This window comes from Nicotiana tabacum, chromosome 14, assembly GCF_000715075.1.
Source record: "Nicotiana tabacum cultivar K326 chromosome 14, ASM71507v2, whole genome shotgun sequence".
In the NCBI taxonomy this organism is placed as follows: Eukaryota; Viridiplantae; Streptophyta; class Magnoliopsida; order Solanales; family Solanaceae; genus Nicotiana; species Nicotiana tabacum.
The window spans coordinates 37432312-37576490 of NC_134093.1; the positions used below are offsets into that span (position 1 = coordinate 37432312).

A 144179-nucleotide genomic window follows, 5' to 3' on the forward strand; every position below is an offset into this window, starting at 1 on the left:
GGTTCGGATCATTTTCGTTTCATATTGCATTGCTGAAGGTATGCTGGTTCTGGTGTTTCCGCATCTGCGGAAGAATGGACGCAGATGCGAGTCCGCAGATATGGACAATTGGTCGCAGAAGCGAAGCGAGAGCTTGACGAGGAAGACCGCAGAAGCGGAGTTTGGTAGCACATCTGCGTGCGCGCAAATGCAAGGTTTCAGCCGCAGAAGCAGCGTGTGGCGCAGAAGCGTACGTGGTTGTCGCACCTGCGTGTGCGCAGAAGCGGAGAAATTCCATAGGTGCTATGGGCTGGTCTTCAATGAATTCTCGTAGGTGCGAGGCATTTACCGCAGATGCGACATTGGTATCGCATATGCGGAAACTGCTGGGTAGAAGCTATAAAAATCAAGGTTTGGGTTCTTTTATCATATTTTGAGATGTGAGACTCGGATTGAGGCGATTTTGGAGAAACATTTCATCACAAGGATTGGGGTAAGTGTTCTACACTCGTTTTGATTATATTTCGTGATTTTATCCTCATTTTTGGTAATTGGATTATGAGTTTTAAAGAGAAAATTGGGGATTTTAGCCTAGAGTTCCATAGAGTGAATTTTTGAGTTTTGAATGTCGATTCGAAGTCGGATTTGAGTGAAACTAATATGGTTGGACTCGTAATTGAATGGGTTGCCGGATTTTGCAAGTTTCGTCGAGTTTCGAGGTGCGGGCCTGGGTTGGACCTTTTGGTTGATTTTGGGCTTTTGAGTAAAGCTTAGACCTTTATCAATTGGAATTATTTCCTTAGGCTTTATTTGACGTATTTGAGTTGCTTTTGGCTAGTTTCGAGCCGTTCGGAGGTCGGTACGTGCGAGATGGCATTCTTGGAGCATCGCTTGCCTTGTTCGGTATTGGATTTGTCTTGTTCGGTATTGGATTTGGCTTGTTCGGTATTGGATTTGACTTGTTCGAGGTAAGTAACACTTCTAAACTTTGTGCTGAGGGTATGAAACCCCAAAATTACGTGTTATGTGTTTGGTATTGAGGTGACGCACATGCTAGGTGACGGGCGTGTGGGCGTGCACCGTGTGAATTGTGACTCTGTTATTTCCGTGGTACTGTGTAGTTACCTGATCTTATCTATAACCATGAAATCTTTACGTACTAGAGCTTTTGAGGTGTGATTCATGCTAGAAACCATGTCTAGGCCACATGCTTATTCTGTTGGGATCCACCGAGGTCATTGCTGTTGTTGAATTATTTGCTTACATTGAAATTACATACTCAGTCATACACATTCATTTTCATATCATATCTCAGTCTCTGTCACCATTTAATGATACATCACATCATCATTTTTGGGCTAATTTTTCATGACATTGTAAGCCCGGGAGACTGGAGAGATTGATGACTGAGTGAGGCTGAGGGCCTGATGGTGAGGATATTTATGGGATTGGGCTGCACGCCGCAGCATATTTTATTAATTTATGCCATGATTGGCTTGTTATAGCGCTTGGGCTGAAAGAGCCCCTCCGGAGTCTGTACACACCCCTAGTGAGCGCAGGTACCTACTAAGTGCTAGTGTTGAGTGCCAGTGCCGAGCGATTGATAGGATTGAGTGACTGGGAGGACTGAGTGAATTGATACTCTGAGAGTACGCATATGGTTTTATCACTGAGTTGCATCGCATTGACATGCACACTTGACATACAGGCATAAGGATACATTTTCCTCATGTTGTACGATATTGCGTCATTCATGAATCCACACACTCATTAACATGTAGGCATAGAGATGTATTTTTCTCATGCCATTTGAAAATGAAACTTCTTATGTTGTTGAAAAGTTTTTGGGAAAAATCACAGTTTTACAAAACGTATTCTTATTTTGGCTATTTCGGTAAAAGATTTGGGTTTTCACTAATATACTTGAAAAGCAAACCTATTTTTCTAGAACTGTGAACGAGCTGAGTATTTTATCTCTGAGCTACTTCTTTTATTACTTCCAATATGTTGTTATGAACTGTTGTTGGCTATTGGTGTTGGACCCCCCGTCCTGTGTTCCAGCTCGTAACTACTTTCAACCTAAGGTTAGGTTTGTTACTTATTGAGTACATGGGGTCAGTTGTATTCATACTACACTTTTGCACCTTGCGTGCAAATATTGGATGTTGATGTTGCTGTGATCGACGAGAGCTATATTTGAAGGCGCACCTGCGTTCCGGTTGTAGCTGCCTCTTGTTCATGGTAGCCTAGATTTATAAAAATCTGTTTATGTACATTTCGAGCAGATGATGTATTTATTTCATACCAACTTTGTAAATTCTTATCTTAGAAACTCATGATTTTTACTATCAGTCCTTAGGAAATTATCTATAAAAGCGGTGTATTATCATTTCTTTTATTAAGAAATCTCATTAAATTGGATAGTTGCTAATTGGATTACCTGAAGGGTTGGGTTAGGTTCCATCACGACTAGGTGGATTTTGGGTCGTGACAACATGTGACCACGCCTGCCAGATAGCACGTTGAATTTTTCGTGCTTGCGTGTGGATATGGATCCATCCCCCTAGGGTCACTTTCTCAAATTTCTCTTTTGATGGTGTACACGCGGATTGTGAAAAACCGGCGGGTTTCTGGTTGATGTGAGCTCTGGGAGAGCTGGTTATGGTTATTCGGATCGGGTCGAACGACGCAACAAGCCTTACTGGCTTATTGTTATTTGGATTGGGCTGCGCGCCGCAATTGACTGATATTTGATTATTGCATTTCATCTTTACTTGCAATATCCTTGACTGTTTACCTGAATTGCTTGCAAAGCTTTCTTATATGTGGAATGTTGACTGAGTAGAACATTTTGAAACAAAGAATTATGAGAACCAAGGTGGTTTTACCTGTGATTTTCCTGATTTGATCATATATATGTTCTATACTTGTTGAATTTATAAATTGTACAGGTGATAGCGAGTATCATTTATAATTCTTGCTGCTATTACCTCGTCGAGGTTAGTTAGGGTACTTATTTAGTACATGGGGTTGGTTGTACTCATACTACACTTCTGCACCTTGCGTGCATATTTTGGAGTTGATGTTGTTGTGTATGGCAGGAGCTGGCATTAAAGATGTACCTGCGTTCCAGTTATGGCTATCACTTATCCTTGGTAGCTTTAGATTCGAATTATGTTCATGTACATTCCAAACAGATGTTGTAATTATTTCATTTCAGTTTTGTAAATCTAAGTCTTAGTGGCCCATGACTTGTACTACCAGTCCTTGAGTTGTTGAATAAAAGTTTAGTTATTTCATTATTTGTTTCTCATTAATCTTATTTGGAATATGATGATTGTTAGTTAGCTTACCTAGCGGGTTGGGTTAGCTGCCATCACGACTAGTGAATTTTGGGTCGTGATAACACTATACTCTGTTTAGTATTTCTTGTCCTAATAGGTGTCTTGACATGGCCTCATCACTACTCTATCGAGGTTAGGCTTGATACTTACTAGATACTATTTTGGTGTACTCATGCTGCCCTTCTGCATATTTTTATGCAGATCCGGGTACATCTACTTGTGTCGGACGCTAGTGATCATTCAGCTACTTCTAGAGAATTCAAGGTATACCTGCCCGACGCCCGCAGGCCTCAGAGTCACCTTCCGCCATTTTCTTATTACTATTTATCCTATTATCAAACAGTGTTGTATTAGAGATTTTAGCACATTTTTGTAGAGCTTATGACTCAATCTCACCGGATTTTGGGAATATTATAACTCAGCTTCAGTATTGAGATTATTATGAGACCTATGAGTTTTATTATATGTTTTTAGTCGTTATTTCTGTCATATTCTCTTGTGGTTAGGTTTACCTAGTCATAGAGAAAAGGTGTCATCACAACATCCTAAGGTGGGAATTTGGAGTCGTGACATTCAACCACACAGTTATTTCTCTTAAGTAACCAAAAAGAATGGTTTTTAAAAAATGTAAGGGATTTTAATTTTATTACATAATTTAATTGAGGTAAAGGATTTTATATATATAAGGTAAAAACTCAATGAATTTTAAAGTCCTAAATCTTGAAATTCTCTATATAGTTCAAATAAGGAAAGATTTAATAAGTATAATTTTAGTTGTTTCAAAGTATTAAATATAAAATAAAAAAATTAATTATGATTTTGTCCAATGTGAAATCTATTTTTATATAAAATCTTAAGAGAATTACATACATTTTATTTTCAAAATTATGTTTGAGTTATAAAATAAAATCGGAATAAAAGTACAACATTTTGAAAATGACTATTCTCTATCTTGTTTAGCTAATTAATCAATAAATGACAAAACTCCATCCCATAGAAGTTCTCAATCATCTCATTCAATATATTTGACTTTTAAGATCTTTTTCAGTTTTATAATTTTATAACTTTAATTTTCACTAATCTTCGTTCTTCCTTTAAGTTAGAACATATAACCCTTGAAAATTTAAGAGTTTATCTAAAAAATCTTAAAAAGCTAAACATTATTAAGTTCATTCTAGAAGATACAAATATGATCTATTTTTCGCGAGCAAAATGCAAAGTTTAATCTTTAATCAATAACAAATACTATACGAATTGTTTGCAATAGATTAAAAAGAATATCGCAAAATAGAATCCATTAATCTACTCTTCCTCGTTATGGAGGTACTTTTTCTCTGTCCAAAGCATATAACCATGCATCCAAATTCTATAGCGGAATGCATCAAATGTTATTTTATATAAAGTCTTATCTGTAGCCTTTCATTTACCCTTCATGTCAGTTAACACAGTATGAAAAAGAAATTTTTATATATCTTATAATAATCGCATATGGCTTCTTACATATAAAAAATAGACTAATAAAAATAAAGATAATAAAAACTTATTTATAAATTCATGCCCGTATAACGAATAACAAAACCAAGGGATACAATAGCACAATATTACATCCTAGATCTGTTCCATCTTTAGCTAGCCAATAAATATAATAGAAAGGGACATGGGGTTGAGCTAGGAGACTTTTCTTTCCAGTAACTCGATCGGAATAGGGATACAAATTCTTTTTTAAACATTAAATATAGATAAAACGAATAGCTTTGTAGATGATCCTCCTAGTCTAAAAATAATTTCATGTTCAACCTTATTTTTAAACAGAGTCGATGACAAATATGTAATACAAAAAATATAGGACTCGCATAATATGAAAATAAAGAGATGAAAAAACAGCTAAAATTGTTTACAAGACGCACGCTAATGTTTACTCGCGACAAAATTATAAAACCTCTACCACATAATTCTTAGGAAAATACACAAAAATAAGATGTAAGATATTAACCATTCAAATAAGGGTATTTTTTTCTTAATTTTAAAGTCCTAAATATTAGGCACTTCTACCTAGTTCAATAAGAAGAAAAAAACTTAATAATTAAAATTTTAATTGATTTTAAAATTCTAAATATTGGGAAGGTAATTTAAATTATAATTTAAAGTAATTAGGAAAGTAAAGCCGCGAGAGAGGTATTAGGGGTCTCAGAGAGTTACTCTGGTGGTCACAAGGGAGACTAGTGGTGGAATGGAGAGGTGCAAGGAAAAGTAGAAACCAAGAAAGCAGCGTATCTGAAGCTAGTGGAAAGTGTAGACAAGGAGGAGAAGAGGACGAATAAGGAACACTATAAGTTGGCAAAGAAAGAGGCAAAACTAGCAGTTACGGCGGCCAAGACTTCAGCTTTTAGTCGTTTGTATGAGGAACTCGAGGGTCGAGGGGGGGATAAGAGGTTGTTCAGGTTAGACAAGGCGCGAGAAAGAAAGGCGCGTGACTTGGACCAAGTGAAGTGCATCAAGGATGAAGGAGGTAGAGTTTTGTTGGATGAGGGGCTTATCCGTCGGAGATGGCAGACATACTTCTATAGTCTCTTAAACGAGGAGGGGGACATGAGTATTGTACTGGGTGATTTGGAACTCTCCGAGAGTCATTGTGACTTTGGGTATTGTAAGCAGATTAGAGTTGATGAAGTTGAGAGGGCTATGCGTAAGATGAGCAGGGCAAAGCGACCGGGTCGGATGAAATCCCGATAGAGGTTTGGAAGAGTGCGGGCAAGGCAGGCTTAGAGTGGCTCACTAGGTTATTTAATATCATTTTTAGAACGAAAAAGATGCCCGAAGAGTGGATGTGGAGCGCGATGGTTCCTGTATACAAGAACAAGGGTGATATCCAAAATTGTAATAACTATCTGGGTATCAAGCTGCTTAGCCATACTATGAAAGTCTGGGAGAGATTGGTAGAGCTAAGGGTGAGGAAGAACGTGTCTATTTTCGAGAACCAGTTCGGGTTTATGCCAAGGCATTCGACTACAGAAGCCATCCACCTTGTTAGAAGATTGATGGAGTACTATAGGGAGAGAAAGAAGGACTTGCATGTGGCATTCATCAACTTAGAAAAGGCGTACGATAAAGTTCATTGGGAGGTTTTGTGGAAATGTTTGGAGGCTAGAGGTGTACCTGTTGCCTATGTTAGGTTGATTAAGGACATGTATGATGGGGCAAAGACCCGAGTGAGAATGGTGGGTGGGGACCTAGACCATTTTCCGGTTATGATGGGGTTGCATTAGGGGTCGACACTCAGCCTTTTTTTTATTTACTCTAGCGATGGACGTATTGACGCGCCACATCCAAGGGGAGGTGTCGTGGTGCATGCTATTTGCAGATGATATTGTATTGATTGACGATACGCGAAATGGTGTGAACGCGCAATTACAGGTATGGAGGCAAACCCTGGAATCTAAAGGTTTCAAGTTGAACAAGACCAAGATAGAATACTTGTAGTGTAAGTTTAGTGGCGAAACTCAAGGAGGGGAAGGGGAGGTGAGGTTGGACTCGCAGGTCATCTCTAGGAGAGGAACTTTTAAGTACCTTGGGTCTACTATTCAGGGGGATGGGGAGATTGATGAAGATATCACGCATCGTATTGGGGCGGGATGGATGAAATTGAAACTCGCTTCCGGTGTTTTATGTGATAGGAATACCACCGAAACTTAAAGGTAAATTCTACAAGTGGTGGTCAGACCAACGATATTGTATGGGGCTGAGTATTGGCCAGTCAAGATCGCTCATATCCAGAAGATGAAGGTAGCAGAGATGAGGATGTTGAGATGGATGTGCGAGCACACCAGGTTAGATATGATCAGAAATGAGGTTATTCACGACAAGGTGAGTGTGGCCCCTATTGAGGACAAGATGCGGGAAGCGCGGCTTAGGTGGTTTGGTCATGTGAGGAGGAGGAGCACATATGCCCCGATGGGGAGGTGTGAGAGGTTGACATTGGAGGGCCTACGAAGAGGTAGAGGTAGGCCAAAGAAGAGTTGTGGAGAGGTGATTAAGCAAGATATGGCGCATCTTCAGCTGACCGAGGACATGACCCTTGATAGGAAGGTATGGAGGTCAAGGATTAGGGTAATAGAGTAGGTAGTCTATGATGTTCATAACAGTAGTATTGGCACGCAGTCTCGCTTTCTGTTGGTAGTAGATTTTTATGACTAACCGTTATTTTCTTTCATTGTTGATCACCTTACTATCTTGTTGTTTTTATTCTACTTTTGTATGGCTTTTTGGTATTGTCCCTTCTTATCTATATTTTTATTAATATGGTGCTTATTCTTTCCTGAGCCGAGGATCTATTAGAAACAACCCATCTATCCAGGGTAAGGTCTGCATACACACTAACATGCCCATACCTCATGGTGTGGGATAATATTGGGTATGTTGTTGTTGTTGTTGTTAATTTTGTCTAGTGTGAGACCGACATATGTATTTGCCGCATCAACCAATTAAAATTAGCATACAAAAATGAATTTTATAACACTGTAATGGATGTTAAAGTAGTGCAAATATTTATCTATTACATCGAATAATAATTGGACTTGCAACAATGAACAATTTAGTTAAGTTTGTTATAATGCATTTATTAAAATGCCAAATATGCTGCAAAGAATATCAAACGCAAATACATGTAAACTACAGTAGAAAAAATACATGTAAATTGCTAAGAAAAATTAATATTATAGGAGTAAAATCTTGTTCATACAATTAATGTTAGATTAAAAATATGTAGTAACAATATTCATGAGAGTTAAGTTTTATGTCAAATACGTGAAAGAATATGTGTTGGTGGTGTTGATATATAAGATACAAAAGCTAAAATTCAAAGAGATGAAGCTTGATTTCAAATTCTAAAATATTAGTCAAAGTATTAAATAATAAAAATTCATGTAATATGAGATTATTTATTTGTAGAATTAAAATAGTACAATTTGATATTGATAAAAGCTTGATATGTGTATATATATTTTAATACAAAAGCTAGATTTGAAAGAATCTTTTTTTTTTTAAAAAAAGGCCTATTAGAGATCCATATTAGCATAGATTTCCAGAAGATATGGAGAAGTGGAGAAACAGAAACAGTAAATCTGAACCCTTTCTTCTCTATTTGATTAAAAAGAAATTCATTTTCTTTCATCTAAATTCATTTAGTATTCATTGAAACATATAAACTTAGTGAACGTAGACAACTCAAGAGACATAACCATTAAATGTTTATTCCTAAACATTAGGAAAAGGAATGGAAAGAAGTCTTAAATATTAGGGAAATAATTAAATATTTATTTCTAAATATAAGAAAAATAATTAAATGACTATTTTGTCTAGTGTGAAATCTATTTTTGAAGGGTAAAAAAAGGCTAACGACATTTCGCTAAGGGTATTCGTGCTTTTTATAAATAGAATAGATAGATACATATATAAAGATAGATACATAGATAGATAGTAGAAAAATATTTATAAAAAAACAAAAAAGACAGAAAAGATAAAACAAATTCTATCCAAAACCACAAAACTAATACTCTCCCCTGATTTTTTTTACTATTTTCACAAAGTAACTCATCTTTTTAACATTAATTAACAATGAAATTGACCATATTAATCTTAATTTACTCATTAGAAATATAACAAACTACTCTTAGACTCTTTACTCCAAAGACAACTTTAGAAAGAAGAAGTTAATTTCTTTTTGATATTTGAAAAAATTAAATATTGTGTATCACAAAAAAGACTAAAAAATAAAAATCACTTAAAGTGAATCGGAAGAAGTAGTAACATGCATCAAAGTATTTATTCAAGTAGCAGAAAAGAATTCAAATGTGCAAAAAATGTTCGACTTATTTGAGCTCCTCTAAAAAAATGACCTCTTTTTAAGAAAAAAATAACTTATTACGTCGATCAACTGATGAAAAATAGTGGTATTATTTATGCAAAGGAGGTGAAGGAATCAAGACTTAAATCGCTCAATGCTAATTTACATGATGGGAGAGAGGTTAGAACCAGACTATTTTGCAATCTTCCATTTAGAACTTGCTCAATTTTTGTTTTTATATTTATATTTCATATCGTAGGTTTATCATATTAGTACTATTCTTGTATTATTTTATTCTTGATTATTTATTACTTGTTATATCACTCGATTCCATTAACTTATTACATTACTATTACTATTGTTTGTTGCTTTATTTTTACCGTTTTTTAAGCCGAGAATGTATCGTAAATAGTCTCTTTACCTTTATAAGTTAGATGTAATGCTGTGTACATACTAGCTACCTAGAATGGGATTAAGTTGGGTTTGATGTTGTCGTTGTTTATACTGAGTTACCAATTGACAAAAGAAAAACTTATCAATTGGAAAATTTTATTACATGGAGTACTCGATCATTACGTAATATATTTTTATATCAATTAATAGTATTTTCTTTTTAATATTAAACAATTTGGATGCGCCGTTCACAGAACTTTATAAATACACCTTTTTACCTTCTTTTTCTCTATCACCTTCGCACGGAACCTCTTTCCCATATCTCGCAAAACCCTAAACTCACATCTCCCTCTTCCTAAACCTCTCCTTCAATTCCATCCAATTTTCACCGACCAATTAACCCAATTGATCGTTCCGTTTCCTCAATTCGACCAAGTTTCACCTACCCATTAGTCCTAAAAGTTCAATCTTTTTCCTCAATTCCACCAAAAATTCAATCGTTTCCTCAATTCCACCAATTTCTCACCGACCCATTAACCCAAAGATTCAATCTTTTGCTTCAATTTCATCACAAATTCAATCTTTTTCCTCAATTCTACCAATTATTTCACCGACCCGTTAAACCCCAAAAATTCCATCTTTTTCACCATATGGGCACATTTAGGGTTCCATCGGAACCATCAAAATCCCCAAATTCATCATCATCACAACCCACAACCACCACATCGACATCTCGAATCGAGACGATTAATGGGTCCCACGAATTCAAGGTAGATGGTTACTCCTTATCTAAAGGTATGGGAATTGGGAAATATGTAACTTCTGAGATCTTTACCGTGGGTGGTCATTCTTGGGCTGTTTACTTTTACCCTGATGGTAAAAGTGCTGAGGATAATGGTACTTATGTCTCGCTTTTTATAGCGTTGGCTAGTGATGCAACTGACGTTAGAGCTTTGTTTGAGCTGTCTCTTATGGATCAGAGTGGTAATGAGAGGCATAAGGTTCATACCCACTTTGGTCGCGTGCTTGAGACGGGTCCTTACACGCTAAAATATCGCGGTAGCATGTGGTAATATTCTTTTGCACATCTGTACTTTTTATTGTATTGTATAATAATGGCATGCGATGAGGCATGGGATAACTTGGTTCATATAGCCGACCCTAACTTGTTGGGACTGAGGAGTAGTTGTTGCTGCTGTTTATTTGTACTTCTTATAGTATAATATTGGCATGCGATAACATTGTCAATGAGGATTCATATAGCCAAACCCATCTTAGTTGTTTGATAAAACTGAGGCGTAGTTGTTGTTGTTGTTGTTTATCTATACTTCTTATTAATTGTAGTTGATTTTTGTTTTTGCTATCATGGGTTAGTATACACTTGCATTTGGATTATGTTTTAGGCAGTATGTAATATGTAGGGATAAGTCTAATCATTAGTGCTGGAATGAAGCGGTCCACTAAAGTAGAATGGATATAGAGGATGCGGAAGCCACAAGTACTTTTGGGTTGAGGAATAGTTGACTTATTGATTAATATGGGTTATTTGTAGTCCTCGAATTGTTTGATCTGAAAAGTATTTTTATGGGTTAGTGTGAATAGGTTAGGGTTTAATAAAATGGTAAGAAGGGGCGCAGCTGGGTTTTTCTCTAATGGTGTTCAAGCTATGAAGAAGTAAACATGGTGAGCTGCAGCTGGGGTTTCAGTGCGGAAGCTTGAACCCGCTTGACCGTTTCTCTAAAGGCATTCCAAATGTAATTTACCTGTATTACAATGAAAGCTTCTGACGTCACCTTGACTTAAGCTGGATCCACCAATTATGGCAACGCGTTGGTGGTCTAGAAACATCTTTTGTTGGTACATCATGGGCTGTGTTGGTATATGTACATGTTTGGAATATGTAAATTTAGTGCATAAGCTAAAGCTGAACATTGAGAGCAAGTAGTTTGTAAAATATAGTGTGTTCAAAATTTATAACATTGTGGAGAATGAAAAGCTTCCTTTTGTCACTTAGATTTTTGGTGTAAAACGTTATTCCGTATTGTAAATAGTTGGGTGAATTTTTTTGAGTTCATATGTTATCCATACTCCGATACAATAAAAAGGACTTGGTGCTATATTGATGTAATCCCTTTGCTCATCAAAAAGTTGGTCTAATTCTTACTGTAACATGCTATGTATTTAGTTCTTTATTTGCAGCTATCTGCTTGCCTTTCGCCTTTAACCACTAATCTGGCCTGTTTTGGCTCTAATGCTGTATAACTAGCTTTCCTCCTTGGCCCTTGCAGTATAAGTGGTCTATTGATTTTAATACTATTGCATTGAAGATTACTTTTCGCTGTAACCCTGATAATTCGAAATTTGGTGCTATTGGGCAGGGTATATAAGATGCCATGATGCACAAATAAACAATGAATGACTTATAGTAGGTGTTGAGACATGTTAACTCCATTAGGCTCATTCCATCATGATTCTTTTGATTCTAGTACTTCTCAAAAAGAAGGTATAGCATTATAGGTTCTTTCCCATTGTTCAATTAAAACTAGATGTGTTCAAATTTTGATCTCCTTTATGCGGCAAGGGGGAATCTCCTTTAAGCAGAAGTTTTCAACGAGTGTTGTCGTACAACTACGGTGAGGGTGAGATTTTTCTTTTTTATAGGTAAGTAGTTATAATTTACAAGCAACAACCACCTAATATGTGATGCAGAACTTGCATTTTGGAGGATGCGACCTTTGTAATCATAGTATAATCAAGTACACAAACGTGTGAGATATACCTCGAAGAAATATCATGTCATGTCAAGGAGTACAGAGAAACCCGAAGGATGAGTCTCGTATTCAGAGATCTCCACTACAGAAACTAAGTTTTTAACATAACAATCAGAGTTAATCTTTTTTTCATTGTTATGGTTGTTTGCATGTTTCCAACCTCTTTAGTTCTCCTTCCAATCTAGAAGTCTTCCTTTCTGGCAATTTCAATGGAGAACTTTCTCCAAAAGCTTTTGCATTTAGAATGTAGCATTGATACGAATCCCTATTACATAGTTTTCTTCATGTGATTCGAGGTGGCATGTGTATGCTCCTGCACACCTGCCATAACATGCCATTGTTTTAGATGTTGATATTTTTTATTTGCTTCTTTTGATTATTGTCCATTCAGTATTTGCTCCTACTCTGCCATCCAAAGGTATCTACCTTTTTGTCCAAACCTGTTACCTTGTATTTTCATTGTCTCTTGCTGCTTCCCAAGTTGGATGCTTCTGCGTTCTCAATTATTAGGACCAGCCTTGAAATTACATTGTCCACTAGTCATCCTTAGTGTAGTTTTCGCCTTTCAAAATGTAAAAAGTGAGTATCACCCTTAGGGTTATACATTTTCATTGGATGACTGCACCTGAAAATGTTCTAGGACCGCATGTTTACATCTGCTAGTAACTTTGTGCTACATGAATATTTCTTGAGAGAAATGAGCAAATAAAAGAAAAACGGGTCAACAACATCTTAACTTGAAAATCAAAGACTGTCCTCGGATTAAGGAGTGTCCACATGACTTTGTTGAGGTCTTTTTACACATGCTTGAGTAATAGTGCTCAACATTTGATTCAATGTGAAGAGAGAGGGGTCACCTGGTGGAAAGGATCCTCCATCTCCAAAATGAGCTTAGGATCGAGTTACCAAGAGGGTACTGGAAAAAGACACCATTTCTAAGTAGGAGTTTTGGTGGTAGGTGTGGGGTTTTCCATATAAATCAGAACTTTTGCTATTGAAAGATATGTATGAAGGAAGAACTTTCTTGTAGCAGAACTGAACTTCTTTTGGGAGTAGCAAAATCTATAATAGAGATATTTTAAAAACTATTATTAGCTTAGTGTCTTTTTTCCTTTTTTTATGAATTTAGTTCTTTTGTACATGTACTCTTGTTTTGCTTTGTTTCTTCCATGAATGCATCTATTGACCTTTTTCAGTTTGATGGTTGTCTTTGTAGGGGATATAAACGCTTTTTCAGGAGAACATTATTAGAAACATCAGACTATCTGAAAGATGATCGTCTCTTGGTCCAATGCACTGTTGGTGTTGTCAGATCATACAATGAAACACCAAAGACTTTTTCTCTGCCTGTGCCACCATCAGACATTGGAATTCATTTTGGGCAGCTCCTAGAGAGTGGAGAGGGAGCAGATATAAAGTTTGAAGTTGAAGGTGAAGTCTTTGCTGCACACAAGTTGGTTCTTGCTGCCCGCTCCCCCGTGTTCAGGGCACAACTCTTTGGTCCATTGAAGGAAGATAATGTACAAAGTATTAAAGTTGAAGAAATACAGGCTCCAGTATTCAAGGTTTGGAACCTTCTTTCTTTCGCATGTCTGTTGACCCTTATTCTGTTGTATTATTCTTTATGAAGGGAGGAATTTTGCCCATGAATGCTCTAAGTTATTGCAAGTGTTGTGTGTTCCAATAAAAAAATGAAAAAATGATGGTAAATATACATGTCATGGCTATACAACTAGCAGCTATTCTAGTTTTCTTTTTTGCTTCATGATTTGATGGCTTCTGTGCTGATTGAGTCACATGTACCTGATTGTTTTCACCTGCCTTCCTGAGCCATATATGTTGCCATTGCTACCATATGCAGGGTTACTTTTTATCAGCAGAATATTTGGAGATTGTATGTGCACAACTCTTTAATATCCTATTTCTGTGAGACTATGTATTAGCATATGATGTGTGTTGTTTGTTAATATTGGTGCTGAAATTTGGATTTTGGCTCAATAAAGATTCCTAGGAAGTGGCAAAATCTATCAACAAGGGATTAGAGTCTTCTGTATTCCACTACTGCCGTGGAAAAGCTATCAACAATGGGTTATGGCCTTTGCCATGCATTATTCTGGGATCAAATTGGTATTGAGATGTTAGATTTTGCCAGTCTGCTTATAAGATGCTTATAAGAAGTACTGGTGAATGTTTTTGTCCCCTTTTAGTTATAACTTCAACAAGGTCCTTCTGGCGGATTTTACTATCATGATTCGTTGTGAAATAATTATGGGAAGTTGCACATGGCAAAGGACAAAATGATGATATTGTACTCTGTTACCTTTCTAAAAAAAACATTGAAAATATTGTATCAGGCAAACTAGGGGTCATATCATACATGCTAGTTGGAATCACATGCTAATATGCTTACGAAGGTGTTGCTGTTGGTAGCATGTGCCTCATGGAGATGTAGGTTTAGGGGGAGGAGAGTAAACTTTAGTACGATGAGCTGAAATCTATGCTTATTATAGTTTGCGGTCTTGATTTTTATGTTTAATGGGGTTTATGTGATTTGGGGGGGGGGGGGAGTTGAATTTTCTGGAGTCTAAAGCAAAAAGTACCAACCTCTGTTGCGATTTTAAGGCAAAGGGTGTTAAAAAGCATGGGCTTTAACAAAGAAAGGTGTTAAAAGTAGAAAAAAACAAAAAATATATATGTAATGCAGAGGAAAATGAACTGCAAATGCAATAATAACTATTTGGACAAAAAAATCGAAGTAACTATAAATAAGTGAACTCTATGAAGTAAAATCATGCGAATCAAGTTCAGAAACTATTTTAAACTTCTGATTTAGATGAAAAAATGCATTTTTATATTGTTGGAGCTAGTTTTCTAAGTACTTTAATTTAATTTTTTATTCTTGATCAGTAAAATTCTTTCATATTGTTTTTAACAATTTACATATCGTTTTACCAACTATATTTATTGTCTAGTATCGCCCTTTTAAAGGCAGCCCATAGGTTATGAGGCATGTAACTTAGCACCTTAGTGTCTAAACAGAGACGCCAGCTAAATGGCGAAGCACATAATGGATTTAACTTTGCTTTATGGCTTCCTGTGTGCCTCAAACAAGCCTTTGACACCACTACCCTTAGGCTTATTAGGATGAAAGAACAGGACTTGACCTTCTCATCACCCCATATATGGTATTAAACTGGGTTTGTTGTTGTTGTTTGTTCTCATGGAATTACATGTAAAGCATTACCTAAGGGTGTGGCCTAGTTGTCAATTAAGTGGGTGCAATCGTTGGAGACTTGGGTTCAAATCTCAGCAAAGGCACATCTTCCCATTTGCCTAAACTTGGTGGGCAGAGTTTGACATGTGTTGGTGGCAGGTAGCACGTAATCGCTAGAATGGTCAAGGTGCACAAATTGGTGCAGATACTACTACTATTAAAAGAAAAACTACATGTAAAAAGCAGGTTGTGGCCGCCCCTAAAATCAAGAAGCAATAGCGTTGTTGTTCCATCCTAGCAGCAGTGAGGTTAGAGCCATGAATTAACAGAACTGGGGGCGAAAGATTGCGTAATTATATGAGCTAAGCTTGAACTCAATTTTGACCGAACACATTAAGGGAGCCGAGCTTGTGTTGCTTGAGCTTCTTCTGTGATCACGAACTAAAAAAAATATTTTCTTTAGGATTAATATTATGTGAGACCAAGGGGGATGGAGGTGGGGGTTACATTGTTTCACTGAGCCAAATGAGTTCAAGCTCAAGATTGCTTCGGAGCTTAGTGGTATTTGTGGTGAGCTTGGCTTGCAATGCTGTAGTTGAGCTCAAAACACCTAAGATACCGGCGTGCTCTAGAGGTGTTGTGCGTCTGTTTCTATGTTGGTTATGGTGTTTTTGGATCTAGTAATCTGGCTTTGCAAAATGTCTGCATATTGTTTTTCATGCCTAGAGTCCATCAGGCTTGTTGCTTTTCTCTTTGTATGCTTCCCTATGCTTTACTTTTATCATTTTATCATTTCACTAGGCCTTCAGATGTCTGCCTAGATTTTTTATCTTATTTTTTGATAACCGTGGTGTCCGGGCTAGCTTGCGCACCTCGACTAATTTCACGGGATACCTGCTACCTACCACTAGCAATTCCACCAAGGCTTGGACAGATAGGAAGAAATAACTTAGTGGGGTTTGAACCTAAGACCTTTGCCTGGATTTTGTCATCAAATAGCTGCTTCTTTATTACGCTTATTTTTTCTAAGTTTGGGAGTAGTGAACTTGGCATCTGTGATTTATTGTTTTTTTCTTTAAATCTTGGCGTCTGATATGAATTTAAATGGGAGCATTGTTAGTGAGGATTCATATTGCCGACCCCAACTTGTTTGTACCTAAGGCATAGGTTTTGTTTTATCTGATAGAACTTTCTTGTTTTGCTTTTTTCCAGGCGTTGCTCCACTTCATCTATTGGGATTCCCTTCCTGATTTACAAGAGCTTGTGGGTCTCGATACAAAATGGGCAGTCACTTTGATGGCTCAGCATCTGCTTGCTGCAGCGGACCAGTATGGGCTTGAGAGATTGAGAGCACTTTGTGAGGCTAAGCTTTGCGAAGATGTTACAATCAACACTGTTGCCACAACTTTAGCTTTGGCAGATCAGCATCATTGTGTCCAACTGAAATCTGTGTGTCTTAAGTTCATTGCGTTGCCTGAGAACTTGAAAGGTGAAGTATTTGATGCCTATTGATTGGATAACTGCTCATCTATTGGTGTTTTTATATTAGCAACCAATTAATCATATTGAAAACTCTTGGAGAAGTATATTGATTTCTTTGTGGGCCCTTTAGTTGACTTGATGTGAAAAGTTGTTTCAGCCTGGTTATTACATGAATATCTTGCCTGACTTTCTGAGTGCACTTTTCACCCTTGCCAATTAAGCCACCAAGCAAACACATCCCATTATTTTCCTCTACTGGAGATTCTACTCACCTATTGGTGATCTTGTGCTTGCTAGTACCTAGTCTTTTAAGTGTATTTCATTTTGCTATACATTACTTTGCAGCATTGACGTCTTTCACTTTTCTGCACTGAAACCTTGCAATTGTTCCTAGGGCAAAGTGAATAATTTATGAATGGGCTATCAAAAGATCTTGTCCTGATTGGATGTTTTTCTGTAAATATCTTGTTTACACTGCTGTCAACACAAACTTCTGGCTAGATGTCATATGTCTGCACTTCTGCTATTTGTTCTACATATATTCCTGCAGGCAATCAGCTATTTGTCCTGTTAAATAATCTTTACTGGGTTTCTATTTGTTTAAGCTCTGATGCAATCAGAGGGATTTGATCTGGCCTGTTAAATGCATCTGACAGTTTTTATCTGTTTTCAGCTGTGATGCAATCGGAGGGATTTGATCACTTGAAGGAGAGTTGTCCTTCTGTCATCACAGAATTGCTGAAGTATGTCGCTGGGATGAATGAACATGCAATCATTTCTTATGTACACGGTGGACACATTCTAGATGGCACTGATGTGAATGGAAGAAGAGTGAAGCAAAGGATTTATTGAGTGCAAGGTTCCATATTTGATGCTGTGTAGCAATTTATAATGACATTGTCATAAAAAGAATTTGACAGTTCCAATTGGTACAGTTATTGATTCTATTACTAGTTCTATTATCAAAGTGCATATAGTCCAGGAATGCTTTCGTTGGTCACTCGTATTGTTCTGTTTCTGAGCAAATGGACCTTTAACCTAGGGTGGATGAGGAGGTGCCTGCAATATGTGTAGTAGGTGCTTAAATGTTCTCATTTTAGGACGAAGTCAACAGTTGTGTGAGTCTAAGCAGCGGTTGATGCTGGTATAGTGTGATTTCTTTCTTTCCCTTTTTATTCTGAAGATTGTAATATTGTCAAGTTGAGCAAATTTCGCTCACTGGTCTGAGTTTGGTGTCCTGTTGATGATGGATATTCTGGTTTCTACTGTTATTCAAATATTAAGTGTTTTATTCCTTTTCTATTTCAGTGCAACACTTGTTTCACCATACATCAGAATGTGACCAAGACACTGATTGAAATATGCAAATTGCACAATAGCTTTCTGACCTTGAATGGAAGAAATTCAAATAGGAGATACTGACTAAATGGATTCACAAAGGCTAAACTAGTTAAGCGTATGTGCATAGCTACTTATCACATTTTCAAGGCAAAGTTTGTAGTATTGGAATAAAGCAGAATGAGTAATTGAGAATTGAAGTAGGTGATGCCTACTGATTTGGAATTAAGCATAGATGAGTGACTGATCTTGATTGCAACAATGTCTTGTATTACATACAAGTTCACATCAACTTAAAAGGAGGGATCCAGAAGATATAGATTGAAACATCCAAGTCAACATTGCCTAAAAAAAAGAGATTCAGAAGAAAAAACAAGTTTCAGAACGGGCGTCGCATCACCATGGCAGGCAGGCAGATCAGGCATATGATTAAAAGCAAAAATATCACGTCACCTGTTGTACTTTACTGATGAGTCCAGGAGGATTAGAAACATAGAAGTCCTTGTTTAATTAAAGAATGTTACAGGTTACACGTTAAGTTATCAATGTCTTAGTCATATAACAAAGTAGCGTGTCTACAATATTTTTGCAAAGAATAAAGGGAGAGGGGAAAAGAAAAAAGAAACATGAAGAAGTAACTGATACCAGTAGTTCTTGTCATCAGATACCAACATCCACCTTCATCAGTGTTTCTATTTCTATCCCGATCACACACCATGAGTGGTCATGGAGGAGACTCCATGTTGAACCTTTTAAAGTTTAGCAATACAAGTAAACGTCTGAACCCACCAAAATCACATATTAGGACTCTTCAAGTTCAAGTGCTCGCCTCGCATCAATTACCAAGCAATCCTGAACTTGGCCTTGCTGGTAACTTATGGCTGACAGTCAAATTAACTTGGATCTGGCGTGTTTTATGAGTGAACCATCCTTACGGAATGTAAGCCGTGTGTAACATGGCTGAACTGGGAAGCTGAGTGTGAGATGGTTAATCGGAGATCCCATAAATTTAATACCATTGACTACCAGGTCCACCTGGAGCTGCAGCAACTTTTCTTGCCATGTACTGTTCAGGTTTTGCCTGCACACCATTGGAACCGTCACTACTATCTTCACCCCTTTCATTTTTACAGCTGGGATGTCTTCTAGGGTATGAAGCATTAGAAATGGGATATTGAGTCGGACCACCAGGGTTCCTTGCAATTTTCCGCTGTTCAATGACCTCTGCTGCCGTCACTGCTGCTCCACAGTTGTTGTAGCGCATCACTGAACTAACGACCCTCCCCGGTCTTGCAGCACCACCTGCATGACAATTCCTCTTGTTAATAACATAATAACACTTTCTTAAGCATTAAAGCAACCTCATATCGCTTAAATAGTGATGTTTCTCTTCTATACAACTAGGGTATGCGCACTAGGGCATCATGTATCAGTCTTATCTATCTGTTTTCCGTTTACAAGAATACTAATGAGCCAGAAGAGAACAGAACTTGACGTAGAGTTTCTCACCAGTGAAACTAACTTCATCCTTGATGACACAGTATTAGTGCCTCATGGGTGGGAGTTTGGAAGTATATTAGGGCTTTGTGGCCTGAATTTAATAAAAGAATTGGCTTCAAAATTGGAAAACGGCAGAAGGATTTCATTCTGGCTAGACAATAGGATTGGGACATACCCCTTTGAAAGAATAATTTCCCCAACTCTTCACCCTGTCGGCTAACACAGATTTTAAGGTTCAGACGGAACCTGAAAGATTGGGAGCTGGAGGAGGTTGCAGAATCTTTTAAGACCTTTGAAGAAGGCAAAGAGTTATTTGATGTAAAGGTCATTTTGGGGTGGAAATAAAAGAGGAAAGTGGTGTTCACAGTGAAATTCTGCTACAAATCTCTTACTGTAACAGAGATAACAGTGCAGCAAAATGGAAGACAATTTAGAAGTCCGAAGTACCATATAAGGGGCTTCTTTCTCTTAGATGTGTAGTTCACCAAGCGTGTTTGACAAAAGAGAAATTCCAGAGAAGAGGAATTTAGCTCTGCAATAGAGGTTATCGATGTGGAAAAAGGGCCGGAGAACATCAAGCACCTATTTTTGCATTACGCTACAGTAAGACACCTATGGACTCTCTTCCTAAACAACTTTTGGGTAAACTGGACTATACCAGGCACCTGAGATGGAGGAGTACTACTTCTGTGCTCTCAATTTTGGCAAGACAGAGTGTTTCACGTCTTTTCCAGGTTTCCAAGTTTTACATATGTAGATATCCAACAAATCATTTGCATATGCTAATTCATTAACAATTCACAAGGAATTGCAGCATCCCAATATGTCTTTCCCAATTTCAATGCAGAAGGAAGAATATAATCTTGAGTGCATACACCATCATCAATACGAAAAGGGAATGCTAATTTTTATAGCTGGCAACAATCAAATGAGAAAAATTGAATAGTACCCCCGGAAACACATTAAGTACTACTCTCAGGAAAACATACTTCTAGCATTTAAAATATGAAAAGAGATCAGAATATTGGACGCTAACTAGAAGTTAGCAAACTAGTGAAATCAAACCTTGAACATTCTGGGGAACTTGGAGAGGCAGCCTTGTCATGGGGATCATTGAACTCCGGTCTACATGTGGTTTCTCGCCTTCTTTGATAGAGCATTTAGAAAGATCATTTGCAACTTCAACTGGATTTTGCACTGAATTATCTGAATATAATACACAAGCCCTGTATCCAAAATTTATCAGTGGCTAGAGTTGTGCAAGAATTGAGAAATATCTGATAACAAAACCTTGCAGGACATTACTTTAATGGGAAAAGCTTAGGAGAAGTAACAAAAATAGTCAAAGGAGAAAGGAGTTTGAACAACTAGCATGACTGCCGGGGACTAACCTGGGTAGGGATGATGAGTGCTGCCTCTCAGGCGGAGCAACAGCCCCTCCTTTTCCATAATGCTCTTCAAGATATGCAAATTGTTTCTTGAATTTGTCAACAGCACTGGGGAGAGACAGAAGAAACTATCAGTGATCTAATAGACAACAAAGAGAAACAAATCAGAAACTCGCTACTCCAACGCAACCAAATTCTGCTTCTTAAAAGAAACTACAGTGTATAATACCCTATTAAGACATTTTTCTAAGTAATAGCGAGTTTATTCATATAGGACTAAGTGAGTGCTGATATGTTATATGTACCATAGCAGAATATTACGGTCGCCACCAAATTTTCTCAATAACCCATGGCCCCCCTCCATAAATTTTGTACTGCAGCTAGCAAGGATGAGTACAAATAAGCCAGAAATGATAGGTTTCTCTTAGAGAAAGGTCTTCTAGAGGGTAAAAAGCAGCCAGATTGAGGCTTGATAAAAGAACAGACGATTCATAATAAGCTTGACATGACTGATCATGGAGAGAATCAAGTACACCAGTCATTCTTGGGACATGCCTACGATAGTATCAAGTTTAACTTCTTGAGATAATGAGAAAACTTTAAGTCGAAGTGCCATCTTTGCCCTCTCTTTGTAAGCTTCTAAAGTTGGCCATTTCTGAGTTGATCTCTTTTCCTGGTAAAGATTTAGATGTACATCTTTCTCAAGCAAATTGTCAGATGAACCACAACGGTTTTTATCAGGCAGATGAATTATAATACTTGTCTCTCCGCCCTTCCAGAGTAGGGGTAAGGCTGCGGACGTCTTATCCTCCCCAGACCCCACTTGTGGAAACTCACTGGGGACATGTCGTTGTTGTTGTTGTACATGAATTATACTCCCTCTGTTTCAATTTAGATGACACACTTTCTTTATTAGTACGTTTCAAAAAGAATTGACATATTTATACAATTGAAAATAATTCAACTTTAAACTCTTCATTTTACCCATTTTACCCTTAATGAGAAGCGTTTATAACCATACAAATTTCATGGCCCCACAAAACTTTTACCCTTTAAGCTTTTAAGACCACATATTTCAAGTCTTTTTTTTCTTCTTAAACTCCGTGCCGAGTCAAACTACCTCATTTAAAATGAAACGTAGAGAGTAATACTTGTGATTGGCAAAATGAGGGTCGATCAGGATACTACCACATCCGAAAATGGGAAGTTTATAGATCCAGATGAATTACCTTTAAATAAAATAATACATGCCATCATATGGAACATTGGTTTCATTCCAAGATCTTCCTAGAGTAAACAAATCTAGATTTACACCTTTCTAGGTCAAAGCTGATTGCATGAACTAGAACTACTGTATCAAATCGCAAGAGGAAAACAAGACAAGAACCACTCCTATTAATCCTTTATTAGAAGAGTTCTCAAAGTTGGACTACCTTGAAATTGAAGTTAAGAGTTCCTTTGAACTCTGAACTACCCCAAGGAGGAGAAGTCTGCTCTGATTCACAATGCAAATAAAGCAGTTTAACATAGAACTACATTGATTATTAATCTAAGCAAAGGAAAACATGTAGGTAAACATTCATGCGAAATGGAAGAGATCAGCACTATAATTAACTAAGAAAATAGCAGAAACGAAACAGAAGAAAGAAAGAGAACGATGGAGAAGACTTCATGTAAAGGATATGAGGTTAAATAGACGTAGTGAAACTTCTCAACTCTATCCATCTTTCTAAGAGAACACGACGTCGTGGCCATGCCACCTGAGTTGCAATACTGGAACTTAAACATAATATATAGATGTAATCTATGAACTCATTAACATGCACATGCAATATAAGAGGTATGAATGCGAAGAAAACCATGTAATACACAAGTTCAAAGACAAGACGAAAAACTCAGTTCGAGCCAAATGTACCTTGGGTACATGAAATTTGTTGGTTCCTGCCCCTCTAAGAACTCCTTCAACATCTTTGGATGGTATTCAAGAATTTCTCTGTATATTAGCTCCCTCACATCCTCCTTTGTCACCCTTCGCCTTTCAAATTCAAACTCCATTTTTGTAACAGGTTGAGCAGAAGGTTCTCTTTCCACTTTGGCCAGATTCCTGAAATATGGATCTGCAAGCGCCTGAATTTTGAACAAGAATAAAGGCCCTGTTAGGAGCTGGAGTCGCAAAAAATGCAACTTTTTGGAAACAGATAGACATAGTGTATTTGTACCTCTTCTGCAGTAGGACGATCCTTAGGATCAAAAGCAAGCATCTTTTCTAGCAAACGGAGTGCAAGGGGATCTGCATGCGGAAATTTATGGGAGAAAGGCACAGGCTTTTTCTTACGCATACTGCTCAAATACCTCCGAGCCTTTTCATTTCTTATCTATAGGCAGAAAAGCAACCATATATTAGCCACAAAGCTATCAGAGTAAAACATCTTGAGTTCCGGGAAACATGTTGGGACATACCCTGGCAATGGATTCTGGAGATGGTGTGCCCAACAGATCGGTCATCAAGTCTAATTGGTGAACCACATTTTTACCCGGAAAGAGAGGCTTCCCAGTTAATAGTTCTGCAAATATGCATCCAATGCTCCATATATCAATTGCTGGTGTATACTGAGGACAAGTCACAATAATGTTGTCTTAGAATGTGCTGTTAGCCTGTTATCATAATAAATGAAGAAACCCATAGCTAATTCACCAATAGATCAGAACAATTATCTAAAGCAGAAAATTGTATATTCACACCTTAGAGAAAAATGATCCACACAATTCGGGAGCCCTATACCACCTCGTGGCAACATAATCCTACAGGAACAATAAATCAGGTGATGTTAGATATCACATGTTCTGCTAAGCTCATTAATAGAACTATATTCAACGTTAAAGTTTTGCACTGAGCATTAAGAAGCATACAGTCCAAAATATAGCTGTTGGAGTATCATTGAAGGCCACTCTTGCAAGACCAAAGTCACAGATCTTGAGCTTGCAGTCGGCATTTGCTAATATATTTTTGGGTTTCAGGTCACGGTGAAAGACATTAGCTGCATAATATTCCAATATAGAGGCATTATTAGAATTGGATATATTATGTAAATGTCTAAGTATATAAAGATGTCTTTTGTGGAGGAAAGTCGTAGTAATTAATGCACAATGCATACAACCTGTGTGTATATATTTTAGCCCTCGAAGAAGCTGATAAAGGAAAAATTGATAATGTTCCGGCGTCAGATCATCATTTGCTTTAATGACTTGATGCAAATCGGATTCCATGAGTTCAAAGACAACATAGATGTCCTTGAATTCCCTCCGAGAAGGAGGTAACAAGATATGCTTAATTTCTACTATATCTGGATGACGAAGAAGCCTAAGAAGCTTGATCTCACGAAGGATACGTGTGGCATCAGAGACATGTTCAAAGATGTCGTTTATCTTCTTGATTGCAACTTTTTCCCCTAGATGGGTATCATATGCAGAGCAGACAACACCATAGCTACCTTTGCCAATCACTTCCTCAATTTTGTATCGGCTCCCTTCACCATATTCAGTGAAGAAATCTACATCTGCAGACCCCTGCATATTCATATAATAATTCACAAGATGGATTATAAGACCAATCAAAAAATGGATCTTATACAATACTTCAATTGCTACACACATTATCTCGTAATAGAAATGTTTCGAAGTGTGCAGCTATGCTATTCCAACCTGCACAAGCTACGGAGCAATTCAATCGTTCCATTTGATCAAAACCATATAAGTTAAACTATTTGATTCACTCCACAACTGTGTTTCTCGATTGGCTTGGACCATATATTTTAACTTGCATAGTACCATAGTGACTACATTTATTAGGTCTGACATTCCACTTAGCCTTAGACCTCACCACATATCAAAGCACGAAAAGAAGATCCAGTTACCACTTAGCTAGGTTCCTAAATCATACAACTATCAATATTTTAATCCTCCAACCAAATGTCCTAAATCAGATAAATGATTGGCCGATCCTAGATGATTCCTTCCCATCATCCTAAACCTTGGTTGGCAGAGTTACCTGGTATGTGCTGATGGGAGGTAGTAGGTATCCAATGGAATAGTCGAGGTGCAAGCTAGTCCAGACACCACCGTCATAACATAAAAGACAACCCCCCCCCCCAACCCTTCCAAGCAAATATCACTACTATTAAGAAAGGAACAATAAATCTAAGTGTTACAACAACTAGGTTATTGCTAAAACTGATTCTAGCATACTACTTATAGCCTGAACTAGTATCTAAGCTGACAAAATTTGAAAGTGTCTTACCTTTTTCCTCTGATCAGGCTGCATATTTCAGGTGGCAAGCATTAAAACCACAAACCACAGCTAGCAATAACCAAAGGCCAAAAGCCTTATCACAAAAGTAGCTCAAGCAAAACCTCCAAGAATCAATCAACAAACTTCAAGAAACCAAAAGTACCCCAAAAAATGATCAGATTCAAGCAAGACCCACCAAAAATCTTGCAGTCAAAACCCCAGAAATAACCCCAAATCAGAACAGCAAGGGCAAATATGGAAACTTTGTTCAAGATTTCAAGATCCAATAATGAGTTTTAAAAAAAAAAAAAAAAAAAAGAGTGTGTGGGAAGCACTATATGACAACAAATTTTGGGGTATAGCTGGAAATGAAAGTGCTTTTATTAAATGCTCCACTAATAAATAAAAAGCTCAACAAAACAACACTTGTCAATGATCTCTAATACATGTACAACAATGCCAAAGTTGAAAACTGAAAATAACTATGTAAAGATCCAATCTTAAGTTAGAGAAAGTGAGTAAAAATCAGATCTTGGAAACACCCAGATAGAGAGAAAGGGAATATCTTTGAGAAATGGTCTACTGTTTCTTGAAGTTTTTTGAGAGAGAGAGAGAGAGAGAGAGAGCGAGAGAGAAGTGAAATAGGAAATTTTAGATTGGAAAATTTCTATCCATGAAACTTTGGGGACCCTATTAATAATTATGTGTTCTTTTGGGGTAAAAGACACAACTGCCACTGAATATTCTTCACCACATTACCGTTATATTACCAAGATTTTGCAAACAATCTAGTGGTTGGGGAGCATTTTTGGATTTGGACTTCAAAAATTGCTTGATATTTTAGTATAGATTTGGTAAAGTGGTTGGTTTGATTTTTTCCTCTTGAACAACTGAAATTTTTTTAGTTACTCTTATTTTTATTAAACTGTGGTCTTTTGGTTGCTAAATGGGGGCATATTGTGATCTTGATAAAAACTAAAGAGGTCATAGTTTGGACTAAGAAAGAGTGACTTGTGTGAGCTAACATTTATAGTTTGTGGTACTTGCCTGAATTTGGCTAAGTTATACAATATGATCGATTGACAAGCTTTTACTTTGCATATCACTATATACTACTTGTATATCAGTAACAGAATAATAAAAGAGAACTCTAAAAGTGTTACTTTTCTTTTTAGCTCTCGTAATTGTTGACTCATTTATTAGTCTGGATGTAACTTTTATATCGTCAAATTTCACTGTTGATATTGATGTTATATTTATTCTAAATTCATGATTCGCCTTTGCTAGTACATTACAAATTGCGTTAATGTACTTTAATGATTCTTTTAGAGAAATAATAAAAGAGCAATTGAACCGATTTAGTTTCTAATACAAAGGAGAAGAAACTAAAAAATTAGATTAGTTAAGTTAATTACTCCATCTTTTAACAATAGAGAGAAGGAAAAACTAGGTAGAGGAGATAGGGTTTTTTTTTTTTTTTTTTTGGGGGGGGGGGGGTGGGTGGGGTAAGAAAACATTTTTTGGTATAATTTACTTTGTTATAATGTCAAATTTGGGAGTTAAATATAAAATACAAGATAAACTTTTTGGCGTGATAACAATACCAATAAATCATCTACTCTTAGAGGTTATCTGCACCTCTTTATCATATATTTTCTAGTCGTGTTAATTGCATTGGCCTCCTCTATCTTACCAAAAGAACCAAAAAATTCCAATTAATGCCTGAAAAATATATGTTACTGAATACTATTAGAATTAATTCACACTAATATTAACGAGGAAATAGAGATGTTATATATCAAAAATAAGCTCGCGAAACTAAAAACATATATTAAAGCCATTTAAAGAATAACAAAAAAGGGGAAATCAAGCTGAGCATTTATACCAAGTGGGTAGCTGGACATAAGAATTGTAAAATTCTAGAAAAAAGTGAAAAAAAATCAGCTGAAAATAATATTTAAAAATTAGAAGTGTGTTTGAACATGAATACAATTTGGAGATGTTTTTGAATTTTTGCGCATGATTTGTAATGAAAATTTTGAAAAAAAAATAGTTTTTTTGAGTTTTGCAAATTTCCAAAAAAATCTGAAATTCAATTTCAAGTGAAATTTAAAATTTTCATGGTTAAACATTGATTCTGAAAAAAAGGTAAAAAAGATTTGGAAAAAAAGTTTTTAAAAAAATTATGGCCAGACAGGCCCTAAATCTAGTACAAGTAAATATTTATTATTCTAATAATTGAAAAATTCTCTTGAAATCAACATGGGAATATCATTCCCCCGTTTAGTTGATTTATTTATGCAGTTCCAACTTAAAATTAAGAATCGACAAAAATTTCTCACATTTTTTTCTTTTTAAAAGAATAGATTACTATATTTTTTTATAAAAAAAAAAGTGGAAAAGAAAATATGGGGAATTCTAAATTATCTGCTCGGGACTTGGAATTTGCATACATCACTTTGGTCGGTTTGAGGTTGTATGAATCCCTATGAAAATACAATTTTTTATGCCTAGGCAATAGGCACTCTCCTTTTATACTATAAATATTTTGTTTCTTGGAATGCTTAATATTGGTTAAAACATTGGTATTTTCTCGTATTCACTCTATGTTGTCTATGAATATATAGTTGTTCAATACCTACATAAGCCAACCAAAGATCTTAGGGAAGTTATTGGACGTGAAATATCTCACATCACCCATTGATACTTTTTTACAATAAGTAAATATTTATTTAAAATGAATATAAATATTTATAAAACATTTCAACTATATATATATACAGTTTAGCCGGAAATAATAAATATATGTGTATCCTGCAGATGATGTACATCTAGTTAGAACTTAATGATTATAATGTTTAAACAAATTGTGTTTTCATTCATGTGCATATGCTTTATTGTTAGGATGCCTTTAGGTTGGTTCCAGCAACTATCAAGTGGGCATGACTTTAGAATGCTGATAGTTCTAGTCTCATGCCCATTGCTTCTTATTAATCGGAGTGCCCATTTTTTTACACTTAGACGTTCAATATTCGCATTATAGTCTTTGTTAATTTAGATTCGCACCGCTTAAGACTCATTAAAGAATAAAGTATTTTTTATCAAAAAATTTCAAACTCAGAACTAGAACTCGAGACCTCTAGTAAAGGCAAAAAAATCATATTCATTCCACCACAATTCATAATGGTTACCGTACCCATTTTGAGGTCATGTGGACCTATCAACAGTCTTGTTATAGATAGAATCATAACATTTCTAGCTAGGGATTTCTAAGATCAAATAAATTTGGAACCCCAAAATCAACCTAAAGATTTTGGATAAGGAACCTCCAAAAATAGCTCTTTGGTTGATCCTTTTCTTGAATCAAACTGAGGATTAGAGGAAAGAGAGGATCAGAATGTCTCATTTAATTTGCATCCTGTTTCGATATTCACCAATAGATTAATAGCCTGTTTGGCTAAACATTTTTATGGCCAAAAGTATTTTTGGTCAAAAATTGAGGTGTTTGGTCAAACTTTTGGAAGGAAAAAAAATGTTTTTGAGGAGAAGCAGAAGCAGTTTTTGAGAAGCAGAAAAAAGTAGTTTATCTCCAAAAACACTTTTCGGGTAAGCACTTTTGAGAAAAATACACTTAGAACCAGTTTTCAAAAGCTTGATCAAATATTAATTACTGTTCAAAAGTATTTTTCAAATTAATTAGTCAAACACAAACTGTTTCTCACCAAAAATACATTTGAGAAAAACACTTCTTAAAATAAACTTATTTTAGAAACGCCAAACATGCTTATAAACCGACAAAGCAACTATGAAAAACTTAATTAATGCTAAGTGTACGGATGGCTTCTAATAGTCATCAATGGCCACTGTCTTAAGTAAATGACATTGAAGTATTCTTGACATGTGACATTTCTGTATATTGGACAAATCCCTCAATTAACTTAACTACACCCAAATCAATGTAATTGTTTAATTTCTCATGTTCCTTGCAACTTACCTCTATATATTAGGATAAATTTCATAGGCCACACAATTATGACTTTTTCATCAAAATTATATGACTTTCTTTTGAAAGAGAAAATTAATCCTTGATTACTAACCTAAGTTACTCGCATTAAGAAATACTTTAGTGGTGGTAAGAAATTATTTCATATGTGTAATTAGTCATTAATAATAGTATTAGGATAGACTGCCTATATAACACCTCCCTTAGGGTGAAACTCTTTCTCGGACCCTGCGTGAACGCTGAATACTTCGTGCATTGGGCTACTCTTTTTCAACATTTATTTCAAAAAAGGCACCAATGATTTCTTAATAATGAAAATTTGCAACAGCATTAATTATATCCTTCAAAATGTCAATTATAAACAGAAGTATATGAAGAAGATTGATGAGAATGCATGGTCGTTAATAAGCATCACACAGCTGGTCAGTGGCATGTGCCTAACATGGCTTTTATGAGCATACATAAAAGCGTGGAATCTTTTTGACTTTAAAATAAAAAATACTACTTCTCCTAGTCTTAAATCTTAATTGCATAACATGACACAAAACCAATTTGTTTAATCCCATATTTTAACCTTGTTACTACATTTGCTACCAATATGTCGGTTTTCAAATTCATTCCTGCCTTCTAAAACCATCAAAATCAGCATTTTCAAATATTAATTTGGACATCAATATTTGGAAATAGTAGAGTTCAGTACTTCAGTGATGACATATTGAAAAATATGCCTGATTGAATATTTCAAGTGAAATAATGACTAACTCATAAATTTTTAATTTATTTTCTCAAATGAAATAAATATCAAAATACGTATAATCGATCAAGTATATTTTTTCAGCTTCTTTAGATATTCGATTTCAACCAAATATTCTCCAAATGCTGCATAATTTTTCTGTTTAACTTTTTGCAGTTACGATTGAAGCATGGGTGATTGTAACTGTCACGATCCGAAATTTCCAAATTCGGATCGTGATGGCGCCTAACATTTCACTTGCTAGGCAAGCCAACGTTAGAATAATATTAACCATTTTTTAAACAATCTTTAAATTATTAATAATCAAAGAAACAAATGCGGAAGCAAAGTTTGAAATATAATGAATAATTCATAAAAATAACGATGTCTAAATACCATCCCAAAATTGGTGTCACAAGTACACGAGCTTCTAGAATAAATATAAATAAAGGTCTGAATAAAATAAAGCTGTCTCGAAACAAACACACAACTAAAGTAAAGTAGATGGGGACTTCAGAACTACGGACGCCATGCAGTTATACCTCAAGTCTCCTCTAGTAGCTGAAATTCGAGCAAGTCTATGGCATGCCTCTGGGACCAACTCCAAAATCTGCAAGAGAAGTGCAGAGTATAGTATCAGTACAACCGACCCCATATACTGATAAGTGCTGAGCCTAACCTCGACGAAGGAGTGACGAGGCTAAGGCGGGTAACTTAAATTTCATGTACGCAATATTAGTAACAACAACAATAGTAGAAATAAATCAAGTAACCTGTTTATAATAATTGAAGCTAACTCAGTAGTCATAACCAATTATCATTTCTATCAATTCCAATATATTCACATTCAATTCTGTTGCAGCGTGCAACCTGCTCTCACAATATATTCACGTTCAATTCTGTTGCAGCGTGCAACCCGCTCTCGCAATATATTCACATTCAGTTCTGTTGCGGCGTGCAACCCGCTCCTCCAATATATTTATTTTAATCAAGTATGTTGCGGCATGCAACCTTAGGCACACAAATACGACCCTGCATTCGCAGAACCCCATCTTCCCCCACAGCAACCTGTTTGGCACCACCGTACCGCACCGTGTCCTTAAGGACAAGTAAATGAGGATCATCATACTGCCTCTCTTTGATGCGCTCATATAAAGAAGACCGAGCGACTGTGCAAGCTAGAACCCGATTGGGTTCTGAAACATCTAACCTCACGAACTAATTAGCCAAAGTCTGAACATCTGCAGCTAATGGCCTCTCACCAACCGGAATATACGCAAGACTGCCCATACTTACCGCCTTTCTACTCAAAGCATCGGCCACCACATTGGCCTTTCCGGGGTGATACAAAATGGTGATATCATAGTCTTTCAACAACTCCAACCATCTTCTCTGCCTAAAATTAAGATCTTTTTGTTTGAACAGATACTGAAGGCTACGATGATCAGTAAATACCTCATACGAGACATCGTCAAGGTAATGCCTCTAAATCTTCAGCGCATGAACAATGGATGCCAATTCTAAGTCATGAACATGATAATTCTTCTCGTGAACTTTCAATTGCTGCGACGCATATGCAATTACCTTGCCATCTTGCATTAATATTGCACCAAGCCCAATGTGAGAGGTGTCACAATATACCGTATATGATCCTGAACATGTGGGTAATACCAACACTAGCGTTGTAGTTAAAGTGGTCTTGAGCTTCTGAAAGCTCAACTCACACTCGTCTGACCATCTAGATGGGGCACCCTTCTAGGTCAATCTGGTGTTAATAGTTGTTCATAATCAATTACAGAATCGTCAATTAACTTCATGTTAACAAAAATCTCGTTTCAAACCTTCACAATACTAATAACGAGATACGAGGCATGAAGACCTCATAATTATTCACCCGAATTAACGAGTCACATTTAACGCCACTTGGGCGGGCACCTACCTCGTAGGTTACAACTCAATATTACAACACGAATTTGGCAAGTATGCACAGAGAATTTCATACAAAAAAAATTTCAAATAAGCCTAGCAAGCATGACTCCCTATTAGTACTATAGTACAAATTTAATTTTCGCAAGGGAGAATTTAAACACAAGAATTTTTTTTCTTTTTTTTTTCCACAAGGATCTTGTCCTTATATAACTTCCACCGCAACTCATAGCCCGGTTTAAATATATCAATTTATTTTAAAATACGAGGACCTCGGCCTCAGTTCTGAATCACAAGTAATATGCACATCTTGCAGTGTTGTATCGGCTAGCCGACTACCCGAGCCCCCGCCATAATAATTTATACTCGCAGAGTAGAATCCAATGAATTCCCTAGAACCTCGAGACGTCTTGGTCTCCTTAGTTTCCTTTTTTTTCTCACCCCGAACACGCTCTAATATCTTGGCAATTTCTACCACTAGTGGAAATGAAGTATCAATCTATAGCTCCCGAGTCATACAAAATTTTACGATCATAATTAAGTCCTTTAATGAGTCTGTGGACTCGTTCTCTTGCTGTAGGAAGCAAAGTAGGAATATGACGGGCTAACTTATTGAACCTGATAGAATATGATGACACCGTCATGGTGACCTGAGGCAATTGTTCAAACCCTATGCACCATGCATTACGGAGAGTCTAGGAAATAAACTCTTTCAAAAGTATTTCTGAGAATCGAGCCAAGTGGGCAGTGTTGTATCGGCTGGTCTGCCCTCTTCATAGGCTTGCCATAGACACCTGTGGAGAATTATCTCTCCCAAGGCCAATTTCTTCTTTTGTTATGCTGACTCAACACTGTTGAGCTAACCCATTTCTTAACATACTCTTCGATTCTTCTTTGGGGCAAACTTTACCCTTATTTATATACAATGATCACAAAAGTAGAGCTCCATACAGATAATTCTTAGTCCAGAATCTCGTAAACCACTGTACTTCCTCCGAAGCACCCCCAAAATCCGCAATCGTGATGTCCACGCTGAGTAGACCTTCTGTAAATTTAATGTTGTTTCTCTAACTCCTTTTGTACTGAAGTATAAGATTATTACGGAGGGGGAAATACCGCAAGTCCCAACCTTATTCTCTACAAGATCTCAGGCCTTAAACACATGTAAATTTTGGGAGAACCTTTCAGTACCACATATATACATTTCAGGCCAAAACTGATATAACACATAACTCGCAATCCATTCATTGATAGTGGACTCCCCCACTCAGCGCGAAGTCATAGTTCACCACGTCCGATGGTCCATATTATTAACCTTCACAACTCGTATAAATCAACCAGATGCCAAGGTACGTTGCACCCCCCACATTATTCACTGGGTGATCTCTTTATACGTCCGCATCTTCAGTCGGAATCATACGTTGAGGCAATATTTGAGCATCTCTGGCTCCCTCGTAGTTTATCTGCGGCATCACAAACCGTCGACGCACAACTGATACCGAGTGCGCAATATCATACACGAGTATATACAAAGGAATGTGAGATATAGGTTTCAAGCAAAATCAATGCCGCACAATAAGGAATGAAAGAGGTGATATTGTTCCTAAACTTCATAGCCTCTGAGAGATAAGTACAGACGTCTCCGTACCGATCCTTCAGACTCTACTAAGCTTGCTCGTGACTCGTGAGACCTATGTAACCTAGTGCTCTGATACCAACTGTCACGATCCCGAAATTCCCACCTTCAGACCGTGATGGCGCCTAATATTTCACTTGCTAGGCAAGCCAACATTAGAATAATATTAACCAATTTTTAAATAATCTTTAAATTATTAATAATCAAAGAAACAAATGCGGAAGCAAAGTTTGAAATATAGTGAATAATCCATAAAAATAACGGTGTCTAAATACCATCCCAGAATTGGTGTCACAAGTGCACGAGCTTCTAGAATAAATACAAATAAAGGTCTGAATAAAATAAAGCTGTCTAGAAACAAACACAGAACTAGAGTAAAGTAGACGGGGACTTCAGAACTGCGGACGCCATGCAGTTATACCTCAAGTCTCCTCTGGTTGCTGAAATCCGAGCAAGTCTATGGCATGCCGCTGGGACCAACTCCAAAATCTGCACAAGAAGTGCAGAGTGTAGTATCAGTACAACCGACCCCGTGTACTGGTAGGTGCTGAGCCTAACCTCGACGAAGTAGTGACGAGGCTAAGGCGGGTCACTTACATTACCTGTACGCAATATTAGTAACAACAACAATAGTAGAAATAAATCAGGTAACTCGTTTATAATAATTGAAGCCAACTCAGCAGTCATAACCAATTATCATTTCTATCAATTCTGTTGCAGCGTGCAACCCGCTCTCACAATATATTCACATTCAATTCTGTTGCAGCGTGCAACCCGCTCTCACAATATATTCACATCAATTCTGTTGCAGCGTGCAACCCGCTCTCACAATATATTCACATTCAGTTCTGTTGCGGCGTGCAACCCGCTCCTTTAATATATTCATTTTAATCAAGTATGTTGCGGCGTGCAACCCGATCCCCCCAATATATGTTGCGGCGTGCAACCCGATCCCCCAATATATATATATATGTATGTCGACTTTTAAATAAGTCTGTTGCGGCGTGCAACCCGATCCTCCAATATGGACTTTTAATAAGTCTGTTGCGGCGTGCAACCCGATCCTCCAATATGGACTTTTAATAAGTCTGTTGCGGTGTGCAACCCGATCCTCCAATATGGACTTTTAATAAGTCTGTTGCGGCGTGCAACCCGATCCTCCAATATATTCATTATAATCAATCTTGTTGCGGCGTGCAACCCGCTCCTCCAACATATTCATTTATCAATTCTTATAGAAGAATTTCCCCAATCAATGCAATAGTTAATATAAAATTATAAGACAACAAGCATACACTAATTATGATTTAATTACGAACAAACAAAGGCAAATAGCAAATTATTATAGCAATCAGAGAGAAAATATACAGTTTAATATTTAATATGCTAAATGTCAAATAACAATTAAGGCACATAATTCAAATAACATGTAATAATTAATGCAGGAATTCAAGAATTAATATTTGACAAAGAATAGGAGAGAAACAAATATTATAACAATTAATTCATAATTTAAAATAATTTATGATTTTTCAAGTAAATACGCAAACAATTAATTTGACGACGTATAGACACTCATCACCTCGCCTATACGTCATTCACATGCATTTCACATAACAAATAATTTAAGGATTCTATTTCCTCAAGTCAAGGTTAACCACGACACTTACCTCGCTTTGCAAATTCCAATCAATTACTCAACCACAACTTTTTCTTTTAAATTTGTCTCCGAAAGCTTCAAATCTATTCACAAACAATTCAATATACTCAATACGAATCATAGGAATTAATTCCATATGAATTTATAAATTTTTCAGATAAAACTCTGAAATACATTTAAATATTTGACAGTGGGACCCACGTCTCAAATCTCGAAAAAACTTACGAAATTCGAACACCCATTCCGAGATGAGTCCAACCATATAAAAATTATCCAATTCCGATGTCAAATGGACCTTCAAATCTAATTTTTTTCTTTTTTTGGAAAGTTTTACAAAAATTCCAATTTCTTCCGTCCAAATCCGAAATAAATGATGAATATAGACTTAGATTTATGAAATACAATTACTATATGATAAAGAACACTTACCCAGTTCGAAATCGTGAAAAACTCGTTAGAAATCGTCCCTAAGTCGAGTTATAATTGAGGGTTTGTCAAAAATGTGAGAAATCCCGTTTTGGTTCTGTTTTAAGTCAAAGGCGTCAGGCCTTCTTCGCGTTCGCGAAAGGCCTGTCGCGTTCGCGATGAATAGAAGCCCGTAGCTTTCGCGTTCGCGAGTCCTCCTTCCCGTTCGCGAATGAGAAGGCTTTTTTCCCCTGGCCTTCGCGTTCGCGTGCCAGTGCTCGCGTTCGCGTACAAGGACAACTGACCCCTCCCCCAGGCCTCTAAAGCTTCGCGTTCACGTTGAGCTGGTCGCGTTAGCGAAGGGTAAAGTCCCCATAGTTTTGCGTTCGTGACCTAATCTTCACGTTCGCGAAGAAGGAAAATTCAGCCAGCCCATTTTGCTCTTCGCGTTCGCGAGAGTACATTCGCGAACGCGATGAAGGAAATACCAGAAGCTTGAAGTTGCAGAAAAACCAGATTTTTTAAGTTCAAAATCATCTCGTATCCTATCCAAAACTCACCCGAGCCCTCGGGGCTCCAAATCAAACATGTACACAAGTCTTAAAATATCATACGTATTTACTCGCGTGATCAAATCGCCAAAATAATACCTAGAACTACGAATCGGACACCAATTCAAAAGAAATTTTCAAGAAAACTTTAAATCTTATATTTTTACAACCGGACATCCGAATCACGTCAAATCAACTCCGATTCTCACCAAATTCGGCAGACAAGTCATAAATTTTATAGTGGACCTATACCGGGCTTTGAAACTAAAATACGAACCCGACGTCAATAAATCCAACTTCAGTAATTTCTTAAAAATCATTAAGCTTTCAAGCTTTTAATTTTTCATTAAAATTCCATATCTCGGGCTAGGGACCTCGGTATTCAATTCCGGGCATACGCCCAAGTCCTAAATCATGATACAGACCTACCAAAATTATCAAAATACTGATCCGAATCCGTTTGCTCAAAATGTTGACCAAAGTCAACTCAGTTGAGTTTTAAAGCTCTATTTCACATTTTAATCCATTTTTCACATAAAAACTTTCCGAAAAATTATACGGACTGCGTACGCAAGTCGAGAAATTATACATGGTGATTTTTGAGGTCTTAGAACACAGAATTACTTATTAAATTTAAAGATGACATTTTGGGTTATCACATTCTCCACCTCTAAAACAAACGTTCGTCCTCGAACGAAGTTAGAAAGAGTACCTGAGCTGGAGAAAAGGTGTGGATATTTGCTCCGCTTGTCCGACTAGGACTCCCAGGTAGATGCCTCTACCGGCTGACCTCTCCATTGCACCCGAATTGAAGGATAACTCTTAGATCTCAACTGTCGGACCTGCCGGGTTAGAATAGCCACCGGCTCCTCCTCGTAAGTCAAATCTTTGTCCAATTGGACTGAGCTGAAATCTAACACATGGGACGGATCACCATGATATTTTCGGAGCATAGACACATGGAACACCGGATGAACCGCTGATAAACTAGGTGGTAATGCAAGCCTGTAGGCTACTTCACCCACCCTTTCAAGAATTTCAAAGGGTCCGATATACCTAGGGTTCAACTTGCCCTTCTTTCCGAACCTCATTACACCTTTCATAGGTGAAACCTGGAGCAATATTCTTTCTCCAACCATGAATGCAATATCACAACTTTTATGATCGGCATAACTCTTTTGCATAGACTGAGCTGTGCGAAGTCAATCCTGAATAATCTTGACCTTATCCAAGGCATCCTGTACCAAATCGGTACCCAACAACCGAGCCTCTCCCGGTTCAAACCAACCAACTAGCGATCGGCATCGCCTTCCGTATAATGCCTCATATAGAGCCATCTGAATGCTCGACCGGTAGCTATTATTATAAGCAAACTCCGCAAGTGGCAAGAAATGATCCCAAGAACCTCCAAAGTCTATAACACAAGCGCAGAGCATATCTTCCAATATTTGAATAGTGCGCTCTGACTGTCCGTCTGTCTGTGGATGAAATGTTGTACTCAACTCCACCCGCGTGCCTAACTCACGCTATACAACCCTCCAAAAATGTGAGGTAAACTGCGTACCTCGATCTAAAATAATAGACACGGGCACACCGTGAAGGCGGACAATATCACGAATGTAAATTTTAGCTAACCTCTCTTAAGAATAGGTAACTGCCACTGGAATGAAATGTGCTGACTTGGTCAACCTGTCCACAATGACCCTAACTGCGTCAAATTATCTCTGAGTCCGTGGGAGCCCAACAACAAAATCCATAGTGATACGCTCCCACTTCCACTCAGGAATTTCTAACTTCTAAAGCAAACCACCAGGTCTCTGATGCTCGTACTTAACTTGCTGACAATTCAGATACCGAGCTACATATACAACTATATCCTTTTTCATTCTCCTCCACCAATAATGTTGCCGTAAATCTTGATACATTTTGGCGGTACTTGGACGAATAGAATACCTGGAACTGTGTGCTTCTTCAAGAATTAATTCACGAAGCCCATCCACATTAGGTAAACAAATACGACCCTGCATTCGCAGAACCCCATCTTCCCCCACAGCAACCTGTTTGGCACCACCGTGCCGCACCGTGTCCTTAAGGACAAGTAAATGAGGATCATCATACTGCCTCTCTTTGATGCGCTCATATAAAGAAGACCGAGCGACTGTGCAAGCTAGAACCCGATTGGGTTCTGAAACATCTAACCTCACGAACTAATTAGCCAAAGTCTGAACATCTGTAGCTAATGGCCTCTCACCAACCGGAATATATGCAAGACTGCCCATACTCACCGCCTTTCTACTCAAAGCATCGGCCACCACATTGGCCTTTCCGGGGTGATACAAAATGGTGATATCATAGTCTTTCAACAACTCCAACCATCTTCTCTACCTAAAATTAAGATCTTTTTGTTTGAACAGATACTGAAGGCTACGATGATCAGTAAATACCTCACACGAGACATCGTCGAGGTAATGCCTCCAAATCTTCAGCGCATGAACAATGGATGCCAATTCTAAGTCATGAACATGATAATTCTTCTCGTGAACTTTCAACTGCCGCGACGCATATGCAATTACCTTGCCATCTTGCATTAATATTGCACCAAGCCCAATGTGAGAGGCGTCACAATATACCATATACGATCCTGAACCTGTGGGTAATACCAACACTAGCGTTGTAGTCAAAGCGGTCTTGAGCTTCTGAAAGCTCAACTCACACTCGTCTGACCATATAAATGGGGCACCCTTCTAGGTCAATCTGGTCTTAATAGTTGTTCATAATTAATTACAAAATCGTCAATTAACTTAATGTTAACAAAAATCTCGTTTCAAACCTTCACAATACTAATAACGAGATGCGAGGCATGAAGACCTCATAATTATTTATCCGAATTAACGAGTCACATTTAATGCCACATGGGCGGGCACCTACCTCATAGGTTACAACTCAATATTACAACACGAATTTGGTAAGTATGCACATGGAATTTCATACAAAAAAAATTTCGAATAAGCCTAGCAAGCATGACTCCCTATTAGTACTATAGTACAAATTTAATTTTCGCAAGGGAGAATTTAAACACAAGATTTTCTTTTTCTTTTTTTTTTCACAAGGATCTCGTCCTTATATAACTTCCACCGCAACTCATAGCCCGGTTTAAATATATCAATTTATTTTAAAATACGAAGACCTCGGCCGTAGTTCTGAATCACCAGAAATATGCACATCTTACCAATCGAAACTTTCCATTTTCTCCTTTTAAATAACTTTCGTTAAACAAAATCACAACACATAGTGAACCCCACACCGGTAGGGCATATAATTCATAATTTGTAATTAATTATCCGGAAATACATCAAAACATACCGAAATAAGTACCAGAAAGGCACCTTTAGTCTCACAGATCTTATTAGAGTCCATCATGGAATGATAAGTGTAGTTATCTCCATAAAACCTCCCAACAGAAGTAAACACATAAGTAGATTATAGAATTATGAAGCTCCCTCATAAGTGGAGCACAATAGGAGGACTCGTCTTGATACTCAGAACCGAATCAAGTTAAGGAAATTATTCCTTTATTTTAAATCGAGGTCGTACCTATAATAACACCATCTGATATAACGAACTCCACCATACCATAAAACAAATATAACAATGGCTGGATCTCCACCTCTAGTACGCCTTCTACCCGCCTGTCCTCCACTCTTAACTGATCGTGTGGGTGGTGTAGTAACTGCAATGGGGCACGTAGCCTGAGTGCTTTGATGAAATATGCCTCTCCCAAGTTTGGGACAATTTTCTCATGATGTGCCTAGTATCGCCGTATTCATAACAACCCCTTTGTGAGTTTGGCTGCTCATATTGAGTCTGTGCTAGATAACTGGGATAACCATTATAGGAAACTCATGTCAGTGGTGCATTAAAAGAACTTACTGGAGCACCTCGATTAATCCAATGTACGAACTGGGCTAGCCGACTACCCGAGCCCCCGCCATAATGATTTATACTCGCAGAGTAGAATCCACTGAATCCCCAGAATCTCGAGATGTCTTGGTCTCCTTAGTTTCATTTTTTTTTCTCACCCCGAACACATTCTAATATCTTGGCAATTTCTACCACTAGTGGAAATGAAGTATCAATCTGTAGCTCCCGAGTCATACAAAATTTTACAATCATAATTAAGTCCTTTAATGAGTCTGTGGACTCGCTCTCTGGCTGTAGGAAGCAAAGTAGGAATATGATGGGCTAACTTATCGAACCTGATGGCATATTATGACACCATCATAGTGACCTGACGCAATTGTTCAAACCCTATGCGCCATGCATTACGGAGAGTCCGGGAAAAAAACTCTTTCAAAAGTATTTCTGAGAACCGAGCCAAGTGGGCAATGTTGTATCGGCTGGTCTGCCCTCTTCATAGGATTGCCATAGACACCCGTGGAGAATTATCTCTCCCAAGGCCAATTTCTTCTTTTGTTATGCTGACTCAACACTGTTGAGCTGACCCATTTTTTAACATACTCTTCGATTCTTCTTTGGGGTAAACTTTACCCTTCTTTATATATAATGATCACAAAAGTAGAGTTCCATACAGACAATTCTTAGTCCAGAATCTCGTCAACCACTGTACTTCCTCCGAAGCACCCCAAAATCCGCAACTGTGACGTCCACGCTGAGTAGACCTTCTGTAAATTTAATGTTGTTTCTCTAACTCCTTTTGTACTGAAGTATAAGATTATTACGGATGGGGAAATACCGCAAGTCCCAACCTTATTCTCTACAAGATCTCAGGCCTTAAACACATGTAAATTTTGGGAGAACCTTTCAGTACCACATATATACATTTCAGGCCAAAACTGATATAACACATAACTCGCAATCCATTCATTGATAGTGGACTCCCCCACTCGGCGCGAAGTCATAGTTCACCACGTCTGATGGTCCCAATATTAACCTTCACAACTCGTATAAATCAACCAGATGCCAAGGTACGTTGCACCCCCCACATTATTCACTGGGTGATCTCTTTATACGTCCGCATCTTCAGTCGGAATCATACGTTGAGGCAATATTTGAGCATCTCTGGCTCCCTCGTAGTTTATCTGCGGCATCACAAACCGTCGACGCACAACTGATACTGAGTGCGCAATGTCATACACGAGTAGATACAAAGGAGTGTGAGATATAGGTTTTAAGAAAAATCAATGTCGCACGATAAGGAATGAAAGATGTGATATTGTTCCTAAACTTCATAGCCTCTGAGAGATAAGTACAGACGTCTCCGTACTGATCCTTCAGACTCTACTAAGCTTGCTCGTGACTCGTGAGACCTATGTAACCTAGTGCTCTGATACCAACTATCACGACCCGAAATTCCCACCTTCAGACCGTGATGGCGCCTAACATTTCACTTGCTAGGCAAGCCAACATTAGAATAATATTAACCAATTTTTAAACAATCTTTAAATTATTAATAATCAAAGAAACAAATGCGGAAGCAAAGTTTGAAATATAGTAAATAATCCATAAAAACAACGGTGTCTAAATACCATCCCAGAATTGGTGTCACAAGTGCACGAGCTTCTAGAATAAATATAAATAAAGGTCTGAATAAAATAAAGTTGTCTGAAAATAAACACACAACTAAAGTAAAGTAGACAGGGACTTCAGAACTGGGAACGCCATGCAGTTATACCTCAAGTCTCCTCTGGTAGCTGAAATCCGAGCAAGTCTATGGCATGTCGTTGGGACCAACTCCAAAATCTGCATAAGAAGTGCAGAGTATAGTATCAGCACAACCGACCCCATGTACTGGTAAGTGCTGAGCCTAACCTCAACGAAGTAGTGACGAGGCTAAGGCGGGTCACTTAAATTACATGTATGCAATATTAGTAACAACAACAATAGTAAAAATAAATCAGGTAACCCGTTTATAATAATTGAAGCCAACTCAGCAGTCATAACCAATTATCATTTCTATCAATTCTGTTGCAGCGTGCAACCCGCTCTCACAATATATTCACGTTCAATTCTGTTGCAGCGTGCAATCCGCTCTCACAATATATTCACATTCAGTTCTGTTGCGGCGTGCAACCCGCTCCTCCAATATATTCATTTTAATCAAGTATGTTGCGGCGTGCAACCCGATCCTCCAATATGGACTTTTAATAAATTTATTGCGGCATGCAACCCGATCTATATATATATATATGTCGACTTTTAAATAAGTCTGTTGCGGCGTGCAACCCGATCCTCCAATATGGACTTTTAATAAGTCTGTTGCGGCGTGTAACCCGATCCTCCAATATGGACTTTTAATAAATCTGTTGCGGCGTGCAACCCAATCCTCCAATATAGACTTTTTATAAGTCTGTTGCGGCATGCAACCTGATCCCTCAATATGAACTTTTAATAAGTCTGTTGTGGCGTGCAACCCGATCCTCCAATATATTCATTATAATCAATCTTGTTGCAGCGTGCAACCCGCTTCTCCAACATATTCATTTACCAATTCTTATAGAAGAATTTCCCCAATCAATGCAATAATTAATATAAAATTATAAGACAACAAGCATACACTAATTAGGATTTAATTACGAACAAACAAAGGCAAATATTAAATTATTATAGCAATCAGAGAGAAAATATACAGTTTAATATTTAATATGCTAAATGTCAAATAACAATTAAGGCACATAATTCAAATAGCATGTAACAATTAATGCAGGAATTCAAGAATTAATATTTGACAAAGAATAGGAGAGAAACAAATATTATAACAATTAATTCACAATTTAAAATAATTTATGATTTTTCAAGTAAATACGTAAACAATTAATTTGACGACGTATATACACTCGTCACCTCGCCTATATGTCATTCACATGCATTTTACATAAAAAATAATTTAAGGGTTCTATTCCTTCAAGTCAAGGTTAACCACGACACTTACCTCGCTTTGCAAATTCCAATCAATTACTCAACCACAGCTTTTCCTTTTAAATTTATCTCCAAAAGTTTCAAATCTATTTACAAACAATTCAATATACTCAATATGAATCATAGAAATTAATTACATATGAATTTACAAATATTTCGGATAAAAATATGAAATTCATTTAAATATTCGACAGTGAGACCGACATCTCAAATCTCGAAAAAACTTACGAAATTCGAACACCCATTCCGAGACGAGTCCAACCATAAAAACAATTATCCAATTATGATATCAAATGGACATGCAAATCTAAATTTTCTTTTTTTGGAAAGTTTTACAAAAATTCCAATTTTTTCCGTCCAAATCCGAAATAAATGATGACTATAGACTTAGATTTATGAAATACAATCACTATATGATAAAGAACACTTACCCAGTTCGAAATCGTGAAAAACTCCTTAGAAATCGCCCCTAAGCCGAGTTATAATTGAAGGTTTGTGAAAAATGGAAAAAATCCCGTTTTGGTTTTGTTTTAAGTCACAGGCGTTCGCGAAGGCTTTTCCCCCCTGGCCTTCGCGTTCGCGTGTCAGTGCTCGCGTTCGTGTAGAAGGACAACTGACCCCTCCCCCAGGCCTCTAAAGCTTCGCGTTCGCATTGAGCTGGTCGCGTTCGCGAAGGGTAAAGTCCCCATAGCTTCGTGTTCGCGACCCAATCTTCGCGTTCGCGAAGAAGGAAAATTCAGCCAGCCCATTTTGCTCTTCGCGTTCGCGGGAGTACATTCGCGAACGCGATGAAGGAAATACCAGAAGCCTGAAGTTGCAGAAAAACCAGATTTTCTATGTTCAAAATCATCCTGTATCCTATCCAAAACTCACCCGAGCCCTCGGGGCTCCAAACCAAATAGGCACACAAGTCTTAAAATATCATACGAACTTGCTCGCGCGATCAAATCGCCAAAATAACACTTATAACTACGAATTAGACACCAATTCAAAGGAAATTTTCAAGAAAATTTTAAATCTTATATTTTTACAACCTAACGTCCAAATCACGTCAAATCTACTCCGATTCTCACCAAATTCGGCAGACAAGTCATAAATATTATAGTGGACCTATACCGGGATTCGAAACCAAAATACGGACCCGAGGTCAATAAATCTAACTTCAGTAATTTCTTAAAAATCATTAAGATTTCAAGCTTTTAATTTTTCATCAAAATTCCATATCTTAGGCTAGGGACCTCAGAATTCAATTCCGGGCATACGCCCAAGTCACAAATTACGATACGGACCTACCGAAAATGTCAAAATTAATCCGGGTCTGTTTTCTTAAAATGTTGACCAAAGTCAACTTAGTTGAGTTTTAAAGCTTTATTTCACATTTTAATCCATTTTTCACATAAAAACTTTTCGAAAAATTGTACGGACTGTGCACGCAAGTCGATAAATTATACATGGTATTTTTCAAGGTCTTAGAACGCAGAATTACTTATTAAATTTAAAGATAATATTTTGGGTCATAACACTAACAAGTGAAAATAATCTTTTTGTGTAAAACATGTGATGCTTACTGTTAGGGGCTTGACTCTTTGACACCGAGCGTAGCGTGGCTGTGGCAAAGATTGGGCATAATACCCTTGTCATTGGCCTATGTGCGGGCAAAAATATCATGCAGATAAGGGGTTGTAGCGGGTAAGTATTGGCCAAGGTCTTGGGGCAGGCAATACATGCTTGGCAAAGGCTTGACAAGGAAGTGTGGGCAAGTTGAGGCGGCATGGCATGCGCGCCAAAGTTAGTGACACAGGCACTTTGGGTTATGGCAATGCCAAGTGCGGGCTAAGCTAAGGCGAAGCAGGGCGGGATGATAAAAAAGGCTTTCAATAGCTAAGGCATGACTATGTGAAGCAAAATACAAGCATTGGCATGGGGTGAAACAAGGGTTTACATGAACAAGGCAGAAACTCGGCCAAGACATGTGCAGACAGCAGTGGCGTCGGGCGTGTGCAGCAAAGTCATGAGGCTGGTAATCACATCGGCTATAAGGTGGTCTATCACCTCGGTTGGGGAGAAAAGCTTTTTTGTTGTCGAAAAATCCCTCTCCGCTTTATTAAACTCTTCTCTTAGGCGAGAGCTCACTCAATTCCTTTTTAAACTTTCGCAAAGCTCTCCTTTCCTTAGAGTGAGTTGGTTTTGAATGAAAGTAGGTTTCATCCTGACTTTCATCGGGGACAGGTACGGGGTATGGGTCGGTCGATACGATGAACGGGAAATTACGGGTTGCGGGCAAGGCATTGGTACGGAGCAATGTCAAAAGGAGCCAAGGCTGGGCGCAATGCCAGCCTTGGGCATGCAGAAGCTGGCCAGCAAAAACGCACATACAGTGCACATGCCAAAGTAGTGGGCGATACCTTTTTGTAACTGCTTGTACCCATGACTACTTTATGCTTGTATCCACTATCATTTCGTGTATATCATGGCCTATGTAGTTGGGGATGTCAACTACAAGATAGGAACAGATTTAGCATTAGCCCCCCAACTGGCAAAAGTTGTAGATAACAAGTGTCAATGTGTTGTCAAGTGCCAAAGGTTGCATGTGTGCTATAAATATGTGCCTTTGGACTTAGTCAGATTTAAGTGGGGATTTTGTGTGAAATTCAAAAGGGAAACAAGAGTGAAACACTACTAGAAATCTGGTAAAAACCGACCAAAAAAATTGACCAAAGGCCAATAACTGATCAAAACGTGACCATTTACGTGTGGACGGTATTTTAGGGATCGGAAAGGAATACTGACCAAAGTTGGTCGGAAATTACCGATCAACTTTGGTCGGTCAATTAAATTCAAAAAATAAATTGCAAAAAAAAATCGACCAAATTTGGTCGGTATTTTAATTATGTAATCAAAAGATTTACCATCTGGGAATCGAACCGGGGTCTGTACTGTGACAGGATACTATTCTACCACTAGACCATTGGTGCATTTTGTTTTAAGACTGTCTTTTATTTGATTTATACTCTTTAATTATATTTTCACACGAAAATAACCGACCAAAGTTGGTCGGTTTTTTAAATGACCAGCCGAATTAACCGACCAATTTTGGTCGGTTTTTTAATATTAATTTTTATTTATTTTAATTGAAAAACCGACCAAAGTTAGTCGGTTTCTTGAAAAATAAATTTTGCGGGACTCAAAAATAGTTTTTCGCATTTTTGCGCCAAAGAAAACCGACCAAAGTTGGTCGGTTTCGTAAAAAAAAATTAAAAAATAAAATATTTTGAAAAACCGACCAACTTTGGTCGATTTTTTGACCGACCAAAGTTGGTCGGTCGACCTTGGTCGGTTTTTGCCGAATTTCTAGTAGTGAAACGTGAGGGTTTCTAAGTGTTTCAAAGGGACTAAGACTAGGCATTGGGCACGTCTTAGTGTTGGCTAAAGAACGACTTGTATTCTATGTCAAAATGGGCTGTGATCGACTTGTGATCATAGTCAAGTGAGGATTTCCTTTGTAAGTTTTCTAATTAATACAAATGTTGAGATTTTTTCGTATTTGATTGTGTTCTCATTACTTTGCTGCCTGAAATTGAACCAGGTACAAACTTGCTGAAAATTTGACTAAGTGTTTGGAAGGCTGAAGTCAAGGTTGGGCTTGACTGCGCCGCACAGTGGTGAACCTCGGGTAGATTTCGGAGTGACATAAATCACCCATGTGACACTTACCATGTGTATAAGATTTTTCTAATAAGATTTTTAATGAAGCAACTCTCAGTGCGTATTACAAAATGCGTTTTTCATGTACTAGACTTTTTTTCAATGATTTTCCTTAGTAAGATTTTAACGAGTCATATTATCTTTTAAATGTAAATCCAACACTTCATGAATTAATATGAATGTCCATTTGACTCTTCTACGCTTTCCATTTAACTCTTCTACACTTTCCAATTCAATGAATCATTTTAGTTATGCACGTATTGTAATGTTCTTTTAAGAGTTGTAACTACTATCAAGTTGTTTTTACATATCCTATAAAAGGGTGATCTTCACCTATTGAATAACACACACTTGAATATAAAGAACATTTCTATTCTCCTCCTATTTATCTTATTTCCATTATTATATTGTTTTATTGTGCTATATTCTATAACATATATATTACATAGATATTGATGTTAAGTGCTTTAGTTTTTGGGTGGGGTCGGATTTAAGTCATTTTATGTTTATTTTATTACAATAAATGGTGTAAAGTCCTTAGTAGTTGGCATCAGATTTGATTAGGTTTTAGTTAACATCACCCAAAATTCTTAGGACCAGGTTGTTTCTACCTGGAATTCGTCGTATTTCATGTTGGAATTTCATGAGTCCTTGTATGAAATAGCACAATATTCGTCATAAGAAAAGGGATTAATACTAAAATTTTCTTTTAGGTACTGTTTTTTCTTTCTTTCGTCTTGTTCAAAGAATTCTATACAAGAAATTCAAAGAATTCTATACAAGAAATTCATTCCCGAGAGACGTTTTAGTTGAAAAATATATTATTTTCCTTATTCCAAAAGAACCTTTCCAAGTAGCTAATCAATTGGAACTTTAGGGTTTTTCTTTAAAGGACAATAAGATACTATCTGTTCGAGTTGATACTATTCTACTTATATATATATGGCACTGCCATACAACTTTTACAATTTTTAATATTCAAAGTCATTTTATATTCCAATTTTCAAGTATACTGTTAAGTTAACGAATATAAATAACAATCACCAAGGATTGTGGCGGGTGGAGTATAGTAAGTATTTGTGATCCTTAATTAGAGGTTTCGAGTTTGACTTTTGATTATGAAGTTATTTTCGTTACGGAATGTTTTATTCCCAATAAAATTTATCGATGTGAATTTGAATATAGTCGAGTCCAAATACAAATATCAGACGCCAAATAATGCGAACTCTTCATATTGCAATTTAAATATATTGTAGAGCTCCTGTTATAATGTGCATTTGGTATTTGGGCTGGATATTGTGTGTTTTTTGGGAGGGCGGGGGAAAGAGGGGGGGGGGGGCAAAGTGGATAAGTCTTTTTGATATTGTATTGGGAGGTCAAGGTTAGAATGTACGGGTCTTCTCACGCGCTTGAAACAGAATAAATTAAGAAAGAACGGGATCCCGTTTTGACCAAGTGGTGCTGCTGACGTGCCATGTGTGATAAATTTGACAGCTGTCCAGCCGCGTGCTCATAACGATTGTGCCAAAAGTCCATTCGCGTTTGTTTAGTTTAGCTCCACCACCCAATGTACAAAAGTAGGGCCATTAAGCCCATTGGCATAGTAATGATGGATCACAAAAAAAAAAACACAAATATATGGGTCTTTTTCATATATATATATATATATATATATATATATATATATATATATATATATATATATATATATATTTTTTTTTTTTTGAGCCACCATCAAAGTTATATCAGCATTGCACAAAATTTGATAAAATATAGCCACTCGGATCTGAAGTAGTTCAAGCTTTTCAGTGCAACTTCAGAAATAAAATTTGAAGTTCTACTGTCTTTCAAATGCAATTTCAGAAATTCGAATATGAAATAGTTCAATCTCTTCAATGCAACTTCAGAAATTAAATCTGAAGTTCTTATGTCTCTCAAATGCAACTTCAGAAATTCGAATATGAAGTAGTTCAGTATATTGAATGTAACTTCAGATTTCGAGTCTTAAGTTCTTAAATATAAACTTTTTCTTCGAATTTTAACAATCCAATACACGATTCAATGTCCAAATCTACTCCAAATGAACTCAAATCAGTGTTTTAAAAGGCATTTCTGGGACTCGCCCGGGGCTCGCCCCTGGTGGGGCACTTGCAAAACGCCCTGGGGCTCATGTATGGGGTTTAGTTCTATGAGGCTTACTCCCCAAGCGCCCGACCGTGCGCCCTAAACACGCCTAACGCCCAACGCTCGGGGTTCGCCTAACAGTTCTAACGCAAATCACATGTCGAATTTCCTAATTAATATCGTTGACCTTCAAAATTCTTTAACAAATTAATGATAAAAGTTCTATTCATCGATTGAAATATGAAGATTGAGCATAACTCTATCACTTAGACATAGTATTGCGAATTTATATCTTCACTTGTTATTGGTCGTGTCTTAGTTTATGTGTCCCTCCTTGTTATACACTTTTATTAATTTGATATCTTAAACTAATTTGTATTTATTCATGAAGGAGTAATATTTTAATTATCGTACTAATAAGATTTTATTAATTATTTACTTTTAGGAAGGTAAAATGTAGAGTTTGATTATTTTTTTAAAGAAATTATAAGTTTTTAATTATTTGAAAGTTAAAGACATTATACGTGATTTGTATGCATTAGTTATACTTAAGAATCATGCTAGATATTTTTTTTCGATGAGTTCCTTTAATTTTATTTTAATTTTTAACTTTTAATTTATATTTTATATTTTTTTTTGTTATTATGTTATTTTATTAATTTATAAATTAAAATTTTTAAAGATCCATGGGGCTTACGTCCCCCCCCTCCCCCCTCCAGGCTTACGCCTCGCCCCATATCAAGTAAAACGCCCCACCTAAAGCTCCCGCCTTTTAAAATATTGCTTGTAGGTAGCGTATAATATATTGTTTGACTAGTTTTTTGTGGGGATGAAGCATGTGAGAAGGCACGGGAGAAAATATATCATTGATATTGGATAATAAATACAATACAAGAGGTCCCTATTTATAGCTATACACTACAAGGAGATATTACTCCTCTTTCAATGTGGGACAAGACTACACTATACATATCTATAAACTAACACTCCCCCTCAAGCCGGTGCATACACATCATATGTACCGAGCTTGTTACACATGTAGCTAATACGAGAACCAGTAAGAGACTTAGTGAAAATATCTGCTAGTTGATCATTCGACTTTACAAACTTGGTAGCAATATCTCCTGAAAATATTTTTTTCTCTGACAAAGTGACAGTCGATCTCAATGTGTTTAGTCCTCTCATGGAACACCGGATTTGACGCAATATGAAGAGCATCTTGGTTATCACACACTAGTTCCATCTTACTTATTTCTCCGAACTTTAACTCTTTGAGCAACTGCTTGACCCAAACTAACTCACACGTCGCCATAGCAATGGCCCGATATTCGGCTTCGGCACTAGATCGAAAAACTGCATTCTGTTTCTTGCTCTTCCACGAGACCAAGTTACCTCATACTAGAACACAATATCCAGACGTAGAACGTCTATCAAAAGGTGATCCTACCCAATCAGCATCTGTGTACCCAACAATCTGCTCGTGGACTTGATCCTCGAATAGTAATCATTTGCCTGGAGCTGACTATATATACCGAAGAATGCGAACAACTGCATCCCAGTGACTATCACAGGGAGAATCCATAAACTGACTTACAACACTCATCGGAAAGAAATGTCATGTCTAGTCACTGTGAGGTAATTCAATTTGCCAACCAACCTCCTATATCTCGTAGGGTCTCTAAGAGGATCCCCTGTCCAGGCAGAAGCTTAGCATTCGGATCCATAGGAGAGTCAATAGGTCTGCAACCCATCATTCCAGTCTCCTCAAGAATGTCTAAGGCATACTTCCGCTGTGAAATAACAATACCTGAGCTAGACTGAGCGACCTCAATACCCAGAAAATACTTCAATCTGCCCAGATCCTTAGTCTGGAAATGCTGAAAAAAATGTTGCTTCATATTAGTAATATTATCCTGATCATTGCCAGTAATAACAATATCATCAACATAAACCACTAGATAAATACACAGATTAGGAGCAGAATGCCGATAAAACACAGATTGATCAGCCTCACTACGAGTCATGCTGAACTCCTGAATAATTGTGCTGAACTTACCAAACCAAGCTCGAGAGGACTGTTTCAAACCATATAGTGACCTGCGCAATCTGCACACACAACCATTAAACTCCCCATGAGCAACAAAACCAGGTGGTTGCTCCATATAAACTTCTTCCTCAAGATCACCGTGGAGAAAAGCATTCTTAATGTCTAACTGATAAAGAGGCCAATGACGCACAACAGTCATGGACAAAAAGAGATGAATAGATGCTACTTTATCCACGGGAGAGAAAGTATTGCTATAATCAAGCCCAAAAATCTGAGTATATCCTTTTGCAATAAGACGAGCCTTAAGCCGATCAACCTAGCCATCCGGGCCGACTTTGACTACATAAACCCAATGACAACCAACAGTAGACTTACCTGCAGGAAGAGGAACAAACTCCCAAGTGCCACTCGCATGTAAAGCAGACATCTCGTCAATCATAGCATGTCGCCATCCTGGATGAGATAGTGCCTCACCTGTAGACTTAGGGATATAAACAATGGACAAAGAAGATATAAAAGCATAATGAGGTGACGACAGGCAATGATAACTTAAATCAACATAGCGAGGATTAGGATTAAGCGTGGATCGTACACCTTTGCGGAGTGCAATTGGTTGACTAAGAGGAGACAAGTCCGCAGTAGGTGCAGAATCTGATGCGGGGCGTGAATCACCTAGGCCCAATGCTGGATGTGGACGACGATGATAAGTCAAGAGTGGTGGAGCTGCAGAAGGTTGAACTGGATTATGTGGAGGAACTGGAGCTATAGGTGGTGGAGCTACAACTGGAGCTGTAGGTGGTGGAACTGAAGCTGTAGGTGGTGGAGCTACAACTGGAGCTGTAGGTGGTTGAGCTGGAGTGACTGAATCTCCAAAAGATGAAACTGGTAGTACCTCAGAAATATCTAAGTGATGACCTGAACCTATGAAGTATGATTGGGTTTCAAAGAAGGTAACATCAGCGGACATAAGGTATCGCTGGAGGTCAGGAGAGTAGCATCGATACCCCTTTTTTGTTCTCGAGAAACCCAGAAATACGCACTTAAGATCACGAAGAGCTAACTTATCTGTTCATGGAATAACGTTATGGATAAAACAAGTGCTTCCAAAGATACAAGGTGGAAGAGAGAACAAAGGTAAGTGGGGAAACATGACAGAGAATGGAACTTGGTTTGGGATAGCTAAAGATGTCATACGATTAATAAGATAGCAAGATGTAAGATCTGCATCCCCCCAAAAACGCAACAGAGCGTGGGATTGTATGAGTAGGGTACGAGCAGTTTCAATAAGATGCCTATTCTTTCTTTCAGCTACCCCATTTTGTTGAGATGTGTACGGACAAGATGTTTGATGAATAATCCCATGAGATTTCATAAATTGCTGGAATAGGGAAGACAAATACTCGCGGGCATTATCACTACGAAATGTGCGTATAGAAACCCCAAATTGATTTTGAATTTCAGCGTGGAAGGTCTGGAAAATAGAAAACAGCTCGGATCGATTTTTTATCAAAAATATCCAAGTGCACCTGGAATAATCATCAATGAAACTGACAAAGTAGCGGAATCCCAAGATGGAACTAACCCGACTAGGACCCCAAACATCTGAATGGACTAAAGTAAAAGGTAACTCTGCTCGATTATCAAAACGCTGAGAGAAATAGAAGCGAGTATGCTTACCGACCTGACATGACTCACACTCTAGAGTTGACAAGTGAGATAAACCAGATACCATTTTCTGAAGTTTTAACAAACTGGGATGTCCCAATCGTTTATGTAATAAATCTGGTGAATCAGTAACATGACAAGTTGTAGAAGGAAGACAAGATGTGAGTCCATGTGATTTAGCAAGGATAAGAAAATTAAGAAAATAAAGTCCGTTTGATTCACGCCCGGTACCAATGATCCGCCCCGTACTGCGTTCCTGTATAAAAACATGGTCATCAAGAAATAAAACAACACATTTAAGTGATTTGGCTAAGCGACTAACAACTATGAGATTAAAAGGACTATTGGGAACATAAAGGACTGAATCTAAAGGTAAGGAAGGAAGTGGGCTTGCTTGACCTATTGCAGTTGCCATGGTTTGAGACCCATTGGCCATTGTGACTTTTGGAAGAGATTGAGAATATGAAATAGTAGTGAAAAGAGATTTGTTACCAGAAATATGATCTGATGCACCTGAATCAATGACCCAAGACTCAGAGGATGAAGATTGGGAGAAACAAGTCACGATATTACTTGTTTGAACAACAGAAGCTATCTCAGAAGATATCTGCTTACATGCTTTGTACTGAAGGAACTCAATATAATCTGCTAAAGAAACCATCCGACTATTCAAAGCATCAGTTCCTATGTCGCTACAATTTGTAGTAGTAGGGTTAACTTGAAATAGTAGAAATAAGTAACTCGTGTGAGAAAACTGAAGAAATAGCTTGAAAAACACTGTTTACAGCACGAAAACAAAATACTATTCTGCGCCGGAAACACTGTAGCTCGCCGGAAATTCCAAAGTTGTCAGAATTTGTCGTAACCAGGATGGATAGACTCAGAATTCCCTTGCGAGCAAGCTGTTCTGAAGAAATATTTTTTTAAAAAAATGGCCGGAAAGGTCACTGTTCAAGCCGAAAAAATATAAAAGTGGTCAGAATTTGATTTGAATTAGATGGTAGGCTCGGAATTTTGAGGAGAGCATACTGTCCTGAAGAAGTTTCGCCAAAAAATTGCCGAAAAGTGACCGGAACTCTCGCTGAAAAAGTTGTCGCCGGTGCGTGGAGGAGTGTGACGGCTTTTCCGCCGGATAAAATTTCAGGGGTTGGTCGTCGGAGGGTGATCTACCTCGTGGTGATGTTGGTTTTAGCACAATACCGACAGAAAGTGACTTTCACTTAGACAAGCCTTAGGTCACCGGAAAAATTGCACGATGACTAAGTTCTTTCTTCCCGGTTAACGCTGAAATGATGCACACCGATCTTTTCTCACTAATGCTCTGATACCATGTGAGAAGGGACGAAAGAAAATATATTATTGATATTGGATAATAAATACAATACAAGAGGTCCATATTTATAGCTATACACTACAAGGAGATATTACTCCTCTTCCAATGTGGGACAAGACTATACTATACATATCTGTAAACTAACATAAGTGATTACTTTGACCTGTGAAGTATGATTATTAATTTTTTGTGGGGATGGGGGAACACATATATATAGTTTTCTTAAATTTTTATGCAATTTTACCTGTTTATAAATATTTACTGTCATTATATTATTTTATAAAATATTAAAAATTAAATACATATAGGGCTTATGCCCCGTGCCTCGGGGCTTACGCCTCATTGAAGCATATGTAATATGCCTCGCCTTACGCCCCACGCCTTTTAAAACACTGACTCAAATTTGAAACATAACTTTCAAATATCATAAAGAACAAATTTGAACCATCAAATTGTCATAAAAACAAAAAATTTAACAAAATTATTTTACAACTAAGAGGAAGAAGAAGAAACTCCAAGCATAAAGAAGAAGAAAACAACAGTAAAGAAGGAGAGAAAAGTGTATATATTTGAAGTTATCCAAAAATTGAGTATTGTTAATTCTTTTTAAAAAATTGGATCCAAATTCAATGGGTGGCACAAAATTGGACGCCACATGAAAATTTTACAAAAAATATACCGCCAACCATAAGATAAACTTTTTTTTTAAATTTTAACCTTTATTTTTTTAAAGACTTGGGAAGAGCTTTAGAGAAGGGCATCTTTATCATTTTAGTATTTTATCTCAGGATTAATAATTTTGAAATTGTTATTCCACTCTCAATGTGTGATAGAATAATACAATAATTGTGGTATAACTAATTTTATATTAATCTCATATTTAACAAGAAATCAAACTCGGGATAAAATAATTTTATATTTTATTTCGGAATTATTATTCCTTATCCCACCAACCAAACGACCCCAAAGAGTTCGTTCATCCTTAATGAACATAGTGGATTTGAGCTCTGGAAGTAGAGATAGATAAACACTAAAATTAGTATTGTGCGTAAACAATTTTGTAAGCGTTATCGATTGAAGATGTGGACAAATGAATAAATATAATAAATATAATGATGGATCACAATAAAAACAAAATTTACTGCCAACCATAAGGGATCGTTTGATTTAGAAATAAGTTATACCGGAATTATAATACAAGGATTAAATAGTGATTGTATTATTTAATAAATATATTTTTATTAGTAAATATTTAGTTCATTTGACTAAAAAAATGAGATATATAGGATATAATATAAAATATATATTTTGCTTATATTAGATAAGTTGAGATAAATTTTTATTTTTAATTTTAACTTTTAACTTTCTAAAGGGCTTTGAAAGAAGAGCTTCGGAGGAGGACATCTTTGTTATTTTAGTAGTTTATCCCGAAATTAGTAATCCTGACATTATTATTCCATCTTGAATATGAGACAAAATAATACCTTGATTGTGATGTAACTAGTTTCAGGATTATCAATCTCAGGTTAAAAAATGAAATCAAACGCGAGATAAAATACTTTTACATTTTATTTCGGGATTGTTATCCCTTATCCCACCAACCAAATGACCCCTAAGTTTGTTATCCTTAATAAGCTTAGTGGATTTGAGCTATGGAAGTAGGTATAAACACTAAAATTAGTATTGTGCCTAAGATATTTTGTAAGCAATATCAATATTTGAAGATATGAACAAATAAATAGATTGTTAAAATGACAAATTGTGTTATTTTTTATATTTATATCCAATATTTTGATTTTAATAATAAAAAATTTCAACGAAGGAGCAACGTATATCCACCGACCACCGTTAAATATGATTTTATCGCATCAATTTAAATCAATCGTGTTCCTGACACCGAATGCTTAAACAAGATAATAAGAAAAACACGATAAAAGCCCTAACAAAAGAACAAATATAATGGTAGAGAAGATGGTCTGATGTCCTTCTGATGGAACAATTGGACTGGTAGGGGTGCATTGGCCAATGTTATTCAATATCAAAATGCCCCTAGAAACATTCTCGATTTCTCGTGACTAATTTCATTGTGGGAGGGACATGGAATGTCACCAAACTCAAAGATATTCTCCCTGAGTATATTGTCACTACTATTCAATTAATTGAGATCCATAATGGTAGAGAAGACTCGTCAGTATGGACTATTAATACTACAAGTGTTTTTTCATGCAAATCTGCTTGGCAACATATGAGAAAACAGAGGGCTAGTTCCTTCACTTCTAACATGATTTGGCATCGAAAAATTCCTTTTAAATATCTTTTTTCATGTTGAGATTGATCCAGAAAAGACTTTCAGTTGATGAAGCTATTCAAAAATTTAATATAATGATGCCTTCCAGGTGTTCCTGTTGCCCTAACCATCAGGATGAGACTATTTTGCACCTATTTTGTCAAAGTCAGATTGCTATACATGTAAGGTCTTTTTTTGCTCAAAGTTGTGGTATTGTGATTAGACATGGTAATATTATGCAGACTCTTATGTCTTGGTGGTTAACCAAGGCTAAAAATAGTGTCCATGCTGTGGTATTTCAGTGCCTTCCAATATTTATATGTTGAAAAATTTGAAAGAGCAGGTGTGCTACTTGATATGAGAATATTCATATGTCTGGTAGAATAATCATACAACAAGTTTGTAAGGTCACGGGAATATTACTAAATAGTCAATTCCCTAGACTGCAATTATCTCTAGCTTGGAATGAGCTTTCTTATGCAGTTGAAAATGCAAAGCAGTCAATCAGCAGTCAAATTATTATATGGAAGAAACCTGATATTAGATGGTTGAAGTTGAATATTGATGATTGTTGTAAAGGCAAATCCGGGAAGTTATGGCGGAGGAGGTATCATCAGAGATAATATGGGAGTTTGTGTTCTGGCTTATGCTAAATATTATGGCTACGAGAGTAACAACCTGGCTGAGGCAAAGGCCTTGTTAAAGGGTATGAAGTTGTGCATTAGTAGAGGTTTTCTCTATGTGGTTGTGAAATCGGACTCCCAGTTGATTATCGATATGATTAACAACAAAATGAAACCACCTTGACAAATCCAGTATATTATTGATAAGATTATCCAGCTCTCTAGAACTGCTAATTTTGAGTTTTTCCATATTTACAGAGAAGGCAATATGGCTGCTGATCAACTCGCCAGTTATGGGGAATACTTGAAAGATCAATTTACTTTTGATGGAAGTAGTTCTTTACCAAAAACAGTGAAGTAAATAGTAAGATTGGATAAAGAGAGCATCCCAAATTTCAGAATAAAACCAAGGAAGAACCATTTTGTTTTTAATGAGGCAAACAATAGATACTTCTGACCATTGTATAGTGGTGGTAACTGTATGTATAGCATCCTTTTGCGAAGCTTATTGCAATCAGAATGTAATGGAGTTAATCTTCCAAGTTAGGAAATCTTCTTACTTTCAAATGATCATAAGTGTGATTAATATCACTCTTCATTATAGTTTGGAGGGTATGGTATATGTCATCCTCCATGTACTAATCATTTTTGATAATCTACAGGTCGGGGTCAAGCCTAAACCTCACAATCCACTAATGGTGGACTTTTGAAAAAAAATTAATAAATATAAAAATGTGTCTTTAAAAAAGAAAAAGAAATGTTATACTATATAGTTAAAGGGGGCAGATAAAACCTAACTATATACTCTTTTGGCCGTGAGATCAAATCAAAATTCACAGCACCAAAAATAGGGTTACACGTCCAAAAGTGTATTCAGTATATTTGTCTTGCACGGATGTATAAGGGCTTCCAAAAAGGTTATAAAGCTCCTGCTTTATGTTGCAAATATAAAGTACTGAAAAGGGTCAGAAATGCCCTTAACGTATTAGAAATGGCTCAAAAATGTCCTCCTTCCACCTATGGGTTCAAATTTGCCCTTAATATTATTTTTAGGCTTAAAAATGCCCCTCTCTTAACGGAAAGATGACATGGCATTGATGGACATTTTAACATTAAGGGCAAATTTGAACCCATAGGTGGAAGGAGGGCATTTTTGAGCCATTTCTAATACGTTAAGGGCATTTCTGACCCTTTTTCGTTTTAATTAAATATGTAGCATTTATTTAGTATGGAAAAAGTGATTTTTTGTTAACTAAAAATTGAAAAAAATGAAATTTTTTTTTTCTAGTTTTTACAAAAAAACTGCTTTAAAAAAACTGAAAAATATTTTCTAAAACAATATTTTTGTAAAAACTGAAAAAAAAACTGAAAAGCAATTTTCTAAAGCAATGTTTTTGTAAAAGCTGAAAAAAAACATTTCCTCTTCTTCTTCCTTCCTTGTTTGTCCATATGCTTTCTGAGTTCATTTTTTATATATTTTAGTTCTTCTAATGAGTTAGTACATCAAAACTGAAATATTTTTGTTTTTTTTCAGTTTTTAGTAAAAACAAATTCACTTTTTTCCAAACTAAATAAATGCTACATGTTTAATTAAAATGCTATTTTTCCAGAACTCAGAAAGCCAATCTATTCCTAAATAAATGCTACATGTTTAACTAAATAAATGCTACATTTTCCGAGACTAATGAATATTTTTTTACTAAAAACTGAAAAAACGAAAATATTTCAGTTTTGATATACTGACTCATTAGAAGAACTAAAATATATAAAAAATGAACTCAGAAAGCATATGGACAAACAAGGAAGGAAGAAGAAGAGGAATTTTTTTTTTTCATCTTTTACAAAAATATTGCTTTACAAAATTGCTTTTCAGTTTTTTTTTCTTCAATTTTTACAAAAATATTATTTTAGAAAGTATTTTTCAGCTTTTTTAAAGCAGTTTTTTTGTAAAAACTGAAAAAAAAAAATATTTTCGTTTTTTTTTTCCAGTTTTTAGTAAAAAAATATTCACTTTTTTCTAGACTAAATAAATGCTACATGTTTAATTAAAACGGAAAAGAGTCAGAAATGCCCTTAAGTATTAGAAATGGCTCAAAAATGCCCTCCTTCCACCTATGGGTTCAAATTTGCCCTTAATGTTAAAATGTCCATTAATGCTATGTCATCTTTCCGTTAAAAAAAGGGTATTTTTAAGCCTAAAAATAATATTAAGGGCAAATTTGAACCCATAGGTGGAAGAAGGTCATTTTTGAACCATTTCTAATACGTTAAGGGCATTTCTGACCCTTTTCCGTATAAAGTATAATTGATTGATATTTGTGTCATCTAATATTTTTTAACTTTTAGATGTTTGGTTTTTCATATTAAAAATAAAATATACGATGTGTTATTTAAAACAAGTGTTTGATTGATTTGAAATGAAACTCAACTAAAATTTATTTTCAATTATAACCTTGGTTCTTAAGAAGCATTTTACAGCTTCTTTTGAAGGCTCAATCTCTGCAAACCTTTTATCTAATTAACCCCCAGTGCTTATTACATAACTCTAAACTAGAAAATAAATTGATCATTTCTAGAGGGTTGTTTATGACCGAGTGGTGATATTTAATTTGTTTAAAAGAAGGCTCGAGAAATTTTACATCGATGGGAGAATATTTCGCAAATTAGACTTTCAGTAGATGATAAAATTAGAAAAACAAGTTGCTGTTTTGAAAGAAAAATTATTCTCTTTAATATTTTATTTGGTAAATAAAGGAATTCTTATTCTTCGTAATATGGCACCGGCACGTACTGCCCGAGATGCTGGATTATATACATTCTTTCTTTTCCAAATCGAATTTCTTTTGGAAGAGGAAGAAAATAAATTAGTAATCATACCCCACGTTTTTAAGCATTATGATACATTTACTTTTTTTAAAAAAAGGGTACTCACTTTTGAGTTGACGTGCTCTTTCATTCTATGTAAATTAAAGGATAATTAATTTGAAATCTTTACTTGTTCTCACGTTAATTTAATGATTAGTTCCTAAAAGTAATTGGTCTCATGTTTATATAATGACTAGTTCCTAAAACTTTATGTGACTGTCTACTTAATTAAGCTTTTCTGTACTTTTTTGTTTTGTTTTGGAACCTTTATGCATATTAAGTGGTGAAGAAAATCCACTCAACAGCCACCACAAAATCTTTTTTAGTTGTGATAAGTACTACTTTGATATATCATTTTCATGTAATTCTTTACATCGGTATTTGATTCGCGTGGAGAAAAAATGAAAAGAAAATGACTAGAACGAGTTACAAAATTTGATTTTTCTCTCTATTGGCTAGAATTTATGTTGTAGTTAAAGGTGGCTTCAGAATATCAATTTAATTCCACGATCAAGAAACATAGTTCTCTTTTCATGGTGATCCTTTCACCAAGCCATTGTTTTTTGCCCATTGGATCGATTTATGATTGCTACTAATTTTTTTCCCTTTACTTCTGTCAATGTCATGTCCCCATTAGATTAATTAAGTTCTACTTTGTTATGAATCAGGCCCAGTCCAATGTCACACAAGTAACTATTGGGCCGAAAACAAGCAATAGGGGCAAGTTCATTTGGGATTCAGGTTGAGTAGTGGCACAACGAAGGTTTTGTTAAAAAGTGATAGTGGTCGGTTATTTTGGGGATCTATACACATTGTTGAGAAAAGTGTCTGCTTCTCCTCGTCTCCCATTCTCTGAGTCTAACCTTCTCATTCCCTTCTTCTATCTATCCCTAGTTATTTTACTTCCTGCAATTTCGATTGTAATTCTGCTACTAAGTTGTTGCATTTTGCTATTTGAATTGTAATCACTTATCAATCTTATTAATAGAGTAGAGGTTCAGTTACTGTTACTCTGAATTTGAGTTCATTACATACTTTCACGTGCTTTCCTTTTTGAGGTGGCCAGTATGTCTTTTCATGAGAAATGAAAAAGAAGTCATTCACTAAATCTTTTGGAACTTAAAAAAAAACTAGTTTAAAGATTTTCAAAATTTACTCCCTCCTAACAAGGAGGTAAATCTAGTGCCAATAAACCGCTATAACTATTGGAGAAGACACTCAAAGCTGAAAGGATATTCGCCTTAGGAAATTAAATCAATGGAGGTAAACATCTACCTAACTGCGTTGGACTAGTTAATTAAGGAAGACCTATCAAGACTTCAAGAGATAGATTCACGAGTCAAAAATAATGCTAATTGGTAATGTAAAGGTCCTATATAAACGGCAACACGGTGTACTAAGCTCCCGCTATGCGCGGGGTTCGGGAAAGGGCCGGACCACAAGGGTCTATCGTACACAGCCTTACCCTGCATTTCTGTCAGAGGCTGTTTCCACAGCTCGAACCCGCAACCTCCTATATATTTTAATTAAATTGACTGTATTGATCTGTCTTAAGAATCTGAACTCATGTTTGTCCCAATAATTCCACCACCAACTTAGAGTAATTATTCTAAAACTGAGCTGATTAGAGTTTAATACATTAGTTTATTGAACTCGACCAGTACTTCTAAGAGTCTTATAGATTGCTTTAACAAATTTATTCAAACACCAAATACAAACAACACTCATTTCTCCTACTGAGAAATGAGAAATCCACATTCCTGACAAGATGCAGATGAAATCATTTGCTGCAGAGAAAACCTTTCTAAGCCTATTAACGAAACACATACGAGGAAAGGAATATATGATGCTTTGTGCACTCGGCTGTTTTTTTTTTAATTAATACAAGACGGTGAAAGCAAGTATTACTTGAGATGCTTTTCAAACCACCCCAACATGTCTTGGTGAGCCTCTTCAGCAGATTTTACAGCTACTTCATCTTCGTCTTTGTACCTCACTGACCAACCATGTGCAACCCCGGGAAAAATCTTCACAAATGCATCAACCTGCACGAAAACACCATAACCGTCCCATTCATTCTTACAAGCAGTAGCGAAGCTAAGATTTTCCTAAGGGTATTCAAATTTGAAAGAATGAAAAATAATTCCCGACAAAGAGTGTTCAATATGTGTTATATACCTCTAAAACGTAATATTTTACCTATATACACAGTGCAAATTTTCGACGAAGGGTGGTCAGTTGACCACCCTTGTGACCATGTGGCTTCGCCACTGCTTACAAGCCTCTGTGGAACCAGTAACCAACTGTGTAGTCATACAGCTTGAATACACCTCTAATTAGTCAAGTATTATGACATGCTGCTGAAAGTAGTTAATTACTTCAATGCTTGCATTGGTTCAAAGCACTTCTCAAGATGACGAAAGTAGCACTCTAAAATGTGCACCTATAAACTGACCAAAAAACTTCTCTATGGTTCATCCACAGACAACATATCCTTATAAAATTAGTAAGCATATCACTCAATAGCAATATGTCAGAAATTTGGAACATAAGCTTGTTCACAAGTTGGCAGTCTAGCTATCATTCTGCAACATGGGGATGCCAATATATTTATATGGATATTAAAGGATTCCATTTTTCCATTTTTCTTTCGTCTTTTTATTTTTCCCCTTACTGAAGCAGAATTGAGTTTTAAGTCATATATTTATATATAGTAGTATAATAAAGTGAATAGTCAATGAAAGTGCTTCAAATCAAAAGTAAGTATGTGAGTGCAATTGAGTTCTTTTGTAAAAACAACATAAGAAGGTTATGATCACCAATGGAGAGGCTTTAAAGTAATGTCTACAAGTGAAAATCATAAGCAACTAAAATTTCCTACCTCGGGCTTAGCATTTAAGGCCATCTCAAATTGCTTGACAAGCTCTGGCGGAGATCTTTTGTCAATCTCTGCCCCCAATATTGAGATTGGAACTTTAACAGCTGAACATCACAACAAATTAGGAACTTATGACTTCTGAAATGGAAAACAACCTAACTCAGCCCAGACTGCATTGATTTATGAATCCTGCTCTGAATTAACAAGTAAAAGAGCTACTATGGCAAACACAATAGAATTTTTTTAATGAGAGATGCTCGAAAAAGATTTCATACTTTAAAAACGAATGTCTGAAGAGGCGATCAAGGCCTATATGAAAATTATGCCTGAATATTCTCAATGTTATGAGCTCATTATATTGGTGTGCTGAATTCAATATCCACAAGCAAGAGAAAGATGAGAAGAAAATATAGAAGATCTAATAACAAAGTCATACCGTGCATATCATCTACGGCGACAAATGAAGGATGTAAAAGCACTGCAGCTTGGATATAAGCATACTTTGCTAGTTCCACAACCACCTTAGCTGAAAAGAATTTAAAATACAGTTATTTAGCAAATTATAACGTTAAAGTAGATTAATTCATGCCAAAGGAAGATTTAAAAAAAACTTGTAGCCATAGCAAGAAGATTACCTCCCCAACAGAAGCCCACTGCTCCAATTTTAGTAACACCTTTGCTCTTTAAAGCTTCAATAACTGGTTTTGCATCTTCGAAACCTTGATCCTAATGTAACAAGAATACATTAAATAAAAGTGTAAACTTGACAGGTCAACCAGACTCCACAAATGAACAATCCAAATATACAAAATCCCCCAAAACTCAGCAGAAACAAAATGGTAGTCCGATTTCGCTACTGCACAAAAAAAACCAAGATATCCTATATTTCCAGGAAGCATTATTGAAAATCACATAAGGGATTCATGAAAATGAAGTTCAAACCTCAAAATCTCAGCTAATATCCAGACACATTGAATTAGAAAATGCATAGAAAAGTATTAGAAATAAAACTTACCGGTCCATGATCTTTTATCCATAATTCTAATGGCCTCACATCATTAGCTATATGTGGATCGCCACGGAGGAAATCAGGGACTACTACGTAGAAGCCAGCTGCTGCAACTTTGTCAGCAAGCTTCCTATAATTTTGAAAGCAAGCATATCAGTTTGACGTAAATATATATTTACATCCAATATAGCTATCTATATGTCAATAGCAAGATTTCAACATCTTATCATCATTGTTAACGTTGATGTTTAACCATTTATTAGTGCAGTGAGGATAAAGTTTCTGTAGGAATTGAGAAGCTAATTTGATAGGGTGAAAGGACAACTTTGCTTAAACCAGGATTAAATCACATAAAAAAGAGATTCTTATTCACAGAATTCAGAACTGGACTGCATTCATATCAATTCCTGCTAGTCCTCACCTTAACTTTGGAGCTTCATATCCTGCATATTAATAAAAAGACGCTAATTAGAACATTCACAATGTTATTTGTTGATAGGAAATGGACACGTACAATCCATATGAGTCTGACACCAGATATATGATTAGAGCATCATAAATAATTAATTTGTAAAAAAAAGAAACCTGCTCCATCGATCTCTCAATCCATCAATCATTAACATGACAAAAAAATAGTTTTACGACGTTACTATTGTTATAGTGGGTAGGGTAAAGGTCAGTGACCATATGTGAGATGAACCCAAAATTATAGCTCCTTTTCGTCTTTATATGTGGATTTCAATTAACAAGAACCACCAAACAAGATTCTTTTTTAAGCTTTCAATGTCTGCTTCCAAGAGAAATCTGAAATTCCAAAAATCTTGAAAGCTAAATAAAAAGAATTTACCAAAAACATCAGAAACAAGGAGGAGAGCAAGAGTGGAATGAACAGAGCCAGAAACATAACAGCTGAAGCCTCCAAGTTGTTGGACATGACCTGCTTCTCCTCCACTGTTGTCTGAGCTCAGCTTTGGTGGGTTTTCACAACACTCCGGACCCGACATAATATTGGAGTTTACAAATAAAACAGAACAATATGGTTAACGTAACTCTCGGATACTGATGTTCTACAACTTTGACAAAGATCACTCTTGTTTCTCACTTATATAGTACTAGGTGTTTGTCGCCAAGATCAATCTCGATTGTGGTATCTATTTTTATCAGGTTTTTGTGTATATATATATATACACACACCATGAAAATGTATTCTTGTCTATACAACTTTCGTGCCATTAAAGAGTTAATACACTATTACTATTACATACTCCTTCAGTTTGGATTAATGTGACAGTAGTTTGATTTAGTTTAACCAAGATTTTTTTTTTTTTAAAAAAACTTATAGTCTTAAACATTTGTATAACTAAAACTTACGGTAAGATAAGAAGTTTAATAGTACAATTTATTTTTAATATAAAAAATGTTGAATCGATTAATAAGAATAGTATCGGTAGGACATAAATACTACATTTGTTTTCTCGAAACTCTAGTAATCTATACTATCTACCTGGCAAAAATAATGTCAGCACTCACGTCAGACATCTAATCCTCGTTCTTGTTTTGTTTAATTTGACCAACTTACTCGCAAGCAATGACTTGTGCGTGTAAGATGTAAAGGGACATCTTAAAAAAATTTCTTTTAATTTTCATTTAATTATGAAGTTTATAATATATTATTTCCCATTTATATATGTTTTTAATAATAAATTAATGTCTTATGTCTGGACGAATTTCATTAACTCTATTCCGCCAAACTGAATTAGGTCATAGGAAAGGAGAGAAAGTGTATAAACCTCAAAGGTGCTCTTTTATTTAATTTTGAATTCCAATGCATGATCCATGCCCCGGTGCCTAAACTTAAGTATTGCACATTATAATGGTTGAAATATCGCTTTTGATTTTTAAAGCTAACAATGATATTATATTAGAAGCGAGAAGCCTTTAAGTCCAAGTTGAATTACAAAAATATTCCCTCAAAAGCTGAGTGACCTTTTTACCTTTCAAGGAAATAGTACTCCAATAATAGTAATGTACAAAATTGTAAATACACTTAAATAGTGCACTTTTAATAATCATAAAGATAATGCAAATAAACCTTTTCTATTGCGGATCATTATTAGGTTCTTTAAGCTTATACATCCTAATTATTCAAATAGTCAACTTTTACTAAGAACTTTGGTATTCTCTGCAAAATTTACTTGATGAATTTATGTTTTCTGTGATAATAGATAATAATTAATGATGGTGCATTAAAAAGTGCAACCTTTCATATTGTAATGGGTAGAGAAACCGTTAGTAAATGCAATAGTCAGTCACTTTTTTCAATTATCTCATCAGTTAAAAAAGAGCAACAATTACACAATTAAATTGTTACTCAATTTTCTCATCTGCTGAAGAAACCCATCAACAATCAATTAAATTATAACAGAAGCCACTAACAGTTAGGCTTGATAACACACCTCCACAAAATTCTCTTTGGGCCGAACCCTATGCTATCTGGAAGGTGTGCTGGAAGAAAGGCAAAAGAAAAGGAATATGAACGTGCAAAGAAGCTGAATTCAGATCCAAACATCAGTGTGAGCAATGTAAACATAGATGGAAAGGGAGAGAACGCAATATATGAAGACACAGCCTATAAAGATTGTGAGCTTGACATTGTTATGGAAGGTTCATCAGAAGACTATGACTCATCCAAGTCTGATGATGAAGTTATAAGAGGGTCAAGGGATGTTATAGCTTTGGAAGTAGTGCTCGCCACCCCTACCCATGATCAACAAAATGTTACATACTTCAACAACTTGTCTCCAAGAGGAAGTTTTGATTCGGCAAGTGCCAAATTTGTTCCTCTCGTCATATAAGAGACAAGCAACAACAAAATGGGACAACTTAACCTTACCCCCGATATTTCTCATGATTAGCACAATTTTATGGAATATAACGGGCATAGGATCCCAAGAAACTGTTGAAAGACTCACTCTGATCAAACAAGAATATAAAATTCCTTATATGTTCCTGCATGACCTATGGTAGGGGCAAGAAAGATTGACAAATTCAAAAGAAAACTAGGATATCAATCATGTTTTCACAAATGCACAAATAAAATTTAGATTTTTTGGTCCGCTGGTTATGTCCTGAACATCATTGAGGATACAAAATAACATATTCTAGTTCACATCACCCAATCTGAGAGCACCGTCCCCTTTTATCTGTCTGTTATTTATGCAAAGTGTGATGAACAACTGAAAAATATTCTATGAAATGAACTGAGAGACGTTGCCAGTATGGTGGTGGGCCCATGGGGAGTTGTAGGAGATTTCAACGTTATCACAAGTGCAGATAAAAAGATAGGAGGGAGGCCATACAAGATTGAAGAAAGTTTTGATTTTATTGCTTATTTGGCTGACGGTGATCTTCAGGATGCAGGTTTCTTGGGTTCTTTATTCACTTGGAGTGATAATAGAGATCCTCCTAACACCATCTGGAAGAGATTAGACAGGCTAGTGTACAACTCAGAGTGGTTCGACCAGTTTGGAGGGACCAGTGTAACCCACTTATCCAGATCATGCTCAGATCATGCCCCTTTACTTATTACTTGTGCTCCTAATAACACAGAATACATCAGATACATCAGAAAGAGGTTGAAAGTATAGAAGATCAAAGACCTCGATGACAACTGGGTGGAAGGTACGAAAGATGTAGAAGAAGCAGTTGTTAAGTATTTCAAACAACTCTTCAGTGCAGATAATATATTGGAAGACAACAGGATCTTGAATGTGGTTAAAAAGGTTGTAACAACAAAGGATAATGCAGCTATCACCTCTATCCCTACACTGCAAGAGATTAAAGATAGTGTTTTCTCCATCAATCCTAACAGTGCTCCAAGGCCAGATGGTCTGACCAGAAGATTCTATCAAACTGTTTGGCATATTATTTTTGAAGATATTCACAATGTTGTGATTGCCTTTTTTCAATGAGCTAACCTACCAAGATTCTTCTGCCACACTTGTCTAGTCATGTTGCCTAAAGTTGAATCACCTCAACATTTTTCAGACATTTAGCCCATCAGTTTATGTAATGTTTATAGAAAAATCATTGCTAAAGTCCTTAACTCCAGACTGTGCAAGATTCTTCCCAAGATAATCACTCAAAATCAGAGTTATTTTGTTAAAGGCAAAGCCATTACTGAAAATATTCTTTTAGCACAAGATATCATCAATAACATTGGCAAACCAAGAAAAAATGCCAACGTGGTTATCAAATTAGATATGACAAAGGCCTACGACAGAGTTTCGTGGCTTTTCTTTGTTTCATGCTTAGACAACTGGGTTTTGCAGAAGATTGGATTGAGCTTATTCAAAGATTTATCTCCAATAATTGGTACTCTATTTTAATGAATGGTAGCATGCATAGTTTTTTTAAATTCGGAAGAGGACTTAGGCAGGATGACCCCTTCCCCTCACTCTTTATCTTGAGTGCTGAATTATTATCTCAAATGCTCAATGAGCTACATTCCAACAGAAGGTACACAATCACCGTGCTTTCACGGATGATACTATAATTTTTTTCAGTAGTGTGAATACCTTCCTACAGCTGACCCTGAACACTTTAACTGTGTATGAGAAAGTTTCAGGTAAGTTGATCAATAAAAGCAAGTGTTATTTTACTATGGCTCCTGGTACAACCCAAAGCACCATCACAATGGTTAGAAGAATACTGGGAATGAGATATGACAAGTTTCCCATAAAATATTTAGGTTGTCCACTCTACTCAGGAAGGATAAAACTTTCTTTCTTTTCTGAAATGGTTAGTAAAGTTATCAACAGAACCAAAGGATGTCATTTGAAGTTTCTCTCATATGGAGGCAGAGAAGTTCTTATAATACATGTACTTCTAGCCCTTAATATTCACACTCGGACAGTTGTTCACCCGCCCAAAGGCACCATTGCTATGATTGAAAAATTTATAGTCAGGTTCTTCTGGTGCGGGCTGAAAGAAGGGGGTAAACACCACTGGATTTCTTGGAACAAGTCATGCTTTCCGTATGATGAAGGTGGATCCAACTTCAGAAAATTGGAGGACACATGCAGAGCCTTCACTACTAAGCAATGATGGAATTTTAGAACCTTCAATTCATTGTGGTCTCGGTTCATGAGAGTTAAATACTGCCATACCACTCATCCTCTCACTATACATAAGTTAACTGGACAATCTCACAGCTGGAAAGCTATGTGTGATATAAGGGAAAGGGTGGAGCCTAAAATCCTATGAAAAATTGGCAAAGGAAACTTTAGTTTTTGGTTTGACAATTGGTCCAGCCATGACCCTTTATATAAGAGGATTGAGAATGATCTAGTCCAAGATAACATTATGCTCAATGAGGTGTTTAAAGAAGGTCAATGGGATTGGTCTTGCCTCCAGGTCTAACCACCAGATTTAGTAAATATACAACTAACACAACAACTCTTAACTTTCAATCAGGAAGCTGAGGATACCCCATGCTGGACTTTTACTAACTCTGGGAAATTCTCTATATCCATAGCCTGGGATTTACTCAGACAGAAAAGACAGATAAACCAGTTTGACTCCAGAATATGGCACAAAGACATACCCTTCAAGATGGCTTTCTTAACGTGGAGGGCAGTACATGATAGACTTCCTACCGATGATAAGATTACAATGTTTGGTATCAATATAGATTCAAGATGTTCTTGTTGTATTGGCCCTGGTTTGATCTCTGGTATAGAAACAATAGAGCATCTATTCTGTCAAGGCCAGTATGCTCAAATTATTTGGAAATATTTTGCTGGTTCATTGGGTATTACATACAGAAATGTAAATCTATGGAATCTGTTATTTAATTGCTAGATGCAGAGGACTAGAAACATAGTTTCTGCATATGTGCTTAAAATCTTGCCGCCCTTTATCTTATGGGAATTGTGGAGATCAAGATGCAACTCAAAGTATGAACCTGAAAGGCCATCTGTAGCTAGATCCATTTATTTAATCACCTTCAACATTATCAACAAGGCGAAGGCTAAATTTGAAAGAATTAGTGTTGGTGACAACTTGATTGATGCCTACAATCTATGCAATCACTCTCTCAATGAGGTTTCTATTATCATTGTCAAATGGAGCAGACCTCCAATTCTCTTTTTAAAGCTCAATAATGATGGCTCGTGCATAGATGGTATATGTGGTGCTGGGGGAGTTGTTAGAGATAGTGGGGGAAGGATGCTTATGGCTTACACACCGCCTCTATGACTTGGAACCAACAACTAGGCTGAATTTTGTGCCCTTATATTTGGGCCTAAATGGTGCATTCAAATAGGACATAGGTTGATCATCGGAGAAACTTACTCCTTCATTCTACACAACTGCATTTCTGGTAATTGTCGCGCCCCGTTTTTCTCGCAAAAAGCGGGCTTCAACGTTTGTGACAACTCCTTTTGAGTCGGAGGTAAAGTGTTAAAAGAAGAAGAGTCGCCACCTAATGATTTTTAAGGTGCGTTAGGGCACCTATTATGCAGATAATTCTGTTTGACTAGTAAGCACTAACAAAGATTGGGTAAGGGCTCAAATTACCTCAAAGAGAAGGTGTTAGGCACTCTTCGAGGTCCACAACTGTGGGTCCCAGCCGAACTTAAGACTACGTGGATTATAATTAGGCAAGATGATTAAATAAACAAAGAAAATAAAAGGTCAAAGAGTTTCATTATAACACAATGAGAATTGATACGAATCTTTAAGGACTACAAGGATACAACTATAACGGTCTATATTAGATGACTAAGTGTATAAAGAGAAAAGAGGGGTCCTAAATTTTTTAGCCTAAAGGATCACCCCGTGCAATATAAATAATACTTCGCAACTCCTTTTAGATAGGAGTTGCTCATATTATTCAGCGGGAACAAACTATCATTTTCTACTACCCAATTACTCTGTTAAAGTAGTTTACTTAGAGCGTTCTCATTCAATTCCAGGTCGCGTCCTATGCGTGCACTACCCGTCCCATGCCTATGATCCAGGAGGTGTTGGACCTCTATTTGGGTGGTTATAGACTTTACTTAGGCTTCTCAAAATGATAAAACTAAGCGATATTCAAAACAAATAAGACTTCACTTAAGGACAGTTAAAGGCTCAAGTTAGCCTCCATACTTAGACAACAAATGCATGCAAACAGATTTTTACGTTAGGAACTGGACAGTTTCAGAATTAAGGCAAATTAAAGTCATTAAGCTCTATAGACATGGTTTCTAAACAACTACTCAGTTTAAGAGTATCCGGTTCTGTTATGTTGTTTATTGAAATTACAGATTATAAGTTATTAAAACCTATATATATGATCTCTAAGTGCTTTACACAATGGGGGGGGAGTGAAAATCATCGAGAATACTAAGAATTACTCATGTTTGATCCTATCGTCATGCTTTCTAAGCGAGTAGCAGTATTTTATAGCTAGGTTATAATAGTTGGCAGTTGAAAACTGATTCTGTAACACTTCGTCCATATGGCATATTTTCTAGGCGAGCAATAGATATAACAATAACTGATGAATCAATTAAGAAACTATGGACATGATATCTAGATGAGGACCAGTAGAGCATAAGCTAGTATAATCCTATAGGCATGGTATCTAATAAACATACTGCCGTTATGCAAATTGAAGGATGGTTATTGGCATTTTGTTTCCTATAGGCATGTTGTCTAGTGACACATAACAATGGACGTGGGAATAAATATAGTATTTAAGCTCATGCTTTGATAGTAAACAAGTTGTGTGAATGTGTGATTCCCCTAATGGCATGATTTCTACTAGTGTACATGGAGATTCAAATAACATATATGGCAGGTTGGATAAGTAAATCACACGAATCCTATAGGCATGTTTTCTACCCTTTCATGTAAATATTAAAATATACCATTTCCCCAATTTCACTAATACCCCAATTGTTTATTACAAAATTATTACAGACCAGATGAGGAATATAAATACAAATATTACACAAGAAATTATAGTAGGCCTACAACAGTCCCAAAGGAGATACCCAGTATTTCCCGGGCCTTCAACAAACTCCTTCTTCGCAAATAGCGTGCTCAGATCCAAACAGGGGACTATGCCCATCAGCACAACCTAAAAGTCATAGAGGAACTCAAGCCAAACCAAATAGTCACAAATTTCCCATATGACCCAAAATATTGAATTACACAGAAATCACTTACACAACCCAGTTTGCAGATTATTCAAATAATGTGAGGAAGAAAAGCTAAATGTCAGAGACAACTCAAGTTCCAGCAACAAAGAGAGTGACCAAAGAACCCCAAATCCTAGTGTGTCAGAGTTCACAGGGGTCTCAAATGGACCCCGAGCAGTGCTCACACTAGGGAGGTCAATAGAGAGAGTTTTGGTGGCCTTGGCTTTCAGCCGACCAAGAGTGATAGATTCAGAATAATGTAGGTAACAAATGAGAGTGAGATGACAATGATCAAGTTATAAAATTTGAAGAGGTGCACTTATATTTTTGAAGAAGACATAGTAGGGGTGATTAAACAAAGAACATACAAGCAAAGAGAATCAACAAAAACCCAAAGAACAGATTGATATCACAAGTTCAAACACTTAGCATATTAGGCAGAAAATATTTTATAAGAAGCAGGGGAATCATGTTTTCAAGATTAACGTACAAAGGTGCACAATGCCAAACGAGTCTAATGTAGAGCACTAACTTAAAGGATTTAAAGCCTGAGGGTCCAAATTATGTTAAATATCCATCACAACACCAGAAAGTAGACATGCCAACTTATATCACTAAGACAAAACAATATAAAACATTATAAGGAAACACACGTTAAGATGTCTACTCTAAAGGTCCCAACTAATCACCAGGGAATACATGATTAGGCAAACCGAAGGCATAATGAGTGACAAAATAGCATGGGAGTAGGTCATAGCTAGAGTGAAGGTCATAGATTAGGATACATTATAGATAAGAGTCAGTCATTACAGGAACCCAGAACAAAGTAGGGAAGCAAACTCATGCCAAGCAGTAAATGTAAATATTCAGGTACCAACACATTAGGCTAAACGAACTTAAGAAAATATAAATTATTCAAGTTAAGCATAAACATATCTCAGAACTGGCAGATTCAGGTAAACTCAAATGCTAAAGAAGTTCAGATCACAAAACGAGTTCAATGCCAGTAAGGTTGCACATAAAGATGGTCTAGAAAAATATTAGGTCATGAAATTTCAGAGGTATGAATATACAAATCATGAACACAGGAAAATAAAATTGCAAAAGCTAAGGAACTTACGAGTTATCACTTGACAAATAGACAAACAAGAAAGAACAAACTCCACAATACTCTGAACGTCAGCAAAGAGCAATAGAACCCAGAATCTTAGTGTGTCAGAGTTCCCAATGGCTTCAAACGAATCCCGGGGAGTGACAGCCTTTAGTTCTTAGTGAATCTTGTGAAAAATGTCTGTTTCAAATGGGAATAAGGAGGTGTTTATATAGTAGTAGAAATCAAGCAAACAAACAAGGAAACATTGTAAAATCAAACATAAATAAGGAAATAATAACATGCATAATCAGTTTAATCGGATTAGGAGAAAAATTAGGTAAACCCTAATTGACAGAAATCAAAGATTTGACCGAAGATTTTGGTGAATCGGCTTCATATCGCTTTGTCATGAATGTATATAGATGGAATACCGTCTAGGTCTTAAAGATTGAAGATGATTTCCACATGATTCCAGGTCTGGTACTTGCCAGAAATAGGCAAGTACTAAGTAATACCAAAATCGTGTAAGTAATACGGAGATGGAGCATATATGGAAGGCAAATCGCAAGAGGATTCCATATCAAGGTCAGAATCAGAGATAATTGGGGGTGTGATGGCTAGGGTTCGTGAAGGAGAAGGGAGTGACAGAGAGAATAGAGGCGGCTGTCTTTAGGAAATGGGTATTAGGGTTAGGTTATATGGATATAAGGAAAGAGAGTGGGGTATTGTGGGTCGTTGATCGCTTTTGATCAACGATTGAGATTAAAAACGAGCTGGGTCGGATTTTGGACTGGGCAGGGTCGCTTGGGGTTGGGCTTGAGGATTGGGCCAGGGATTTGAGTCTGTTTGGTCCGAAAAATAGCTCAAAAATTGGGCCAGCTTTTAAATAAGAGATTAAAAGAGAAATAATTTAATAAAAATAGTTAAATAAATATATAAAAATGATATTTATGCAAATTAATACTTTAAAACAATAGTAAAAGATTATAAAAATATAAAATATTATTTTGACCCTGAATAAAATGACAAAATACAATAACAATGCAAAATATAGGCTATTATTGCAAGATTATGCAAATAGCCTAAGAATACCAATATAACTAAGTAAACAATACTTGAAACATGTATTATGGATGCAAATAATTATTTTAGATGATTAGGTCATTGATGTCGCCCAAACTTACACCACTAATTTAGGTTGCGAGTCGGTCGATGCAATAATAAAAACCCAACGCGAGTCGGGGTCGATTCCACAGGGAGCTTGATGTGGGATTAGGTATATACCTAGTGTGAATGTATGACGTGCCTAAGAATACACTCCCAAATTTTCAATTGTTGTTTGTACTTCAACTTTTACGCTAATGCTTGTAGTTGTAAATCTAAGAGACAATGTTTTTGGTTTGGGTTGTTTTTCAAGTTATAAAAGATCTAGGGTTGCGACTTCTGCCTAGTTGGTCACCTAACTAATTTATAGCTTTAGGGAATGTTTGGTTGATCGGGATACAATATAGCAATCACACGTAATTACTCACTTTATACCTCTTGGTAGTTTAAGTGATTTTGCCCAATTCGGCTTTCTCAAGTCCAAATGGGTATCTCACGAAATAAGTGATAAATGCTCAAGTCGGGTCTTACTATCTCTACATTTGACCCTTTAATTGGGGATATTAATTTCTTGAGTTCACCCCAATATTTTGTTAGTCAAGTTTTCCTAGACTTAGTCTCACTTTCTCAAGTATAGACCAAGTTAATTAGGCATGAATCAATGTTTGCAACCATCAATTCTCAAATTCAAGCAAGAAGTAGGCTAAAATTCATACACCCAATCACAAATAAGCCCTAAATCAATCACCCATTAAGTACCCATACTAGAGTTGGGTCACAACCCTAGTTAAGGGTTTAGCTACTCATGGAAAATGAAGAAATTAAAGAAGAAACTACGATAAAATGCATAATAATTGATTAAGGAAAGAAAATCTAATGTTTAAATGCCAAACTAGTACAAAGTTACCCAATAAAATAAATAAAAATGGCTCTAAATGTTCAGGTGCACAAAACTTGACCTTAAAATGACAAAAAGATCTATTTATACCAAGCTGAAAATATCTGAAAAAATTTCCCCTGCGAAAGTTGTGCGGCCGCATAATTCTATGTGCGGTACGCACTTTAAGAGTGACTGGTGGGTATGGATTTCCGCGGTCGCATAAAAGTGAGATGCGGCCGTACTTCCTCTAATTGTGCGGATCTCACAATTTTGAGTGCGGACGCACTCTTGCGCTTGGATTGGATCAGGGCTTCATTCTGCAGATTGCACATTTATGAGTCCGGCCACATTTTGGCATCCTGCGGCAGCACAATAATGGTGCGGTCCGCACATCTTCAAGCTCCCCAAACTACAGATCTCTGAATCTAGTCTTCTGCGGTCGCACAATAATTGTGCGGTCTGCACTCTGTAAAGAAATTCTATCAGTGCATCTTCAGAGTTTGCGACCGCACACAGTATTGTGCGATCCGCATTGTAGCCCGTTTTTGCCTTGTTTTGGTTCTTATCCAATTTTACTTCTTTTTGAGTTGATTTTCACTTCTTTGGCTCATTTCCCAATATTCTTGCAAGAAAGCACATTTCATTAGTTTTCGGGAATATCTTTAAGCATTTTTGAGCTAAAACGTAAGTAAAAGAGAGCAAATTAAGCGGTCAAAATCCCTACTTATCAACTCCCCCAAACTTAAGCTTTTGCTTGTCCTCAAGCAATTAAGGCAATTTCCCACCTCCACTAGAAAAGGGCTATTTCAGCTGGCCTAAGTTGAATCAAACACAAATTAATTGGGACCAACAATTACCCACACGTTCATGAATCATTGACAAACCTATGATTTGAATGTTAAAGCACAAATGGCTCTAATGTGACGCTTGAGCATCAAGGGTTGACTTTGTTCATTAAGGAAGCTCGCACTTTCATGCAAGTCACTGTGGATCCCAAATTCCTCCTCCTATACTCTTTGGAAGCTCATCTCACTCACGAATGAAGAATTCAATTCAATGACTCGAGAAAGATTCGCTCATCACTCTCAAAAGAATGTCACAAGCCCGGCTCTAAGTACCATAAATTTGCCCCACATGTAGATCACCACTAATGTAAGCTCGCTCAACTTGAAATCACCTAGGGCTTTTCGTCATGTAATGAAGGCTTTTGGACTAAGGAGGGAAATATCTGAATGGAATTAGTTCATCTTCCCTTTAACACTTCATATTCTCTTTTTGGTTCTTACTTTGCCGACTCTTTGAGTCATTTTCTTTTCCCTTAGGGGGATTAGAGAAACTTGACATCACTCTTTCTTTGTCATGCCATTCATACTTTCCTTCTTTGTTATCTTTAAACTCCTCGTGTCTCCCCCAAACTTATGTTTTTTTGCCATTTGAATCACATGAGTGCTAAAGAAAGTTCGGGTGCCGAGAGAGAGTCACTATAAAATGGGTAAAGGCTTGTAATGTGGTTATCGAAAAAATAGGTTTTAGGCTAAAAAGGGTTTACAAAATATCATTGGTGGTCCATGGAAGGTTTCAAAATGGGTCAAGGAAAGCCTACAATCACTTCTCAAACCAGGCTAACTTAGAATTTCGCCTAGAAACACATTCGGGCTAAGTTCTAGACTACTCACACGGGTACTTGGACTTGTAAAAAAATACCTCACCTCTCACACAACCGTATTTTCAAAGAGAATAGAGTCGAGGGCCCACAACAATTGCATTCAAGATTAAAAATTGCTAATGGTTCAACTAAACCACCCGATGATTGCCTAAGTCAACACAAGAGTCACAAGGTTACTAACTAGGGCTATTTCTTTACAAAAACTTGGTTTTAACCATAAGCGCGTAGTTAAGTGTGTTGGTACCAAGTGAAGCATGCTTGACCCTTATTTATTCATTAATACTTCTTGTTTCTACCTAATCATCAAAAACTGACTCGATCCTTTAAGAAGGTTGTCATGCCATCCATCGTTGGGAAGTGTCACCCGGTTCACATAAGACCCACCTTTGGAAAGAACCGTAGCATTAAGAAAACCAAAGGCTTATTGTTCACTAAAACATAAAAAGAAGCTAACAAATCAAAAGGAAGCTAATAAAGTAACTAAGAAGCTATACTATTAAGAAAACAAAATGAAGAAGCTATGAAATAAACTACTGAAAGTAAGGCAAATGAATATACAAACCAAGAGGAATAGAATATATACAAGAGGGATGAATATATACACAATGAGGGAGAAAATAAAAATAAAAGAGAGTATTAAAGTTATTACAGGCCCAAAAGTAATCAAATGTTATCATAGTCATCCAAAATAAACCAAAATAGATCACCCCCCAGAATAAGAACAAGCATTGTCCTCAATGCTTAGCAAAATCAAAACAAAAGAGGATAGAGAGTAAAGAAAACTCCCTATGTGGTCTCAGGGTGACTGGCAACATCACCACCTTCAGTCTTCTCTAACTGTATCTCATCATCACCGGGCTGAGGGACAACAGTGTTGGTGAGCATCTGAAGTATCTCCTCAGCAGTGGGGGCAGTGAGATCTGGCTCGTCAGACTGGCTAGCTGGTGCCTCTGCTGATGGTGCTGCTGGGTCAGTTGGTACTGATGGATCTGTCTCCATCAGTAGGTCAAAAGGCAAATCACCTGCTGCTGCTATCTTATTCACCTCCTCTCTCAAACTCTTCACTGCTTTCTTTGAAGCCTGGTATTTTATCATCTTCTTCACCTGCTTGGTCAACTCCTCAATAGCACCCCCGCGAGCCACCAGTGTATCCATAATAGTCTTCTGGTTGTCCAGAATCTTCTTCAATGTTTCCTCTACCGACGGAGGGACCTGTGGTGCTGCTGGGGTAGAGGACTGTGCTGTAACAGTACTGGATATGTCAGACAGCTTAGAAGTGGCTGTCTACATCCAGTTGTTGAGGCTTGCCAAAGTCTAGGAGACTCGCATCGCAGTGAGAGGATAAGTGGATGAGGCTGGCACTGGTACTACAACCGATGGACTAGAAGATGAAGATGGTGGCATTGCGGCTGTCCCGGTGGAAGGCCCGGCTACTGTGGAAGGCATGGGAGCTGTAGATGGCTCAGCAGCAGCCTCGGAACCCACCACCGATGGCTCGTAAGACTCACGAACGGTGGTAGTGACCTTACCCTTGAACTTTGGGTTGTCAGCACCCTGCAGGTGGTACCATGAGAAAGGCTTCATGGCCTTTAATTTTGTGTCATATGGTCTCGGCTCCACCTTGGCATCATTGAAATACTCTGTGAGGGTGTTTGGATAAGGGTAGGACTTTTCACTTTTTCGAACCGCCAATGTGTTGTTGGTTGACATGATGGCACCCACATTGATTGGGTACCCTATCATAATAGAAGCCACCAGAACTGCCCGGGGAAGTTAGAGGTTGTTCTCATTCTAACTCGGATCAATCCGGCTACACACAAAGGTTTGCCACCCTTTAGCTTCAAAATTTATGGTGTCCCGGAGGATAGGAACTCCTGCTATAATCCATGGTGGTGATGGTCCTCGGGCGGCCAAAATCTCAGCTAGCCAAGGGCGAGATGCGTCACTCAGAGCCAACTTCTATAGGTACTGGACTGCCTCCGTGTCTTCGAATCCCACATAAGTGTTCAAAGAGCAGGCGTCGAAGCGGACTTTCAAATTTCTCACCTTTGTCACTTTTGTCCCCTTCTTGATGTGAGCCACATTGGCATAGAACTCCCTGACCAAGTGCTTATTTGCATCGATGACACTGTGGGTGAACCACTTCCACCCCTTGCGCTCGTGGAACTGTCTAACGACATTTGGATTATGAATATCCAAATCCTTAAATAAGAACTATCGCTTAATTGTGAGCGACCTCTAGGGCCATAATTCCCGGAACCTGTTGAAGGCTGTCAAGCTCACGAACCGATCCTCCCACATTTCCTTTTTCTTCAACCTCTCAAGGCCGCCCACTTGAGTGTCCCCCCCACCATCCGGGACATTATCATCATCGACATCAATAGCTAATGGTGCCGAAGGAGTAGGTGTAGAGGAGGGCTCGGAACCCTGGCTTCCCACATCAGAACCCCCAGAAGAACTAGATGTAGGTTCGTCGCGCAATTGATAACGTCCAGTGGGTTGGGATGGTTGGGATTGGGCCTCAGGTTGGACCTCCATTGAATGACACCCAGAGGCTTCCCTGGATGGGGCATAGGAACTGGATTCTGAGGGCTCTGTGGCCCTTCCTCTCCCGGTGGTCGTCTTTTGGCAATAGGCTTTGATTGCACTCGCAGAGGGCGAGTGCCTTTTCCTCTGCCTCGGGAGGATTCACCTCTCCCTTATGATGTATCGCCTCCACCACATGATCTAACCATTGTCTATAATACAAGGTACAAGGTACATACATCAGTTGAGTTCAAAACAATTCAAACATTTGCAGAACAATTGCAGCACAACAGTCATCAAACAGACAGTGTGGACTGCACAATTCTGAGTGCGGCCGCAGACTGTCTAGTGCGAACCGCACAATTTTGAAGTGCGGTTGCACACCCTGAAGTGCGGACCACATAATTATGAGTACGGCCGCACATCCTAAAGTGCAGACCGCATAATTTTGAGTGCGACCGCCCAAGTCCAGTCTTAAGATACTAATTCTCTGAAGTTCAAAAGTGTGGTCACACACATTTTTATGCGGCCACACAATTATTTCTGCGGACCGCACAATTTTGAGTGCGGTCTGCACTTTTCAAGTACAATATTTTCCCTAATCAAGTGGTCTGTGGACCGCACAAATTTGTATGCGGCCGCACAATTTTAACAATTATGACAGTAAAGTTAGGGTTCATGCAATGTTTCACAATTTAGATATGGCATGCACAAATTAACATGATTAATGGTCTACCCAGTCCCTAATGAACTTATATGAAACTACCCATATGATTTTTAAGCACCCATGACTAACAATTAACATTTTAGGTCTAACAACAACTCTACCACAAAAGAACAAAAACTAAAAGAAATTGCAAAATCTAAAGATGTAATGAACATACAAGTTATGAAAGATGCAGGTAAGAATCTACACTGATGAAATGAAGGAAGATTGTGAACTAATTGACTGTGCACTGTGTTTGCTTAGGGTTCAAGAACTCAGAGTGGTAAATTTATGAATAGTGCATTGAGGTTCTATTTATAGGTTGACCAAGTCGCCCCAAACCTAAGGCGAGTGCGGCCGCACAATTTTGAGTGCGGACCGCACTCTTTACCTGGACCTGAAGCAACTCTGTGGTCCGCATAAAAGTGAGTGCGGCCGCATATTGGCTATGAATTTTGATAGGCCAACTTCAGAGAACTTGCAATTTTGGTCTTCCAGTTGTGCGATGACACACAGAACTGTGCGGCCGCAAAGTGTTTTCTGCTGCTACCTTTAGAATTGTGTGGTCCGCACAATTAATGTGTGGTCCGCACTCTTTCAACACTTAGCCAATTTTTTATGACATAGTCCCTGCAATGCACATCCATCCCTGCATACACTTCAAAACTAGTTAGCACAAAACAAAGCCTATCTAATGAAAAAGAAAAAGAAAAAGACACATGGGTTGCCTTCCAAGAAGCACCTGATTTAACGTCGCAGCACGACACAGGTTACCATCAATCACTTGAAATGAATTAACGCCACAACGTGGCAATCATCCACTTTGCCAAGATAATGTTTCACCCGATGACCATTGACTCTAAACATTTCATCATTCTTGTTCTTCAAGTCTAATGCACCAAAGGGTGTCACATGCACAACCTCAAATGGACCACTCCACTTGGATTTCAACTTTCACGGAAACATCCGCAACCGAGAATTGAACAATAGCACAACATCGCCTTCTTTGAACTCCTTGTTCCGGATGTACTTGTCATGGAGGTACTTCATCTTGTCCTTGTACAAGGACGAACTTGAATATGCATGGAACCGTAATTCATCAAGCTCATTCAATTGTGCCACCCTTAAGTTCTCGGCGACATACCATTCAAGATTAAGCTTCTTCAATGCCCATATAGCCTTGTGCTCAAGTTTCATCGGTAGGTGACACGCTTTTCCGAACACTAACCGATACGAAGACATACCAATCGGTGTTTTGTAAGTCGTCCTATAAGCCCAAAGAGCATCATCAAGTTTCTTTGACCAATCCATACAGTTGGCATTCACGGTCTTTGACAAAATACTCTTGATCTCCCAGTTGGAAACTTCAACTTGCCCGCTTGCTTGAGGATGATAGAGGGTCGACACTTTGTGAGTAACACAATACTTTGTAAGTAAGGTATCAAAATCTTTGTTGCAAAAGTGTGATCCCCCATCGCTAATAATGGCCCTTGGAGTACCAAACCTTGTGAAGATGTTCTTTTTCAAAAATGCCACAACACTCCGAGCTTCATTGTTGGGCAAATCTACGGCTTCAACCCACTTTGACACATAATCCACAACTACCAATATGTAAGTGTTCCCACAAGAACTCATGAACGGACCCATGAAATCAGTGCTCTACACATAAAAAATGTCAATCTCTAAGATGGCGTTGAGGGGCATCTCATTTTTCTTAGAAATCCTACCAGCCCTTTGATATTCATCACAATGCTTGACGAGATCACTAGCGTCCTTGTAAAGAGTAGGCCAATAGAATCCACAACTCAACACTTTTGTTGTCGTTATAGCTCCACCATGGTGACCACCATATGGCGAAGAGTGGCAAGCCTCAAGAATTTCCATTTGTTCCTCCTCCGGTACACATCGTCGAATCACACCATCGGTACAAATCCGGAAGAGATAAGGATCATCCCAATAATAGTCAAGGCAATCCCGTTTGATCTTCTTCCTTTGGTTTGAAGAGAACTTATTCGGTACAATGCCACTCACAAGATAATTGGCAAAGTCGGCGAACCATGGCATCCCGGTCATAGAAATGGCTAGGAGTTGCTCGTCGGGAAATGAATCATTTATCTCAAGGCCATCATGTGCCCACCCTCCTCCTCCAAACGAGACAAGTGGTCCCCCACTTGGTTTTCACTTCCTTTGCAGTCTTGAATATCTAAATCAAACTCTTGCAAAAGAAGCATCCACCGCATTAGTCTTGCTTTAGAATATTTCTTGCTCATCAAATATCGAAGCGCCGCATGGTCGGTGTGAACAATCACCTTTGTACCCATCAAGTACGGGCCGAACTTTTCCATAGCAAAAACAATAGCAAGGAGCTCTTTTTCGGTCACTGTATAGTTGACTTGGGCATCATTTATGGTCTTACTAGAATAATAGACCAGATGGAAGATTTTGTTGATACGCTGCCCCAAAACTGCTCCGACCGCCACATCACTTGCATTACACATGAGCTCAAAAGGCAAGCTCTAATCCGGTGTGGTGATAATAGGAGTAGTAATAAACTTGAACTTGAGCAATTCGAATGCCTTCATACAATCCTCATTGAAATGGAACTTGGCATCCTTCTCCAAAAGTTTACATAAGGGGTTTACCACCTTAGAAAAGTCCTTGATGAATCGGCGATAGAACCCCGCATGACCCAAGAAGCTCCTCACTCCCTTCACGGATGTAGGGGAGGGAGTTTGGAGATCACATCAATTTTGGCCTTGTCGACCTCAATACCATGCTTTGAAATTTTGTGACCGAGGACTATGCCTTCTTCGACCATGAAGTGACATTTCTCCCAATTTAAAACCAAGTTTGTCTCCTCACATCTTTCTAAGACCTTATCCAAGTTGTTCAAGCAATCATTGAAGGAATTCCCAACCACAGAGAAATCATCCCTAAAGACCTCAAGAAAATCCTCCACCATGTCGGTGAAGATGGCTATCATACACAGTTGAAACGTCACCAGTGCATTGCATAACCCAAATGGCATCCGCGAGAATGTGAAAGTACCATAGGGATAAGTGAAAGTAGTCTTCTCTTGGTCCTCAAGAGCAATGAGAATTTGATTGTAGCCGGAATATCTATCAAGGAAACAATAAAAAGCTCGTCCGGCCAACCTATCAAGCAGTTGATCAAGAAATGAAAGCGGAAAATGATCTTTCTGATTGACTTTGTTGAGCTTCAAATAGTCCATGCACACTCTCCATTCGGTCACCGTTCTTGTAGGAATCAATTCGTTCTTGTCATTGGTGACCACAGTCATACCCCGTTTCTTTGGGACACATTGCACCAGAGAGGTCCACGGGCTATCGAAAATGGGGTAAACTACCCCGGCATCCAACCACTTTATGATCTCCTTCTTTACCACCTGTTGCACACCTTCATTTAATCTTCCTTGATGTTTAATGGAGGATTTGGCATCCTCCTCCAAAATAATCTTGTGCATGCAAAAGGCGGAGCTTATACATCGAATATCCGCCGATGTCCATCTTATAGCTTTCTTCCTCTTTTGAAGCACCGCCAAAGTAGAATCTACCTGCACGTTAATCAAGCAAGAGGAAAGAATAACAAGTAAAGTAGAACATGGGCTAAAAAATCATACCTGAGATGTAAAGGCAATGGCTTTAACTCCAAAGTGGGAGGCTCCTCAATTGAGGGCTTTGTTGGAGGAGTTTTCCGGTTGTCAAGATCTAAGGACAATTTTCGGGGTTCATAAGTATATGACCCCATTCCTCATAATGCATTTACACATTCCACATAGCCATCCTTATCATCATCATCATGATTAAGCAATACGACCTCCAAAGTATCATCAACATTCATCATGGCACTAGCATCATCAACAATCACCTCGCTCACTAAGTCCACAAACGAACGAACTTTGTTGTTATTCAGTTGCCTCATAGATTTGCACACACGGAAAACCACATTTTCATCGCCCACCCGAAAGGTGAGATCACCAGCTTCCACATCAACAAGAGCCTTCCCTATAGCAAGGAAAGGTCTACCCAAGATAATAGGCACCTTATAGTCCACTTCGCAATCAAGAATCACAAAGTCCGCCGGGAGGATGAACTTATCAACATGAACCAGCACATCATCAATAATACCCAATGGTCTCTTCATAGTACGATCCGCCATTTGTAACCTCATAGATGTGGGTCTTGGTTGTCCAATTCCCAAAGTTTTGAACACCGAGTAGGTTATCAAGTTGATACTCGCCCCTAGATCACATAGAACTTTGGCAAAGTCGACACTTCCAATAGTGCAAGGGATTGTGAAAGCATCAGGATCTTCCAATTTTAGAGCCATTGAGTGCACAATAGCACTCACTTTATGTGTCATCTTGATAGTTTTACAATTCATAGATCTTTTCTTTGTCACCAAATCTTTCATGAACTTTACATAACCGGGCATTTGTTCCAACGCCTCAACCAATGGCACATTAATGGATAATCTCTTCATCATGTCAATAAACTTCTTGAATTGGTTCTCACTATTTTGCTTGGCGAGCCTTTGAGGGTATGGATGAGGAGGCCTTGGCATTGGTGCCTTGGCCTTTGGCACTACCGGTTCTAGTATGTCAATCACGTGTTCCCTAGATGGGTTCACTTCTTCTTGGGTCTCCTCCACGCTCACATCAATGTCAATTTCACTTCTTCATTAGCTTGAACCACATTGCTTGGAATCTCATCTTCTTGAACCAGTACATCATTATCCATAATTCTTCTTTGATTTGAGGTGGTTGTATCTCCACCTCTTCCACTCCTTGTTGTTACGGCCATGGCATGTCCCATGTTGTTCCCTCCCTTTGAATTTACCACTGTATCACTAGGTAGTGCCCCCTTAGGACGAGTGTTTAAGGCTTGCGAGATTTGCCCTAATTGAACTTTCAAATTGCGGATTGAAGTGTTGTGATAGGCTAATTGAGCATCGGAGTCAGCATTTTTCTCCATCATTTATTTGAACATATTTTCGATCCGTCCCATCTCATTGTTATAAGAACTAGAACCTTGAGACAGATAAGGAGGCGGGTTGTTTAGTTGTTGATATATCAGGGGCCTTTGAGAGCCCGGGCCCCGATTCCCTTGGTTACCGTTCCAACCCCCTTGGTTGTTGCCTCTCCAATATCCTTGATTATTGCCACCCAGTTGCCTTGGTTGCCTTGATTGTTCCAATTACTTTGATTGTTGGTACCGCCACTCTAATTGCCTTGGTGGTTTTGATTGTTCCAATTTCCTTGAGACCGCCATTGTTGGTGATTCAGGCCTTGAGAGTTGTTCCTTTTCCCTTGGTAGTTATTCACATATTGCACTTGTTCCTCTTGCTCATTGTATGATTCATCTTGGACGAACCCACTATCATCTTGCACAAATTGTTCCATACGGTTTTGTACTTGTTGACCCTTTTGCCTTCGCTTGTTCACCATCATACTGACACCTTCCATTGCATTTACTTGCTTAGGACCTTGAACATATTGAAGTTGAACTTTGGCCAATTGATTCATTGTAGTGGTTAACTCGGCAATTGCTTGCCCATGATCGTGCAATTCTTTGTGTAGGTGAATCATATTTGGATCACTTTGAGGAACATTTGCTCTACTTTGCCATGCCGATGAAGTATCCGCCATTTCATCTAAGATTTCGCAAGCTTCGACATAAGGTGTTGTCATGATATTTCCACCGGCAAGTTGGTTGACCATGCATTGATTAGTAGTATTGATCCCACTGTAGAAGGTTTGTTGAATCATAGCCTCAGTCATGTCATTATTCGGGCACTCTTTCACCATAGCGCGGTACCTCTCCCATATCTCGTGCAAAGGCTCATTGGATTCTTGTTTGAATGCTAGAATCTTGTCTCTAAGAGTAGCCATATACTCGGAAAAAAGGAAATTGGAAATGAATTTTTCCGCCAATTCATCACATGTATGGATAGAATGGTTTGGCAATCTTTCTAACCAGTCCAAGGCTTTTCCCCGTAGAGAAAAGGGAAATAGTCTCAACCTTAAAGCATTCTCTGAAATGTTGGTCTGTTTACTCCCCCAGCAGGTGTCCACAAATCCTTTCAAGTGCTTGTACACATTTCGATTCGGAGCCCCGGTGAAGAATCCCCGTTGCTCAAGCAATGTAAGCATAACATTTGTGATTTGAAGGTTGCCCGCCCTAATGCGGGGCGGGACTATGGCACTTTCGTACCCTTCATTCGGCAACACCCGTTGTGGAGCCTCTCTTGGTGGATTAGGGGGAGGAACGAGAATGTTGTCTTGAGGCGGCCGACCTCGTCTATTTGCTTGAGGTTCAAGAGGAACCTCTTCAACTGGGTCATCTTCCACGTCCACATCCCCCAAAGGCATGTTTCCAATAGGATCATTGTTGAGAGCCATTTGTTTGTACCTACAATCGAATCACAAAAAGGTTAGTAACTTGGAAGGAAAAGAAGACAAGTCACACACAAAATCAAATATATAGCTAAATCCATTTTTAACTCCCCGGCAATGGCGGCAAAAATTGATGTCACCTAAACTCACACCACTAATTTAGGTTGCGAGGCGGTCGATGCAATAATAAAAACCCAACGCGAGTCAGGGTCGATTCAACAGGGAGCTTGATGTGGGATTAGGTATATACCTAGTGTGAATGTATGACGTGCCTAAGAATACACTTCCACATTTTCAATTGTTGTTTCTACTTCTTCTTTTACGCTAATGCTTGTAGTTGTAAATCTAAGAGACAATGTTTTTGGTTTTGGTTGTTTTTCAAGTTATAAAAGATCTAGGGTTGCGACCTCCGCCTAGTTGGTTACCTAACGAATTTATAGTTTTAGGGAATGTTTGGTTGATCGGGATACAATATAGCAATCACACGTAATTACTCACTCTATACCTTTCGATAGTTTAAGTGATTTTGCCAAATTCGACTTTCTCAAGTCCAAATGGGTATCTCACGAAACAAGTGATAAATGCTTAAGTCAGGTCTTACTATTTCTTGATTCGACCCTTTAATTAGGGCTATCAATTTCTTGAGTTCACCCCAATTTCTTGTTAGTCAAGTTTTCCTAGACTTAGTCTCACTTTCTCAAGTATAAACTAAGTCAATTAGGCATGAATCAATGTTTGCAACCATAAATTCTCAAATTCAAGCAAGAACTAGGCTAAATTCATATACCCAATCACAAATAAGCCCTAAATCAATCACCCATTAAGTACCCATACTAGAGTTGGGTCACAACCCTAGCTAAGGGTTTAGCTACTCATGGAAAATGAAGAAATTAAAGAAGAAACTAAGATAAAAATGCATAATAATTGATCAAGGAAAGAAAATCTACTGTGTAAATACCAAACTAGTACAAAGTTACCCAATACGGTAAATAAATACGGCTCTAAGTGTTCAGGTGCACAAAACTTGACCTAAAAATGATAAAAAGATCTATTTATACCAAGCTGAAAATATCTAACAAAATTGCCCCTGGGAATGTTGTGCGGCCGCACAATTCTGTGTGCGGTCCGCACTTTGAGACTGACCGGTGGGTATGGCTTTCTGCGGTCGCATAAAAGTGAGATGCGGCCTCACTTCCTTTAATTGTACGGACCGCACAATTTTGAGTGCGACCGCACTCTTGCGCTTGGACTGGATCAAGGCTTCATTCTGCAGACCGCACATTTATGAGTGTGGCCGCATTTTGGCATCCTGCAGCCGCACAATAATGATTCGGTCCGCATATCTTCAAGATCCCCAAACTACAAGTCTCTGAATCTAGTCTTCTGCGGCCGCACAATAATTGTGCGGTCCGCACTCTGTGAAGAAATTCTATCAGTGCATCTTCAAGGTCAGAATCAGAGATAATTGGGGGTGTGATGGCTAGGGTTCGTGAAGGAGAAGGGAGTGATAGAGAGAATAGAGGCGGTTATCTTTAGGAACTGGGTATTAAGGTTAGGTTATATAGATATAAGGAAAGAGAGTGGGGTATTGTGGGCCGTTGATCGCTTTTGATCAACGATTGAGATTAAAAACGAGCTGGGTCGGATTTTGGACTGGGCAGGGTCGCTTGGGGTTGGGCTTGAGGATTGGGCCAGGGATTTGAGTCTGTTTGGTCCGAAAAATAGCTCAAAAATTGGGCCAGCTTTTAAATAAGAGATTAAAAGAGAAATAATTTAATAAAAATAGTTAAATAAATATATAAAAATGATATTTATGCAAATTAATACTTTAAAACAATAGTAAAAGATTATAAAAATATAAAATATTATTTTGACCCTGAATAAAATGACAAAATACAATAACAATGCAAAATATAGGCTATTATTGCAAGATTATGCAAATAGCCTAAGAATACCAATATAATTAAGTAAACAATACTTGAAACATGTATTATGGATGCAAATAATAATTTTAGATGATTAGGTCATTGATGTCGCCCAAACTCACACCACTAATTTAGGTTGCGAGTCGGTCGATGCAATAATAAAAACCCAACGCGAGTCGGGGTCGATTCAACAGGGAGCTTGATGTGGGATTAGGTATATACCTAGTGTGAATGTATGACGTGCCTAAGAATACACTTCCACATTTTCAATTGCTGTTTGTACTTCTACTTTTATGCTAATGCTTGTAGTTGTAAATCTAAGAGACAATATTTTTGGTTTGGGTTGTTTTTCAAGTTATAAAAGATCTAGGGTTGCGACTTCTGCTTAGTTGGTTACCTAACTAATTTATAGATTTAGGGAATGTTTGGTTGATCGGGATATAATATAGCAATCACATGTAATTACTCACTCTATACCTCTCGGTAGTTTAAGTGATTTTGCCCAATTCGGCTTTCTCAAGTCCAAATGGGTATCTCATGAAATAAGTGATAAATTCTCAAGTCGGGTCTTACTATCTCTACATTCGACCATTTAATTGCGGATATCAATTTTTTGAGTTCACCCCAATTTCTTGTTAGTCAAGTTTTCCTAGACTTAGTCTCACTTTCTCAAGTATAGACTAAGTCAATTAGGCATGAATCAATGTTTGCAACCATCAATTCTCAAATTCAAGCAAGAACTAGGCTAAAATTCATATACCCAATCACAAATAAGCCCTAAATCAATCACCCATTAAGTACCCATACTAGAGTTGGGTCACAACCCTAGTTAAGGGTTTAGCTACTCATGGAAAATGAAGAAATTAAAGAAGAAACTACGATAAAATGCATAATAATTGATTAAGGAAAGAAAATCTAATGTTTAAATGCCAAACTAGTACAAAGTTACCCAATAAAATAAATAAAAATGGCTCTAAGTGTTCAGGTGCACAAAACTTGACCTTAAAATGACAAAAAGATCTATTTATACCAAGCTGAAAATATCTGAAAAACTTTCCCCTGCGAAAGTTGTGCGGTCGCATAATTCTATGTGCGGTACACACTTTAAGAGTGACTGGTGGGTATGGATTTCCGTGGTCGCATAAAAGTGAGATGCGGCCGCACTTCCTCTAATTGTGCGGATCTCACAATTTTGAGTGCGGCCGCACTCTTGTGCTTGGACTGGATCAGGGCTTCATTCTGCAGACTGCACATTTATGAGTCCGGCCACATTTTGGCATCCTGCGGCAGCACAATAATGGTGTGGTCCGCACATCTTCAAGCTCCCCAAACTACAGATCTCTGAATCTAGTCTTCTGCGGTCGCACAATAATTGTGTGGTCCGCACTCTATGAAGAAATTCTATCAGGGCATCTTTAGAGTTTGCGACCGCACACAGTATTGTGCGATCCGCACTGTAGCCCGTTTTTGCCTTGTTTTGGTTCTTATCCAATTTTACTTCTTTTTGAGTTGATTTTCACTTCTTTGGCTCGTTTCCCAATATTCCTGCAAGAAAGCCCATTTATTAGTTCTCGGGAATACCTTTAAGCATTTTTGAACTAAAACGCAAGTAAAAGAGAGCAAATAAACGGTTAAAAATCCCTACTTATCAGTCATCACAAGAATAATTTAAAGGAATAATTAATAAATATTTCAGTAATTTAAATGCAAGAAAATCAATTTTAAAGCTCTAATCATTATGAAAAATTATAAAAAATGCTTGTATATATTTTGTAAACTACATAATGATGCAAAAATGATATTTTGAAAGTATATAAATTATTTGCAAAAATATGAGGGCAAAATTGGGTATCAACAGTTGCCCCTCTTTACCCGGAAATGATGAAAGAATTGTCGGGTAAAGAAAATGATGACCAATTTTGGCCGAATTGAGTGGGGAATGATGTGATTTGAAAAAATAGAGGTCGAACCCTGGTTCTTGAGTTGCCTACATATCCCTGGTGTTACGAGAATCAGGCTGGTTGTAGTTCTGGATCCAATGATGAACGAAACCAATGAAGTTGTTATAGGAATGTTTGCATGTTTTGGAGAGGGTTCTTTTGTGTGTGATAGTATCAGATGAATTTATGCAGAGTTACGAATGTGGATTTGGAACGTTACAACTGTGTCACAAGGCAGAAATCTGAATGGTCACAGAGTAAAAGATAGGCCATTACTGGTAGTTGGTTACATTTGAAACAATTGAAGGATGTGAATGTTATGAACGGAAATCGGAGTGAATATATATATGGGTTATTGCGAAAGTTTAAACGTGATGCAAATTCCCTTTGGACCATGACAATTATCTTTGGACGGTGAGGATAATGTCCTTTAGACCATGACATCTTGGGCCATAAAGCGTATGATAAGGGATTTACGGGCCATGAAATGGTGTCCTCGGGCCATGAGAATGGTGCCTCTGGACTATGACGCCTTTGAATAATGATGTGCAATTTTGAGAGATCCTCAGGTCATGGAATGGTGTCTCTCGGCTATGAGGATGATGCCTTCGGACTATGATGCCTTTGGACAAAATGGCGATGTTTCATCCCATGAAATGCAAAGATATGATGCTTGGTCATATGCGAGGACGAGACAAGATAAGGCTTAGTCTTGTGTGAGATGAGGGCGGTGCTTAGCCTAGGTGACCAAAGCGATAGTGCTAGGTCTTAGGTAGCGTAGTGGAGATAATATTCAGTCTCACGCAAGGAAAGGCAATGCTTAGCCTTATGCAATTAGGAAGGCAACACTTAGCCTCATGCAAGAAAAGGAGACAATGCCTAGTCTCATGCAGGGAAAGGCAGTGCTTAGCCTTATGCAATTAGGGAGGCAGTGCTTAGCCTCATGCAAGAAGTGGAGACATTGATTAGTCTCATGTAGGGAAAGGCGGTGCTTAGCCTTATGCAATTAGGGAGGCCGTGCTTAGCCTCATGAAAGAAGAGGAGACAATGCTTAGTCTCATGCAGGGAAAGACAATGCTTAGCCTTATGCCATTAGGGAGGCAGTGCTTAGCCTCATGCAAGAAGAGGAGACAATGCCTAGTCTCATGCAGGGAAAGACAACGCTTAGCCTTATGCAATTAGGGAGGCAATGCTTAGCCTCATACAAGAATAGGATACAATGCTTAGTCTCATGAAGAGAGGGGAGATAATGCTTAGTCTCATACAAGGAAAGGTAATGCTTAGCCTTATGCAATTAGGGAGGCAGTGCTTAGCCTCATGCAAGAAGAGGAGACAATGCTTAGTCTCATGCAGGGAAGGCAGTGCTTAGCCTTATTCAAGAAATGGAGACAATACTTAGTCTCATGCAGAGAAAGGCAGTGCTTAGCCTTACGCAAGAAGATCAATGATCGGTTGCGAGAGAGGAAAGTATTTCTTAGCTTGATGTGTTTGCATTTAGCAACTTGTCGTCATGGAGGTAGTGATTTTGCCGTGCATATGTATTTGCGAATATCCTGTTGTGTTTATTATGCCTGCATTCAAAGAAACACTGTGAGTTTTGCGGGGGATGGTTGGTTTGTGCTCTTGATTCCTTGCTTCGCCTTTGCTCCTGTCTCGAGATCCTGTTTGAGTTACCCTGTGTAATGTCTGGCTGTCATAGAAACAAAGTTTTTCGAAAAAATATGAGTGCATTTGACAAATTATTTGTGAAAATATAATTATTTGAAATTTAGTATGCGATATCAAATAATTTAGATGAACCAGTAACTATGACACATTTCAGAGACATTTCAACCTCCTTACCTCAGAATTTTGAGGGCTCCCCTCAAAATTCCGCCCCAGTTTAAATGCAATACTTTTGGCTGTTCCACATATGACGAAGTTGGCTGAACTTGCAATCTTGTCCTAATTTTCGATCATGGGAAAATGAAGATTTTATTAAGACATGACCAAACCCATAAGGCTACCTATGTATCCCCTCTTAAATAGGAATCATGTCAAGCGTAGTTCAGTTACATCAAGTGAAGAAGTGTAACGACCCGGCCGGTCGTTTTGAGAGTAATAGCCCCGATACCCTATTAAATGCTTTCCCTAAATCTTTTTCTGCTATTGTGACTTGCCGGGATGATTGGTTTTGAGTTTCAGAGTGTTTTAGGAAACCTAGTCACTAAATGAGAGCTTAAGCCCTAGGATTTGGACCGTAGTCGGAACTATGTGAAGATGACTCCGGAATGGAATTCCGTCAGTTCCGTTAGCTCCGTTAGGTGATTTTGGATTTAGGAGCGTGTCCGGATTTTGTTTTGGAGGTTCGTAGCTCATTTAGGCTTGAAATAGCGAAAGTTGAATTTTTGGAGTTTTGGGCCGGTAGTGGAATTTTTGATATCGGGGTCGTTTTCCGATTCCGGAAGTTGGAGTAGGTCTGTAATGTTGATTATAACTTGTGAGCAAAATTTAAGGTCAATCGGACATGATTTGATAGGTTTCAACATCAGTTGTAGAATTTTGAAGTTTCAAGTTCTTTAAGTTTGAATTGGAGGGTGATTCGTGATTTTAGCATTGTTTGATGGGATTTGAGAGCTCCACTAAGTTTGTATGGTGTATTAGGATTGGTTGGTATGTTTGGCCGAGGTCCCGGTGGCCTCGGTTGTGTTTCGGATGCTTAACGGGTGAAAGCTTGGACTTAGAGAAATTTTTGATTTTTGCTGGTTCTTGTGTTTTCGCACCTGCTGTGGGGAGTCCGCAGGTGCGGCCTCGTAGAAGTGGGGCTTGCAGGCGCAGATGCGATAAAGTCAAGAGTTGGCCTGGGGTCGCAGGTGCGAGGAAGTTCCACATCTGCAATGCCCGCAAATGCGCAAGGATGTTCGCACATGCACAAGATGCGCAGAAGCGGAAAGGACTCCGCAGGCGCGAGGGCGCAGATGTGGCCCTTTCGTCGCAGGTGTGAAGGCAGAGGGGGTAAGTGAGTTGCGGAGATACGCACGTTTTCCTCACAAGCGCACCCACAGGTGCGAGCCCAGGTTTTGCAGGTGCGGAAATACCTGGGCAGTGATTAAAACCGAAGGGCTTCGCGAGTTTTATCATTTTTGGCTTTGCAAACTCGGGTTGGGGCGATTTTTGAGAGCATTTTCGAGGCATTTCTTGAGGAAAGTTCCTTGTTCTTATTTTTGGTCAATAATCTTGCCTTGCCATGTATTTTCCCACCTAGTTAATATGTATTTAAGGTAGAAATTGGAAGTTGGAGACTAGGGATTTGGGAGTTTGAATTGTGGATTGGAGGACCATTTGGTGTCTAATTTTAGTAAATTTGATATGGTTAGACTCGTGAGTGAATGAGCTTTCTAGTTTCATGAATTTTGTCGGGTTTCGAGATGTGGGCCCCGGGGGCCGGGTTTGAGCCAATTTCGGGTTTTGGCCTAATTTTTGTAGTTTTTCTTGTAGGATTCATTCCATTAACGCGTATTGATGGTATTGTACTGTTTTGAATAGATTCGGGCCATTTGGAGTCGGATACTCGTGGCAAGAACGTGATATCATGTTGATTTGAGCGGTTCGAGGTAAGTAACTTGCCTAACCTTGTGTTGGGGACTTTCCCCTTAGGATATCTTGATATTATTTGGTGTGTGGGCACCGTGTACGTGAGGTGACGAGTACGTACACGGGCTATTATTGCAAAAATCATGTTTAACCTTTTTAAATCATAAATTGCTTCTCATATTAATTGTACTAATATGTTTAATTGTGTAGTTTAGACTAAAAAAGCATGCTTACGTGTTTTAACTGCCTAATTGACATTCTGTGCGTCATGTTCAGTTAAGTCCTTGTTTGCCTTATCTGTGTCCAGTATAAACTATATAACTCGATGTCATACCTGTCATTTCATCTTGCGTTGCATATTTAAATTGGGACTACGGACGTATTTCGGGAGATCCCCATGTACTGCATATTTACTTTGGGACTACGAACGTATTTCGGGAGATCCCCCTGTACTGTATATTTACTTTGGGACTACGAACATATTCCGGGAGATCCCCCAGCACTGCATATTTACTTTGGGACTACGGACATATTCCGAGAGATCCCCCAGCACTGCATATTTACTTTGGGACTACGGACGTATTCCAGGAGATCCCCCTGTACTGCATATTCATTTGAAACTACAGGACGATATCCCGAGAGATTTCCCACTGTGTTTACCTTGTTTTGAGTTGAGGGCTCCCTTAACTGTTAAATTTTCGAAAATTTCTTTAACTGTATTACTGTAAATTCTACTTATATCTTTTACTGTTTAATTTATTATATTTAATCCGGTAGGACCTTGACCTGACCTCGTCACTACTCGATCGAGGTTAGGCTTGGCACTTACTGGGTACCATTGTGGTGTACTCATGCCCTTCCCTACACATGTTTTCGTGTGCAGATCCAGGTGCGAGCTATCAGTCTCGGGGTTAGTACGTGCTGCTGATTCTAGGAGACTTCAAGGTACTTCTGCTTGCGTCCGCAGATCTTCGGAGTCCCCTTCTACTCCCTCGCCTAGATACTTTCTTTATTATCCTCAGACTTTTGTATAGAGCTACATAGATTATAGCAGCTTGTGACTTAGTGATATTCCAGGTCTTGTGAAATTATTTTGTATATGCCGAGTGGTACTACTCTGGGCTATTTATAATATGATGTTTATCCTTAAAATGTTGCGTTTCCTTTATATTTTTCGCAATAGTAGGCTTACCTAGTCGTAAAGACTAGGTGCCATCACGACACCTTACGGAGGGTTAATTTGGGGTCATGACAAGTTGGTATCAGAGAACTAGGTTCGTAGGAGTCGCGAGTCACAAGCCGATTTATTAGAGTCTCGCGGATCGGTGCGGAGACGTCCGTACTTATCTTTGGGAGGCTATGTAACTGTTAAGAACAATCATATTTCTTTGATTTCCTTGTCGTGCGAGTTATTAACACCAAAAATTCTAAGATTCTATTCCATTCTTTCTTACAGATGGTGAGGACCCACAATGGAAGGACCGACGATCAGGCACCCGAGCCCCCTGCTAGAGCCACCAGAGGCCGGGGTCGGGGTAGAGGACGACCACGCGGTGCAGCCCGAGCACCTGCAAGAGCTGCGTCAGAGGAGCCCCCAGCAGCTCTAGCTGGAGGGCCAGCGCCAGAGATCCCTATTGCTACTCCAGCCCTCCAGGAGACTTTAGCTCAGTTCTTGAGCATGTTCAGCACTCTAGCTCAGGCCGGACTATTTCCGATAGCTCCCGCTACATCTCAGGCTGGGGGAGGGACACAGACTCCCGCAGCCCGCACCCCTGAGCAGAGGGTCCAGGTTGATCAGGCCCCAGAGTATATTCCTATGCCCGCAGTGGCTCCGGTTCAGCATGAGATTAGGGTAGCTGCTTCTGAGGCAGAGCAGCTCAGACTTGAGAGGTACAAGAAGTACCACCCACCTACTTTCAGCGGACTAGCTTCAGATGATGATCTAGGTTTTCTTAAGGAGTGTCATCGTATTCTCCGCACTATGGGCATTGTAGAGACGAGTGGGGTTTCTTTCATCGCTTTCTAGCTGAGGGGAGCAACATATCAGTGGTGGCGTGCCTATGAGCTGAGTAGTCCGGACGAGGCAGCCTCACTCACTTGGACTCACTTTTTCAGAGATGTTCTTGCTTGAGTATGTTCCTCAGAGCCTCAGGGATGCTTGGCGCGCAGAGTTCGAGCAGTTGCGTCAGGGTTCTATGACTGTATCGGAGTATGCAGCCCGTTTCAGTGGGTTAGCTCGCCATGCACCGGCTCTGGTTGCTACAGTCAGAGAGAGGGTTCGTCGCTTCATTGAGAGACTCCACCCCAGTATTCGGACCAGTATGGCCAGGGAGTTGGAGATGGACATCACTTATCAGCAGGCAGTGAGCATTTCCAGGAGAGTGAAGGGCATGTTTGCCCGTGACCGAGAGGAGAGAGAGGCCAAGAGATCTCGAGAGGCTGGTCATTATTCAGGAGCTCGTGCTCCAGCAGCATGCTATGGTAGGGGTTTTGTGAGTCGCCCTGTTCATTCAGCTCTTCCAGCAGCCAACGGTGTCCTAGCTCCTCCTAGACCTCAGGAGCCCTATTATGCATCGCCAGTATCCAGTATACCTCGTACTCGAGGTGCTATTACCGGCCAGTCCAGCAGGCTAGGTCCGAGTCAGTCTCAGCCGCCGCATCCTCCGAGAGGTTGTTTTGAGTTTGGTGACACTCGTCACCTGGTTAGAGATTGCCCCAGAGCCAGGAAGGGTGTACCTCCACAGACTTATCAGCCTCCACATGCTCCACCGGGTCCTCCGGCCATTCTTCCAGCACCAGCTGCTACCCCACCTCCTCAACCAACTCGAGGTAGAGGTCGAGGAGGTCGAGGTCGCCCTAGAGGGGGAAGCCAGGCCAGGTACTATGCCCTTCTAGCCCGTTCAGAGGCTATTGCTTCAGATTCAGTCATCACAGTTATAGTCCATGTCTGTCATAGGGATGCATCAGTATTATTTGACCCACGCTCTACATATTCATATGTGTCTTCTTATTTTGCTCCACATTTGGGGATATCTCGGGATTCTTTGAGTTCCCCTGTTTATGTATCTACTCCTGTGGGAGATTCTCTCATTGTGGACCGCGTATATCGGTCGTGTTTGATTGCTCTTAGTGGTTTTGAGACCAAAGCCGATTTGTTATTCCTCAATATAGTAGATTTTGATGTTATCTTAGGCATGGATTGGTTGTCGCCCCATTATGCTATTCTTGATTGTCACACTAAGACCGTGACTCTGGCTATGCCAGGTTTGCTGAGATTAGAGTGGAGAGGTACCTTAGAGTATACTCCCTGCAGGGTCATTTCATTTCTTAAGGCTCAGCGAATGGTTGAGAAGGGGTGTGATGCGTATTTGGCCTATGTGAGAGATGTCAGTATTGATATCCTTACAATCGAGTCAGTTCCAGTAGTGAGGGACTTTCTAGATGTGTTTCCAGCTGATCTTCCGGGTATGCCGCCCGATAGAGATATTGATTTCGGCATTGATTTGTTGCCGGGCACTCAGCCCATTTCTATTCTTCCCTACCGTATGGCTCCTCCTGAGTTGAAGGAGTTGAAGGAGCAGTTGCAGGAGTTGCTTGATAAGGGCTTCATCAGGCCCAGTGTATCACCTTGGGGTGCTCCGGTCTTATTTGTGAAGAAGAAAGATGGTTCTATGCGTATGTGTATTGACTATCGGCAGTTGAACAAGGTTACAATGAAGAACATGTATCCTTTGCCTCGCATTGATGATTTATTTGATCAGTTACAGGGTGCCAGGGTGTTTTCCAAGATTGACTTACATTTTGGCTATCATCAGTTGAAGATTCGGGAGCCGAATATCCCAAAGACTGCTTTCAGGACCAGATATGGTCACTATGAGTTTCTTGTCATGTCATTTGGGCTGACTAATGCCCCAGAAGCCTTTATGCATTTGATGCACAGTGTATTCCGGCCTTATCTTGATTCCTTCGTCATTGTGTTTATTGACGACATCCTGGTATATTCCTGGTCTCGGGAGGATCATGAGCAGCACCTGAGGACTGTGCTTCAGACTTGAGGGAGAAGAGGTTGTATGCAAAATTTTCTAAGTGTGAATTCTGGCTTGATTCAGTGGCATTCTTGGGCCACATAGTGTCTTGTGATGGTATCAAGGTAGATCCGAAGAAGGTGGAGGCAATGCAGAGTTGTCCTAGACCGTCATCAGCTACGGAGATCCGCAGTTTCCTTAGTTTGGCAGGGTATTACCGTCGTTTTATGGAGGGATTTTCATCCATTGCAGCACCTATGACCAGGCTGACCCAGGAGGGTGCTTCGTTCACGTGGACCGAGGAGTGTGAGCAGAGCTTTCAGAAGCTCAAGACAACTTTGACTACAGCCCCAATATTAGTATTGCCTACAGGTTCAGGGTCATACACTGTCTATTGTGATGCCTCAAGGATTGGCCTTGGAGCGGTATTGATGCAGGACGATAGGGTGATTGCCTACGCGTCTAGACAGTTGAAGGTGCATGAGAAGAATTATCCAGTTCACGATCTCGAGTTAGCAGCTATTGTTCATGCCTTGAAGATCTGGCGTCATTATTTGTACGGTGTTCCCTGTGAGATTTACACTTATCACCAGAGTTTGCAGTACTTGTCCAGGCAGAAGGACCTTAATTTGCGTCAGCGGTGGTTGGAGCTGCTTAAAGACTATGATATCACTATATTATACCACCCGAGGAAGGCCAATGTAGTAGCCGGCTTTGAGTCGCCGGGAAGAGAGTTATGGGAGTTTGGCATATCTTCCGGCAGCTGAGAGGCCCTTAGCCTTAGATGTTCAGGCCTTAGCCAACCAGTTCGTGAGATTGGATATTTCAGAGCCTAGCCGGGTATTAGCTTGTGTGGTTGCTCGGTCTTCTCTTTATGACTGTATCAGGGAGCGCCAGTATGATGATCCTCATCTTCTAGTTCTTCAGGACAGGGTTCGGCGAGGTGATGCCAGAGATGTGACTATTAGTGATGACGGTGTGATGAGGATGCAGGGCCGGATCTGTGTGCCCAATGTAGATGGACTTCGGGAGTTGATTCTTGAGGAGGCCCATAGCTCGCGGTACTCCATTCATCCAGGTGCCGCGAAGATGTACCAGGACTTGAGGCAGCACTATTGGTGGAGAAGAATGAAAAAAGATATAGTTGGGTTTGTGGCCAAGTGTCTCAACTGTCAGCAGGTTAAATATGAGCACCAGAGGCCGGGTGGATTACTTCAGAGGTTAGAGATCCCAGAGTGGAAGTGGGAGCGGATCACCATGGACTTTGTAGTTGGATTTCCACGGACTTTGAGAAGGTTCGATGCTATCTGGGTGATCGTGGATCGGCTGACTAAGTCACCTCATTTTATTCCGGTGCTGAGTACATACTCTTCGGAGAGGTTGGTAGAGATTTATATCAGAGAGATTGTCCGCCTTCATGGTATTCCAGTATCCATCATTTCAGACAGAGGTACACAGTTCACATCACGGTTTTGGAGAGCCGTACAGTAGGAGTTGGGTACTAGGGTGGAGTTGAGCACAGCCTTTCACCCTCAGACGGATGGACAGTCCGAGCGCACAATTCAGATTCTTGAGGATATGCTCCGTGCCTGTGTGATGGAGTTTGGAGGGTCATGGGACCAATACTTGCCACTTGTAGAGTTCGCTTACAACAAGAGTTATCAGTCCAACATTCAGATGGCACCGTATGAGGCTTTGTATGGTAGGCGGTGCTGGTCCCCTGTGGGATGGTTTGAGTCAGGCGAGGCCCGATTGTTGGGTACAGATTTAGTCCAGGATGCCCTGGATAAGGTGAAGGTGATTCAGGAGAGACTTTCACACAGCCCAGTCCAGGCAAAAGAGTTATGCAGACCGTAAGGTTCATGATTTGGCATTTATGGTTGGTGAGCGGGTCTTGCTTCGGGTATCGCCTATGAAGGGTGTCATGAGGTTCGGGAAGAAGGGCAAGCTGAGCCCGAGGTTCATTGGTCCTTTTGAGATATTGTGGCGAGTTGGGGAGGTTGCTTATGAGCTTGCCTTGCCTCCCAGCCTAGCAGGAGTTCACCCGGTATTCCACGTGTCTATGCTCCGGAAGTATCACGGTGATCCGACTCATGTATTGGATTTCAGCTCTATCCAGTTGGAACAAAGATCTATCTTATGTTGAGGAGCCAGTAGCCATTTTGAACAGGCAGGTCAGAAAGCTTAGGTCAAAGAATATTGCTTCAATAAAGGTCCAGTGGATGGGTCAGCCGGTCGAGGAGGCAACTTGGGAGACCGAGCAGGATATGCGCAGCCAATACCCTCATCTTTTCACAGTTTCAGGTATGTCTTTATACTCGTTCGAGGACGAACGATTGTTTTAAGAGGGGTGGATGTAACGACCCTGCCAGTCGTTTTGAGAGTAATAGCCCCGATCCCCTATTAACTGCTTTTCCCAAATCGTTTTCTGCTATTATGACTTGCCGGGATGATTCGTTTTGAGTTTCGGAGTGTTTTGGGACACTTAGTCCCTAAATGAGAGCTTAAGCCCTAGGATTTGGACCGTAGTCGGAACTATGTGAAGACAACTCCGGAATGGAATTCTGTCGGTTTTGTTAGCTCCGTTAGGTTATTTTGGGTTTAGGAGCGTGTTCGGATTCTGTTTTGGAGGTTCGTAGCTCATTTAGGCTTGAAATGGCGAAAGTCGAATTTTTGGAGTTTTGGGCCGGTAGTGGATTTTTGATATCGGGGTCGTTTTCCGATTCCGGAAGTTGGAGTAGGTCCGTAATTTTGATTATAACTTGTGCGCAAAATTTGAGGTCAATCGGACGTGATTTGATAGGTTTCGACATCGGTTGTAGAATTTTGAAGTTTCAAGTTCTTTAAGTTTGAATTGGAGGGTGATTCGTGATTTTAGCGTTATTTGATGGGATTTGAGAGCTAGACTAAGTTCATATGGTGTTTTAGGATTGGTTGGTATATTTGGTCGAGGTCTCGGGGGCCTCGGGTGTGTTGCAGATGCTTAACGGGTGAAAGCTTGGACTTAGAGAAATTTCTGATTTTTGCTGGTTCTTGTGTTTTCGCACCTGCGGTGGGGAGTCCGCAGGTGCGGCCTCACAGAAGTGTGGCTTGCAGCCACAGATGCAAGAAAGTCTAGAGTTGGCCTGGGGTCGCAGGTGCGAGGAATTTCCGCATCTGCGATGCCCGCAAATGCGCAAGGATGTTCGCACATGCGCAAGATGCGCAGAAGCGGAAGGGACTCCGCAGGCGCAAGGGCGCAGATGCGGCCCTTTCGTCGCAGGTGCGAAGGCAGAGGGGGTAAGTGAGTTGCACATATGCGCATGTTTTTTGCACAAGCGCACCCGTAGGTGCGAGCCCAGGTTCCGCAGGTGCGAAAATACCTGGGCAGTGATTAAAACCGAAGGGCTTCGCGATTTTTATCATTTTTGGCTTTGCAAACTCGGGTTGGGGCAATTTTTGAGAGCATTTTCGAGGCATTTCTTGAGGTAAGTTACTTGTGCTTATTTTTGGTCAATAATCTTTTCTTGCCATGTATTTTCCCACCTAGTTAATGTGTATTTAAGGTGGAAATTGGAAGTTGGAGACTAGAGATTTGGGAGTTTGAATTGTGGATTGGAGGACCATTTGGTGTCCGATTTTAGTAAATTTGATATGGTTAGACTCGTGAGTGAATGAGCTTTCTAGTTTCGTGAATTTTGTCGGGTTTCGAGACGTGGGCCCCGGGGACCAGGTTTGAGCCAATTTCGGATTTTGGCCTAATTTTTGTAGTTTTTCTTGTGGGATTCATTCCATTAGCGCATATTGATGGTATTGTACTATTTTGAATAGATTCGGGCCATTTGGAGTCGGATACACGTGGCAAGAATGTGATATCAGGTTGATTTGAGCGGTTCGAGGTAAGTGGCTTGCCTAACCTTGTGTTGGGGACTTTCCCCTTAGGATATCTTGATATTATTTGGTGTGTGGGCGCCGTGTACGTGAGGTGATGAGTACGTACATGGTCTATTATTGTAAAAATCATGTTTAACCTTTTTAAATCATAAATTGCTTCTCTTATTAATTGTACTAATATGTTTAATTGTGTAGTTTAGACTAGAAAAGCACGCTTACATGTTTTAACTGCCTAATTGGCATTTTGTGTGTCATGTTCAGTTAAGTCCTTATTTGCCTTATCTGTGTCCAGTATAAACTGTATAACTTGATGTCATACCTGTCATTTCATCTTGCGTTGCATATTTAAATTGGGACTACGGACGTATTTCGGGAGATCCCCCTGTACTGCATATTTACTTTGGAACTACGGACGTATTCCGGGAGATCCCCATGTACTGCATATTTACTTTTGGACTATAGACATATTTCGGGAGATCCCCCAGCACTGCATATTTACTTTGGGACTACGGACGTATTCCGGGAGATCCCCTTGTACTGCATATTCATTTGAAACTGCGGGACGGTATCCCGAGAGATTTCCCACTGTGTTTACCTTGTTTTGAGCCGAGGGCTCCCTTAACTGTTAAATTTTCGAAATTTTTTTTAACTGTATTACCGTAAATTCTACTTATATCTTTTACTGTTTAATTTATTATATTTACTCTGGTAGGGCCTTGACCTGACCTCGTCAGTAGTCGACCGAGGTTAGGCTTGGCACTTACTGGGTACCACTGTGGTGTACTCATGCCCTTCCCTGCACATGTTTTCGTGTGCAGATCCAGGTGCGAGCTATCAGTCTCGGGGTTAGTACGTGCTGCTGATTCTAGGAGACTTCAAGGTACTTATGCTTGCATCTGCATATCTTCGGAGTCCCCTTCTACTCCCTCGCCTAGATACTTTCTTTATTATCCTTAGACTTTTGTATAGAGCTACATAGATTATAGCATCTTGTGACTTAGTGATATTCCGGGTCTTGGAAAATTATTTTGTATATGCCGAGTGGTACTACTCTTGGCGATTTATTATATGATGTTTATCCTTAAAATGTTGCGTTTCCTTTATATTTTTCGCAATAGTAGGCTTACCTAGTCGTAAAGATTAGGTGCCATCACGAAACCTTATGGAGGGTTAATTTGGGGTCGTGACAAGAAGTGCGAACAATCCTAGACATAGTATCTCTTGACTGCGTCTGAGTTGATAGGTTTTGGCCAAATCTCTCCATCCATTTCTGCGAGTATGAGTGCTCCTCTTGTTAATACTCGATGAACCATGTAGGGACCTTGCCAGTTGGGTGAGAACTTCCCCTTGGCTTCATCCTGATGTGGGAAGATCCGCTTTAGCACCAACTGCCCCAGTGTGAATTGCCTTGGTCTGACCTTTTTGTTGAAATCTCTTGCTGAGAGCCAGTTGTTTTGGTAGAGTTGACCATGACATAATGCATTCATTCTCTTTCCATCAATGAGATCCAGTTGTTCATAATGGCTTTGTACCCATTCTACATCGCTGAGCTCGGTTTCTTGTATAATTCTCAAAGAAGGGATTTCTACTTCGGCAGGAATAACTGCTTCAGTGCCATAAACTAATAGGTAAGGAGTTTCCCCAGTTGATGTGTGAACCGTGGTACGATACCCGAGCAGAGAAAATGGCAACTTCTCGTGGCATTTCTTGTAATTATCTACCATTTTCCTTAGTATCTTCTTGATGTTCTTATTGGCGGCCTCTACAACTCCATTCATTTGCGGCATGTATGCCGTGGAATTCCTATGCTTGATCTTAAAAGTTTCACACATGGCCTTCATTAGGTCACTGTTGAGATTAGCGGCATTGTCGGTGATGATTGACTCTGGCATTCCGAATCGACAAACAATACGACCCCGAACAAAATCTGCGACGACCTTCTTAGTTATAGCTTTGTAAGATGCGACTTCGACCCATTTTTTGAAATAATCTATGGCTACTAGAATGAACCTATGCCCATTTGAAGCAGCGGGTTCGATTGGACCGATGACATCCATGCCCCAAGCGGAGAAAGGCCAGGGTGCACCTGTTGCATTGAGTTCATTGGGTGACACTCGTATCATATCAGCATGTATCTGGCATTGGTGACATTTCTGAATATACTTGATGCAGTCTGTTTCCATAGTCATCCAGAAATACCCTGCTCTTAGTATTTTCTTAGCTAAGACGAAGCCATTCATGTGCGGTTCGCAAGTTCCGGCATGTATTTCCTCGAGCAATCTGGATGCTTCATTGCCATCGACACACCATAGTGACCCCAAGTCAGGAGTTCTTCTATACAGAATTCCTTCTCTTTGAAAGAAATGGTTGGCTAATCTTTGAAGCATGCTCTTCTGAGTATGGGTAGAGTGCTCTGATATTCTCCTTTTGCCAAATATTACTTGATGTCGTGGAACCACGAATTTCCATCACTCACTTCTTCAACATGAGCACAATAAGCTGGCTGTTTATGAATTCCTATTGGGACATGATCGATGAAGTTCTTGTATGGGTGTTGTATCATGGAAGATAGAGTGGCCAATGCATCTGCGAACTCATTTTGAATTCTCGGAACATGTTTGAATTCTATCTTTATGAACCTTTTGATCAGCTCTTGTACACAGTGCAAATATGGCAATATTTTGGTGTTCTTTGTAGCCCATTCTCCTAAAACCTGATGCACAACAGATCGGCAGGCCTCATACTCCGCCATATTGTTAGTGCATGGAAACCTGAGTTTTGCGGATACCGGATAGTGTTGGACGGTCTCTGATACCAAGACAGCTCCAATACCTACTCCTTTGAAGTTTGCTGCTCCATCGAAGAATAATCTCCAACTATCATATGCTTCAGTGATATCTTCTCCCACGAACGACACCTCCTCATCGGGAAAATACATTTTCAATGGTTCGTATTCTCCGTCTACGGGATTTTCTGCCAGATGATCCGCTAATGCTTTCCCTTTAATCACCTTTTGAGATACATAGACGATGTCGAACTCACTTAGCAATATTTGCCACATTGCTAGCTTACCCATAGGCATAGGTTTCTGAAAGATATATTTTAGCGGGTCCATCCTTGATATGAGATATGTAGTATATGCACAAAAATAATGCCTCAACTTCTGAGCTGTCCATATCAAAGCACAGTAGGTACGTTCCAGCAAAGAGTACCGGACTTCGTAGGGTGTGAATTTCTTGCTCAGATAATATATCGCCTGCTCCTTTCTTCCAGTCTCATCATGTTGTCCCAGAACGCAACCAAAAGCTCCATCCAATACAGACAAATAAAGCAACAGCAGGTGGTTTAGATAAATACTCCTTGATTTTGTCGAAGGCTTTCTGGCATTCTTCAGTCCAACTTGTTGCAGCATCTTTCCTCAGCATCCTAAAGATCGGCTCACATATCACGGTTGATTGTGCTATTAAACGACTGATGTAATTAAGATGCCCTAAAAAGCTCATCACATCTTTCTTATTCTTCAGAGGTGGCAAGTCTTGGATTGATTTGACTTTTGATGGGTCTAACTCAATTCCTCTACGACTGACGATGAATCCTAACAATTTCCGGCAGGGACTCCGGAAGCACGCTTTGCAGGATTTAGTTTCAGGTTATATTTTCGAAGCCGATCGAATAATTTCCTCAGATCCGCTATATGATTCGTACTCCTTTTGGACTTGATGATAACGTCATCCACGTACACGTCTATCTCTTTGTGTATCATGTCATGGAAAATAATTGTCATGGCTCTCATGTAGGTGGCTCCAGCGTTCTTCATACCAAATGGCATCATTTTATAACAATGTATTCCCCATGGCATGATGAAGGTTGTCTTTTCAACATCCTCCACATCCATCTAGATCTGATGGTACCCCGCAAAGCAATCCACAAAGGATTGGAGTTCATGTTTGGCATAGTTGTCGATCAATATATGTATATTAGACAACGAGAAATCATCTTTGGGACTTGCTCTGTTTAGATCTCGGTAGTCAACACATACTTTGACTTTCCCATCTTTCTTCGGAACTGGCACAATGTTGGCCAACCAAGTCGGGTACTCGACCACTCTAAGAACCTTGGCTTTGATCTGCTTGGTGACCTCCTATTTTATCTTCAAACTCATGTCCGGCTTGAATTTTCTGAGCTTCTGCTTTACCGGTGGACATGTAGGATTAGTGGATAACTTGTGAGCTACTATGGATGTGCTCAAACCCGTTATATCATCGTAGGACCATGCAAAGATATCTTCATATTCTTTTAGGAATATGATGTACCCTTCTTTCTCTGACGGTGATAGATGAATGCTTATGCGTGTTTTCTTGACCAGTTCGGAATCCCCTAAGTTAACTGCTTCAGTTTCGTCCAAATTAGACTTTGGCTTGTTTTCAAAATTTTCCACTTCTCTGACGATTTCCTCAGGTATCGTATCATCTTCTGGGTCTTCTGAATCACTATCCATATGTTGCATTGTTTCATTACATGTCACAGTCACAGGTTCATCAGGATAGGTAATAATAATGATGTAAAAAGAGAAAATGTAGAGAATAATAGTGAATACAAAAAGTAGTAATGCATTAATTGAAACCTTTAAAACGTTAACAAATGCGGCTTGATGACTCGAGCAATTATTTCAAAGCAAAATACTGAAAATGTCTCAAATGCTTAAAAATAATTGATGTTAATCTGCCAAGCTACCCAGGAACTCGACGGGTCCGGGATGGTGCAGCAGTCCAGTTCTTGAGAGCAGCTCCTTTCCTCATGGTCTGAATGGTAATGTCTTCCTCTTCCTCAACTATTTCACTGCAATCCATATCTTCTTCATCCAGAAACAGTTTCTTCATGCCAGCTAAGACTTCATCTTCCTCAGATCCCCACATAATGTCAGCTTGATGAAAGGTCTGGTGCAGAGGTGGTACTGGTTGTTCCAGTGGATAATAAGGACCATACCATGGTGGCGACCAATCCTAGTACTCCTGCCAAGTACATTCAGATCTAAGCCTAAAGGTGGTACCATGACGCTGCGGTTGTACGAGTTTGGTGATCTCTTGGAGGTTTTTGCCGAGACCCTTGCCAGGTTCATATCCAGTCCATATTAATATGCTTTCTATCTTGTTACTCCACCATTGATAATTTTCAATTACATTGACTCGCTCAACGCAATGGTATGTTTCTCCACACAGCTTCTGCATATTCTCGATGACTGGAACGGTCTGATTGGTGTAGATGGGGTTGCTTCCATCCCCATGGATAATTACTTCTTGATAATTCCATTCAAACTTCATAGCCTGATGTAGAGTAGAAGCAACTACCCCAGAGGCATGTATCCAGGGTCGTCCCAATAACAAATTATAGGTAGCAGATATATCCAGCACTTGGAACTCAACATCAAACCAGGTCAGGCCCATTTGTAGGTTGAGGTTGATTTCTCCGATTGTGGCTCTTTGGGATCCATCAAACGCCTTCACATTTATACTTCCCATCTGTATCTCGTGCAGGACTTTACCCAACCTCTTTAGAGTAGTTAGTGGGCATATATTAAGATTTGAACCCCCATCTATCAGGACCCTGATGATGAACTTATCCTGAAATTGCACTGTGATGTGCAGTGCCATGTTATGACTTACTCTTTCTGGTGGTAATTCATCCTCGTGAAAGGTGATTTTGTGGCTTTCCAGTACCTGCCCGACCATGTTGTCCATCTCCCCACTAGTGATGTCGGTGAGTACATAAGTTTCACTTAGCACTTTCATCAAGGCACTCCTGTGTGTCTCGGAGTTTTGCAGCAGTGACAAGATGGATATATGAGCGGGAGTTTTGTTCAGATGATCGACGACAAAGTATTCCCTTGCTTGTACTTTTCTCCAAAGTTCATCATGGCCAATCTCAACAACATGTGTCTTAGATGCAACTTCCTTGCTTGTTCCTCCCAAGTGCTCAGGTGTATAAACTCTGCCAGTTCTAATCATGCCTTGCGCCACACATGTTTCCTCCATTTTTGTTTTTCCTTTCCTCCTTGATTCCGCAACATAATCCCATGGGATAGCATCATACTTGTAAGATGGCGTGGGAGCTACCCTCATAGTGAAGGGTGTGGTTACCTCGACTTCAAACAGTGCTGGTATGGTTACCTCGACTTCAAACGGTGCTTGGGTTTGTACCACAACGGGTGTGAGGGTGACCAAAGATGTTTTAGGATCATCTCCCTCTCAAATGAGTCCAATTGACCCTTTCGGATTCCATTCCTCGTCAGTTTCGATCACGTTCACTCCCTCACCTCTGTGATCCGGGAGAGGATTATTACGAACATTTGGTGCAGCTTCCTTTTCCTGTATGACCTTATTGTCGATGAGTGTCTGAATCTTGTCTTTTAGTGTGCGACACTCATCAATTGTATGACTCTTCATACCTGAATGATAAGCACATGTCTTGTTCGGGTTAATCCACTGAGAAGAGTTCTCCATAGCAACGGCATGGATGGGAGTGACATAACCGGCAGCCTTCAATCTCTCATATAATTGGTCTATGGGCTCAGCGATTGGGGTGTATTGTCTAGGTGGTCTGCGGTCAAAGTTTGGTCGTGGTTTTTGGTAGTTTTGGCGGGCGGGTAGTGGTGAGTTGTAATATGCGGGTTGAGTGTTATAGGCGTGGTAGGTGGTAGCAGGTTGTTGGTATCTGGGGGGTGAAGGATGGTATGTGGGTGGAGGCGTTTGGTATGTAGGTGGGGGCGTTTGGTATGTGAGAGGAGACTTAGGACCTTGGGCCACCATTACGGCTCCCATTTCTTTCTTCTTTGAAATACCTCCCAATTGCAATACTGTATTCATGGCCTGCAGTGCCTCAAAATTTATCACCATCCCACTCTTAATCCCGTCTTCTATTCTTTCTCCCAGCTTGATGATGTCAGAGAATTTGTGATTTTCAATAACCATAAGCCTTTCATAGTACTGCGGGTCTTGAGCTCTGACGAAGAACTTATTCATTTGTTCTTCTTCAAGTGTTGGTCTTACTTTCGTGGCTTCAGATCTCCACCGAGTAGCATATTCACGAAAGGTTTCTGTTGGTTTCTTTTTGAGGTTTTGAATATAGAAAACATCTGGTGCATTCTCGATGTTGAATCTAAACCTGTCCATAAAGTCTGACGCCATGCCTACCCAACTTACCCACTTCTTCGGGTTCTGACTGATATACTAAGACAATGTATCTCCGGCGAGGCTTCGCATGAACAATTTCATACGAATTCGTTCATCTTTGCCCACTCCTACAAGTTTGTCACAATACGTCCTCAAATGCACTTTTGGATCACCAGTTCCATCGAACATTTCAAATTTGGGAGGCTTGTACCCCTCCGGCAGCTCTACATCTGGCTGAATGCACAAGTCTTCATAATTCAAACCTTCAACGCCTTTACCACCTTCGACATTCTGAATTTTGGCAGAGAGCTTCTTGAGTTCTTTTGCCATGTTCTTAATGAGCATGTCTTTCTCGATTGATTCAGGTATGTATAGGGTTTGTTGCGGGGTGTGGGGTAAGGTTTCCACATATATGGGGTTGCTTTGGTGGACTCCGGGGAGCTGGGCATAAGGGTGATCATTTGTTGAGTTTTGGAGGTTAGGAGTGTGTTGTGGTATATTCTGGGGAGTATGATAAGTGGTAGTCTACGGGTATTGGGTTGGGTGGTGATGATGTTGTTGCAGAGTTGGTATTGGAGGAGGATTAGGGTTCGGGGAGGTGTAGGGTACTAGTGTGGTGCAGGAGGGTTTGGTGGAGGGTTTTGGTTTTGCGGGTTTTGTGGTGCTTGGTTCTGGGTATTTGGATTTTGTTGGTCAATATCGGGGACATTTAGAGTGAGAGAGAGGTTTGCCAAGTTTCGGAACTACTCAAGTTCTCCTTGTAGCTCCAAAATCTTTTGTTCCAGAAGTAAGACCAATTCATTCTGTGCCGGGGTGCTCCGACCATCTGAAGTTTCGACGTTCTCAACTATACTAGAGTTATCCTTCCTGATACCACTCAAATCGTCCATTTTCCATTTCCCTTTGCTTTTTCCTTTAGGATCACTTAGTGGAGGAGGAGGTGGAGGACGTCTGGATCTAGTGTGATATGTTGTCGATGCTAAAAAAGGGTTTTTGAATCTAAAGCTAGACATCTGGAACAACATAAAGTGGACATGGAGGCAATTAATGAATGGAAGGAAATCGCCACTAAGTCCACTGAGAGATTGAAATATCTAGAACAAGGATTGATGAAGCTTGAGGGAAGGATGAGAAAGAGGCTTGCGGATTGTCAGAACACAGATGGCAGTAAAGGAGGGCATCTAGCAAAAGCTTATTTATTATTGGATATGCGCGACTTGGGGAACTTGATTGATGGAGTCAAAAGAGCCAAGCACGGAGAAGGTCCTTCAGGGACCAAGTAGACTAGCAAATAATGTCCTTTATTGTTTTCTAGCCTAGTTTTAGATTTCAATTGTAATAAGGCTAAATACCATTAGTAACTTTATTATTATTGTCAATTTAGTGAAGGTTTGGCTCATTTTCACATTAATAAAATGAAGTAATTATTGGCATCAATTTTCTCCAAGTCTATGTGTCGCTTAGGCCTACCTCGGGCACAACGAGGTCCCCAAATTAGGACGTGAATTATTACATGATTTTGCAAAACATGTTTAATATTGCAAGCAATCTTTCAATACCCCTTACTAACTTAGTTACCTTTTTCCACAATGACCTTCTAGTTCCACATATGTTGCGCCTCGAACTTGAAAGGAATGATGTCTCCTTTGAAATTTGCCTTGTACTGGACCATGTTGGAAACCCGAGGTATGGCCTGTTTTCTTCCTGTTTGTCTCATTACCCTTATAGGAGCATAAGGATAAATACCTCGCAACCCGATCAATACCAAATGAGTAGTATCCCTCGACCTGATGATGAACTCACTGCTAGAAAACCACTCAAACATCCAATGTACCTTCTCGTCTGTCAGATTGCTGAAGAAACGTACCCAACTTACAGCACTTCCGGGCTGTACGAACCTATCTGGGATGAATGTTATTTTATTTGGATGGTGATAAGTTATGTATTCATTCAATGGACGTCATAGAAGCTCTTGACGATATTTTCCCCTCTGAAAGTGCTCCAATAGCCAGACTTGCAGTAATAGATTACAACCTTCAAAATGTCCGAACCCCTGCTTGCACCGGTCTAGAGCACGGTACAGTTCAGCTAGGATAATAAGGATAATGGTGTAGGTTTGCCCCTCGATGCCTTCCATTAAAGTTCTTGCAACCATAGCTAAACGAGTCTGAATCCTTCTCCCTTTCATTGGAAATATCAACAAACCCAAGAAGCAAATGATGAATACATAAACTCGGCGGTGCGTCCAACCTAAGGAGGTAATGGAAAGTTCCTCATGATGAAGACGGTACGACTTACTATGCCCATAATGCTCATAAAGAAACCCAAAAGGGATGTAGGATTTCTTTAAGTAAAGTAATTCTTCATTTTTCTTAAATCCCAACATCTTTAGAAAACCGCGAGGGGTGCGATTCTCTGGTACTAGTAACCCAGACTATCCCACGACATTTTAGCAAAACCTCCTATTTCTTATAAGAGAGGAGTCATTTCTATGTCACCAAATCAGAAGACCGCTCTTTTCTCATCCCAGAACATGGTAGCAGCCTCAATCAAAGCTATATTTGGTTGGATATTAAGCAAAAATGGCAAGTCACCAAGTACGCTTCTCACATGATTCTTGTCGCAAGGCGCAAGGTTTTTCCACCAGTCAAGTAGCAGAGGTGGGATGTTTTGGACCATGCCGAACCTAGGCCCCCTCCAGATACGACCACTTACACAATAATGATCAACATATTGGCACATTTTCTCCAAGTAATGCACATAACATGGTGGCGCCCATTGGAATTATGAAAATCCCATTGGGCTTTGGACAAGGCTTATCTTAGCAGGCTATTACGTTAACAACGTTTTAACCTGTACTAGGTTTAACATGATGCATGTACATTTGATATTGGAGTAAGGTTTCTAGAAAGGTCTAGACTGGTACTCTCAAGTGGACAACTTGAGAGGGAAAGGCACGGGACCGTCAACTCACCGCTGATCGACTAGTCTACCGCAAATAAGCCTTTTCGATTTAAAAAAAAAGGTAATTTTGGAAGAGCGCGGACACTCATCAAGCGCCGCTATATTGATAATTGGCACAAGTGGAGTATGATCAGAAATAACACGTTGTCAAGTATTGGCATGATAAATATGTAAAAGAAGTAAATACAATAGTAAGGTAAACATAAGAAATATAGAAAGGAAAGACAAAAGGAAAGACAAAAGAAAAGAGTTCGTGGAATATATGCAATAATGTAATAAAGCAGATATGGGAATAGGGATAGGAGAGGCATGATATGGCAGTCTTAGACAAGATGAAAGGAAGAGTGATCACAGCAAATATAGGTGAACGGGAAAGGGATGTGCATGTCATAACGGATTTAAACAAATAAAGGTGAACGGGGAAGGGATGTGCATGTCATAACAAATTTAAATAAAGGTGAACGGGGAAGGGATGTGCATGTAATAACAAATTTAAACAAATAAAGGTGAAGAAGGGAAGTGCATGTAATAAAGAAAATAATCCACGAAAGTCAAGTTCATTATGGCAAGAGCCTAAGTGTAAATCCCCAGCAGAGTCGCCATGTTGTCGCGCCCCATTTTTCTCGCGAAAAGCGGGCTTCGACATTTGTGACAACTCCATTTGAGTGGGAGGTAAAGTGTTAAAAGAAGAAGAGTTGTCACCTAACAATTTTTAAGGTGTGTTAGGGCACCTATTATGCAGATAACTCTATTTGACTAGTCAACGCCACCAAAGATCGGGTAAGGGCTCAAATTACCTCAAAGAGAAGGTGTTAGGCACTCTTCGGGTTCCACAACTGTGGGTCCCGGTCGAACTTAAGACTATATGGATTATAATTAGGCAAAATGATTAAATAAACAAAGAGAATAAAAGGTCAAAGAGTTTCATTATAACACAATGAGAATTGGTACGAATCTTTAAGGACTACAAGGATACAACTATAACGGTCTATATTAGATGACTAAGTGTATAAAGAGAAAAGGAGGGGCCTAAGTTTTTTAGCCTAAAGGATCACCCCGTGCAACATAAATAATACTTCGCAACTCCTTTTAGATAGGAGTTGCTTATATTATTCAGTGGGCACAGACTATCATCTTCTGCTACCCAATTACTATGTTGAAGTTGTTTACTTAGAGCGTTCTAATTCAATTCCAGGCCGCGTCCTATGCGTGCATTACCCGTCCCATGCCTATGGTCCAGGAGGTATTGGACCTCTATTTGGGTGGTTCTAGACTTTACTTAGGCTGCTCAAAATGATAAAACTAAGTGACATTCAAAACAAATAGGACTTTACTTAAGGACAATTAAAGGCTCGAGTTAGCCTCCACACTTAGACAACAAAAACACGCAAACAGATTTTTACGTTAGGCACTGGACAGTTTCAGAATTGAGGCAAATTGAAGTCATTAAGCTCTATAGACATGGTTTCTAAACAACTACTCAGTTTAAAAGTATCCGGTACTGTTATGCTATTTATTGAAATTATAAATTATAAGTTATTAAAACCTATAGACATGATCTCTAAGTGATTTACGCAATATGGAGAGTGAAAACCATTGGGAATACTCAGAATTACTCGCGTTTGATTCTATCGGCATGCTTTCTAAGCGAGTAGCAGTATTTTATAGCTAGATTCTAATAGTTGGCAGTTGAAAACTGATTCTGTAACACTTTTTCCCTATAGGCATGTTTTCTAGGCGAGCAATAGATATAACAATAACTGATGAATAAATTAAGAACCTATGGACATGATATCTAGATGAGGACCAGTAGAGCATAAGCCAGTATAATCCTATAGGCATGGTATCGAATGAACATGTTGTCATTATGCAAATTGAAGGATGGTTATTGGCATTTTGTTTCCTATAGGCATGCTGTCTAGTAACACATAATAGTGGACATGGGAATAGATAGAGTATTTAAGCTCATGCTTTGATAGTAAACAAGTTGTGTGAATGTGTGATTCCCCTAATGACATAATTTTTACTAATGTACATGGAAATTCAAATAGCATATATGGCAGGTTGGATAAGTAAATCATACGAATCCTATAGGCATGTTTTCTACCCTTTCATGCAAACATTAGAATATATCGTTTCCCCAATTTCACTAACACCCCAATTGTTTATTACAAAATTATTACAGACCAGATGAGGAATATAAATACAAATATTATATAAGAAATTATAGCAGGCCTACAGCAGGCCCAAAGGAGATACCCAGTATTGCCTGGGCCTTCAACAAACTCTTTCTTCGCAAATAGCATGCTCAGATCCAAACAGGGGACTATGCCCATCAGCACAACCCAATAGTCATAGAGGAACTCAAGCCAAACCAAACAGTCACAAATTGCCCATATGACCCAAAATATTGAATTACACAAAAATCACTTATAGAACACAGTTTGCAGATTATACAAATAATGTGAGGAAGAAAAGCTAAATGCCAGAGACAACTCAAGTTCCAGCAGCAAATAGAGTGATCAAAGAACCCCAAATCCTAGTATGTCAGGGTTCACAAGGGTCTCAAATGGACCCCGAGCAGTGCTCACACTAGGGAGGTCAATAGAGAGAGTTTTGGTAGCCTTGGCTTTCAGCCGGCCAAGAGTGATAGATTCAGAATAGTGTAGGTAACAAATGAGAGTGAGATGACAGTGATCAAGTGATAGAATTTGAAGAGGTGCACTTATATTTTAGAAGCATACATAGCAAGGGTGATTAAACAAAGAACATACAAGCAAAGAGAATCAACAAAAACTCAAAGGGCAGGTTGATATCAAAAGTTCAAACACTTAGCATATTGGGCAGAAAACATTTTGTAAGAAGCAGGGGAATAAGATTTTCAAGATTAACGTACAAAGGTGCACAATGCCAAATGAGTCTAAAGTAAGTAGAGCACTAACTTAAAGGATTTAAAGCCTAGGGGTCCAAATTATGTTGAATATCTATCACAAAACCAGAAAGTAGACATGCCAACTTATATCACTAAGACAAAACAATAACACACATTATAAGGAAACACACGTTAAGATGGCTACTCTAAAGGTCCCAACTAATCACCAGGGGATACAGGATTAGGCAAACCGAAGACATAATGAGTGACAAAATAGCATGGGAGCAGGTCATAGCTAGAGTGAAAGTCATAGATTAGGACACATTATAGATACGAGTCAGTCATTACAGGAACCCAGAACAAAGCAGGGAAGCAAACTCATGCCAGGCAGTAAATGTAAATATTCAGGTACCAACACATTAGGCTAAACGAACTTAAGAGAGTCCAAATTATTCAAGTTAAGCATAAACATATATCAGAACTGGCATATTCAGGTAAAATCAAATGCTAAAGAAGTTCAGATCACAAAATGAATTGAATGCCAACAAGGTTGCACATAAATATTGTCTAGAAACACATTAGGTCATAAAATTTCAGAGGTATGAATATGCAAATCATGAACACAGGAGAATAAAATTGCAAAAGATAAGGAACTTACCAGTTATCACTTGACAAATAGACAAACAAGAAAGAACAAACTCCACAATACTCTAAACGTCAGCAACGAGCAATAGAACCCAGAATCTTAGTGTGTCAGAATTCTCAAAGGCTTCAAACGAACCCCGGGCAGTGCTCGCACCAAGAAAAGTTAAAAATTAAATTCCAGTTGCCTTGGCTTTCAGCCGGCCAAGAGCTAAAGAATAGAACAAGAGAATGAGAGAATAATAGAGTGACAACCTTTAGTTCTCAGTGAATCTCGTGAAAAAGTCTGTTTCAAAGAGGAATGGGGAGGTGTTTATATAGTAGTAGAAATCAAGCAAACAAACAAGGAAACACTGTAAAATCAAACATAAATAAGAAAATAATAACATGCAGAATCAATTTAATCGGATTAGGAGAAAAATTAGGTAAACCCTAATTGACAGAAATCAAAGATTCGATCGAAGATTTTGGTGAATCGGCTTCATATCGCCTTGCCATGAATGTATATAGATGGAATACCGTCTAGATCTTAAAGATTGGAGACGGTTTCCACATTATTCCAGGTCTGGTACTTGCCATAAATAGGCAAGTACTAAGTAATACCAAAATCGTGTAAGTAATACGGAGATGGAGCATATATGGAAGGCAAATCGTAAGAGGATTCCATATCAAGGTTAGAATCGGAGATAATTGGGGGTCTGACGGCTAGGGTTTGTGAAGGAGAAGGGAGTGGCAGAGAGAATAGAAGCGGATGTCTTTAGGAAATGGGGATTAGGATTAGGTTATGGGGATATAAGGAAAGGGAGAGAGGTGTTTGTGGGTCGTTGATCGCTTTTGATCAACGGCTGAGATTAAAAACGAGCTAGGTCAGATTTTGGACTGGGCAGGGTCGCTTGGGGTTGGGCTTGAGGATTGGGCCAGGGATTTGGTTTTGTTTGGTCCGAAAAATAGCTAAATAATTGGGCCAGCTTTTAAATAAGAGATTAAAAGGGAAATAATTTAATAAAAATAGTTAAATAAATATATATAAAAAATGCTATTTATGCAAATTAATACTTTAAAATAATAGTAAAATATTATAAAAATATAAAATATTATTTTGACCCTGAATAAAACGACAAAATGCAATAACAATGCAAAATATAGGCTATTATTGCAAGATTGTGCAAATAGCCTAAGAATACCAATATAATTAAGTAAACAATATTTGAAACATGTATTATGGATGAAAATAATAATTTTAGATGATTAGGTCATCAGAAGAATAATTTAAAGGAATAATTAATAAATATTTCAGTAATTTAAATGCAAGAAAATTAATTTTAAAACTTTAAAAATTATAGAAAATGCTTGTATAGATTTTGTAAACTACATAATGATGCAAAAATGATATTTTGAAAGTATATAAATTATTTAAAAAATATGAGGAAAAAATTGGGTATCAACAGTAATTGGTCAATATCATGGAGAATAGCGGATTGCATTAGGGAGCTAAGGATTATGGTGGAGGAGCATGGTATTGTTACTAGACATCGCTTTAGAGAAGCAAATAAAGTTGCCGATAAGCTAGCATTTATGAGTCACTCAACTGAAGAAGTGTGCATATACACTGAATTTGATACTCTCTCAAGGCAGATTAGAGGTTTATTAAATGCCGATAGATGGCAACTTCCTTCATTTCGAGTCAAGAGGAGAAGATCAAGTCTGCTTACTTATGAGTCACCTTGAAGTATCAACTTTATTGCCAACTTTTAGCGGGATTTTTTTGTTATTTTGAAAATATGTTAGTTGATCCTCTACCACTAACTTGACTCGTCTTTATCACATCTTGTAAAGAAGGTTTGGTTATATCCCCCATCTTCAAATGTACTATGTTCAAAGGTGGCAATAAAATCGTGGCTCGATTTAAAAAAAAAGTAGAGTTGGAGATAATCCATTGAAATACTCTACTTTCCGTATGAACTTTAAAGTTTTTAATTAAACTTATTTGTTCACCTCTTGCAATATACACATATGTTCTGCAAGTTTTATCAGGTTAGTTTATTTTATTTTTGTAACTTCCTATGAGCATTCATGAAACTATATATTCTTGTTTATGTGGATTTGGCTTGGGAACACTTCCTACTATTCTTTAGTATGAAATAGCATTATTTTTCTGAAAATCATACCAGTGACAAATAATACATTAGGCATTTGCCAGTTAATTGTTGTGTTTGTTGTGAGAGGTAGTTTTTTTGGATATCAGAAACCATCAAAGATCATTTTTATCACAATATTTAGATATTTATGGTAGTATTGTTTGCATACAATAATCCTTCAATAATTAATATCAGATAATGCTTAAGCATAGTACTGTTCATATGTTCAAGTAGAAGAAAATCCAATCAAATTGAGCTGACCATGAGCCTCTTGTTTTGCCTCTACATCTTGCAGCCACTGTCTTCTAAGTACAAAATTAGAAAATAGAAGAATAAGAGATGATGATTTAAATTTTTGTATGAAAAACTATGGAAATAATGCCTTTTGCTTTTTCTAATATTATCTTTTATAACTGAAACAAATCCTAATTTGAGGGGTCGTTTAGTCGGAAAGAAGTTATCTCAGAATTAATTATCTCGTGATTAGTTATCCCGGGCTTAGTTATTCCACCTTTCCATGGGGATGAAAAAAATACTACAACCTCGGGATAACTAATATCGGGGTTAATTATATCACAATTGTCTCACAACCAAATATGGGATAAACTCTTCTTAAATTTAATCTCATGATTAATTATTCTTTATCTCTCATACCAAACGAGCCCTGAGTACATTATTTATGTTGTTTTTAGAAAAAAGTTATTCCCATTAAGCGCGTGCCCAGAAACTAGTACTAGAATAGGTACCGAATATTATTCCTTATTAGTCTCTCATGCATCCTATTTTATATATATTGTTTGATTGGACACGGATTTTAAGATATATTTTTTTTGAAATTTATATTCTAAAATAAGTACGTATGACTTCATTACGATAAATTTAGAAGTTTAAAAGTTAATTTTTGTTAAATATAAAAAAGTATCATTATTTACTTAGATTGACTAAAACTAAAAGTGCATCATGAGACAGAAGAGTATTATTAATTTACTATCCCTCCACAGTAAAAAAATTATATATAAGGATCTCTAAAAGGCAGGATGCACGACGCTTGATTTTGTTTAATTGACTAGTTGGTTGAACTTCAAATGCATCGTCGTTTTTGCCAAAAAACAATTAATGTTAGAGATAAGGTGAAGCAAGAAAACAAAAGGGAGATGGTTATTGAAATTGAAATAATAACACTATTATCATCTAGAAGCCAACGATTCTTGGCTAGTTAAGATCGCCCAATAAGGAGTTTTTTAGACTCTATGCACTTACCGCAGAGAAATTCATATATCCAAGTTAATTTTTTTGTTATATATATCCAAGTTACTTATGGAATAGCAATAGATTTAACTTATGTTTATGACAGTATGAACAATTTTCACTCGTATTTTAATATATTGTGACATGTATTGTCTTATTTTTCGTGTTATTTATCTCATAGATGGTTGGTAGTAATTATTACATAGTAAGTGATTTGAAAGTGTAAAAATTCTTTACACAGAGATTATATTAGTTAAACTTAAACTTTAAGATAATTGAAGGTAACTCTTACCGATAGGGATTGTATTACTTTTGGTACTATTATAAAAATGATAACTAATCTGTTCACATGTTAAACTATACCAGTAACGTAAAAAGATTTTTATTACGTCATTATATATAATATAAAGTTATAAGTTAAGAAAAGCAATGAAAAATGTTCCTACCAGAAAATGATAGATTAAAGAAAAGGTGGGAAAGATGGGCGGATAGAGAGTAATTGAAGGAAAACTGTACACTTGCTTTTGTTATTCTTATGCACTAGTAGTCGTACATGCGCGATACGCGATCATTATTAAAAATTATTAATTAAATTAAATTATCACCGGGCTTGTTTGAACATATTAGATCGTATTAATTTAATAAATTTCAATTGTCATCTTATTTGTCAATATGATATACCCAATAATAAAATCTTTATTAAATTAAAGGATTTAATATAGTCATTGAATAATTTTTCGCTCTGTATTTTTGTTTATTATTATATTATCCAATGTTTAGTATTTTTACATTATTAATAGAATTTTTTATTAGCATATTATTTTATTTTGCTCGCTTTCTTTTAATCTATTAAATTAAACGGACATATATAGTCATCGAATAACTTTTTTGTTCAGTATTTTTCATTATTATATTATCCAATATTTAATATAATTACATTATTAATAGAAATTATTAGCATATTACTTTTTTAATATTTCTGTGTGCTACTTTCTTTTGGTAATATAATAGAATATATATATTTTATTACGCTTGAAAGATTTTTTTATTTTAAATTTTATTATGTTGTTCTCAATAATATTGTCTGAATTTTAATGAATAAATATACTTTTTATTTCAAAAAAAGAAAAACGAAAATGATTTTTAAAAAAAAATAAAACAAAGAAATTAACTAACCTAAACCAACCTTTACATTGTTAGTGGAAATTATTAGCATATTTTTGTCTGCTACTTTTTTTTTGTAATATAATATAAGATATATATTTTATTACACTTAAAATATTTTTTTATTTTAAATTTTATTATATTTTTCTCAATAATATTGTCTGAAATTTAGTGATAAATATACTTTTTTATTTCAAAAAAGAAAAAAGAAAAAAGAAAATAATTTTAAAAAAATGAAACAATGAAATTAACTAACTGAAACCAATCCTCACCCATGTTTGAGTAGTTAATTTCTTTGTTAATCATACTTTTCTTCTATGTTTAAATTCAAATTCAAAAAGAGCAACTAATTATTTATTAATTATTTATTAATTATTATTAATAAATAATGCATAATTTAAAAAATTTTAAATTAAAATTTTAAAAAAGTATTTATTACTTAACCTAACTAACTTTGTCCTAAAATTTCTAAGTGGCTTTTTATTATGTTGCCACATGGCTTACTATAGTGTCTTTGCCTCTCCTTTTATTATATACTAGTGTTAGAACCCGCGCGATGCGCGAATAATTTGAAATAATACTAATATTATAAAATTATGATCTAATATATCATATTATTTTAATAAATATTAGTTATTATTTTACTATTTAATATAGTGTACAGAAATATAATAAAACATATACAAAATCAAAGGATACACATCATATTATAATCAAATAAATTATTTGTTCCTTGTTTATTCTTTATTAAATTAGCAAGTACTTAGTACTATACATTTACTAATGTGCCTTTTTATTAACTTTTCAATTGGCTTAATATTTGATACCACTTCTCCTTTAATAGAACATAAGTATATGTTTTCTTATTCTGGAAATATCTTTTTTGTATACTTATGTTATACTATTCAAAATTCTTCAATTGTCTAAACTTATCTATAATTTCTTGAGTGTTATTTATTTATCTTTTATTTATTAATTAATTCAAAATATAAATATTATAAAATTATCTTTATCCCCCTCTTTTCATACATTCTTTTCTACTATAATATTTGATTAGTTTTTTCATTTTTTATTTTACTAAAAATTTAAATAATATAATTTATTTTGCTAAATTATAATTTTGAATTCATCAAAAGTATAAAGGGATAATACTTTTATTATTTTATAAAAAAACTACTAATATTTTTAATAATTAATAATTTGTGTTTTATATATAATATATTATCTTATGTATAATATCCTAATAGTATCTTTATATTTTTGTATTTTTCATTATGAAATTATGAGTTCTATTTATTAACTAAAATTTTCTACATGAGAAATTTAATTTATATATATTTTACACTATCTTTTATTTTTTTAGTATTCTTCGTTTATGACTAATTGTTTATTGTGATTTTAGTTATGTGTATATGTACGACTTTTCTCATAATAATTCTAATTATAAGTCTTATATTTTTATATTTTCCCACAAATTTATATTTTATTTCTTCTTATTCCTTGCTTATCTAATTGTATTATTCATTACTTAATATTATTAAACTGACATATTCATTTTTAATAAATTACCAATTTAGTATAATACCTACTCCCAAATTTGAATTGAAAGTTTTTAATTTCTTTTTTTTAATAATAATTTTAAAACTCTAACTTAAAATCACTCCCCAATTTGAATTTGTATTTTTTTTTATTTTTTTTTAATTTTTAAATAATTTTAAAACTTCAACTTTGTTGAAGCTCTATTCTAAAAATCTACACTTGTCGTCTTATGGTTATGCCACTTGGCATCATAGAATTATTTACTTCTCTTTATATATATATCCAATTTGAATTGGTAGTTTTTTATTTTTTGTTTTTTTATTTTTTTTTATTTTAAAATAATTTTAAAACTCCAACTTGAAACTACTTCCCAATTTGAATGAGTAGTTTATGTTTTTTATATTTTTGTTTTTTTATAGATAATTATAAGATATTTATATTTATTAATTCAAGTAGAGTAACCAATTAATTCAAAATTTAAAATTCAAAAAGATTTTTAGTTAGAAAGGTAGTTTATTTTGTCTTAACAATGACACTTGGCTTTTTGTAGTTATGACACTTGTCTTAATATAGTGCTTTTACTTCTCCTCCTTTGTATCAAAAGACTGTTAAAACTCCATAAAATGCTTCTATAAAAAGACTTAAGTCAGATAATGGTAGAAAGTACATCTCCCACAAACCGCTGCAGGGGTATTTGAAAAAGCAAGGTATTGAATCTCAAATGACATGCCCATACACCCCACAGCAAAATGGGATTGCAGAATGGAAAAAGAGACATTTATTGAATAGATAGATTAAAAACAAAGATGGACATCTAGGTTGCGTGGGAAAGAAGAAAATAAGAGGATAGCAGAACGAAAAGCACAGCTAGCCAAGCTTTTCCAATATTAGAAGCACTTTTTTTTAATCTTATTTGGTCAAGTTTCTCCAATAGTAAAAGCACATTTTTTTTCCTCAAAATAGTACTTTTTTTTCAAAGTTGATGTGTTTGGCCAAACTTTTGGAAGAAAAAAAAAAGTACTTTTGAGGAGAAGCAGAAGCAGTTTTGGAGAAGCAAAAAAAATAGCTTATCTCCAAAAGTACCTTTGAAAAAAATACATTTAGAAACATGTATAGGGTGAAATATGAAATGACACGTGGTCGTCTAAAGGGAGGACACGTGGAACCCAAGACACGGATGACCGAATACCAAACGCAGTCATTCTGTTTGTCACCGAAAAGGATAATATTCATAAAGGTGTGTTAAATGCTCTGCGCCTGGTAGCATTTAATAGGGAATATTCTGCAGCATTAAGAGCGACGATTCGTTACAGAGAATTCGGCGTTTATGTTCACCGTTACGTCTTCATCAATGACTCTCATAATTGACATTAAAGGAAGGCATGATCTTGGGACCTCCTTCCTTTGACATAGCTATAAATAGTGAGCTCAGCTATCATTGTAGGGGGATACGAATTTTCTCGCAAAACTTATAATCTATTCTATACAAAGCTTTATACAATTTTGCTTTCTTGGTTTTTGATCTCATCTTCGATGTGCCCGAAAACGTTATTCTCGGAATTGTCATCTCTGCTGTTTTCATCTATATTTCAAGGCTAAGTATTATACATTTCTTCAATTATTGTATTATTTCAGAATCAAATTAGTTCACTTGTCTATAAATCACGTATAAATTCAACTGTACCGTTTTACGGGTAAACAAAGCAGTTTTTAAAAGTTTGGCCAAACACCAATTACTATTCAGAAGTGCTTTTCAAATTAATTAGTTAAACACAAACTGCTTCTCACCAAAAATACTTTTGAGAAAAATATTTCTCAAAATAAGCTGATTTTTGCAGCTTGACCAAACAGGCTAGTAGTTGGAAAAGTGAAAAATAGGTGTTTGGTTGAAAGTGAAGGTGAGATAATAAGGAAAAAAATTAGTAGTATAAGATTTACTCTTGCTTAGATATGATACGTATAGATTAGTCCAAAAGAAAAAAACTTAAACTTTATTTTCTTGTGCCACCCATATCATTCGGGTATTACTCTTGCTTTGTCTCACTTATTTAATGAGATTGATTTAATAAAGGAGATCTATCGTGTAAAATGCTGGCTTGTCTTATCATACGCGGAGCCAAGGTGGCGGAAGAGGTTCATATGAACCTTTTTCGCTGGAAAATTATGATGTATATATAAAGTTAATTATTTTAATGTATATATAGTAGGTGTTAAATTCCTTTAGTTTCTTCGCAATGTTTACTTTTTATTTTTTGAATCCCTTTGACGAAAATTCTGGCTATGCGGCTATGTCTAATAATTGCCTTTAGATGAGTCATGTCAACAGGTACTGGAACAAGTTTTAAAGATATTATTCACAACTCCAATAAGTAAAATGAGTAAGTTACATGAGATCTGCTTGCTGAGGATGCCATCTGATTGCAGCACAATCTATTTCTTTCATATTCCCCGTTTTGTTGCACCAATGCTTCTTGAAATTAATTAATCTCTTTTTGATAACACTGGTGTTCGGGCGGCTTGTAAAACCTCTTGTAATCTTTATATTGACGTTTTAGGACAATATTATTAACTTGATTATCATTAAGAAATTCCAATCACAGCTTTTTCTTTTTCTTTTGGTCATAATTATTCTTGGGAGCTCTTCTGGAAATTAAATATGCAGCTATATATAATTTGTCCTATCTCCCCCCAACCCCCCCAACCCGGTTTGACTCTTTCTGTAAAGTTGTTGTGTAACAACCCAAAAAGAGGTTTGAGAGAAATATGCATCAAAAGTTAAAACCAAAAAATCATTATCTTTATTTCATCGCAGACTAACATTGCATATCACCAAATGCAGTGTACTTATTGTGACATAGCCTCAGTTTCCTCGAGGAATATGACAATTCCCTTTCCTTAAAATGATCATTCAATTTTAATCCTTTCTTTTCAGTTGATGAATTTGGTAAACCAGTTTAACATATCTGAGTGAGCCTCTTCTGCAGCTTTGACAGCCGATTCATCCTCAACGTTGTATCGAACTGTCCATCCATGTTCAACTCCTGGGAATATCTTCACACAGCTCTCAATCTGTACAATAGGTAACAATTATTATTCCCCCTTTTAGAAAAGATAGATGATTTCAATATACTTCATCCTTTTGGTCAATAGTAAACTTGCATACTGAACTATATCAATGGGACAATGTTAATGACAAACTGTCCAATTGTTCCATTCCTTGTTTATCTTCTTTTACCCATATAACAAACCTAAATGCTTTAAGAGATGCAACTTACCTCAGATTTTGCAGATAAAGCATCGGTTAGCTGCTTTGCTTGGTCAGGCGGAAATATATGGTCGTGTTCAGCTGCTAATATTGCAGTTGGAACTTTTACCTCTGAAAAATACAACATTATTTATCTGCTCCAAAACTGATTGAAGTTATAGCACTCACTGTACTAGTTCTTGTCTACTGAAAAATATGACTAAGGATTTACCATTTATCTCATCAACTGTAATAGGACCAGGATGCAAGATAACTGCAGCCCCAATACTATTCTCATGTTTTGCCAATTTAGAAACTACCATTCCTGAAGCAAAATAAGGAGTCCATGAATCTCCCTTTCTATTAAAATAAAGCTAAAGATATGTAAAAACAGGAAATATACTATAGTTCAGAATAGATAGAAAGACACATTTGTCTCACCTCCCCAGCAAAAGCCTGCTGCTCCTATGGAAGAAACACCTTTACTTTTCAGAGATTCAACCACTGCTTTAGCATCTTCACATCCTTTGTCCTAAAAGATGTAACTTGTAAGAACCAACTCAATGTCTAATACTCTTAAAAAAAATACCTTAACTTATACACAAAAGCTATTTATCTCCAAGACACATTACTATTACAGATTCATCATCAATATTTGCATTTCCGCGAAGTTAAGTAAATAGTTTCAAGTGTTGCAGCAATTTGCATCTTTATTCAGGAATTCCCTCATGTTCTTTGAAATTAAGTTCACATAGAATGAGACTAACCGCGCCATGATCTTTTAACCATGTCTGTACGTTATGTTTCTCGCGATCAAGAGGTTCACCATAGAAGAAATCAGGAACAACCACCAAGTACCCTGCAGCTGCAACTTTATCTGCTATCTTCCTAAATTAACCAAACAGAAGCAGAATATTGAGGTATCATCAACATTTATGGTAGTCAAAAGGTATATTTATCATTAGGATTACTACTACTTTGATAGAGAATAAAGTGTTAAAGAATACTAAGTTTGTCCCTAATCGAGTGTGCAAACATTTCCAAAAGAGTTTTAACTTCTATGCATTAACATTATAAAAATAAATTACACGATCAAGTCATTTAAAAGACAATTATCTATAAATAAAATAAATTTATTTAATAATATTAATTAGTAACCAAGATAAAAAGTAAGTAACCTGTTATACAAGTTAATTACGCTAATAATGTAAAAGATTTATTACATTCCAAAAGGGTGCAAATTATCCCGAGTTACTCCACCCGTTGCCTCAAGGTTTAGCTTAAAGGTTTTGGATTGGACCAGTGGCGTAGGAGTAGCCAGGAATCCCGCAAGTCAATAATTTTTTTGGTCAATGAATGGTATAAACTATTTGAAAAAGAGCCAAATAGACCACGGTGATTTCCATTTAGTTTTGGCAAACAAAATGGGTAAATTACTTTGATCCTTCGAACAACACATTACTTTGAACACTTTGGACCGCTGGATTGCCTCACTCAATTATATTAAGGGTGTTCAAAATATAATATATAACAATATAAAATAGTATATGACTTATACACGTAATATATTTTTCAACGAAGGGTGTTCGCGGCTATGCCACTTGATTGGACACTCATATCTTTCACATGAAAATCTTATAAAAGAAAAGTATTGATAAAGAATAGGCATCAAATCTCAACAAGGGAACTCTACTTACCTCAAAAGTGGAGCTTCATATCCTGCAAAAATTATATACAGATAAGAATTAATAGCCGATAAACCAACAAGTTACCATCTTTTTTTTAAAAAAGACAAAAAAGCTTGCTTCGAATGCTTCTTTAATACAAATTTCGGAGCTACGGTTAGGTCAAACTCAGTAGCTTTCTTTCAGATTTTGCATTTGTCTTAAAATATTCATTGAATACGTAAAAATTATTAATTTAGAATCCAATAACTTAAAAAAGATTAAAATCCGGAAAGACAGAAAAGCTTCCTTAGAATGATTCTCTAATATGTAGTACTCCCCTTTAAGTGATTGGAAAGGCTCCAATATTTCTTGATGGTTGAGGGGATTCAATTGCCCAATATATATTATCTAACTGGGGAAAAGAAACAGCAAACACTAGCACTGTATCAAGAAAAAGTTGATGTTTACCAAATACATCAGAAATGAGAAGAATGGCAAGCTTGGAGTCAACAGATCCAGTAACATAGCTGTTAAGCCCTCCAATATCTTGTAAATCCCCAGCTCCAGAAGCTGAGTTTAGAGTTGGTGGATTCTTGAGACATTGTGGTCTTGACATTTCACTACTCCTCTTGCGGATTTTTATTTATGATGAATAAGAAAAACCAACTATACTTCTCTTCTTCCTCGTGCACAATAAGTAAGACAAGATTGGAGGATTTTTTTTTTTTTTTTTTGTCCGGGCCAACTTGCGTGCACCTCGACTAATTTCACGGATACCTGTCAACTCCCACCAGCAACATGTACCAGGTAACTCTATCCACCAAGGCTTGGATAGATGGAAAAAATCACCTAGTATTTGACTCCGCTGGGATTTGAACCCTGGGATCGGAGGAAATATTAATTGCAAATTGCTTCGGTTTGGACATAAATTTTGGCTTTAGTTTTTCCAAAAAAAATTGGAAAATATTGTTTGTTTATAAAATATAATGAGGAAAAAAAAATTCAAGTTTTAATTTTTGGGTGAAAATTTTTCTTCCACTTACAAAATTTAAATTTTTCTTCAAATAAAATACATGTACAAACACAATTTCGACTTTCAAAAATTATATTTGAACGCAACTTCAAAAAAAAAAATTCCAAGTTTTAATCAAATGTATATGGAGACGCTAGTCCAACTTTTAAAGGCATGGTTCCTGGTGAGAACTACGTCACCACTTACGTTAATGATAGCTAACCAATCTTCTTCAATTAGGCTAATTGGTCCACAATTTGTAACGTATTAGAAGTTTTACTTCGATTGCACTAATAAAATTCATATAGTCTAATTTCCTCTTCTTTTCTTCAAATGTAGTTGCAAACGTTATCCAGTTCACATTAAAATCTTTGAACAACTATAGCAAACTTTCTACTAGAATATTCTTTTAAATTACCGTCAGACCTCTCTATAAAAATATCATTATGTAACAGTCATTCACTATAAAAGTTAAATTTTTCTCAAAATTAATTTTTAAGTTATATTTTATCTCTTTATAACAACTTTTTACCTATAACAACATTCATATTTATAGCAAAACACTATTTATAAAATTATTCTTCTATAACAACAATATAGAATCTTTAAGATTACTAATAATAATTCTAAAAATATGCACACAATATATTCTATTGAACAAAGTTTCTATCTTGCATAAGACATAAGATTTGAAGATTTGCAAATGACATATTTTCCATTGGATACCTTTTTGCTAAAAATTTGGACACGAATCTTCGCAAATTCAAGCATTATATCGGTAGTAAGATAATGAAATCTACGAAACAACTACAATTATAGAATTCTTCCATCAATCTTGAAAGATTTTATTTTCCTAGTAACTTTAAAATATGTGTGTTAGACTTTAAATTTTTGTACGTTTAGTTATAAATTTATTAACAATGTATTAGCTTTCTTCAATATTTACCTAGTAAAATATGCATATCTTTTAAGATTTTAAATTTGAATAATTTTCTTATCTTTTAACTGTAACATTAAAAAAAAAATTAGATAAGTTTTATTTATAACTGTCAAAACATATTTAAACGCCAAATATTGTTATATGTGTAAAATTATCATTCACTATAAAAGTAAAAAAATATCGGAACAAATGAAACTGTTGTACAAAGATTTGATTGTACTCTGTGAACCGACTAAATGGAACTATGTTCCTTTTTAAACCAGCTTGTCCATAATAACTAACGTTGTCAATGCTTCAGTTTGGCCAAATTTTCAGGTAATTTTATTGTGTTTCGCGTTACAAGGTCATCGCGAGGGAGGCCTAGGTAAGGTCAACCTCTAATGGACTAGAGGTGTTAACCGGACGGGCTGGTTTGGATACGAAAAAAACAGCTTATTCGGTTAGTGTTACGGGCTGGTAAGTGGGCTGGATAAATGGACCGGTAACGGTTTGGTAAATTCCGTGTTAATTAGGGTCAGTACTGGTTCGGGTTTAACGGGTCCGGACCGGGCCGGATTATTTTTTTTGTATATTTTATTTTTCTTATTCAATGTTATTGATACTTAAGTGTTTACAAACTTTTAAGGCTTAGAATTAAACTTTAAAGTTTAAAGTTTTAAATTTGAAATTTGAATTTTAAAATTTTAAAATTGAAATTTGAAAGTAAGTGACTACAAAAAATTATTTAATAAGACCAATATGTAAGGATCAAACTCCGAAGTCTTTCGTTTTATATTTTGATTGAATAATAAATAATATTTCAAAGTAATTTACAAGTTCTATTTTGATTTATTAATTTTTGAACTTGCAAATTAAAAGTTTACAACAATTATAAAAAATAAGAAAGAGTACATCACATGCTTTGTATTATTTTTGTAAGTTTATCCATGTCAACATGAGGTTCTTAGTTTCCGGCATTGCTTGAATCGGAACCATAAACCATTATATATCTAATTTCTTGGTCCTCCGTTTCATCTACCTCTTCACGCCCTTGATTTCTGCGTTCTGATTTTATCTAATCTCTGAAGCACACTAAAATTTCCAAAGCGTTGCTGCCCAATGAATGACGGGTATCTCCTATTTGTTGTCTTGCTTGGCTAAATGCACTCTCTGATGCTACTGTTGAAATCGGCACATTTAGCACGTCTCGAGCCATGGCCGAAAGAACAGGAAATTGATTTGAGTTGCTCCTTCACCAACCCAGCGGTAGAAATTCCTTTGTACGGGTCTCTGGTGACTTTTGCAAGTAGAATTGGAGTTCATCAATATTCCTGCTACTGCTTTGTTGATGCTCTCCTAGTGTAGACCAAATCAAATAATCTTCAACACCACCATTATCCTCCAAAGCACCGGTCCCGGATGTTGAAACTGAACTTGAAGGAATATTTGCATCTACAACAGCAGAAGCATCAAAGTGTTAGCATAATAATTATATAAAGTTTGTAAATGTTTGTGTAGATCAGAAATACAAGTTTCAATATCAGGGGTTTTAGTTGGTCCAATATCCATATAAACATTTAAAGCAATGATTAATTGGCGACAAGTGGCCATTTTGATAGAAGGTTTAAAATAGCACCAATTAGGTAAATAGGGGAAATTGGGTAGAAATATTTCTTAAATTTATCTAGCATAGATTCAACAACAGAAGTATATCCTTCTTTCTTCTTCAAATTATGGAGTAAATGAGAAATTTCAGCAATATGAACTAAATCGTTTGCAATAGTAGGATAATAAGCTCCAGAAAACTCAAGTGTAGCCACATAAAATTTTTACAACATTTTCGATGACATCCTAAGTTCTAGATGTTAACAAACGGTTGGAATCGGTACAATGAGAATTAGAAACTTCAGTTATAGACATTTTATATTTATAAAAACATCTTAAGAATAAATAAGTATAATTCCACCTAGTAACTATTTCTTCAGGCATGAGTCTTGGTTTTAGTCCATATTTTACACATTTTTTCTTAAATGCATTTAATCTAGAACTTCTATTGTCACGACCCAATTTCACCTATAGGTCGTGATGGCGCCCAACACTACAGCTAGGCAAGCCAACTAATAAGTCAAACATATATTGGTTAAACTTTTATTCCAAAAAAATAATAAAATACAAATTTCTACCAATGTGTGTGCCAAGACCCGGCATCACAAGTACATGAGCATCTAGTAGATTATACAAAACTCCAAATACTGTCTGAAATGAAATAGACATAATATAAATATCAGAAGAGACACTGGTAGCTGCAGAACGGCTCAGAAAGGCAGCTCACCACTATGCCTCGGGATGATGTGGGTATGTGATGATAGGTCCTCCACTAGTACATGTCTCAGATCCTGCACAAAAAGTGCAGCAAGTGTAGTATGAGTACGTAAACAACGTGTACCCAGTAAGTATCAAGCCTAATCCCGAAGTGGTAGAGACGAGATGGCCGACCTTGACACTCACTATGGGTCAATAACAATTGAAATAAAACTAGGATATTTAAATCAGCATGATTTACAGAATTTACAATAATTTATTTAATCAGCGAAAATAATCAAATTCCTTCAAATGTAACAATTCTCAATATATTAATTAAATTCCTTCAATTCAAATAAATTCCAATTTATCAATTAAATCTCATTTACAGGAGTAACAATTAATTCCTAAACAAGCAAGAATAATAATTCATTAAATTCCAAGGATTTTCCAATTTATTAATTAGCTTCACAAGCTAAAATAAATTATTAAAGTATCGTGTAATTATTATTATTAAGCACGATTTCTGCCGAGCACGTACGGCCCAATCCAGAGTGTCGTGTACACTGCCGAGGGACGTGCGGTGCGATCCATAGATGCATCTATCCTGCCGAGGCGTTCGGCCCGCTCCACAAGAAAGGAGGACATTTTCTTATGTGCCTCCGGAAGGAGAGTATATTTATTATAAGGTAAATTCGGGAAGAGAACAATTTTTTTTAACAATTAATTGATTTAAACAAACAATCAAGCCTATGAGATTTCCATCCTTTAATATATTTATCTAACAATTCACAATATATTCATATAGATATCAATTAATACAAATAAATCAAAGAATACAATTTTCACAAGTAAGGCATGCTTTGAGTCCTAAACTACCCGGACTTTAGCATTAATAGTAGCTACGCACGGACTCTCGTCACCGCGTGCGTACGTAGCCCCCCACAATTAACAAAAATTATTTAATTTTAATCACCTATGAGGTAATTTCCCCTCACAAGATTAGACAAGAACCTTACCTCGTCTTGCTCCAATTTAATCCATAATTTTGCCTTTTCCACGATTATCCAACTCCGTCTGACTCGAATCTAGCCAAAATAATTCGATACAATCACTAAATATTGTAGAAATTAATTCTATAAGAAAATACTACATTTTAAAGAAAAATTCCTGAAATTAATTAAAAATTTGCCCGCGGGGGCCACATCTCGGAATCCGACGAAAGTTATAAAATCCGACAACCCATTCAATTACGAGTCCAACCATACCAGTTTCACTCAAATCTGACTCTGAATCGATACCGAAATCTCAAATTTCGTTTCTATGAGATTTCTAAACTTTTCCAAATTTCAATCTCAAAACACTAATTAAATTGTGAAAACAATGATATACTTATATATGTAGACCAAATCCGAGTTAGAATCACTTACCCCAATATTTTTCCCTTGAAAATCTACCAAAAGTCGTCTCTGCTCAAGTTCAAGTTCGTTAAAAATGGCAAATGGGACGAATGCCCTCTTTTTATAAAACTGCCCAGCAGCCTTCGGAACTAGTCCTCGAACTGGACCTCGATCGCGACTTCGATCACAGGCTCGAGCCTGGACCTCGGTCATGGCCTCGATCAGGGCATCGAGGCTAGGCCTTCGATCATAGCCTCGATCATGGCATCGAGCTTGAGCCTTCGATTGTGACCCTCGATCTTGGGTCTCGATCCTGGCCCTTGAGCCTTGCCTTCGATCATGGCCCTCGAGCTGGACCTTCGATCATGGTCCTTGAGTTGGACCTTCGATCATGGCCCCCGAGTTGGACCTTCGATCATGGCTTCGATACACAAGCTCGAACCTATGCCTCTTCAAACCTGGGCTTGATACCTGGGCTCGATATCTGGGCTCGATCACAGCCCAGAATGTCCAACAAAAGAGGAAAAATTGCAGCAGCTTTTTAACTCAAATTTTTGATCCGTTAACCATCCGAAACTCACCCGAGGCCCTCGGGACCTCAACCAAATATACCAACAAGTCCTAAAATATCATACGAACTTAGTCGAATCTCTAAATCACATCAAACAACGCTAAAACTATGAATCATACCCCAATTCAAGCTTAATGAAACTAAGAGTTTTCAACTTCTACATTCAATGTCGGAACCTACCAAATCAACTCCGATTGACCTCAAATTTTACACACAAGTTATAAATTATATAACGGAGCTATGAAAATTTTCGGAACTGGATTCTGACTCCGGTATCAAAAATCAACTCATCGGTCAAACTTCCAAACTTAAATTCTTGTTTTTAGCCATTTCATGCCCAATTTAACTACGGACTTCCAAATAAACTTCCGAACACGCTCCTAAGTCCAAAATCACCATACAGAGCTGTTGGAATCATCAAAATTCTATTCCGGGGTCGTTTTTCTCAAAATATTGACCGAAGTCACACTTAGCACTTTAAGGCCAACTTAAGGAACCAAATATTCTGGTTTCACCCCAAACCCTTCCAAATCCCGAACCAACCATTCCCGCTAGTCATAAATAATTACAAGCACCTACAGAAAGTTTTATTTTAGGGAACGGGGTTCTAAAAATTAAAATGACCGGTTGTGTCATTACATTCTCCACCTCTTAAACAAACGTTCGTCCTCGAACGAGTTTAGAATTGTACCTGGAGTGCTGAATAAGTGTGAATATCTGCTCCGCATGTCTTCCTCGGCCTCCCAAGTCGCTTCCTCGACTGGTTGGCCCCTCCACTGGACTTTTACTGCAGAAATCCTCTTGGACCTCAACTGGCGAACCTATTTATCAACAATGGCAATTGGCTCCTCTTCATAACCCAAGCTATTCTCTAGCTGAACTGTACTGTAGTCTAACACATGTGATAGGTCGGCATGATACTTCTGTAGCATAGATACGTGAAAAATTGGATGAACTCCCGATAGGCTGGGAGACAATGCAAGCTCATAAGCAACCTCCCCATCTCGTTTCAACACCTCAAATGGGCCTATAAACCTTGGGCTCAACTTGCCCTTCTTCCCGAATCTCAAAATTCCCTTCATCGGCGAAACCTTCAAGAGAACTTTTTCACCTACCATAAATGATATATCACGCGCTTTCTGATCCGCGTAACTCTTTTGTCTGGACTGTGCTGTACGAAGTCGCTCCTGAATCAACTTTACCTTTTCCAAGGCATCCCTTACCAAATCAGTACCATATAACTTAGCCTCACCTGGCTCAAACCATCCGATAGGTGAACGACATCGCCGACCATATAAAGCCTCAAATGGAGCCATCTCGATGCTGGATTGGTAACTGTTATTATAAGCAAACTCGGCCAAAGGCAGGAAACGATCCCACTGACCTCCAAAGTCGATCACACATGCCCTGAGCATATCCTCCAAAATCTGAATTGTCCTCTCTGACTGTCCATCGGTCTGCGGATGAAAGGGTGTGCTGAGCTCTACACGGGTCCCCAACTCACTTTGTACTGCTCTCCAGAAATGTAAAGTAAACTGAGGACCTCTATCTGATATGATGGAAATTGGCACACCGTGCAACCGAACTATCTCCTGAATATAAATCTGGGCCAACCTCTCTGAAGTATACGTAGTCACAACAGGAATAAAATGTGCCGACTTAGTCAACCTGTCAACAATCACCCAAACTGCATCAAACATCCTCAAGGTCCGCGGAAACCCAACTACAAAATCCATAGTAATTCGTTCACATTTCCACTTTGGTATGGTCATCTGCTGAAATAGGCCACCTGGCCTCTGGTGCTCATAGTTAACTTGCTGGCAATTTAGACACCGAGCTACATACTCAACTATATCCTTTTTCATTCGTCGACACCAATAATGCTGCCTCAAGTCACGATACATCTTAGTAGCACCTGGATGAATAGAATATCGAGAACTGTGTGCCTTCTCCAGGATTATTTTCCTCAGTTCATCCACATTAGGAACACACAGACGATCCTGGAGTCGTAGAACACCATCTGCACCAATAGTGACTTCCTTGGCACTACCTCGTAGTACCATTTCACGAAGAACCACCAGGTGTGGGTCATCATACTGGCGAGCCTTGATCTGCTCAAATAGTGAAGATTGGGCCACAACACATGCAAGAACTCGGCTGGGCTCTGAAATATCCAGCCTCACAAGTCTGTTAGCCAAGGACTGAATATCTGAGGCTAATGGCCTTTCCTCTGCTGAAATGAAAGCCAAACTACCCATACTCTCCGCCTTTCTGCTCAAGGCATCTGCAACCACATTTGCGTTGCCCGGATAATACAGGATAGTAATATCATAATCTTTTAGTAACTCCAGCCATCTGCGCTGTCTCAAATTTAGGTCCCTCTGCTTGAACAAATGCTGCAAACTGCGATGATCAGTGTAAACTTCACAAGACATCCCATAAAGATAATGCCTCCAAATCTTAAGAGCGTGAACAATCGCAGCTAACTCCAAATCATGTACCAGATAATTCTTTTCATCGGGCTTCAGCTGACGTGAAGTATATGCAATAACTTGCCCTTCCTGCATCAATACACAACCCAAGCCGATGCGTGAAACATCACAATACATTGTATATACTTCCCCGAACCGGAAGGCAACACTAACACTGGTGCTGTAGTCAATGATGTCTTGAGCTTCTGAAAGCTCACCTCACAATTATCGGACCATCGGAATGGAGCACCCTTCTGGGTTAATTTGGTCAAAGGTGCTGCAATAGATGAAAAACCTTCCACGAACCGACGATAATAACCTGCCAAACCCAGAAAACTCCTGATCTCCATCGCCGAAGTAGGACGATACCAATTCTGAACTGCCTCAATCTTTTTGGGATCAACTTTAATACCTTCGCCCGATACGATATGTCCCAAAAATGCTACAGACTCTAGCCAAAACTCACATTTAGAGAACTTAGCATATAGCTTTTGTTCCCGCAATGTTTAAAGCAATACTCTCATATGCTGCTCATGCTCCTCCTTACTAGTGAGTAGATCAAGATGTCATCAATGAAGACAATGACAAACGAATCAATATATGGCATGAATATTCTGTTCATCAGATCTATAAACGCTGCCGGGGCATTAGTTAAGCCGAAGGACATCACCAGAAACTCATAATAACCATATGTAGTACGAAAAGCAGTCTTCGAAACATCTGAATCCCGAATCTTCAACTGATGGTACCCCGACCTCAAGTCGATCTTAGAGAATACCCTAGCACCCTGCAACTGGTCAAATAGATCATCAATACGTGGCAACGGGTACTTGTTCTTAATAGTGACTTTGTTCAATTGGCGATAATCAATACATATCCGCATTGTTCCATCCTTCTTTTTCACAAATAATACTGGTGCACCCCAAGGCGATACACTCGGTCTGACAAACCCTTTGGCTAGTAACTCTTCAAATTGTTCCTTCAATTTTTTCAATTCTTTCGGAGCCACGCGATACGGTGGGATAGATATAGGATAGGTATCTGAAGCCAAGTCAATACAGAAATCAATATCACGATCAGGTGGCATACCTGGAAGATCTGACGGAAATACATCGGGGAACTCCTGAACTATAGGCACTGAATCAATAGCCGGAGTCTCTGCAGTAGTATCCCGAACATAGGCTAGATAAGCCAAACAACCCTTCTCAACCATGTGCTGAGCCTTTATAAAAGAAATAACTCGATTAAATGAACTAACATGCGAACCCTTCCACTCCAGCTTAGGCAATGCTGGAATAGCCAAGGTAATAGTCTTGGCATGACAATCTAGAATAGCATGATATGGAGACAACCAGTCCATACCCAGAATAATTTTAAAATCGGTCATCTCAAGCAATAGGATATCTGCTCTAGTTTCATAACCACATAATATAATAATACAGGACCGGTAGATCCGGTTCATGACAATAGAATCGCCCATAAGAGTGGACACATAAACAGGAGTACTCAAGGACTCACGAGAAATACCCAAGAATGGAGCAAATAGAGATGACACCTATGAATACGTAGATCCTAGATCAAATAATACTGAGGCATCTTTGCCACAAATAGAAATAATACATGTAATCACGGCATCTGAGACCTCTGCATCTGGTCTAGCCGGAAAAGCATAGAACCGAGCTGGAGCGCCAACTGTCTGGCCTCCGCCTGGCTGACCTCCACCTCTAGGATGGCCCCTACCCACCTGTCCTCCACCTCTGGGTGGTCGGACTACTGGTGGAGCAACTGGTCCGGTAAGCATAGGCTGCTGACCCTGCTGTACTGGTCTACCTCGAAGCCTAGGGCAAAAGATCCCCGCACTCGTAACAACTATTCGGTGCGATGGACTGCTGACTAAGTGTCTGGCCCTGGGGACCGGAATACCCACAAAAAGAACCATGAATAGCTGGTGGGCGATAAGAACTCTCTGGGATAGCACTGAGATAAGGTCGCACTAGAGCACCTCGAGGAGGTGGTGGTGCTGGACTGTCCCCTCACGAACTAACCTCTGCCCCCGGACGGAGCACCTCTGAACTCTCCAGAGTACCTGAACCGTTTATCTCTCATAATCTGCTCTCGGCTCCGCTGACGTACACCCTCAATCCTCCGGGCTATCTCCACAACTCGCTCATAAGAAGTACCCATCTCAACCTCTCGAGCCATAGTGGACTGAATACCAGTATGTAAACCGGCTACAAACCTTCGCACCCTCTCCGCCTCAGTAGGGAGTATCATTAGTGCATGGCGAGATAATTCAGAAAACCTCGCCTCATAATCAGTCACTGACATCTGACCCTGCTGGAGCTGCTCAAACTGAAACCGTAACTCTTCCCTCTGGGAGGGTGGAATATACATGTCCAAGAAGATACGGGTGAACCTGTCCCAAGTCATGGGAGGAGAATCTGCTGGTCTGCCAAGAGCATAAGACTGCCACCATCTACGGGCTCTACCCTCTAGCTGAAAAGTAGCGAAATCAACCCCATGGGATTCCAATATCCTCATGTTGTACAGTCTATCCTTGCAACGATCAATGAAATCCTGTGGATCCTCATGTCGCTTACCCCCTAAGACAGGAGGATGTAGTCTAGTCCATCTGTCCAATAGTTTCCGAGGATCGGCGGCTATAGCTGGCCTGGGCTCAGGTGTAGCTGCTGCCACTGGCTGGAATCCACCCACGGGTAGTGCACCCTGAGTCTGATATACAGCAGCTGCCTGTCCATGAGCCTGCGCGGTAGGGGTCTGTGCTCCCCCGCCCGCCTGAGATGTGGCTGGGTCTGCCGAAAATAAACCGGCCTGAGTCATATTGTCCATGAATCACAACATACGACCCATGACATCCTGAAATTCCGGTGCAGATGTGAAGTCCACCGGAACTGGCTCTACCACACACACTTCACCCTGCTCCTCAATAATGGGATTTTTTGCTGGATTCACTGGTGGCATAACTGGAATAGTCCTGGGACGTCCTCGCCCTCTACCACAGCCTGGAGCCCTCCCTCGGCCTCTAGCAACTGAGGGAGTAGCTCTTCCCTGGTATGGAATCTCATTAGAGCGTGTTCTCACTATCTGTGAGAGAATAAGAGAAGGATATTTAGTACTACATCAATTGCACGATGGAATATGAAGAAAGGTAGTTTCCTAACACCATATAGCCTCTCGAAGATAAGTACAGACGTATCCGTACCGATCCGCAAGACTCTATTAGGTCTGCTCATAACTTGTGAGACCTACGTGAACCTAGTGCTCTGATACCATGTTGTCTCGACCCAATTTCACCTATAGGTCGTGATGGCGCCCAACACTACAGCTAGGCAAGCCAACTAATAAGTCAAACATACATTGGTTAAACTTGTATTCCAAGAAAATAATAAAATACAAATTTCTACCAATGTGTGTGCCAAGACCCGGCGTCACAAGTGCATGAGCATTTAGTAGATTATACAAAACTCCAAATACTGTCTGAAATGAAATAGACATAATATAAATATCAGAAGAGACACTGGTAGCTGCAGAACGGCTCAGAAAGGCAGCTCACCACTATGTCTCGGGATGGTGTGGGTATATGATGATAGGTCCTCCACTAGTACATGTCTCAGATCCTGCACAAAAAGTGCAGCAAGTGTAGTATGAGTACGTAAACAACGTGTACCCAGTAAGTATCAAGCCTAATCCCGAAGTGGTAGAGACGAGATGGCCGACCTTGACACTCACTATGGGTCAATAACAATTGAAATAAAACTAGGATATTTAAATCAGCATGATTTACAGAATTTACAATAATTTATTTAATCAGCAGAAATAATCAAATTCCTTCAAATGTAACAATTCTCAATATATTAATTAAATTCCTTCAATTCAAATAAATTCCAATTTATCAATTAAATCTCATTTACAGGAGTAACAATTAATTCCTAAACAAGCAAGAATAATAATTCATTAAATTCCAAGGATTTTTCAATTTATTAATTAGCTTCACAAGCTGAAATAAATTATTAAAGTATCGTGTAATTATTATTATTAAGCACGATTTCTGCCGAGGACGTACGGCCCAATCCAGAGTGTCGTGTACACTGCCGAGGGACGTGCGGCGCGATCCATAGATGCATCTATCCTGCCGAAGCATTCGGCCCGCTCCACAAGAAAGGAGGGCATTTTCTTATGTGCCTCCGGAAGGAGAGTATATTTATTATAAGGTAAATTCGGGAAAAGAATAATTTCTTTTAACAATTAATTGATTTTAACAAACAATCAAGCCTATGAGATTTTCATCCTTTAATATATTTATCTAACAATTCACAATATATTCATATAGATATCAATTAATATAAATAAATCAAAGAATACAATTTCCACAAGTAAGGCATGTTTTGAGTCCTAAACTACCCGGACTTTAGCATTAATAGTAGCTACGCACGGACTCTCGTCACCGCGTGCGTACGTAGCCCCCCACAATTAGCAAAACTTATTTAATTTTAATCACCTATGAGGTAATTTCCCCTCAAAAGATTAGACAAGAGACTTACCTCGTCTTGCTCCAATTTAATCCACAATTTTGCCTTTTTCACGATTATCCAACTCCGTCTGGCTCGAATCTAGCCAAAATAATTCGATACAATCACTAAATATTGTAGAAATCAATTCTATAAGAAAATACTATATTTTAAAGAAAAAATCCTAAAATTAATTAAAAATTCGCCCGCGGGGCCCACATCTCGGAATCCGGCAAAAGTTATGAAATCCGACAACCCATTCAATTACGAGTCCAACCATACCAGTTTCACTCAAATCCGACTCCGAATCGATACCGAAATCTCAAAATTTCGTTTCTATGAGATTTCTAAACTTTTTCAAATTTCAATCTCAAAACACTAATTAAATTGTGAAAACAATGATATACTTGTATATGTAGACCAAATCCGAGTTAGAATCACTTACCCCAATATTTTTCCCTTGAAAATCTGCCAAAAGTCGTCTCCGCTCAAGCTCAAGTTCGTTAAAAATGGCAAATGGCACGAATACCCTCTTTTTATAAAACTGCCCAGCAGCCTTCGGAACTAGTCCTCGAACTGGACCTCGATCGCGGCTTCAATCACAGGCTCGAGCCTGGACCTCGGTCATGGCCTCGATCAGGGCATCGAGGCTGGGACTTCGATCATAGCCTCAATCATGGCATCGAGCTTGAGCCTTCGATTGTGACCCTCGATCTTGGGTCTCGATCCTGCCCCTCGAGTCTTGCCTTCGATCATGGCCCTCGAGTTGGACCTTCGATCATGGCCCTCGAGTTGGACCTTCGATCATGGCCCTCGAGCTGGACCTTCGATCATGGCGCTCGAGTTGGACCTTCGATCATGGCTTCGATACACAAGCTCGAACCTGTGCCTCGTCAAACCTGGGCTCGATATCTGGCTCGATATCTAGGCTCGATCCCAGCCCAGAATGTCCAACAGAAGAGGAAAAATTGAAGCAGCTTTTTAACTCAAATTTTTGATCCGTTAACCATCTGAAACTCACCCGAGGCTCTCGAGACCTCAACCAAATATACCAACAAGTCCTAAAATATCATACGAACTTAATCGAACCTCTAAATCACATCAAACAACGCTAAAACCATGAATCATACCCCAATTCAAGCTTAATGAAACCAAGAGTTTTTAACTTCTACATTCAATGTCGGAACCTATCAAATCAACTCCGATTGACCTCAAATTTTACATACAAGTCATAAATTACATAACGGAGTTATAAAAATTTTTGAAACTAGATTCCGACTCCGGTATCAAAAAGTCAACTCATCGGTCAAACTTCCAAACTTAAATTCTTGTTTTTAGCCATTTCATGCCTAATTTAACTACGGGCTTCCAAATAAACTTCCGAACACGCTCCTAAGTCCAAAATCACCATACAGAGCTGTTGGAATCATCAAAATTCTATTCCGGGGTCGTTTTTCTCAAAATGTTGACCGAAGTCACACTTAGCACTTTAAGGCCAACTTAAGGAATCAAATGTTCCGGTTTCACCCCAAACCCTTCCAAATCCCGAACCAACCATCCCCGCAAGTCATAAATCATTACAAGCACCTACATGAAGTTTTATTTTAGGGAACGGGGTTCTAAAAATTAAAATGACCGGTTGGGTCATTACATCCATTATTTTCTTGAATTATACCAACAACTCTTCTAACTAAAGTGATCTCATCTCTAAATAATTCAAGGCCACTCTTCACAATTAAATTATAAATATGACATGCACACCTAACATGAAATATTTCAGGAAGTGGTGGGTGTAGATGCAATTTTAATATTGTAATAGCAACATTCTTTTTAGAAGCATTATCAAATGACATATACAAAACTTTTTCTGAAAGATTGTAAAATATAGCAACTTCATGGATAGTATTACTTATAAATGCACCAGTATGACTTTGATCTTCATCATATTTAAAAGCAATAATACGTTTTTGCGTACAAAAATTATCATCTATCCAATACAGTCAAATACAGTCAGACCTCTCTATAACATCATCCCTATATAACAACACTTCACTATAAAAGTCAAGCTTTTTCGGAACCAATTTTCATGTTATGTTATAATATATGTTCTATATAATAGCATTTCGCTATAACATTCAAAAATATTCGAAACAAACGAGGCTGTTATAGAGAATTTTGGCTGTAATTATTTTCATTAATAGCACGACCAATATCTGAAGTAAGAGAAACCCTACAAGAAAGACTGGCGAACAAATAACGTATATATGTCTGATATTGTCCAAAAAGCCTAAAGATATCAGCTCTACAAGTACTTCTAGGAATACCTTTAAACATGGTTATCAATTCTTGAATATAAGTAACAAGATATGGTGAGGCAGCAAAACTAAAAGGTAAAGAACCTAAAACAATCATTTTAGCTAATTCTTCCCGATCTTTCGCTATATCGTATTTACTCATTAAACTTCCAGTACCCGAGTTAAGTTTTTGTTGCCCACCATCCTCATCAACACCTCATGCAATAAGATGGTTATCTACCATGTGCCTACGAAGTTGACCCGTTCCCCCTGCCTTACCTCCGGTCTCATGTTTATAAACTTCCTTACAAATTTGACATATTACGTAATTTTTATCTTCTTCTAGTCTTTCAAGAAAAATTCTAACACTTACTTCTTAATCTTCGATTCCTCTTAATAGGGAGGAGAGGCCTACCTGTATTACAACAACCTCCACCCCTAGTATTTGGAGTTTGACTAACATTACCAGGTGTAGCTGGTGGTGTTTTAAGATTATCAGATGATTGAATATCATCCAAATTATCATCTATACCATAATTTTCTTGAAATTGCTCATAATCTACATTTAAATTTTCAGGTGAACTTTCAGAAATATGTGTAAAGCTACTAGAAGAACCAGCACCACCTCTTGATTTTTTTAGGAGTTTTACTCTTACTACTACCACCCATACTAGTACACGTTTTTTGGTTGCTCTAAATATATCCATTATGTAAATTGAATTAATAATTATAAATAATAAAATAAAAATATACACCAAAGAAGAGAAAGAGATGGAATGAGTATACCGAAATTTCGGATGCCGCACTAAATTTGATATCAAACTTCAGTTGATACTTGATATTTGATGATATTGAAGGGGTAGAAGGGGTATTTTCTTAAGGGGTAGGTCGAAATGGCCATTTTTACAAAAAATGGACGTTGTCCAACGGTCATTTTTGAATTTGACCGTTGGCAATGGTCAAAAAAAATTTAAAAAATATATTTCCAACGGTAATAGGGTTGGACCGGGCTAACCGGGTTCCGGGGCACCAGTTACCAAAATACGTTCGTTCCCGCCTGGCTCCCCCCCAACCCTCTTCAACCCGTCCCATCCCCTAGTGTACCGGGCTGAATCGGGTCGAACCGGGCTGTCATTGGACTGGCCCGACCCGATTAACAAGTATATGATGGACTCGCACCCTAAGGAAGGATAAACTCAGGCAAATATTTGATTTGGCGATAGACTCGCGCCACAAGTTTACCGCGAGACTCAAGTATATAGGCAAAATCGGGGAGTGAGAAAATTAAGTTTAGAAGTGGTTGTCGAGAGCTTTTAAGGAGACTCGATCAAGCCATTAATGCACTCCAAAGGAGAGTTAGGGTAAATCTCACAAATGATCATATAACTATGATATTTTTTCACCAAAGGCATATAACTATATTTTCTCATACAAAAATCATAAAACTATTACTAACTCACACCAAAATCATAGTGGCTGAAAAATATAAATTTTCAGTAGTATTTTCTTATTCCACGATTTTTATTTTTTATTTCAAGGCTAATAAATAATAACCTAATTAAAATAGGAATGACCCAACCCAACCCGATCCACCCAACCCAGTAGCCACATATATAAATTAACATAATACTAAAAGTGAATCTTTCAAAACACGATACTTCTATCTTTTTTTTTTTTTTAAGATTTTCATTCAAATTGATAGCATTTTTGTTTTAAGCGCTCTCTAATTATGCTTTTTTTTTTTGTGAGAATCTTATGCATTCCAAACTAAGTTTTTTTGCGGGGGAAGGATTCACTTTTAGTATTATTTTAATTTTCATACATGGGTATTAGGTTAGGTTAGTTGGGTCATTCCTATTTTAAGCGAAAAATATAAAATTGATCGGTCGGCCGAAATTAATTTCATTCGCTAGACAAAAAATATATGAATATGTATATAATACACACACACACACACACACATATATATATATAGTATTCAACTATTATTTTCGAGAGAGGCTAAAAATATATATTTCTCCTATTTTAGTTGGGTTATTATTTATTAGACTGAAAATAAAAAAAAAATCTCGAATAAGGCAATACTACCGGAATTGTTCTTTTCCGCTAACGATGATTTTTGTGTGAGCTAGCTTAAGGGTATTTTAGTTCACCTATTTTCATTAAATATATAAAGGGTTGTTTTTGTACAAATA

The 144179-nt window shown here is 38.0% G+C and overlaps 4 protein-coding genes across 5 annotated transcripts; 1 reads left to right on the forward strand and 3 right to left on the reverse strand.

The window, feature by feature from the left end:
• Nucleotides 1-9849: 9849 nt before the first annotated feature.
• LOC107787422 (BTB/POZ and MATH domain-containing protein 2) lies at nucleotides 9850-18321 on the forward strand. Its single transcript, XM_075229512.1, has 4 exons — nucleotides 9850-10627; nucleotides 13546-13894; nucleotides 16756-17032; nucleotides 17699-18321. The coding sequence occupies exons 1-4, from the start codon at nucleotides 10209-10211 to the stop codon at nucleotides 17875-17877; spliced, it is 1224 nt and encodes a 407-aa protein (XP_075085613.1). The 5' UTR covers nucleotides 9850-10208; the 3' UTR covers nucleotides 17878-18321.
• Nucleotides 18322-18847: 526 nt separating this feature from the next.
• Nucleotides 18848-26222, reverse strand: LOC107787421 (mitogen-activated protein kinase 15-like). 2 transcript variants are annotated; one of them, XM_016608989.2, is made up of 10 exons: nucleotides 25549-26222; nucleotides 24410-24818; nucleotides 24162-24289; nucleotides 23994-24053; nucleotides 23712-23861; nucleotides 23471-23626; nucleotides 23167-23378; nucleotides 21255-21359; nucleotides 20929-21089; nucleotides 18848-19665 (listed from the first exon to the last, which is right to left on the reverse strand). In XM_016608989.2, exons 1-10 carry the CDS (start codon nucleotides 25570-25572, stop codon nucleotides 19373-19375), a joined length of 1698 nt encoding a protein of 565 aa, XP_016464475.2. In that variant the 5' UTR covers nucleotides 25573-26222; the 3' UTR covers nucleotides 18848-19372. The 2 variants fall into 2 exon arrangements, with proteins under 2 accessions (XP_016464475.2, XP_075085612.1); XM_075229511.1 differs by lacking the exons at nucleotides 18848-19665; nucleotides 20929-21089; nucleotides 21255-21359 and adding an exon at nucleotides 21662-22132.
• Nucleotides 26223-61699: 35477 nt separating this feature from the next.
• LOC107807181 (endo-1,3;1,4-beta-D-glucanase-like) lies at nucleotides 61700-65145 on the reverse strand. The gene is made up of 7 exons (XM_016631515.2): nucleotides 64773-65145; nucleotides 64347-64368; nucleotides 63932-64055; nucleotides 63552-63642; nucleotides 63353-63442; nucleotides 62920-63020; nucleotides 61700-62083 (listed from the first exon to the last, which is right to left on the reverse strand). Exons 1-7 carry the CDS (start codon nucleotides 64927-64929, stop codon nucleotides 61943-61945), a joined length of 726 nt encoding a protein of 241 aa, XP_016487001.1. The 5' UTR covers nucleotides 64930-65145; the 3' UTR covers nucleotides 61700-61942.
• A 59206-nt stretch (nucleotides 65146-124351) lies between these two features.
• Nucleotides 124352-127209, reverse strand: LOC107829421 (endo-1,3;1,4-beta-D-glucanase). Its single transcript, XM_016656886.1, has 7 exons — nucleotides 126956-127209; nucleotides 126518-126539; nucleotides 125588-125708; nucleotides 125262-125352; nucleotides 125053-125145; nucleotides 124852-124952; nucleotides 124352-124645 (listed from the first exon to the last, which is right to left on the reverse strand). The coding sequence occupies exons 1-7, from the start codon at nucleotides 127101-127103 to the stop codon at nucleotides 124505-124507; spliced, it is 717 nt and encodes a 238-aa protein (XP_016512372.1). The 5' UTR covers nucleotides 127104-127209; the 3' UTR covers nucleotides 124352-124504.
• Between the last annotated feature and the right edge of the window lie 16970 nt (nucleotides 127210-144179).

Excerpts from the sequence above, each read along its gene's own strand:
- LOC107787422 (XM_075229512.1), top strand. The coding sequence starts at position 10,209 with ATGGGCACATTTAGGGTTCCATCGGAACCATCAAAATCCCCAAATTCA. Across the intron at positions 13,895-16,755 it reads TACAGGCTCCAGTATTCAAG|GCGTTGCTCCACTTCATCTA; the intron begins GTTTGGAACCTT and ends GCTTTTTTCCAG. Across the intron at positions 17,033-17,698 it reads GTTGCCTGAGAACTTGAAAG|CTGTGATGCAATCGGAGGGA; the intron begins GTGAAGTATTTG and ends ATCTGTTTTCAG.
- LOC107829421 (XM_016656886.1), bottom strand. The coding sequence starts at position 127,103 with ATGTCAAGACCACAATGTCTCAAGAATCCACCAACTCTAAACTCAGCT. Across the intron at positions 125,146-125,261 it reads AGCAGGCTTTTGCTGGGGAG|GAATGGTAGTTTCTAAATTG; the intron begins GTGAGACAAATG and ends ATTTTGCTTCAG. Across the intron at positions 124,953-125,052 it reads TACAGTTGATGAGATAAATG|AGGTAAAAGTTCCAACTGCA; the intron begins GTAAATCCTTAG and ends TGTATTTTTCAG.
- LOC107787421 (XM_016608989.2), bottom strand. The coding sequence starts at position 25,572 with ATGCAGCCTGATCAGAGGAAAAAG. Across the intron at positions 24,290-24,409 it reads GCTAAAATATATACACACAG|CTAATGTCTTTCACCGTGAC; the intron begins GTTGTATGCATT and ends AATATTATGCAG. Across the intron at positions 19,666-20,928 it reads AGTTCCCCAGAATGTTCAAG|GTGGTGCTGCAAGACCGGGG; the intron begins GTTTGATTTCAC and ends ATTGTCATGCAG.
- LOC107807181 (XM_016631515.2), bottom strand. The coding sequence starts at position 64,929 with ATGTCGGGTCCGGAGTGTTGTGAAAACCCACCAAAGCTGAGCTCAGAC. Across the intron at positions 64,369-64,772 it reads CCTTGTTTCTGATGTTTTTG|GATATGAAGCTCCAAAGTTA; the intron begins GTAAATTCTTTT and ends ATTAATATGCAG. Across the intron at positions 64,056-64,346 it reads TATGAAGCTCCAAAGTTAAG|GAAGCTTGCTGACAAAGTTG; the intron begins GTGAGGACTAGC and ends TCAAAATTATAG.